The 135869-nt window shown below is 42.8% G+C and overlaps 2 protein-coding genes and 1 pseudogene across 5 annotated transcripts; 1 reads left to right on the top strand and 2 right to left on the bottom strand.

Annotated features, from left to right (window-relative positions):
* Positions 1 to 11687: 11687 nt before the first annotated feature.
* LOC311103438 (NACHT, LRR and PYD domains-containing protein 1b allele 5-like) lies at positions 11688 to 31337 on the bottom strand. The gene is made up of 9 exons (XM_084145005.1): positions 31138 to 31337; positions 26017 to 26267; positions 24117 to 24236; positions 23320 to 23470; positions 22762 to 22803; positions 22086 to 22127; positions 15690 to 15731; positions 15136 to 15414; positions 11688 to 13476 (listed from the first exon to the last, which is right to left on the bottom strand). Exons 1-9 carry the CDS (start codon positions 31283 to 31285, stop codon positions 13460 to 13462), a joined length of 1092 nt encoding a protein of 363 aa, XP_084001131.1. The 5' UTR covers positions 31286 to 31337; the 3' UTR covers positions 11688 to 13459.
* A 13283-nt stretch (positions 31338 to 44620) lies between these two features.
* Positions 44621 to 95401, bottom strand: LOC311103440 (nuclear GTPase SLIP-GC-like). Of its 3 annotated transcripts, none has more exons than XM_084145009.1 (20): positions 95292 to 95382; positions 81826 to 81907; positions 80965 to 81080; positions 75251 to 75340; positions 75012 to 75100; positions 74837 to 74921; positions 73614 to 73662; positions 73232 to 73315; positions 71118 to 71211; positions 70799 to 71021; positions 66712 to 66930; positions 64473 to 64673; positions 64007 to 64267; positions 63524 to 63617; positions 63014 to 63135; positions 62750 to 62923; positions 56112 to 56278; positions 54389 to 54506; positions 52523 to 52631; positions 44621 to 45608 (listed from the first exon to the last, which is right to left on the bottom strand). In XM_084145009.1, exons 2-20 carry the CDS (start codon positions 81896 to 81898, stop codon positions 45598 to 45600), a joined length of 2379 nt encoding a protein of 792 aa, XP_084001135.1. In that variant the 5' UTR covers positions 81899 to 81907; positions 95292 to 95382; the 3' UTR covers positions 44621 to 45597. The 3 variants fall into 3 exon arrangements, with proteins under 3 accessions (XP_084001135.1, XP_084001134.1, XP_084001136.1); XM_084145008.1 differs by lacking the exon at positions 44621 to 45608 and adding an exon at positions 52014 to 52356; XM_084145010.1 differs by lacking the exons at positions 44621 to 45608; positions 80965 to 81080; positions 81826 to 81907 and adding an exon at positions 52014 to 52356 and having other exon boundaries at positions 95292 to 95401.
* Positions 95402 to 107379: 11978 nt separating this feature from the next.
* LOC311103232 (protein mono-ADP-ribosyltransferase PARP14-like) lies at positions 107380 to 116250 on the top strand (annotated as a pseudogene). Its single transcript has 12 exons — positions 107380 to 107476; positions 107599 to 107823; positions 107910 to 109607; positions 111377 to 111608; positions 111842 to 112063; positions 112210 to 112285; positions 112748 to 112891; positions 113640 to 113912; positions 114136 to 114713; positions 114985 to 115123; positions 115475 to 115649; positions 115967 to 116250. The product of its transcript is annotated as a protein mono-ADP-ribosyltransferase PARP14-like (transcript).
* The last annotated feature ends 19619 nt before the right edge of the window (positions 116251 to 135869 follow it).

The raw sequence follows: 135869 nt of genomic DNA on the forward strand, positions 1-135869 counted from the left end.
GCCAACTTGAAGGAGCTGGAGCAGTTTTGCCTTGAATAATGGGCAAAAATCCCAGTGGCTAGATGTGCCAAGCTTATAGAGACATACCCCAAGAGACTTGCAGCTGTAATTGCTGCAAAAGGTGGCTCTACAAAGTATTGATTTTGGGGGGGTGAATACATATGCACTCAGTTTTTTTGTCTTATTTCTTGTTCGTTTCGCCAAAAAATATATATTGCATCTTCAAAGTGGTAGGCATGTTGTGTAAATCAAACGATACAAACCCCCCAAAACTCCATTTTAATTCCAGGTTGTAAGGCAACAAAATAGGAAAAATGCCAAGGGGGTGAATACTTTCGCAAGCCACTGTAGCAGGCAGGGGAAGCAAAATAGTGATTGCGTTGAGATGCTTGCAGTTAGCAAATGCTTCCTTCCAAACCACTCATTGTTGAATTTGCAATTTCCTACTTTTTGTGTAATGTTTATTTCCCAATGGCCGATGAGCACCAAGACGTTTGATCTCTAATTTATCTTTATATGACAATGATTGAAAAGGATTTGCTAGTAGATTGTCGTCTTGATTCATGATGATGACTGTTAGCTTGCTAGCAAAGATTTATAAAGTATGATGCTGACATGATCAGTCCAATCAAAGCTACTGTAGATATATCGTGATTTGACATCATTTTATCTGTGGCCAATGACCTTAAGCCTTCTTGGATGGGCTCTTCTAATGTAACTGTATGGCAGCACCCAAGGGGCTTACATTTTCGAGATCTCCCCATAGATTTTGCGGTGACGTAGTGTCGCCATGAGTGACAGAACACTACCAACCCTTACGCTCTGTATTTCCGCTGGCTGCCCCACCACCACAGAAAGCACTGATCTAGACTGAAACACCTGCATTTTGAAACTACCTTACTCAAGAAAGCAAAAAATTAGACCACGTTTGTATGCAGCTTTATTTACTCAATGTTTTTATTTTATTTTACATTGTTTGAAAACTGATGTGTGACACGTATTAATGCCAAAATAACATGCAAAACAGGCACACCAAAAAAACTGGTGGGGCTCAAAACAGCTGGTAGTCAGCATGTACGCATAGCACAAGAGCACAATACAATACAATACATTAAAAACAATTACAATGGTCAATTACATTTTCTTCTATCAGAGCTTATAATTCAGACAAGATTGATTCCTTATGATGTGGTTCATTGAGGATGCCACACCTTCCAGCTAGAGAGCCAGGTGGTGCAAATCAACAGTAGGTTTACTATTATCAAATCAGTCCCTCCAGGATTTCGCTGCGTTTTTTTGTGAGTTGCAGGCAAAAATGCTGGATGTTGCGTTGGCAATTCTAAAATTGTCATGAGCCTCTCACTCCACCGGGTTACCACCTTAATTTTCTTCCACTCTGCTCACCACTCTCTCTACTCAGCCTAACTAGCTCCACCTGTCCCTGCTCTGCTCTGCTCTAATTACTCTGCCAGCTGCGCTGCATTACCCACTACCTCTCCCAGTATTTAAGGCCCTGTCTTTCAGCTCTCCGGTGTCAGATCGTCTGCAAAGCTCACACCCGGAACCTGTTTGCTCGCGCTTCTGGCTCACCCTGGTTTTGTGACCCCGGACCTGCCTGAATTTTTGGATACTCTTCTGCCCCAGGAGATCCAGACCTGCTTCTGCCATAACGACTCCTGACTACTCTTCAATCCCGGTAACTCTGACCAGCCTTCTGCCTTGCTACTACGTATTTTGGATTTCCCTTGAACTGTACTGCTGCCTTGTTTCATTCCGCCCTGTTGTGTCTGTGTCTCCCCCCCCCCCAGGACTTCTGGACCACCCACCACCGGCTTCATAGGACGCATCGCTGCCACTGGGGGGGGCACAGACCCAGCACATTGGACGGGATCCCTGTTACCCCTGGAGCCTTCATTCACTCCCTACTTCCCTTTTCCCTTAAGTTTTAATAAACTTTCTGGTGTGACGCAATTGTGGTCCTCTGGTCGTCTGTCTGAACCGTGACAAAAATGTTGTAAAACAATTTGCGATGATTTTGTCCAATTTGTCAAAAAAGGACTAAACAAGGGGAAATTATTGATGAGTGGCTTGATAGAACCACAATTATGAGTCCTCTTTTTGTAGTGCGATGATTGGACAGTTTTGTGCGGTCATATTGTAATACTGCGGTGATTAGTGAAATTTGCAAGCCTTCGCACAATACGTTTTACAGTTTAGAAATGAAAGCAATTTATGTATCTAGTCCCTCCATTTGAAGAAGTCATAAGTATTTGGACAAATTCACTTATAGTGTTGTTACGAAACCGAACAACTAGCCGGCTAATATTGTTGTTAACCTGCAGATGGCACACTACATCACATATCTCTGCCCGGAAGGTCTCAGCTAGAGACACAAGAATCATCTCCCACACTAGGGAGAACCATTTCCTGGGAACCACTTTCTACGTGTTCTCAGAAAATGTTGTGATGTTTTCTTTCGCTGTTCAGAGAAATTAGGCATTGAAGCTGTTAAGTTTGTGTCCTATCCTACATCCTGAAATTACCAGGTTCTGACCACTAGATGGTGCTGTTTCTGCATAGTAAGTGCGTTTATTTGTTTAAGAATCCCACACTCAATGTTAAAGGGATAGTTCACCCAAATTACAAAATAACATATTGGTTTCCTTACCCTGTAAGCAGTTTACGGAAAAGGTAAGACAGCAACCTAAGCTAACATATGGAATTGTTTTAAGGGGAACTTCAGTATTTTACAACTTCATTTTAGATGGTTCCTCACCCTGAAGGTATGGACCTGGAAAAAATGGTAATTTTGCAACTAAAAAATTGCAATTAAATAAATGTCATCGACAAATCACCTGAAATCCACTGAAATCAAGTCAATATTTGGTTTGACGTCACTTAAAGGTGATTTAGTCATAAATTAAAGATATGCATTGTATGTTTCACCAACGCACCAGTAGAGAGGAGGTTGCTTCTATAGTAGAACAGTTTTGTAATATCTGTAAAACATTCATCACTTTTCCATATCTCATTTGCAATAACTTTAGCATTGAATGATCACATTAAAATATATGAATCAAAATCTGAATCCAATTTTACCCAAGCTAAACCCTAATTCAAGCTGACTTAATTCATGCAGCCACTTTCAAACAAAAAAATATGTTTATAGTCACATTACATAAAGGGTATGTTCGTAAATTCACACTGGCAATCTACTGGTTTGAGTGCCAGAGCGCAGAATAATTGAAGAATTTACGAACTCCCTATTGAGTGTTGTTAAATCTAAGAATAACAAGTGTTGCCAAAATTGCAGGTTATTTTGCAATGACAGTAGACAAAAAAATAATGTATGTAATTAGCGTAACTATTCTAAATACATGGTTACTAAGAAGCAACATACAGTAGGCCAAAACACTTATTTTACAATCGTGTTGGAATAATGTAGTACCTATGGGTAGCACCAGTTTAAATCATGCCTCCATCCATGGATAGGCTAGTTCTCTGTCACAACTGAATTCAACATTATTTGGTTGGGTTTATTTGTTTATAAAAAGTGTGAAATGGTCTAAAGAATCTAAGGTCCAGGCACTCAGGTGGGTTTTAATATGAAAAGCTGTTATTAACTGGGCACAGAGCATATAAAAAATAATGTACAGTACCTGTCAAAAGTTTGGACACACCTACTCATTCCAGGGTATTTCTTAATTTTTTACTATGTTCTACATTGTAGAATAATAGTGAAGACATCAAAACTATGAAATAACACATATGGAATCATGTAGTAACCAAAAAAAGTGTTAAACAAATCAAAATACATTTTATATTTGAGATTCTTCAAAGTAGCCACCCTTTGCCTTGATGAAAGCTTTGCACACTCTTGGCATTCTCTCAACCAGCTTCATGAGGTAGTCACCTGGAATGCATTTCAATTAACAGGTGTGCCTTCTTTAAAAGTTAATTTGTGGAATGTCTTTCCTTCTTAATGCGTTTGAGCCAATCAGTTGTGTTGTGACAAGATAGGGTTGGTATACAGAAGATAGCCCTATTTCGTCAAATACCAAGTCCATATTATGGCAAGAACAGCTCAAATAAGCAAAGAGAAATGACAGTCCATCATTATTTTAAGACATGAAGGTCAGTCAATCCAGAAAATGTCAAGAACTTTGAAAGTTTCTTCAAGTGCACTCACAAAAACCATCAAGCGCTATGATGAAACTGGCTCTCATGAGGACCGCCACAGTAAAGGAAGACCCAGAATTACCTCTGCTGCAGAGGACAAGTTCATTAGAGTTACCAGCCTCAGAAATTGCAGCCCAAATAAATGCTTCACAGAGTTCAAGTAACAGACACATCTCAAAATCAACTGTTCAGAGGAGACTGCGTGAATCAGGCCCTCATGGTCGAATTGCTGCAAAGAAACCACTACTAAAGGACATCAACAAGAAGAGAATTGCTTGGGCCAAAAAACACGAGCAATGGACATTAGACCGGTGGAAATCTGTCCTTTCTGATCTGATCCTGGCACCGACGAAGATGGCGGCCTCGCGACTAGCTCTTAGGAAACTTTGCAGAATTTTGTTTTATTTTTTAACTTATTAGCTCAGAAAGTGTTTTGCATCATTACATACAGCCAGGAAAAACTATTGGATATCAGAGCGGCGGCAACTCACCAGCATTACGACCAGGAATACGACTTTCCCGAAGCAGATCCTTTGTTTGCTCTCCCCAGGGCAACTGAACTGATTCCAGCGGCTGACCCAAAACATCGGCGGCGGTGGAGAGGCACTCGGAGCGGCCTGCTGGTTCGACTTAGGAGGTGTGCACACCACCCACCGCTTACGAGTATATTACTCGCTAATGTTCAATCTTTAGTTAACAAACTCGATGAACTCCAGGCAAGGAGGGTGGGTAGTTTACCAGGGGCAAACTACCCACCCTCCAAGACACATACAGCACCCGATGTCACAGGAAGGCCAAAAAGATCATCAAGGACATCAACCACCCGAGCCACTGCCTGTTCACCCCGCTATCATCCAGAAGGCGAGGTCAGTACAGGTGCATCAAAGCTGGGACCGAGAGAATGAAAAACAGCTTCTATCTCAAGGCCATCAGACTGTTAAATAGCCATCACTAGCACATTATAGGCTGCTGCTGCCTATTGAAATCACTGGCCACTTTAAGAAATGGAACACTAGTCACTTTAATAATGTTAACATATCTTGCACTACTCATCTCATATGTATATATTGCATTCTATTCTATAATATTCTACTGTATCTTAGTCCATGCCGCTCTGTCATTGCTCGTCCATATATGTATATATTCTTAAATCTTAAATCCCATTCCTTACTAGTATTGTATGTATTGGGTATATGTTGTGAATTTTTGGTATATGTTGTGAATTTTTTGATATTTCACATTTCACTCCACAAAGGTCACATGTAGACATAATCAGAAAATTGCATGATCTAATTTTGTTATTTCCCTTGAGTTTGTCCCCATGACCAGGCTTGTTCTCTGAATTCAACCTTACTTGGTTGGGTTGACTTTGTTTCAAATTGTTCTAGGCTACGGCAAATGTTAGTATCAACTTGTGATGGATAGATACTGTATCTTATGGATGAGTGGATGTAGGACTACTTGTTGTGAAATGGGTGGATGTACTTCCTATGAAAAGAACAGAACAGAAGAAACATGTACGTCACTAAACAAGTCTAGACAGATTATAATGAGAACATTGGTTGGCACAAAAGTAGTCCTACTTCATAACAATAGAACCTTGTGTTAAAGACAAATTCAAGACAAAATTATTTTTATGATACTACGGTGTGGAATGTGCTCTCACTATACCAATTTTACAGTTCCTTCCCTCTCTCTCCTTCTCTCTCTCTCCTTCTCTCTCTCTCCTTTCCTCTCTCTCCTTCCTTCTCTCACGCTCAAACCTCTCATGCCATTAAATGTATTGCTATTAATAGTCTTCCTGTAACCCCAACTGTTGTATTGGTTGACGTTTTCATAAAGAAAGAGTGCATCATATTAAACATGACAACAGGGATTTGATTAGAAAAGGCTGTGTGTTGGGGTACAATGTCACATCACAATGTCTTTAGCTTGCAAACATACAGTTCAAATGAGGTAAACTACTGAATGTATGTGTAATATTTGTTTGATAGAACGCATACATTCAGTATGGTAGACCTGCCCTGAACTGATCTGACTGAATAGACCTGGGATAATCTCCTCATTCAAAAGACAGTTCAACATGATAGACCTGCCCTGAACTTATCTGACTGAATAGATCTGTGATAATCTCCTCATTCAAAAGACAGTTCAACATGATAGACCTGCCTTGAACTGATCTGGCTGAATAGACCTCGGATAATCTCCTCATTCAAAAGACAGTGCAAAGGAAAGATGTTAAGTGGACTGTACAAAGATCATGTTCCATAAACCAGATTTACATTCAACTTTTATATTTTAGTAATTTAGCAGACAATCTTATCCAGAGTGACTTAGAATTATCAGATATGATAGATGTCAAGAACCTCCTCAAATTCAATTATGTTCAGAATAACAATGAGGTTAATAATAAACAATGATTTCCTTTCAATTACAGTTGCTGTGCACCTGAAGTATGTAAACATTAAGACTGAGTTCGACCAAAACCATAAAAACTCCACATGTGCGTGGATTTCTCCAGGCAAGGATTTCTTTCAGAGAGACATCAAGGCCTGTAACATACTCTGTTTCACGGAAACATGGCTCTCTTGTGATATTCTTTCGGAATCGATACAGCCAGAGGGGTTCTCAGTTCATCGCCCAGACAGGAATAAATATCTCTCCGGGAAGCAGAAGGGCGGAGGTGTGTGTTTCATGATTAACGACTCATGGTGTAATTGTAGTAACATACAGGAACTCGAGTCCTTCTGTTCACCCGACCTAGAATTTCTTACAATCAAATGCCGACCGTATTATCTCCCAAGAGAATTTTCTTCGGTTATAGTCAATGATAAACAAGTAATAAACAATGATTTCCTTTCAATTACAGTTGCTGTGCACCTGAAGTATGTAAACATTAAGACTGAGTTCGACCAAAACCATAAAAACACCACATGTGGGGGATAGATCCGGAATCTCCTCATTACCTCCTATCAGAATAAGCTTAGATTTAGGCTACTGTTTTTATGGGTATTTCACACTATGTTGGGGGGGGGGGGGGGGATCAGACTGTAATGCTTGTATGGATGTCATCCCCAATGTGTTTTCATGTCATCGTCACCACACTTACAAAAAAAACATGTCAAATTTGCAGTTTCACATGTGCACAGCTATTTTCACGTTGAGCTTAAATTTCACATGTGAAACCATATTTTCATATGTATTACATTTAGAGTTCACATGTTAACACCACCTTTTTACATGTGAGGCGAATAACATGTTTTCGCCTCACATGTGATTTGCATTTTCTCATGTGAAAAACATTTACGTGAAAATCACATTTGCCGTTTCACATGTTAAACAACTCCACATGTGAAAATGTCACTTTCACATGTGGAATTGTATGTTCATGACACACACGCTCACACACACTGTGATGCCTAGCTTTTGTCTTTGCTCAGTTGAAGGGCTTAGAGGACTCTCTCCCTCTGGTTCATCGTGCTGACCTTTTATCAATCTAAATGGTCTCTGCACCGTAACATTTCAATGTGTTTTGTGTGTGGTTCGTGCAATTGAATATAAACTCAGCAAAAAAAGAAACGTCTTCTCACTGTCAACTGCGTTTATTTTCAGCAAACTTAACATGTGTAAATATTTGTATGAACATAACAAGATTCAACAACTGAGACATAAACTGAACAAGTTCCAAAGACATGTGACTAACATAAATGGAATAATGTGTCCCTGAACAAAGGGGGGATCAAAATCAAAAGTAACAGTCAGTATCTGGTGTGGCCACCAGCTGCATTAAGTACTGCAGTGCATCTCCACCTCATAGACTGCACCAGATTTGCCAGTTCTTGCTGTGAGATGTTACCCCACTCTTCCACCAAGGCACCTGCAAGTTCCCAGACATTTCTGGGGGGAATGGCCCTAGCCCTCACCCTCCGATCCAACAGGTCCCAAACGTACTCAATGGGATTGAGATCCGGGCTCTTCGCTGGCCATGGCAAAACACTGACATTCCTGTCTTGCAGGAAATCACGTACAGAACGAGCAGTATGGCTGGTGGCATTGTCATGCTGGAGGGTCATGTCAGGATGAGCCTGCAGGAAGGGTACTACATGAGGGAGGAGGATGTCTTCCCTGTAACGCACAGCGTTGAGATTGCCTGAAATGACAACAAGCTCAGTCTGATGATACTGTGACACACCGCCCCAGACCATGACGGACCCTCCACCTCCAAATCGATCCCGCTCCAGAGTACAGGCCTCAGTGTAACGCTCACTCCTTCGACGATAAACGCGAATCCGACCATCACCCCTGTTGAGACAAAACTGCGACTCGTCAGTGAAGTGCACTTTTTGCCAGTCCTGTCTGGTCCAGCGACGGTGGGTTTGTGCCCATAGGCGACATTGTTGCCAGTGATGTCTGGTGAGGACTTGCCTTACAACAGGCATACAAGCCCTCAGTCCAGCCTCTCTCAACCTATTGCAGACAGTCTGAGCACTGATGGAGGGATGGTGCGTTCCTGGTGTAACTCGGGCAGTTGTTATTGAAATCCTGTACCTGTCCCGCAGGTGTGATGTTTGTATGTACCGATCCTGTGCAGGTGTTGTCCATTTTCAGAGTCAGTACAAAGGCCTCTTTAGTGCCCTAAGTTTTCATAACTGTGACCTTAATTGCCTACCGTCTATAAGCTGTTAGTGTCTTAACAACTGTTCCACAGGTGTATGTTCATTAATTGTTTATGGTTAATTGAACAAGCATGGGAAACAGTGTTTAAACCCTTTACAATGAAGATCTGAAAATGGGACGTATCTTTTTTTGCTGAGTTTATCTGTGTCTTTCTGCAAACTTCAATGTGTAAATGTCCAGCTGGTTGACAGTTTAATGTACTGCTGTCTTCTTATGTATTTTGCACTGGAGACATGCTCTATAATAGAGACATGCTCTATGACAGAGCCATGCTCTATGACAGAGACATGCTCTATGACAGAGACATGATCTATGACAGAGACATGCTCTATGACAGAGACATGCTCTATGACAGAGACATGATCTATGACAGAGACATGATCTATGACAGAGACATGATCTATGACAGAGACATGATCTATGACAGAGACATGATCTATGACAGAGACATGATCTATGACAGAGACATGCCCTAATACAGAGACATGATCTATGACAGAGACATGCTCTATGACACTGCATGTTTGAGCTATAGCTGATACACAAGCCTATTGTAGAGTCTTACAAGAGCCCATGCATTATGTACAGCAATGTAGCAGCCTTTCAAAAGCATGAGCTAGACCTAGATGATCTATTGGTCAATGTTGGAAAACATGAAAAGGAAACCAAAGTAACCTATCAGCTTGAGGTACACTGTGTGGACGGCCTTTCCTGAACCAGCTCAGCCAACACTAACCCCAAGTTCAACCATGAGGAAACCATGACTTGAATTCATGCTCATACAAATACAAGGTTACAGCAACAATATGCAGTTGAAGTCGGAAGTTAACATACACCTTAGCCAACATTTAGCTGACATTTATTCCTAGTAAAAATTCCCTGTCTTAGGTCAGTTAGGATCACCACTTTATTTTAAGAATGTGAAAAGTCAGAATAATAGTAGAGAGAATGATTTATTTCAGCTTTTATTTCTTTCATCACATTCCAAGTGGGTCAGAAGTTTACATACACTCAATTAGTATTTGGTAGCATTGCCTTTAAATTGTTTAACTTGGGTCAAACGTTTCGGGTAGCCTTCCACAAGCTTCCCACAATAAGTTGGGTGAATTTTGGCCCATTCCTCCTGCCACCCCCGTGCTTCACAATTGGGATGGTGTTCTTCAGCTTGCAAGTCCCCCCTTTTCCTCCAAAAATAACGATGGTCATTATGGCCAAACAGTTCTATTTTTGTTTCATCAGACCAGAGGACATTTCTCCAAAAAGTACAATCTTTGTCCCCATGTGCAGTTGCAAACCGTAGTCTGGCTTTTTTATGGCGGTTTTGGAGCAGTGGCTTCTTCTTCCTTGCTGAGCGGCCTTTCAGGTTAGGTCGATATAGGACTAGTTTTACTGTGGATATCGTTATTTTTGTACCTGTTTCCTCCAGCATCTTCACAAGGTCCTTGTTGTTCTAGGATTGATTTGCACTTTTCGCACCAAAGTACGTTCATCTCTAGGAGACAGAACGCGTCTCCTTCCTGAGCGGTATGACGGCTGCGTGGTCCCATGGTGTTTATACTTGTGCACTATTGTTTGTACAGATGAACGTGGTACCTTCAGGTGTTTGGAAATTGCTCCCAAGGATGAACCAGACTTGTGGAGGTCTACAATTTTTTTTTGCTCAGGTCTTGGCTGATTTATTTTCATTTTCCCATTATGTCAAGCAAAGAGGCACGGAGTTTGAATGTAGGCCTTGAAAAACATCCACAGGTACACCTCCAATTGACTCAAATTATGTAAATTAGCCGATCAGAAGCTTCTAAAGCCCTGAAATCATTTTCTGTAATTTTCCAAGCTGTTTAAAGGCACAGTCAACTTAGTGTATGTAAATTACTGACCCACTGGAATTGTGACACAGTGAATTATAAGTTAAATAATCTGTCTGTAAATTACTTGTGTCATGCACAAATTAGATGTCCTAAACGACTTGCCAAACCAATAGTTTGTTAACAAGAAATGTGTGGATTGGTTGAAAAACAAGTATTAACTTCCGACTTCAACTGTACATATGGCTTCCAGCATGTTGATTTTGTAGTTGTGTGGCATTGCTGCCGTGTCTTTGAAATGTGTGTGTTTATTAAATACAAAAAGTGCTTTGCTTTGTAAATTTGTAATATGGTTGACAAAGCCCTTGGCACTATTTTCCTTCCGTGCTGTTGTGTAACCTGGTGAAGGCTGTCTAATTTCTGAACTCTTCTCATTGGCTGAAGAGGTTCATCAATATCAGGTGTGAGACCTGGGTGTGGCCACAGAGAGGAAGGAGCACATGAGAGGGAATAGAGCTAGTTTGACCCAGTTTTTGAAGAATAATTAAAGTTTGATGCCCAGTTTCACTCTGACTTTCTCCTGCCCCTGTCTTGTTGTAAGTATATACTGTACTGTTGATGATTAACTTTGGGTGACGTTTGTCCATCTGGTTCAGTAACCTACACGTTGAATGGGCTTTGTCTTTTTTAACTCTAAAGAAAAGAGTTACCTGGTGGTGGTTTGCTCATTTCCACATTTGCCAGCTCAACCTGGATCTTTAGAACATGTGTATGTGTTAGAGAGAGATCATAATGCTCCTGTTGAAAGCTGGGGTGGCATAGCATGGCAGTGTTACACATTGATAAAATAAATATAGCAAGATGTATTTATTGTAATAAGACCAATGATAATAATGAATTATCATCATGTTGAACGTTGGTATTCACCATATAGTAGCTATTTTGTTAGTACAATCATTAACCCCCCTCACCCTAAACTACACCATGTTATTTCATGTGAAGGGAATCGCCACACCATAACTATTTACAGTCATTATTTATTGAGAAATAAACCCATAACAGGACATGATTTTCAAAAATCCCCTTTCCCCCACAATGGACACGGCAGGGAATCATTTAACAATACAAAAAAATACACAAAATAGAAAATTACTAAACATAAAATTTTTGTTAAATGGTCAATTTGAAAGAAACATATCCAGATATTATTTATGCATAAAAGCATGCATAAAATGATTAACCAATAATTCAATCATAAACAATAGCCACATCAATCCTTTGAATTAATTAAAATAATAATGCCTTCAACACATGATTAATAAACTAAAATAAAAAGATCTCAATAATTGTAGTAGCTCAAAGAATATGCATCCATTCAATAGCAGACATACTTAGTAAATATCTATGTAATAAAGGACTTTTTGATAAGATATGAAAATTCAGACCAATTAAATAAACCGAAAAATATTTGACAACACTCAAAATTGCATATAATATACTGACTACACCATTTCAATAGAGGCTTGCTATTCCAAAAGTAGAGTAAGGCAACATTTCAGAGAAATAGAATGGAAACTTTGGTAAACAGCAACAATTGGACCATCACAAGGTTAAAGTTTGCCCTCTAGGTTATTTATTTTCCCTCCATCTCCATGTGTAGGCTACCACTTTTTTTACATTTACATTTTAGTCATTTAGCAGACGCTCTTATCCAGAGTGACTTACAGTTAGTGAGTGCATACATTTTCATACTGGTCCCCCGTGGGAAACGAACCCACAACCCTGGCGTTACAAGCGCCATGCTCTACCAACTGAGCTACAGGGGACTAATACCACCAGAGAACATGAGTAGCAAGTCAGAAACATACAATCTGGACTATTAATAACAAGACTCAGCACCCTTACAGTTCAGCGCATTTGTAGAAACTGAATGGTGTTAAATGTCAACATTTCAACATTAAAATAGTAAATGATATTCACTACATTAATATAAGTAAATTTGAAAATTTTGAAAATGCAATACCCTATTAAAAAGAAAAAAATGAATTAAGAAGACAAAATACATTTAAAAATGAACATGGTTAAGAATGATTGTAAACACTAGGACACATTACTAGCCTGAAGAAATCTGGTGTGTTTGTGATAACATTCCACTCCTTGCCTCTCCTTGGTGCATTTATCAAGAAGGCACACCAGTGAACCACCACAAGAACCTGTTCTTCCTCAGGCGGCTGAAAGAAACTTGGCATAGCCCTTCAGATCCTCACAAGCTTCTACTGTATCACCACCTGGTACGGCAGCTGCACCGCCCTCCACCACAAGGCTTTACAGAGGGTGGGAAGACTACACAGTCCATCACTGGGGGCGAGCTCTGAAGCATTAAGACTGCTGAACTGCTTATCAATGACTGTCTGCCTGCAATCACTGGCTGTCTATGCACACCACTCCAAACATTCCCACACACACACACTCACGCACACTCATATTCATTAATTTACACACTCACACAGTGTATCCTGCGCACGTGACGAATGATTCTTGTCATGCGATACAGCCAGACTGTTTGGCATGACAAGGAGTGGAATGTTAGCACAAACACACTGGATTTCTCCAGGTTAACCAAGACTATAACAGTTTTAAGTTTTAATCATCATAGACTTTCTGCTGTCATGTCTCCCAACACTCCAATGCGGATTAGGAGCATAATGACTGTAGTATTCTCATATCCTGCTCCTGAAGAGGGCCCACTTGCTGCCCTTTGTCCAGCGGTCGAGGACCAACCCAAGCCATCCCATTCATCAGTGGGAATCTGCTGCTGCCATTGGTAGAAGAATGTGATTAGAAATGTTATTGTAAATGTACATACTTCCCATCAAAATGCAGAAGAATACACACTACCGAAGCGCCAAGTCTAGGTCCAAAAGGCTTCTTAACAGCTTCTACCCCCAAGCCATAAGACTCCTGAACAGGTAATCAAATTGGGTAGCCTTCCACAAGCTCCCCACAATAAGTTCGGTGAATTTTGGCCCATTCCTCCTGACAGAGCTTGTGTAACTGAGTCAGGTTTGTAGGCCTCCTTGCTCACACACGCTTTTTCAGTTCTGCCCACAAATTTTCTATAGGATTGAGGTCAGAGCTTTGTGATGGCCACTCCAATACCTTGACTTTGTTGTCCTTAAGCCATTTTGCCAAAACTTTGGAAGTATGCTTGGGGTCATTGTCCATTTGGAAGACCCATTTGCGACCAAGCTTTAACTTCCTGACTGATGTCTTGAGATGTTGCTTCAATATATTCACATAATTTTCCTTCCTCATCATGCCATCTATTCTGTGAAGTGCACCAGTCCCTCCTGCAGCAAAGCACCCCCACAGCATGATGCTGCCACCCCCGTGCTTCACGGTTGGGATGGTGTTCGTCGGCTTGCAAGCTCCCCCTTTTTCCTCCAAACATAACGATGGTCATTATGGCCAAACAGCTCTATTTTTGTTTCATCAGACCAGAGGACATTTCTCCAAAAAGTACGATCTTTGTCCCCATGTGCAGCTGCAAACCGTAGTCTGGCTTATTTATGGAGGTTTTGGAGCAGTGGCTTCTTCCTTGCTGAGCAGCCTTTCATGTTATGTCGGTATAGGACTCATTTTACTGTGGATATAGATACTTTTGTACCTGTTTCCTCCAGCATCTTCACAAGGTCCTTTACTGTTGTTCTGGGATTGATTTGCACTTTTCGCACCAAAGTACGTTCATCTCTAGGAGACAGAACACATGTCCTTCCTGAGCGGTATGATGGCTGCGTGGTCCCATGGTGTTTATACTTGCGTACTATTGTTTGTACAGATGAACGTGGTACCTTCAGGCGTTTGGAAATTGCTCCCAAGGATGAACCAGACTTGTGGAGGTCTACAATGTTTTTTTTGAGGTCTTGGCTGATTTCTTTTGATTTTCCCATGATGTCAAGCAAAGAGGCACTGAGTTTGAAGGTAGGCCATGAAATACATCCACAGGTACACCTCCAATTGACTCAAAATATGTCAATTAGCCTATCAGAAGCTTCTAAAGCCATGACATAATTTCCTGGAATATTCCAAGCTGTTTAATGGCAAAGTCAACTTAGTGTTTGTAAACTTCTGACCCACTGGAATTGTGATACAGTGAAATAATGTCTGAAAACAATTGTTGGAAAATTTACTTTTGTCATGCACAAAGTAGATGTCCTAACCGATTTGCCAAAACTATAGTTTGTTAACAAGAAATTTGTGGAGTGGTTTTAATGACTCCAACCTAAGGTTATGTAAACTTCCGACTTCAACTGTGTATTACATTTATCAAACGCTTTAATCCAAAGGGATTATATATATTTATGTATATGTTTTTATGTATGGGTGGTCCTGGGAAGTGAACCCACTATCCTGGTGTTGCAAGCGCCATGCTTTACCAACTGAGCTACAGGGGACTAGAAGAGTTTGATCTTACCCAGGTCCTGGACAAGACGAGGTTCATGGTTTTGGAGAGCTTTGTAGAAGGCAGATTTCACTCTTGTTCCTCCTGCTTGTACAGCATCAAACATTAGTCTTATTTGTTTCTCAGTGTTATCAGCACTGCATATTCTTGAATACAATTCATCTTGGATCACTTCCTCCATAACGAGGTCATCTGCTACATGTTGCACCATCTTGACCCTCTGAATGAGATCAGCCATGTGCTTATCCACAAAAGCTGCATCTGTGAGCTGGTTCAGTTCAGCCTCAGCACCTGAGATTCATATCAGAAAATGTTTACACAACTAGGTCATATTATTAGAGCCATATTCAACTAAATCCCTGAAGAAAAGATATGTTCTACATAACGAGCCAGTAAATACACCAAAACATATTTAATGACCAGAATGTGTCTCTCTTAACAAGACTGATCACTTGATGCTCTACATAAAAATAACAATGATTGATTATTTTGCGTAAGACAAGACTAAAACACATTCCATATCAGAGGTATAGCCATAGACAATGAGAGAGAGAACAAAACCCTACCTGGATTAGGGTTGATTGGATTGACTTGAGGTGGTACGAAATCTGAAGTTGTGGAGAAGAAAATCGTATAAGATGTATTTGATCCTGCATGTTGAATAGTGTTTAAATAAGTAGGGGGTGAGGAGTGTAAACGCTGTGCGTTTTTGCTGCCAACTTTACTTTATTTTCCTGTGCGTTTTTGCTGCCAACTTTACTTTATTTTGCTAGCTGACAACTTTATGTTTTTTTTTTTTTGTTTGTTTTTGTTTTTAATTACCGTTTATATTTTTAGTTTTTCCATCGCAACTTTTTCCCTCATTCAACTTTTTCACTCCGGACGCTTTATCTGGACATGGTTCGTCAACATCTTCAACAGCCGAAGCTAAGTAGTAACATTAACATGATGTCTTCTAATTGCAGTCGCTGTACTCATAATATACAGGAGAACGATCGCCTTACGGCGAGAATAGCTGTGCTACAAGCCCAGCTTCAGACGCAATCGTTAGGCAAGGGTAATTTCAGTGTAGGAAAGGAAGAAACAGCGTCTGTGCCACCAGTAAGTACAGATAGTAACGTTAGTATAAATCCCCCCGCACAGTCCCCGCAGCCGGACAACTTTCTCATGGCTTCTGGAGGGAAATACTGTTGGAATGCTCAACCGGTGTCGCTCATTCAGCCGACAGAAACTTTCAACCGGTTTTCCCCATTATGTAGCGAGTCGGAGTCTGAGTCTGAGTCTTCTCTTGTCTCTACTCCTCCCGTTACGGGGTCTGAGACGCCGAAGGCTCCCACCATTAGCTCTGACAAATTGAAAACCCTAGTCATTGGCGACTCCATTACCCGCAGTATTAGACTTAAAACGAATCACCCAGCGATCATACACTGTTTACCAGGGGGCAGGGCTACCGACGTTAATCAATCAATTTCAATCAATTTTATTTTATATAGCCCTTCATACATTAGCTAATATCTCGAAGTGCTGTACAGACACCCAGCCTAAAACCCCAAACAGCTAGTAATGCAGGTGTAGAAGCACGGTGGCTAGGAAAAACTCCCTAGAAAGGCCAAAACCTAGGAAGAAACCTAGAGAGGAACCAGGTTAAGGCTAATCTAAAGATGGTGCTGGCTAAAGCTAAAACTGGCGAGTGTAGAGAGTATAGAGATATTGTTATCCACGTCGGCACCAACGATGTTAGGATGAAACAGTCAGAGGTCACCAAGTGCAACATAGCTTCAGCGTGTAAATCAGCTAGAAAGATGTGTCGGCATCGAGTAATTGTCTCTGGCCCCCTCCCAGTTAGGGGGAGTGACGAGCTCTACAGCAGAGTCTCAGCACTCAATCGCTGGTTGAAAACTGTTTTCTGCCCCTCCCAAAAGATAGAATTTGTAGATAATTGGCCCTCTTTCTGGGACTCACCCACAAACAGGACCAAGCCTGACCTGCTGAGGAGTGACGGACTCCATCCTAGCTGGAGGGGTGCTCTCATCTTATCTACCAACATAGATAGGGCTCTAACTCCTCTAGCCCCACAGTGAAATAGGGTGCAGGCCAGGCAGCAGGCTGTTAGCCAACCTGCCAGCTTAGTGGAGTCTGCCAATAGCACAGTCAGTGTAGTCAGCTCAGCCATACCCATTGAGACTGTGTCTGTGCCTCGACCTAGGTTGGGCAAAACTAAACATGGCGGTGTTCGCCTTAGCAATCTTATTAGGATAAAGACCTCCTCCATTCCTGCCATTATTGAAAGAGATCGTGATACCTCACATCTCAAAATAGGGTTACTTAATGTTAGATCCCTCACTTCAAAGGCAGTCATAGTCAATGAACTAATCACTGATCATAATCTTGATGTGATTGGCCTGACTGAAACATGGCTTAAGCCTGATGAATTTGCTGTGTTAAATGAGGCCTCACCTCCTGGTTACACTAGTGACCATATTCCCCGTGCATCCCGCAAAGGCGGAGGTGTTGCTAACATTTACGATAGCAAATTTCAATTTACAAAAAAAAAAATGGCGTTTTCGTCTTTTGAGCTTCTAGTCATGAAATCTATGCAGCCTACTCAATCACTTTTTATAGCTACTGTTTACAGGCCTCCTGGGCCATATACAGCGTTCCTCTCTGAGTTTCCTGAATTCCTATCAGACCTTGTAGTCATAGCAGATCATATTCTAATTTCTGGTGATTTTAATATTCACATGGAGAAGTCCACAGACCCACTCCAAAAGTCTTTCGGAGCCATCATCGACTCAGTGGGTTTTGTCCAACATGTCTCTGGACCTACTCACTGCCACAGTCATACTCTGGACCTAGTTTTGTCCCATGGAATAAATGTTGTAGATCTTAATGTTTTTCCACAAAATCCTGGACTATCGGACCACCATTTTATTACGTTTGCAATCGCAACAAATAATCTGCTCAGACCCCAACCAAGGAGCATCAAAAGTCGTGCTATAAATTCTCAGACAACACAAAAATTCCTTGATGCCCTTCCAGACTCCTTCTGCCTACCCAAGGACGTCAGAGGACAAAAATCAGTTAACCACTTAACTGAGGAACTCAATTTAACCTTGCGCAATACCCTAGATGCAGTTGCACCCCTAAAAACAAAAAACTTTTGTCATAAGAAACTAGCTCCCTGGTATACAGAAAATACCCGAGCTTTGAAGCAAGCTTCCAGGAAATTGGAACGGAAATGGCGCCACACCAAACTGGAAGTCTTCCGACTAGCTTGGAAAGACAGTACCGTGCAGTACCGAAGAGCCCTCACTGCTGCTCGATCATCCTACTTTTCCAACTTAATCGAGGAAAATAAGAACAATCCAAAATTTCTTTTTGATACTGTTGCAAAGCTAACTAAAAAGCAGCATTCCCCAAGAGAGGATGGCTTTCACTTCAGCAGTAATAAATTCATGAACTTCTTTGAGGAAAAGATCATGACCATTAGAAAGCAAATTACGGACTCCTCTTTGAATCTACGTATTCCTCCAGGGCTTAGCTGTCCTGGATCTGCACAGCTCTGCGAGGGCCTGGGATCGGGAGAGACACTTAAGTGTTTTAGTACTATATCTCTTGACACAATGATGAAAATAATCATGGCCTCTAAACCTTCAAGCTGCATACTGGATCCTATTCCTACTAAACTGCTGAAGGAGCTGCTTCCTGTGCTTGGCCCTCCTATGTTGAACATAATAAACAGCTCTCTATCCACCGGATGTGTACCAAACTCACTAAAAGTGGCAGTGATAAAGCCTCTCTTGAAAAAGCCAAACCTTGACCCGGAAAATATAAAAAACTATCGGCCTATATCGAATCTTCCATTCCTCTCAAAAATTTTAGAAAAAGCTGTTGCGCAGCAACTCACTGCCTTTCTGAAGACAAACAATGTATACGAAATGCTTCAGTCTGGTTTTAGACCCCATCATAGCACTGAGACTGCACTTGTGAAGGTGGTAAATGACCTTTTAATGGCGTCAGACCGAGGCTCTGCATCTGTCCTCGTGCTACTAGACCTTAGTGCTGCCTTTGACACCATCGATCACCACATTCTTTTGGAGAGACTGGAAACCCAAATTGATCTACACGGACAAGTTCTGGCCTGGTTTAGATCTTACCTGTCGGAAAGATATCAGTTTGTCTCTGTGAATGGTCTGTCCTCCGACAAATCAACTGTACATTTCGGTGTTCCTCAAGGTTCCGTTTTAGGACCACTATTGTTTTCACTATATATTTTACCTCTTGGGGATGTTATTCGAAAACATAATGTTAACTTTCACTGCTATGCGGATGACACACAGCTGTACATTTCAATGAAACATGGTGAAGCCCCAAAATTGCCCTCGCTAGAAGCCTGTGTTTCAGACATAAGGAAGTGGATGGCTGAAAACGTTCTACTTTTAAACTCGGACAAAACAGAGATGCTTGTTCTAGGTCCCAAGAAACAAAGAGATCTTCTGTTAAATCTGACAATTCATCTTGATGGTTGTAAAGTCGTCTCAAATAAAACTGTGAAGGACCTCGGCGTTACTCTTGACCCTGATCTCTCTTTTGACGAACATATCAAGACTGTTTCAAGGACAGCTTTTTTCCATCTACGTAACATTGCAAAAATCAGAAATTTTCTGTCCAAAAATGATGCAGAAAAATTAATCCATGCATTTGTTACTTCTAGGTTAGACTACTGCAATGCTCTACTTTCCGGCTACCCGGATAAATCACTAAATAAACTTCAGTTAGTGCTAAATACGGCTGCTAGAATCCTGACTAGAACCAAGAAATTTGATCATATTACTCCAGTGCTAGCTTCCCTACACTGGCTTCCTGTTAAGGCAAGGGCTGATTTCAAGGTTTTACTGTTAACCTATAAAGCGTTACATGGGCTTGCTCCTACCTATCTTTCCGAGTTGGTCCTGCCGTACATACCAATACGTACGCTACGGTCACAAGACGCAGGCCTCCTAATTGTCCCTAGAATTTCTAAGCAAACAGCGGGAGGCAGGGCTTTCTCCTATAGATCTCCATTTTTATGGAACAGTCTGCCTACCCATGTGAGAGACGCAGACTCGGTCTCAACCTTTAAGTCTTTACTGAAGACTTATCTCTTCAGTAGGTCATATGATTGAGTGTAGTCTGGCCCAGGAGTGTGAAGGTGAACGGAAAGGCTCTGGAGCAACGAACAGCCCTTGCTGTCTCTGCCAGGCCGGTTCCCCTCTCTCCACTGGGGTTCTCTGCCTCTAACCCTGTTACAGGGGCTGAGTCACTGGCTTGCTGGTGCTCTTTCATGCCGTCCCTAGGAGGGGTGCGTCACTTGAGTGGGTTGAGTTACTGACGTGATCTTCCTGTCTGGGTTGGCGCCCCCCCTTGGTTTGTGCTGTGGTGGAGACCTCTGTGGGCTATACTCGGCCTTGTCTCAGGATTGTAAGTTGGTGGTTGAGGATATCCCTCTAGTGGTGCGGGGGCTGTGCTTTGGCAGAGTGGGTGGGGTTATATCCTTCCTGTTTGGCCCTGTCCGGGGGTTCTTCGGATGGGGCCACAGTGTCTCCGGACCGCTCCTGTCTCAGCCTCCAGTATTTATGCTGCAGTAGTTTATGTGTCGGGGGGCTGGGGTTAGTTGGTTATACCTGGAGTACTTCTCCTGTCTTATCCAGTGTCCTGTGTGAATTTAAGTATGCTCTCTCTAATTCTCTCGTTCTCTCTTTCTCTCTGAGAACCTGAGCCCTAGGACCATACGTCAGGACTACCGGGCATGCTGACACCTTGCTGTCCCCAGTCCGCCTGGCCTTGCTGCTATTCCAGTTCCAACTGTTCTGCCTGCGGTTACGAAACCCCTACCTGTCCCAGACCTGCTGTTTTCAACTCTTAATGATCGGCTATGCAAAGCCAACTGAGAGACCTGAGCCCTAGGACCATACGTCGGGACTACCGGCCGTGGTGACTCCTTGCTGTCCCCAGTCCGCCTGGCCTTGCTGCTATTCCAGTTTCAACTGTTCTGCCTGCGGTTATGGAACCCCTACCTGTCCCAGACCTGCTGTTTTCAACTCTTAATGATCGGCTATGAAAAGCCAACTGAGATTTATTCCTGATTATTATTTGACCATGCTTGTCACTTATGAACATTTTTGAACATCTTGGCATGGTTCTGTTATAATCTCCACCCGGCACAGCCAGAAGAGGACTGGCCACCCCTCATAGCCTGGTTCCTCTCTAGGTTTCTTCCTAGGTTTTGGCCTTTCTAGGGAGTTTTTCCTAGCCACCGTGCTTCTACACCTGCATTACTAGCTGTTTGGGGTTTTAGGCTGGGTTTCTGTACAGCACTTCGAGATATTAGCTGATGTACGAAGGGCTATATAAAATAAAATTGATTGAAAATTGATTGATTGTTGTATACTGTTTAAATAAGTAGGGGGCAAGGGGTGTACAGTGTGTTGTATACTGTTTAAATAAGTAGGGGGCGAGGGGTGTACAGTGTGTTGAATACAGTTTAAATAAGTAGGGGGTGAGGGGTGTCCAGTGTATTGTATACAGTTTAAATAAGGAGGGGGTGAGGGGTGTCCAGTGTATTGTATACAGTTTAAATACAGTGCATTCGGAAAATGTTCAGACCCCTTGACTTTTTCCACATTTTTTAAAGTTACAGCCTTATTCTAAAATGGATTAAAAAAAAAAAAATCCTCAGCAATGTATACACAATACCCCATAATAACAAAGCGAAAACAGGTTTTTAGAAATGTTCTACATAACAAGCCACTAAATACAGCTAAAATATGTAATAACCTGAATGTGTCTCTCTTAACAAGACTGATCACTTGATGCTGTACATAACAATAACAATGATTGATTATTTTGCATAAGACAAGACTAAAACACATTCCATATCAGAGGTATAGCCATAGACAATGAGAGAGAAAACAAAACCCTACCTGGATTCGGGTTGATTGGATTGACTTGAGGTGGTACGAAATCTGAAGTTGTGGAGAAGAAAATCAAATCAGATGTATTTTATCCCTTGTGTTGAATACAGTTTAAATAAGTAGGGGGCGAGGGGTGTACAGTGTGTTGTATACTGTTTAAATAAGTAGGGGGCGAGGGGTGTACAGTGTGTTGTATACTGTTTAAATAAGTAGGGGGCGAGGGGTGTACAGTGTGTTGAATACAGTTTAAATAAGTAGGGGGTGAGGGGTGTCCAGTGTATTGTATACAGTTTAAATAAGGAGGGGGTGAGGGGTGTCCAGTGTATTGTATACAGTTTAAATACAGTGCATTCGGAAAATGTTCAGACCCCTTGACTTTTTCCACATTTTTTAAAGTTACAGCCTTATTCTAAAATGGATTTTTAAAAAAATAATCCTCAGCAATGTATACACAATACCCCATAATAACAAAGCGAAAACAGGTTTTTAGAAATGTTCTACATAACAAGCCACTAAATACAGCTAAAATATGTAATAACCTGAATGTGTCTCTCTTAACAAGACTGATCACTTGATGCTGTACATAACAATAACAATGATTGATTATTTTGCATAAGACAAGACTAAAACACATTCCATATCAGAGGTATAGCCATAGACAATGAGAGAGAAAACAAAACCCTACCTGGATTCGGGTTGATTGGATTGACTTGAGGTGGTACGAAATCTGAAGTTGTGGAGAAGAAAATCAAATCAGATGTATTTTATCCCTTGTGTTGAATACAGTTTAAATAAGTAGGGGGCGAGGGGTGTACAGTGTGTTGTATACTGTTTAAATAAGTAGGGGGCGAGGGGTGTACAGTGTGTTGTATACTGTTTAAATAAGTAGGGGGCGAGGGGTGTACAGTGTGTTGTATACAGTTTCAATAAGTAGGGGGTGAGGGGTGTCCAGTGTATTGTATACAGTTTAAATAAGGAGGGGTGTACAGTGTATTGTATACAGTTTAAATAAGTAGGGGGCGAGGGGTGTACAGTGTGTTGTATACAGTTTAAATAAGTAGGGAGCGAGGGGTGTACAGTGTGTTGTATAGAGTTTAAATAAGTAGGGGGCGAGGGGTGTACAGTGTGTTGTATACTGTTTAAATAAGTAGGGGGTGAGGGGTGTACAGTGTGTTGTATACTGTTTAAATAAGTAGGGGGTGAGGGGTGTACAGGTTAATAACAAACTGGCATTTGATCTAACCTGCTGGAACCAGACACTCCCACACTCTTTGGTCGTTACTTCCTCTGTCTAAAAGACTCAGTCTGATGTTCTCTGCACCTGAAATGCAGTCCAAAAACACCTGAAATGTGGGGTGGAAGTTTGGGCTATAGTCATAGTCAAACTGCCCACTCTGAAAAACAAAATGAAAAAGAACATTAGCCAAATATAGACAGAAACAGAGAGCTAGAAATAAATGTAGCTGGCCATAAAGCACATTTTAAAAAAAAATTCCTGTGGGAACTTCATGGTGTCAGGTATATGCACATAAAAACCACTAATCAAACCCAACACCACAAACCAGTAATAGCACATTACAAAGGAATACTTACACTGAGTGTACAAAACATTAAGGACACCTTCCTAATATTGAGTCACACCCCCACTTCCCACAGTAGTGTCAATTTGGCTGGATGTCCTTTGAGTGGTGGACCATTCTTGATACACACGGTAAACTGTTGAGCGTGAAAAACCCAGCAGTGTTGCAGTTCTTGACACAAACCCACTACCATACCCCGTTCAAAAGGCACTTAAATCTTTTGTCTTGCCCATTCACCCTCTATCTCAATTGTCTCAAGGCTTAAAAATCATTATTTAACCTGTCTCCTCCCCTTCATCTACACTGATTGAAGTGGATTGAACAAGTGACATCAATAAAGATTCATAGCTTTCACCTAGATGCACCTGGTCAGTCTTTCATGGAAAGAGCAAGTGTCCTTAATGTTTTGTACACTTAGTGCATATAGGAATGTATGGTTGTGTGTGATGGCCATGCTTACTTTTGGCTGTATCCTAGAATTTGCCACCAGCTCACAGCAGAGACCATATGTTCCTCTAGGACTCAATGTGCAGTTGGAGCTGGATTTAATGAAAGTACTCCCCTTCTGTTGATGTTCCACCTTCGAAGAATATAGGTGCATTACTTCAGAGCAAACTGATCAAATACACTGCTCATAAAAATAAAGGGAACACTAAAATAACACATCCTAGATCTGAATGAATGAAATAATCTTATTAAATACTTTTTTCTTTACATAGTTGAATGTGCTGACAACAAAATCACACAAAAATTATCAATGGAAATCAAATTTATCAATCCATGGAGGTCTGGATTTGGAGTCACCCTCAAAATTAAAGTGGAAAACCACACTACAGGCTGATCCAACTTTGATGTAATGTCCTTAAAACAAGTCAAAATGAGGCTCAGTAGTGTGTGTGGCCTCCACGTGCCTGTATGACCGCCCTACAACGCCTGGGCATGCTCCTGATGAGGTGGCGGATGGTCTCCTGAGGGATCTCCTCCCAGACCTGGACTAAAGCATCCGCCAACTCCTGGACAGTCTGTGGTGCAACGTGGCGTTGGTGGATGGAGGGAGACATGATGTCCCAGATGTGCTCAATTGGATTCAGGTCTGGGGAACGGGTGGGCCAGTCCATAGCATCAATGCCTTCCTCTTGCAGGAACTGCTGACACACTCCAGCCACATGAGGTCTAGCATTGTCTTGCATTAGGAGGAACCCAGGGCCAACCGCACCAGCATATGGTCTCACAAGGGGTCTGAGGATCTCATCTCGGTACCTAATGGCAGTCAGGCTACCTCTGGCGAGCACATGGAGGGCTGTGCGGCCCCCCAAAGAAATGCCACCCCACACCATGACTGACCCACCGCCAAACCGGTCATGCTGGAGGATGTTGCAGGCAGCAGAATGTTCTCCACGGCGTCTCCAGACTCTGTCACGTCTGTCACGTGCTCAGTGTGAACCTGCTTTCATCTGTGAAGAGCACAGTGCGCCAGTGGTGAATTTGCCAATCTTGGTGTTCTCTGGCAAATGCCAAACGTCCTTCACAGTGTTGGGCTGTAAGCACAACCCCCACCTGGGGATGTCGGGCCCTCATACCACCCTCATGGAGTCTGTTTCTGACTGTTTGAGCAGACACATGCACATTTGTGGCCTGCTGGAGGTCATTTTGCAGGGCTCTGGCAGTGCTCCTCCTGCTCCTCCTTGCACAAAGGCGGAGGTAGCGGTCCTGCTGCTGGGTTGTTGCCCTCCTACGGCCTCCTCCACATCTCCTGATGTACTGGCCTGTCTCCTGGTAGCGCCTCCATGCTCTGGACACAACGCTGACAGACACAGCAAACCTTCTTGCCACAGCTCGCATTGATGTGCCATCCTGGATGAGCTGCACTACCTGAGCCACTTGTGTGGGTTGTAGACTCTGTCTCATGCTACCACTAGAGTGAAAGCACCGCCAGAATTCAAAAGTGACCAAAACATCAGTCAGGAAGCATAGGAACTGAGAAGTGGTCTGTGGTCACCACCTGCAAAACCAGTCCTTTATTGGGGGTGTCTTGCTAATTGCCTATAATTTCCACCTGTTGTCTATTCCATTTGCACAACAGCATGTGAAATTTATTGTCAATCAGTGTTGCTTCCTAAGTGGACAGTTTGATTTCACAGAAGTGTGATTGACTTGGAGTTACATTGTGTTGTTTAAGTGTTCCCTTAATTTTTTTGAGCAGTGTACATTCACACTAACAGTTCTGAGAGAAATCAAGTAATGGTAATGAGCCATTTTACCACCATTTATCCAGCTATAGCAATATCTAGGTTCATTTTCATTCTACAAAACAGCTCTTGCAGTGTGCAGAATGAATTCCTTCTTACTGTAAATATTACCTCACAAAGTGGCACATTCTTGGGCAACAAAATAACATTCAGTGTGCGCTTCTGGGATCTGTTCCCTTGTGGTCGGAGGAACAGCAGCACCTGGCTTTGCACCGGGAGGAAGGAGAACCAATTTCCGATGAGGCCAAAGAGGGAGAGGTGTGTGATGTTTACAATCACGTGTGTAGCAGTTGTCTTGAGTGGCTGAACAATCTCCATGTTGCCATCAGTTACATGGGCCACGGACAAAATGTCATTCTCCCCTGCAGAACAAGAACAATGCTTTAATTGACTAAGTCTCATCCAAATGATGTATTATTATTGAATGTATTATTCAATGGTAGGGTCATGTTATACAGTGGCTTGCGAAAGTATTCACCCCCCTTGGCATTTTTCCTATTTTGTTGCCTTACAACCTGGAATTAAAATGGAGTTTTTTGGGGTTTGTATCATTTGATTTACACAACATGCCTACACTTTGAAGATGCACAATATTTTTTATTGTGAAACAAACAAGAAATAAGACAACAAAACAGAAAACTTGAGCATGCATATCTATTCACCCCCCCAAAGTCAATACTTTGTAGAGCCACCTTTTGCAGCAATTTCAAGTTGGATGGGTTCCACTGGTGTACAGCAATCTTTAAGTCATACCACATATTCTCAATTGGATTGAGGTCTGGGCATTGACTAGGCCATTCCAAGACATTTAAATGTTTCCCCTTAAACCACTCGAATGTTGCTTTAGCAGGATGCTTAGGGTCATTGTCCTGCTGGAAGGTGAACCTCCGTCCCAGTCTCTAATCTCTGGAAGACTGAAACAGGTTTCCCTCAAGAATGTCCATGTATTTAGCGCCATCCATCATTCCTTCAATGGAAAACATCCCCACAGCATGATGCTGCCACCACCATGCTTCACTGGGGATGAGAGGTGTTGGGTTTGCACCAGACATAGCGTTTTCCTTGATGGCCAAAAAGCTCAATTTTAGTCTCATCTGACCAGAGTACCTTCTTCCGTATGTTTGGGGAGTCTCCCACATGCCTTTTGGCGAACACCAAACGTGTTTGCTTATTTTTTTCTTTAAGCAATGGCTTTTTTCTGGCCACTCCTCCGTAAAGCCCAGCTCTGTGGAGTGTACGGCTTAAAGTGGTCCTATGGACAAATACTCCAATCTCCGCTGTGGAGCTTTGCAGCTCCTTCAGGGTTATCTTTGGTGTCTTTGTTGCCTCTCTGATTAATGCCCTCCTTGCCTGGTCCGTGAGTTTGGGTGGGCGGCTCTCTCTTCCCAGGTTTGTTGTGGTGCCATATTCTTTCCATTTTTTAATAATGGATTTAAAGGTGCTCCGTGGGATGTTCAAAGTTTCTGATATTTTTTTATTACCCAACCCTGATCTGTACTTCTCCACAACTTTGTCCCTGACCTGTTTGGAGAGCTCCTTGGTCTTCATGGTGCCGCTTGCTTGGTGGTGCCCCTTGCTTAGTGGTGTTGCAGACTCTGGGGCCTTTCAGAACAGGTGTATATATACTGAGATCATGTGACAAATCATGTGACACTTAGATTGCACACAGGTGGACTTTATTTAACTAATTATGTGACTTCTGAAGGTAATTGGTTGCAACAGATCTTATTTAGAGGCTTCATAGCAAAGGGGGTGAATACATATGCACACACCACTTTTCCATTATTTATTTTTTAGCATTTTTTGAAACAAGTTCTTTTTTTCATTCCACTTCACTAATTTGGACTATTTTGTGTATGTCCATTACATGAAATCCAAATAAATATCCATTTAAATGACAGGTTGTAATACAACAAAATAGGAAAAACGCCAAGGGGGATGATTACCTTTGCAAGGCACTTTACCCATTTTATTATTTTATTATTAGAATAATCTTTATATTGTGTATGTATAAAACAATCAATATACTGAAATAATGCATCACTTACCTTCCCACATACATTGATGCATCACTTACCATCACAGATACAGTGATGCATCACTTACCATCACACATGGCGCCATAGGGGATGGCAGTCGTTTTACGGGCTACTAACCATCTGTGCTATTTTGTTTGTTTTTTCGCAGTGTTTGTTACTTATTTTGTACATAATGTTGCTGCTACCGTCTCTTATGACCGAAAAGAGCTTCTGGATATCAGAACAGCGATTACTCACCTCTAACTGGACAAAGATTTTTTCTTTAATGCGTCCGACGCGAAGGATATACTGCCCAAATCCCCGTCAATCGCGTCAATAAAATAAGGAAATACAGGGGGAGGAGATCGGGGTGCCTTCTGAGAATTTGTAGGCAGTGGGTAACCCGCCTCACCATCCGTTCTATTGGCAACGTGCAATCACTGGAAAATAAGCTGGATGATCTCCGTTCGAGACTATCCTACCAACGGGACATTAAAAACTGTAATATCTTATGTTTCACCAAGTCGTGGCTGAACGATGACACTGGCAGGGTTTTCCGTGCATTGGAAGGACAGAACAGCTACGTCTGGTCAATAACAGCTGGTGTGATGTCTAATATTAAAGAAGTCTCGAGGTATTGCTCGCCTGAGGTAGAGTACCTCATGATTAGCTGTAGACCACACTATCTAACAAGAGTTTATCTATATTCTTCGTAGCCGTCTTTTTACCACCACAAACCGATGCTGGCACTAAGACCGCACTCAACGAGCTGTATAAGGACATAAGCAAACAAGGAAATGCTCATCCTAGTGGCCGGGTACTTTAATGCAGGCAAACATAAATCCGTTGTATCTCATTTCTACCAGCATGTCACATGTGCAACCCACAAAAATTATTTTAAAAACTCTACACCACCTTTACTCCACACACAGAGATGCATACAAAGCTATATCCTCCTGATTCCTGCTTACAAGCAAAAACTAAAGCAGGAAGTACCAGTGACTTGCGCAATACGGAAGTGGTCAGATGTCGCGGATGCTATGCTACAGGACTGTTTTGCTAGCACAGACTGGAATATGTTCCGGGATTCATCCAATGGCATTGAGGAGTATACTACCTCAGTCACCAGCCTCATCAATTAGTGCATCGACGACGTCGTCCCCACAGTGACCGTGCGTACATATCCCAACCAGAAGCCATGGATTGCAGGGAACATCCGTACCGAGCTAAAGGCTAGAGCTGCTGCTTTCAAGGAGCGGGACACTAATCCGGACGCTTTTAAGAAATCCCGCTATGCCCTCAGACGAACAAAGCGTCAATACAGAACTAAGATTGAATCCTACTACACCGGCTCTGACGCTCGTCGGATGTGGCAGGGCTTGCAAACTATTATGGACTACAAAGGAAAACTCAGCCACAAGCTGCCCAGTGACGCAAGCCTACCAGACGAGCTACATTTATTTGATGCTTTCTTCGAGGTAAGCAACACATGCATGAGAGCACCAGCTGTTCCGGACGACTGTGTGATCACGCTCTCGATGTGAGCAAGACCTTTAAACAGGTCAACATTCACAAGGCCGCGGGGCCAGATGGATTACCAGGACATGTACTCAGAGCATGCGCGGACAAACTGGCAAGTGTCTTCACTGACATTTTCAACCTCTCCCTGACCGAGTCTGTAATTCCTGAGTTTCAAGCAGACCACCATAGTCCCTATGCCCAAGAAAGCAAAGGTAACCTACCTAAATGACTACCGCCCCATAGCACTCACGTCGGTAGCCATTAAGTGCTTTGAAAGGCTGGTCATGACTCACATCAACACCATCACCCGGAAACCCTAGACCCACTCCAATTCGCATACCGCCCCAACAGATCCACAAATTATGCAATCTCAATCGCACTCCACACTGCCCTTTCCCACCTGGACATAAGGAACACCTGTGTGAGAATGCTGTTCATTGACTACAGCTCAGCGTTCAACACCATAGTGCCCACAAAACTCCACTAAGCTTAGGACCCTGGGACTAAACTCCTCCCTCTGCAACTGGATCCTGGACTTCCTGACTGGCCTCCCCCAGGTGGTAAGGGTAGGCAACAACACATCTGCCACGCTGATCCTCAACACTGGGGCCCTTCAGGGGTTCGTGCTTAGTCTCCTCCTGTACACACTGTTCACCCACGACTGCATGGCCAAGCATGACTCCAACACCATCATTAAGTTTGCTGACGACACAACAGCCTGATCACTGACAACGATGAGACAGCCTATAGGGAGGAAGTCAGAGTCCTGGCAGTGTGGTGAAGGGCCAAACAAAAAGGAGGGCCAAACAAGCCCCCATTAACATTGACGGGGCTGTAGTGGAGCGGGTCAAGAGTTTCAAGTTCCTTGGTGTCCACATCACCAACAAACTATCATGGTCCAAACACACCAAGACAGTCGTGAGGTTAAGACAACACCTTTTCCCCCAAAGGAGACTGAAAAGATTTGGCATGGGTCCCCAGATCCTCAAGAAGTTCGACAGCTGCAACATCGAGAGCATCCTGATCGGTTGCATCACCACCTGGTATGGCAACTGCTCTGCATCCGACCGTAAGGCGCTACAGAGGGTAGTGCATACGGCCCAGTACATCACTGGGGCCAAGCTTCCTGCCATCCAGGACCTATATACCAGGTGGTGTCAGAGGAAGGCCCAAAGAATTGTCAAAGACTCCAGTCACCCAAGTCCTAGACTGTTCTCTCTGCTACCGCACGGCAAGCGGTACCGGAGCGCCAAGTCTAGGTCCAAAAGGATCCTTAACAGCTTCTACCCCCAAGCCATTAGACTGCTAAACAATGAATCAAAATGGCCACCCGGACTATTTACATTGACACCCCCCTTTGTTTTTACACTGCTGCTACTTGCTGTTTATTATCTATGCATAGTCACTTTACAAATGACCTCGACTAACCTGTACCCCCGCACATTGACTCGGTACCGGTACCCCCTGTATATAGCCTCGGTATTGTATTTTATTGTGCTACTTTGAAGTATTTACTTTAGTTTATTTAGTAAATATTTTCTTAACTCTATTTCTTGAACTGCATTGTTGGTTAAGGGCTTGTAAGTAAGCATTTCACGGTAAGGTCCACACCTGTTGTATTCGGCGCATGTGACAAATAAATCTAATTTGATTACATCACTTACCATCACACATACAGTGGTGCATCACTTACAATCACAGATACAGTGTGGGAAATGCAGTTGGCGGACAGACTGCTCAGGGCATTCAATGCTGAATAGGGGTCCTGCTGGTATCCTGGAGCCCAGGAGGCTGCTGTCCCATTGAGTCATCATGTAAAGCACATCTCCCTTCCCTTCCATCAGAAACACCAGTCCAGTGGAACTGCACTGGAAAAGACCTGCCTTGGGGCATTGGAGCCTGCAAGGCAGATGAAGGCCAAAGGTGACAGTTGTAAACTCTTTTTCTCTTTGTAGATTCTGTGTTGAACTGATTAGTACAGAGGAGGCTGGTGGGAGGCGCTATAGGACAGGCTCATTGTAACGGCAGGAATTGAATGAATGGAACGGAGTCAAACGTGTGATTTCCATATGTTTGATGTGTTTCATACCGTTCCATTTATTCATTCCAGCCATTACAATGAGCCTGTCCTCCTATAGCTCCTCCCACCAACCTCCTCTGGATTAGTGGTAAACATGACCATAGGATAAGGCCATGATAAAGTAGTGGACGTTTCAGTGATCAATTGTTACCTATAAGTAGGCTTGCGGTTATGTGTTGTAAATTCTCTGTCAATCTCAGGAGTTAACATTGTTACACTTGTTGGCACCTGTAACAGAAAAAGGAAGACCAATCAACCCTAGTACATGGGATCAAATACTCTCAGACTGAATTGCTATGGTTGAGATGTGGTTAATCAACTTCCCACAAACATACCTGCACACGCTTCCTACCATTCCCAGACTGCGATTCAAATGCGGTAGTTTTTGTGTGCAAATCCAGTCTTGTTGTGAATTGTACTGTACTAGAGCAACCCATCAGTTTCTCATAGCACATCTTCATCTTGTTATACTCCACAGTGACATCATCTGCATAAGAGAAAGGATTCAGGACAAGCATCAGCTTTTAAACGGTAAGTTCTGGGTTTTACAACTTGATGTTAGATGGTGGCCAAATCACATGAAATCAACTTCGTATTCGGTTTGATGTTACTTTAAGGTGATTTGACCATTTAATTTTAAGAACAAAAAACACATGCTCAAATGACCGAAATCATTTGGGTTCCTGAATCCTTTCACAGCATTATAAGGCTGCGTTGAGACAATGACTTAGCAAGGACCCAAGCACAGCTCAGCTAATCCCTACCATTGTGACGCAGAGTTGTCAAAATGCTTCAGCAAATGTACATTACAACAGGAGCGTCGGTAGACACAATTTAAGTAACCTAATTTATGTCCCTCTAACTGCCCTGAATGCCTCTGCTGATCCTACAGCTATTGTATGCAGTAATAATGTGCCTAAGAACCAGATTTATACTGTTAGCACTGAGCCGGAGTGCAGAGGTGGAAGGCCACTGTGTACAGCTCACCCTCCACTATGCTATGCGCATCAGCTGAATTTGATCATGCAGCAAGCTACTTCTCGCATCAAAAAAGTGAACATTTTCTTTTCCGATCTGAGCGGGATTGCAACTTTTTTTTCCCGGTCACCCAAACGCACCAGCATTCTTGACCAGACTGTTGCACGAAGACTGCCCAGACCTTCATCCACACGGTGGAACTTCAACAGCAGAGTCGTGAACACTGTCTACGAGAATCGAGACGACCTCATAGAATGTTTTGAAGCCATCCGGACGGGTTCATTGGGTTCATTTGACCAGCCCACCGTGAGAGAGGCATCTGGCTACGTGAGGATGCTACACGATGAAGATTACATTTTTTTCCTGGGGCTTTTTCACAAAATCATGCCCCACGTCGACATTCTGTACCAGAAGCTACAGAAGAAGGACATCGATGCTGTCTTTATCAAACGTGCCCTCGACAGCTTCACAAGCAGTGTGCAGGCCATAAGGTAAGATTAAAACAATATCATTCGATCTTTCTCAAAGCAGAGCTTTATTTGAAAATGTATGCATGAAAGGAGACTGCATTTGTGTTTGAAATTACATTATTCTCATTATATATGGCCAGTGGTGTAATCTAGCTTATTTTATATACTATGTGTACTGTACAGTGGTGCTCATAAGTGTATGAACACATTCTAAAGTTGACTAAAAAGAGGAATACAAAAATAAAAAAATCATCTTTTGGAAATTGATCTTAATGACTTAATTTAAAAAAGTTGGAAAATCCAACCTTTAAGGACACCAATTTTCTTTTCTTTTTTATTCCTCTTTTTAGTCAACTTTAGCATGGGATCATAAGCTTATGAGCACCACTGTATACTGTGCTGAACATCCAGGCTATGTGAGACACAAAGGCTAAGTTAAACACTAAAGACTTTATGCATCCCTGCCCATTTTAAGTGGAACTGAAGTATTTGTACTATACATGGATACATTGCATATACCTGTGCATCACATAGACAACAATACTGTACAAAGCCAACAAACACATTGGTCTGTTTGCCTTCAGGGACTCCTCTCAACAGCAGCTGCAAGAAGCAACAGGAGCCAAAAGACCCAGAACAGCTTTGAGAGAAGAGGAGAAGCAGAGGCTGTCTGAAGAGGTCTGCAACACCATCCTGGATCACACCAAAGAAAGGTTCTCTTTCTCTGGCCACCTTGTGAGTGCTACCTTACTGCAAGCAGACATGTTTGAATGGTACTGCCATTCATTTCCTGATGAGGCTCTGAATGCCACTGTGAATGCATACCCCATGCTGAGCAAGGCAAAGCTCAAGACAGAACTATCTCTGATCTATGAGAATCCTGAATTCAAGGGCTGCTGTGGTGCACTGGCACTGTACCAGGTTCTCATGAGCTACAACCTCCAGGAGACGTTCTCTGAGACTGTGACTCTGTTGAACATCCTCATAACTACTCCCATGACAACAGCTGAAGCTGAGAGATGTTTCTCAACTTTGACACGAGTTAAGACATTCCTGCGAAATTCAATGGGCCAGGAACGTCTGAATGCACTGGCCATGCTTTCCATGGAGAGGGAACTAGTCCTCAGCATGCCTGATTTCAATGAGAAAGTCATTAACCGCTTTGCTGTACTGAAACAGAGAAGAGAACAGTTTCAGTACAAGTAATGTAGCCTCTCTCTCTCTTTGTCCCTCCCTGTCTGTCTCTTTAACACACACACGCCCAAATCAGTTCACAGTTGATGTTGTTTAAAATAGTTATTTTTCATTAAAAAAAAAGTTTTAAAAAAATATATCTGTTCGTGTTCATTACAAATCTATACAATTGGCCAGAATATGGTTGTTCATATTTACAAATCTATACAATTGGCCAGAATATGGTTGTTCATTTTTACAAAGCCATACAGATAGCTGTGTTTACCTTTTCTAGAAATTACTTTCAAATTCTGTTTTCAGGCAAAATGTCTATCACTGTTCATTTTCACAAATCTATACAAGAGGGCAGAAAATGGAAGTCTATAAAAATGTCTTATTACCAATAACTTGCATCAATGTTTTCAGTAGCCTCTATCAAAAGCTCCTGCTTGCTTGTTGTGAATTATGCTCAGGTGCACATATTTCCAATTCAACCATGAGGCAAAAATGTGGTAAAAGCTCTTGTTGATCCTGCAATCTGAACAAATACCAAGATGCTGTATTTTCAGCTGATATTTCATTTGTTTATGGAAATGCATATTGTTTATGCAGTGTTGAGGAATGTGAAAGAACACCCTTGATTATTTTTACTGTGATAACTTATTTTGCTTTTGTAAGCCAACACTTTTGAGATCAGTCAATAAATGCTTCTGGTATTGACTTATATGCTGCCCCTGTCTTCATGTTGTTGCTGGACATATCTTTTTTTAAATGTGTGTAGGTCACCTAAATCATCAGAAAAATTGCCCCCCCTGAGAATTTTTTCAGGAGCCGCCACTGAAGGGCATTGAAGATGAAACGTGGCTGGGTCTTTCAGCATGACAATGATCCCAAACACACCGCCCGGGCAACGAAGGAGTGGCTTCGTAAGAAGCATTTCAAGGTCCTGGAGTGGCCTAGCCAGTCTCCAGATCTCAACCCCATAGAAAATCTTTGGAGGGAGTTGAAAGTCCGTGTTGCCCAGCGACAGCCCCAAAACATCACTGCTCTAGAGGAGATCTGCATGGAGGAATGGGCCAAAATACCAGCAACAGTGTATGAAAACCTTGTGAAGACTTACAGAAAACGTTTGACCTGTGTCATTGCCAACAAAGGGTATATAACAAAGTATTGAGAAACTTTTGTTATTGACCAAATACTTATTTTCCACCATAATTTGCAAATAAATTCATTAAAAATCCTACAATGTGATTTTCTGGATATTTTTTTCTCATTTTGTCTGTCATAGTTTACGTGTACCTATGTTGAAAATTACAGGCCTCTCTCATCTTTTTAAGTGGGAGAACTTGCACAATTGGTGGCTGACTAAATACTTTTTTTCCCCACTGTAAATAATGTTAGTAAAAAGCTTTGGAGCACCTTAAATGAAATTTTGGGAAAAAAGGCAAACTCAGCTCCATCATTCATTGAATCAGATGGCTCATTCATCACAAAACCAACTGATATTGCCAACTACTTTAATACTTTTTTCATTGGCAAAATTAGCAAACTTAGGCATGACATGCTAGCAACAATTGCTGACACTACACATCCAAGTATATCTGACCAAATTATGAAAGACAAGCATTGTCATTTTGAATTCCGTAAAGTGTGTGTGGAAGTGGTGAAAAAATGATTGTTGTCTATTAACAATGACAAGCCACCGGGGTCTGACAACTTGGATGGAAAATTACTGAGGATAACAGAGGACGATATTGCCACTCCTATTTGCCATATTTTCTATTTAAGCCTGCTAGAATATACAGTGGGGGAAAAAGTATTTAGCCAGCCACCAATTGTGCAAGTTCTCCCACATAAAAAGATGAGAGAGGCCTGTAATTTTCATCATAGGTACACGTCAACTATGACAGACAAATTGAGAAAAGAATATCCAGAAAATCACATTGTAGGATTTTTAATGAATTTATTTGCAAATTATGGTGGAAAATAAGTATTTGGTCACCTACAAACAAGCAAGATTTCTGGCTCTCACAGACCTGTAACTTCTTCTTTAAGAGGCTCCTCTGTCCTCCACTCGTTACCTGTATTAATGGCACCTGTTTGAACTTGTTATCAGTATAAAATACACCTTTCCACAACCTCAAACAGTCACACTCCAAACTCCACTATGGCCAAGACCAAAGAGCTGTCAAAGGACACCAGAAACAAAATTGTAGACCTGCACCAGGCTGGGAAGACTGAATCTGCAATAGGTAAGCAGCTTGGTTTGAAGAAATCAACTGTGGGAGCAATTATTAGGAAATGGAAGACATATAAGACCACTGATAATCTCCCTCGATCTGGGGCTCCACGCAAGATCTCACCCCGTGGGGTCAAAATGATCACAAGAACGGTGAGCAAAAATCCCAGAACCACACGGGGGGACCTAGTGAATGACCTGCAGAGAGCTGGGACCAAAGTAACAAAGCCTACCATCAGTAACACACTATGCCGCCAGGGACTCATATCCTGCAGTGCCAGACGTGTCCCCCTGCTTAAGCCAGTACATGTCCAGGACCGTCTGAAGTTTGCTAGAGTGCATTTGGATGATCCAGAAGAGGATTGGGAGAATGTCATATGGTCAGATGAAACCAAAATAGAACTTTTTGGTAAAAACTCAACTCGTCGTGTTTGGAGGACAAAGAATGCTGAGTTGCATCCAAAGAACACCATACCTACTGTGAAGCATGGGGGTGGAAACATCATGCTTTGGGGCTGTTTTTCTGCAAAGGGACCAGGACGACTGATCCATGTAAAGGAAAGAATGAATGGGGCCATGTATCGTGAGATTTTGAGTGAAAACCTCCTTCCATCAGCAAGGGCATTGAAGATGAAACGTGGCTGGGTCTTTCAGCATGACAATGATCCCAATCACACCACCCGGGCAACGAAGGAGTGGCTTCGTAAGAAGCATTTCAAGGTCCTGGAGTGGCCTAGCCAGTCTCCAGATCTCAACCCCATAGAAAATCTTTGGAGGGAGTTGAAAGTCCGTGTTGCCCAGCGACAGCCCCAAAACATCACTGCTCTAGAGGAAATCTGCATGGAGGAATGGGCCAAAATACCAGCAACAGTGTGTGAAAACATTGTGAAGACTTACAGAAAACGTTTGACCTGTGTCATTGCCAACAAAGGGTATATAACAAAGTATTGAGAAACTTTTGTTATTGACCAAATATTTATTTTAATACATTCATAAAAAAATCCTACAATGTGATTTTCTGGATTTTTTTTTCTCAATTTGTCTGTCATAGTTGATGTGTACCTATGATGAAAATTACAAGCCTCTCTCATCTTTTTAAGTGGGAGAACTTGCACCATTGGTGGCTGACTAAATACTTTTTCCCCCCACTGTATGTGCCCCAAGGCTTGGAGGGAAGCAAAAGTAATTCCGCTACCTAAGAATAGTAAAGCCCCCTTTACAGGCTCAAATAGCCGACCAATTAGCCTGCTACCAACCCTTAGTAAACTATTGGAAAAAATTGTGTTTGACCAGATACAATGCTATTTTACAGTAAACAAATTGACAACAAACTTTCTGCATACTTATAGAGAAGGACATTCAACAAGCACAGCACTTACACAAATGACTGATGATTGGCTGAGAGAAATTGATGATAAAAAGATTGTGGGGGCTGTTTTGTTAGACTTCAGTGCGGCTTTTGACATTATCGATCATAGTCTGCTGCTGGAAAAACTTATGTGTTATGGCTTTACACCCCCTGCTATAATGTGGATAAAGAGTTACTTGTCTAACAGAACACAGAGGGTGTTCTTTAATGAAAGCCTCTCAAACTTAATCCAGGTAGAATCAGGAATTCCCCAGGGCAGCTGTCTAGGCCCCTTACTTTTTTCAATCTTTACTAACGACAAGCCACTGACTTTGAGTAAAGCCAATGTATCTATGTATGCAGATGTCTCAACACTATACACGTCAGGTGCTACAGGAACTAAAATAACTGCAACACTTAATAAAGAGTTGCAGTTAGTTTCGGAATGGGTGGCAAGGAATAAGTTAGTCCTAAATATTTCCAAAACTAAAAGCATTGTATTTGGGTCAAATCATTCACTAAACCGTAAACCTCAACTACATCTCGTAATGAATAATGTGGAAATTGAGCAAGTTGAGGTGACTAAACTGCTTGGTGTAACCCCGGATTGTAAACTGTCATGGTCAAAGCATATTGATACAACAGTAGCTAAGATGGGGAGAAGTATGTCCATAATTAAGCGCTGCTCTGCCTTCTTAACAACACTATCAACAAGGCAGGTCCTACAGGCCCTAGTTTTGTCGCATCTAGACTACTGTTCAGTAGTGTGGTCAGGTGCCACAAGGAGGGACTTGGGAAATTTGCAGTTGGCTCAGAACAGGGCAGCACGGCTGGCCCTTAAATGTACACGGAGAGCTAACATTCATTACATGCATGAAGAGGTATTGACTTCATCACTGCTTGTTTTTATAAGAGGTGTAGACAAGCTGAATGTACCGAGCTGTCTGTTTGGAATGCTAGTACACAGCTCGGACACCCATGCATACCCCACGAGACATGCCACCAGAGGTCTCTTCACAGTCCCCATGTCCAGAACAGACTACGGGAAACGCATAGTACTACATAGAGCCATGACTACATGGAACTCTATTCCACATCATGTAACTCAGTCAAGCAGTAAAATCAGATTTAAAAAACAGACACACACACACACACAGCATTCGCAAACACATGCTAACACACGCACTCTACACACACACATTTTAATATTGTTATTTTGCTGTATTATTGATTTTGTATTGTAAATATGTTATGGTAGAGCAGTGTGTAATAAGGTGTTGTGTTATGTATTGTTTTATTTTATGTAAATTGTGGTTGGACCCCAGGAAGAGTAGCTGCTGCCTTGGCAGCTGCTAATGGGGATCCTTAATAAATACAAAATACTTATATTGTTTGTTAGCTTGTGGTGGCTAAATTTAGCTGACGTTTGTAGTGGCTGTTTAAAGAAAACCAAACATGGATTACAATTTCTCCTGGCCCATAGACTACTTTTAGGGGAAGGAACCATCTAACATCAAGTTGTAAAATCCTGAACTTGTCCTTTAAGTAAAAAGCTATCTAGCTGTTATCCAATATTGGGGTTTCTTTAGTCATTTTATGCAGAAATGTTGTGTTGTCTTACTTTATTATAACCCAAAAGATAAAGGTTTATTACTCATTTGTTTACAAACAACAAGATTGTAAGTAATGTGAGTAATGTATAGCTTCAAAACATGTACTTATGACACAAGCTAAATGCAGCTCAAGATAAAGAGGACATGGTTTCCAGACTTGTTCTGATGAGTACTTGACTTGATTTAAACTATATTGGAATAGGTAAAGCATTTGGTCTGTTTCATTTACCTGGGAGGAACGAGCTGTTGGGGGTCTTGAGTGAGAGATCCATTGATTCTTGTAGTTTACACTTCAGCTGCATCACGATGTGATCCTAATGTAGGACAGAAAATATTATTTAGTCCACTCTCACACTAAGTGATGATTGTACTTTACCACAACCAAGTCTAAATGCTGTGCACCAGGTGTTCATAAACTAAGTGCTTCTTAAGTGTATTTTAGTTTGCTTTCAAGCCGCAAATATTTGAATTCTGCAAGCGCTATCATAATTGCTATGGTGACCTGTGGAAACATGCAGATCCCATAAGAAGTACTAACCTACACCCATCTGAAAATGCACTCCTAACCTGCTGTGTGAAAGCAGCATGACAATAGCAACAGCACTTGAGTACATTTACCTTTAGCAAACATCAATCCATCTGCTGTGTAAACTGAAGGGTTGTTACATATACAGACATTGCACAACTGTACTTCTTTTGAATGCTAACATACACGCCAAATGCTGCTATTCAAGGCGATATGGGCTAGAAAACTACAGTTGAAGTCGGAAGTTTACATACACATAGGTTGGAGTCATTAAAACTCTTTTTTCAACTGCTCCACAAATGTCTTGTTAACAAACTATCGTTTTTGCAAGTCGGTTAGGACATCTACTTTGTGCATGACACAGGTAATTTTTCCAACAATTGTTTACAGACAGATTATTTCACTTATAATTCACTGTATCACAATTCCAGTGGGTCAGAAGTTTACATACACTAAGTTGACTGTGCCTTTAAACAGCTTGGAAAATTCCAGAAAATGATGTCATGGCTTTAGAAGCTTCTGCTAGGCTAATTTACATAATTTAAGTCCATTGGAGGTGTACCTGTGGATGTATTTCAAGGCCTACCTTCAAACGCAGTGCCTCTTTGCTTGACATCATGGGAAAATGAAAAGAAATCAGCCAAGACCTCAGAAAAAAAATTGTAGACCTCCGCAAGTCTGGTTCATCCTTGGGAGCAATTTCCAAATGCCTGAAGGTACCACGTTCATCTGTACAAACAATAGTACACAAGTATAAACACCATGGGACCACGCAGCCGTCATACCGCTCAGGAAGGAGACGCGTTCTGTCTCCTAGAGATTAACGTACTTTGGTGCGAAAAGTGCAAATCAATCCCAGAACAACAGCAAAGGACCTTGTGAAGATGCTGAAGGAAACACGTACAAAAGTATCTATATCCACAGTAAAACGAGTCCTATATCGACATAACCTGAAAGGCCACTCAGCAAGGAAGAAGCCACAGCTCCAAAACCGCCATAAAAAATCCAGACTACGGTTTGCAACTGCACTAAGAGACAAAGATCGTACTTTTTGGAGAAATGTCCTCTGGTCTGATGACACAAAAATAGAGCTGTTTGGCCATAATGACCATCGTTATGTTTGGAGGAAAAAGGGGGACTTGCAAGCCGGAGAACACCATCCCAACCGTGAAGCACGGGGGTGGCAGCATCATGCTGTGGGGGTGCTTTGCTGCAGAAGGGACTGGTGCACTTCATAAAATAGATGGCATCATGAGGAAGGAAAATTATGTGGATATATTGAAGCAACATCTCAAGACATCAGTCAAGAAGTTAAAGCTTGGTCGGAAATGGGTCTTCCAAATGGACAATGACCCCAAGCATACTTCCAAAGTTGTGGCAAAATGGCTTAAGGACAACAGAGTCAAGGTATTGGAGTGGCCATCACAAAGCCCTGACCTCAATCCTATAGAACATTTGTGGGCAGAACTGAAAAAGCATGTGCGAGCAAGGAGGCCTACAAACCTGACTCAGTTACACCAGCTCTGTCAGGAGGAATGGGCCAAAATTCACCCAACTTATTGTGGGAAACTTTGGAAGGCTACCCGAAACATTTGACCCAAGTTAAACAATTTAATGTCAATGCTACCAAATACTAATTGAGTGTATGTAAACTTCTGACCCACTGGGAATGTGATGAAAGAAATAAAAGCTGAAATAAATCATTCTCTCTACTATTATTCTGACATTTCACATTCTTAAAATAAAGTGGTGATTCTAAGTGACCTAAAATAGGGAATTTTTACTAGGATGAAATGTCAGGAATTGTGAAAAACTGAGTTTAAATGTATTTGGCTAAGGTGTATGTAAACTTCCAACTTCAACTGTATATGGCTATGTATTTCTTTTAAATTTGCAGAGATTTTGCAGTATGTCAAATGAAAGTCTATGTAAACGTCTATTTTTATGGGATTGTGATGTTGCTACTACAAATAATATTTTTTATATACCATGCCAAATCCTTTTTAAACTCCATCCATATGATTTAGTTAACTGATATAGACAGGGTATTCTAGAAATGACCGTAATGCTTTTGAATCAGCACTTTTAGAGAGCATTGAACTAAAGTGGTACCAACTGATAATCAAACCTGAAAGTAACAAACTGCACACCTACTGCCTTTTTAAGTGCACTTTTGGGACAGAACCCTATGTACGTACTGTTTTATCCAAGCAATATCAAAGCTCTTTTGCCAAATGTAGATGTGGAGTGGCCCCTCTCTCTAGTGAGACTGGTCGATACAAAACACTCCCCTAGATAAACGTGTATTTACTTTTTGTAACGATGGTTTCCTTTGAAACTGAAGCTCATGCATTATTTTAATGTGGGTTATACAACAAAAGTAGGGATTATCTACATAAACTATGTGAACTTTAATCAGGTAACAATAATGTAAATGCCTGCGCCAAAGCCTGTCATCCTATCCTCCACTGAAGACGTTTATTTTTAAGTGCCTAATTGTCCTTTTTTAACGCATTTATTACACATCTATAAGCATTTCATGAACATGTTATAACTGGTCCCAACCGCATTATTAAAGGTTAATGAAATGTATTCATAGCATATCTATAGCGCATTCATGTCATGCTATGCGAGAGCTCATATTTTGGTATCTTAATAGATGCATTATTACAATGACAAAGTAGCTACAGCATTATGGCTGTTCTCAAAGTGTTCTTCTGCCATACCAGTGCTAGTGAATAGGCCAAAAGGCCAAACCATTTTTGGTTTGGCCTTTTGATATTTATTTTTATAAGGCCTGTACCAGCCCCATTTCCCCCACCGGCCTGTGACTTACCTTTTCTTCTTCTCACTGAGGTCAATGGTGCATGAAGATCCCCACACGGTTGAATCCCTAGAGTAAATTTTACGGATGAAATTGTGTAGTTGAGGCTCATATCTTGATGCTTTCGTAACTCATTAACAGCCCTCCTCCACATCACAATTAAGTTGGTCATACTGGTCTATAACGCACACATGAAAGGTCTATGTATGAATTATTTCCCGTCTTAGTAAAGTAAAATCTATTTTCCAATTCATAAAGCATTTATCAACATGCCTAAATTATCAAAAAGAACACGGACACAAAACAGAACGTCAGACATTGAATCAATAAATAATGTTAATATCTTCAGCTGTGCGTTATGGGAAGAAGAAGAAAAATTATTGGCCTCAGCTACAATTATTTGAATAATTCAATGAATGTTTAGTGCACAAATGTGATGACTAAAGTGTCTTATTAGGAATGTTCAAATCTGACTTCTCTATGAGGCCGTGTATGGAAATAGTATTTCTGGGCCGGGCGTCAGTTAAACTGCAATACCGAAGCAAAACTGAAGGAGAAGTCGAAACCTTGCCTCTACACCAGAACCCTGGCCCCTTGGCACAACCACAGGAGGAATGCGTGAGAGGCGAGAGGTCAATGAAATGTCACTTCCTGGTGACCTCTCGCTTCCGCAAAAAGTTTCAAAAAAAGGAATTAAACATTAAGTTAACCTTTTTGTTCACTATTTCATGACTGAAAGTTAAAGTTTGTACATAAAAAAAGCTCATAAGAAGCCAGAAGAACACTGGGCTGTCACCTAGGTTGAAGACACTAAGGCAAAGACAGTACAGTATGAAGATAGGAAGAAACTGCTTCTCCAATAGAAATCCCCGATCACACTTGTATGCAAAATCATGGCGACGTTGTCTAGCTAAACTCATGCATAGAAACACGTCATTGGGTCTAACAGTCGACTCGTGCCAAACTGCGTATTTGCAGGCCGTCAAATCAAAGACACATCTTCGATATAAAGTAGTTTTTGACGAAAATGAAAACGTTTCAGTTTGTCACTTTCACGATAATCCTGTCTACTGCGTCTTTTTTTATATAACGTTGGACTGCTCTCAACAACATGGACTGCTCTCAACAACACTGCTGCCCTGAATTTCAGCAGGCGCTATCGACAAAGAAAGTTGTGATGGACTACTACTAAGGTCAGTGTGAACCGGAGTGACTTGACAACGTGGGCCACACAAAATGTAACCACAAACAAAACTTAGTTAAATGGCTGCCGTGAAGCTACGGGTAAGGGTCTAGCTACATTTCCATATATTATAGATATATTTTTGCTGTTGCTACTATGCAAGTATGCAAGTGTAACCGGTGTGAAATCGGTGACGTCACTTGCTCTGAGACCTTGAAGAAGTTCTTTCCCATGCTCTGCAAGGACCGCAGCTTTTGTGGAGCGATAGGTAACGATGCTTAGAGGGTGACTGTAGGCAATGTGTGCAGAGGGTCCCTGGTTCAAGCCCAGTTTGGGACGAGGAGAGGGATGGAAGCAACACTGTTACACAAGTAACCATTTTACTGTACCGTTTACACCTTCTGTATCCTGTGCATGTGAAAAATACACTTTGATTTTACACTTTTGATATAGTAGTGTTTACAAGAGACGGTAATGTGAAGAACATGACCTGCACCAAAGTCAGATTAGGATATAGGATATTTTTACAACTACTTTTTTCTACTACTTTCACAACATTTAGTCTTAAACATTCAAAGGCCATTAATTCTGCTTTGAAAGTTGATACTTTCCCATTGTTCCTCAACTACAGTGTGTGACATACAATTTTCTAGCTCTGAGTCTCTACTTCTATCCAATGTAAAAAACACAATTTCAAATTTTGCTCGGTAAGACCGAATTAAGGCGGTGAGTCACATCTTGTAGAATTTCATATTTTTATATACAGTACCAGTCAAAAGTTGAGTCACACCTACACATTCCAGGGTTTTTCTTAATTTTTACCATTTTCTACATTGTAGAATAATAGTGAAGACATTAAAACTATGAAATAACACATATGGAATCATGTAGTAACCAAAAAAGTGTTAAACATAATTTTGCATTCTTCAAAGTAGCCACCCTTTGCCTTGATGACAGCTTAGCACACACTTGGCATTCTCTCAAACAGCTTCATGAGGTAGTCTGTCAATGGCTGAGGAATATGTGGTGTGGGAGTCAGGCGCAGGACACCGAAGCTTAGTCCAACAAAGTTTACTAGTGCAAACCAAAGCACAATACAATGAACGGCCTCAACAAATAAACAGAGGCAAGCGATTACGCAAACTGTGCGTAAACCAATAAAACAATAAACAGAGAAAAACCCGCAGCACTAACGGACAGGTGGATAACAACACACAAACTAACCAACACCAAACAGGCAACTTATAGGACACACAATTAGACACAAGCGGACACAGGTGCAACAGACAGACAACAGCAATCAAACATCGAAACATTCAACGGTGGCAGCTAGTAATCCGGGGACGACGAACGCCGAAGCCTGCCCGAACAAGGAGGAGGAGCAGCCTCGGCAGAATCCGTGACAGTACCCCCCCCCCCCTTGACGCGCGGCTCCAGCCGTGCGCCGACCCCGGCCTCGGGGACGGCCAGGAGGACGCGGACCCGGGCGCGTGGGATGACCACGGTGGAACTCAGTCAGGAGGGATGGATCTAGGATGTCCCTCCTAGGCACCCAGCACCGTTCCTCCGGACCGTACCCCTCCCACTCCACGAGATACTGGAGACCACTCATCCGGCGTCTCGAGTCCAAGATGGTCCGGACCCTGTACGCCGGAGCTCCCTCGATGTCCAATGGGGGCGGAGGGGTCTCTCCTATCTCATCTTCCTGGAGTGGACCAGCTACCACCGGCCTGAGAAGAGACACATGGAACGAGGGGTTAATATTCTTATAATCAATAGGCAGTTGTAACCTGTAACACGCCTCGTTAAATCTTCTCAGGACTTTAAAGGGCCCCACAAACCGCCGACCCAGCTTCCGGCAGGGCAGGCGGAGGGGCAGGTTTCGAGTCGAGGGCCAGACTCGATCTCCCGGTGCGTATACCGGTCCCTCACTGCGGTGGCGATCGGCGCTCGCCTTCTGTCGACGGATGTCCCGCTGCTGATGGACATGTGCAGCGTCCCACGTCTCCTCCGAGCGCCGAATCCACTCATCCACCGCAGGAGCCTCGATCTGGCTCTCGTGCCATGGTGCCAGAACCGGCTGATACCCTAAAACACACTGGAAAGGGGTTAGATTGGTGGAGGAGTGGCGGAGAGAGTTCTGTGCCATCTCTGCCCATGGGATATACCTTGACCACTCCTCCGGCCGGCCCTGGCAATAGGACCTCAGAAACCTACCCACATCCTGGTTGACTCGTTCTACCTGCCCATTGCTCTCTGGGTGGTAACCCGAGGTAAGGCTCACCGAGACCCCCAAGCATTCCATGAACGCCCCCCAGACTCTGGAGGTGAACTGGGGACCTCGGTCAGACACTATATCCTCGGGCACCCCATAGTGCCGGAAAACATGGGTAAATAGGGCCTCAGCGGTCTGTAGGGCAGTAGGGAGACCCGGCATTGGGAGGAGACGACAGGCCTTGGAAAACCGATCCACAACGACCAAAATAGTGGTATTCCCCTGGGAGGGGGGAAGGTCTGTCACAAAATCCACCGAGAGGTGGGACCATAGTCGTTGTGGAACAGGCAGGGGATGTAACTTTCCCCTGGGCAAATGTCTAGGCGCCTTACACTGGGCGCACACCGAGCAGGAGGAGACAAACACCCTCACATCCCTACCTAACGTTGGCCACCAGTATTTCACACTAAGGCAGTGCACTGTCCGGCCAATACCTGGATGTCCAGAGGAGGGTGATGTATGAGCCCAATAAATAAGGCGGTCACGAACCTCGAGCAGAACATACGTCCGCCCCACCGGACACTCTGGGGGAGTAGGGTCGGTACGCAGTGCCCGCTCGATCTCCGCATTTACCTCCCACACCACCGGAGCCACCAGACAAGACTCCGGCAGTATGGGAGTAGGCTCAATGGACCTCTCCTCTGTGTCATACCGCCGGGACAGGGCATCTGCCTTACCGTTCTGGGACCCTGGGATGTATGTGATCTTAAAAACAAAAAAACATACCGGCCTCGGACGCGTCTACCTCAACTTGGAATGGTAAAGCGGGATCCGGATGCGCCAGCACCGGAGCCGAAGTGAACAGGTTCTTTAGTTTAACAAATGCCCTGTCCGCCTCAGCTGACCACTGCAAACGCACCGGACCCCCTTTAGCAGGGACGTAATGGGAGCTGCCACCTGTCCAAAGCCCCGGATAAACCTCCGGTAGTAATTAGCAAAACCCAAAAACTGCTGCACCTCTTTTACAGTGGTTGGAGTTTGCCAATTACGCACGGCCGACACACGGTCAACCTCTATCTTCACACCAGACGCGGACAATCGATAACCCAAAAAGGAGACGGACTCCTGGAAAAACAAGCATTTCTCTGCCTTGACATACAAGTCATGCTCCAACAGCCTCCTCAACACTCGGCGCACCTGGGCTACATGCTCGGCTCGTGTAGAAGAGTACACTAGGATGTCGTCGATGTATACTACCACACCCTGCCCATGCATGTCCCGGAAAATCTCGTCAACAAAGGATTGGAAGACTGAAGGAGCATTCATTAACCCATATGGCATGACGAGATACTCGTAATGACCCGAGGTGGTGCTAAATGCTGTTTTCCATTCATCCCCCTCCCTAATGCGCACCAGATTGTACGCGCTCCTGAGATCTAACTTTGTGAAGAACCGCGCTCCGCGTAATGACTCCGTCATAGTCGCAATCAGAGGAAGAGGGTAACTGTACTTAACCGTGATCTGATTGAGACTACGGTAATCAATACACGGGCGCAAACCCCCGTCCTTCTTCTTCACAAAGAAGAAACTCGAGGAAACCGGGGAAGTGGAGGACCGTATGTATCCCTGTGCCAAGGACTCGGCTATGTAAGTCTCCATAGCCGCGGTCTCCTCTTGAGACAGGGGATACACACGACTCCGCGGAAATGCCGCTCCTGTTTGGAGATCTATCGCACAATCCCCCTGTCTATGAGGTGGTAGCCGTGTTGCCCTCGTTTTGCTGAACACATGTGCTAAATCCTCATATTCAGGGGGAATGCGCATTGCGGGCACTTGGTTCGGACTCTCCACCGAGGTCGCCCGTAAGGAAACACCTAGACATCTCCCTACACACTGGGCAGACCACTCCATAAGAGCCCTCTGTTGCCACGCAATGGTAGGATCATGGGCGCTTAACCAGGGAAGCCCCAGCACCACGGGATACGCAGGAGAGTCGATCAGATAAAACTGAATGATCTCCTCATGACCCCCCTGCGTCGTCATCTTAAGTGGTGCTGTGACTTCTCTGATCAACCCCGACCCCAGCGGCCGGCTGTCTAGGGCATGAACAGGAAAGGGGGCTTCTACCGGCCGAAGGGGAATTCCTAACCTATAACAAAATTCACGATCAACAAAGTTCCCAGCTGCGGCTGAATCTACTAGCGCCTTATGCTGGGAATGAGGTGCCACCTGTGGAAATCTCACAGGTATACACAAGTGATCAACAGAGAGCTCTGGGTAAGTGGGACGCCTACTCACCTGAAATGACTCCCCAGTGCGTGACCTGTTGTCCCCTCTCCCAGGAGACCCTCCCCAGCACCTAGCCGCAGTGTGTCCTCCACGGCCACAGTTGGTGCAGGGGACGGCCCCCCTCGGGTTCTCTCTCCTCCTCTCCCTAGCGCCAGCACCCCCGAGCTCCATGGGAACCGTCTCGGAGGTGCTGCAGGGTGGAATGGACGACCCCCACTCGGGACGTCCGCGGGTAGCCAGCAGGGTGTCGAGACGGATGGAAATGTCCACCAACTGGTCGAAGGATAGGTTGGTGTCCCTGCAGGCCAGCTCACGACGAACGTCCTCTCGTAGGCTACACCGGTAATGGTCGATGAGGGCCCTCTCATTCCACCCCGCATCCGCCGCTAGAGTCCGGAACTCCAGGGCGAACTCCTGTGCACTCCTCTTCCCCTGTCGGAGGTGGAACAGACGCTCCCCCGCCGCCTTCCCCTCAGGTGGATGATCGAACACAGCCCTGAAGCGGCGGGAGAACTCCGCGTAGGTGATGGTGGCGGCGTCTATTCCCCTCCATTCGGCGTTGGCCCACTCCAACGCCTTGCCGGATAGACAGGAGATGAGGGCGGAGACGCTCTCATATCCCGAGGGCGCCGGGTTTATGGTGGCCAGGTAGAGTTCCACCTGCAGGAGGAACCCCTGACACCCGGCTGCAGAACCATCATATGCCCTCGGGAGTGAGAGCCGAATGCCACTGGGTTCCGGTGCTGGGAGAGGAGGACTAGCCGATGGTGATGGTAAGGTGTGCGAAGACGTGGGCACCTCTCCTGTAACCAATCGGCGCAGCGTGTTGGACACCTCGTTCATGGCGGCCCCAAGTTGCCGGATCATGGTGTCTTGGTCGCTGATCCGATCCTCCAGCGACTTGGGGCCCGCCGCTGCTCCTGCTGACTCCATATGGTGTTTTGTTCTGTCAATGGCTGAGGTAAATGTGGTGTGGGAGTCAGGCGCAGGACACCGAAGCTTAGTCCAACAAAGTTTACTAGTGCAAACCAAAGCACCATACAATGAACGGCCTCAACAAATAAACAGAGGCAAGCGATTACGCAAACTGTGCGTAAACCAATAAAACAATAAACAGAGAAAAACACGCAGCACTAACGGACAGGTGGATAACAACACACAAACTAACCAACACCAAACAGGCAACTTATAGGACACACAATTAGACACAAACGGACACAGGTGCAACAGACAGACAACAGCAATCAAACATCGAAACATTCAACGGTGGCAGCTAGTACTCCGGGGACGACGAACGCCGAAGCCTGCCCGAACAAGGAGGAGGAGCAGCCTCGGCAGAATCCGTGACATAGTCACCTGGAATGCATTTCAATTAACAGGTGTGCCTTTTTAAAAGTTAATTTGTGGAATTGCGTTTGAGCCAATCAGTTGTGTTATGACAAGGTAGGGGGGGTATACAGAAGATAGCCATATTTGGTAAAAGACCAAGTCAATATTATGGCAAGAACAGCTCAAATAAGCAAAGAGAAATGACAGTCCATCATTACTTGAAGACATGAAGGTCAGTCAATCCGGAAAATGTCAAGAACTTTGAAAGTTTATTCAAGTACAGTTGCAAAAACCATCAAGCGCTATGATGAACCTGGCTCTCATGAGGACCGCCACAGGAAAGGAAGACCCATAGTTACCTCGGCTGCAGAGGATAAGTTCATTAGAGTTACCAGCTTCAGAAATTGCAGCCCAAATAAATGCTTCACAGAGTTCAAGTAACAGACACATCTCAACATCAACTGTTCAGAGGAGACTGTGTTAATCAGGCCTTCATGGTCAAATTGCTGCAAAAAAAACACTAATTAAAGGACACCAATAAGAAGAAGAGACTTGCTTGGGCTAAGAAACACGAGCAATGGACATTAGACCGCTGGAAATCTGTCCTTTGGTCTGATGAGTCCAAATTTGAGATTTTTGGTTCCAACCGCCATCTTTGTGAGATGCAGAGTAGCTGAACAAATGATCTCTGCATGTGTGGTTCCCACCGTGAAGCATGGAGGAGGAGGTGTGATGGTGTGGGGGTAATTTGCTGGTGACACTGTCAGTGATTTATTTAGAATTCAAAGCAAACTTAACCAGCATGGTTACCACAGCATTCTGCAGCGATACGCCATCCCATCTGGTTTGCTCTTAGTGGGACTATCATTAGTATTTTAACAGGACAAAGACCCAACACACCTCCAGGCTGTGTAAGGGCTATTTGACCAAGAAGGAGAGTGATGGAGTGCTGCATCAGATGACCTGGCCTCCACAATCACCGGACCTCAACCCAATTGAGATGGTTTGGGATGAGTTGGACCGCAGAGTGAAGGAAAAGCAGCCAACAAGTGCTCAGCATATGTGGGAACTCCTTCAAGACTGTTGGAAAAGCATTCCAGGTGAAGCTGGTTGAGAGAATGCCAAGAGTTTGCAAAGCTGTCATCAAGGCAAAGGGTGGCTACTTTGAAGAATGTAAAATCAAAAATATATTTTGATTTGGTTATCACTTTTTTGGTTACTACATGATTTCATGTGTTATTTCATAGTTTTGATGTCTTCACTATTATTCTACAATGTAGAAAATTGTAAAAATAAAGAAAAACCCTTGAATGAGTAGGTGTGTCCAAACTGTTGACTGGTACTGTATTTGTGGTGTTCATTTAACGTTAGGGTTAGGCATAAGCTAAGCAGTGTGATTGAGGTTAGGGTTGAAGTTAGGGTTAGGTTTAAAAATAGATTTTAAGAAGATAAATGGTAGAAAATAGGCGGGTTTATGACTTTGTGGAAAATAGTGACGACCTTTGAAGATCATATGTTTTGAATCTAGGCCGTCACCCGGAATCTGTCCGTATTCTTTTTGATAAGGCATATTTATAAATGCTTTATGCATGAGAAAATAGATATGACTGTACATTAACTGCATGAAATTCATACACAGATCTTTATTGTTGGTATTATAGATCTGAGTGGCAAACTGCAGAGTTAATTACCATGAAATACTTAGCTATAAATGCTTTATGAATGGGAAAATAGATTTTACTTTACTTTGACTGCATACATAGACCCTTAATGTGTGCGTTATAGAACAGTATGACCAACTTCATTGTGATGTGGAGGCCTGTTAATGAGTTATGTTATGACCCTCAACTACACGATTTGATCCATAAAATGTACCCTAGGGAATCAACCCTGTTGGGATCTTCATGCACCATTGACCTCAGTGAGAGGAAGAAGAAGGTAAGTAATGGCTATAGCGGCCGTTGGGAGAAATGGGGCTGGTACATGCTACATATCAGCATCATTTTCAATACGTGGTCTCTAATACCGGTATGGCAGAAGCACACGTTTGAGAACAGCCATAATGATGACACTAGGCTGTCATTGTAATGTCGCTTTTATTAAGATACTGTACCTAAATATCAGCTTTTGCATAGTATGACACGAATGTGCTATATATATATGATATTAATATATTTCATTAATCTTTATTGATGCGGTTGGGACCTGTAATAACAAGTTTGTGAAATACTTATAGATCTGTAATAAATGCATTATGGATATGTAGTCCAAGTATATCTTTACCCTTTTATTATTTGTTTTTATGCATACATCTGTATAGATGATGTAATTATAGTATTACAGATTAAGCCTGTACCATGTTTGACCATGATTGTTTTTAGTGCCTCGAAACTCAATTCCAGTGGTGCACAATGTGTTATTATACTTTTATATCAGTATTTTGTATTATTGTATCATTGTTGAGTGTCACTTAAATGCATTTTTCGAACTCTAACTCTACTGTACAATGTTTCAAACCTTCAGGTTGGTTAAACGAACCAGCATATCTTCCTTAGCCTTCTGGAAAATGTTGTTATTCTTCATGTGATGGTGTAGCTCATCTTTCATCCTTTTTAGAGAATCTTTTCCTGTATGCTCTGATGCCCCTAAAACACAGTCATCATATTGTTTCCATAACCATTGTATGACTTCATCTGCTATTAATACATTCTAAATATGTTTGAAAACTTGTTACTTCCCAAATATCATTATAATTTTCATAACTAGGCCACCACTTTATCTCAGCTAAAACATTTTCTTTTTAAGACTTACTTATATAGCATCGATGCATGGTGTCCTTGATTGACTCGGTTAGAGTGGAGTAGATTCTTTTCTTTTTCTCGCGGAGGTCACAGATTAGTTTTGCCTTCAACTCAGTTTCCTTTCAGATAGAAACTAATTTAAGTGGTTTCCTTAATATTTCAATGTTGCATTTCCTGATTTAGTTTCAAAAAGGCACTCGCACATCTGAGCTATCTTCTACAGTGGCTTGCGAAAGTATTCAACCTCCCTTGGCATTTTTCCTATTTTGTTGCCTAACAACCTGGAATTAAAATGGATTTTGGGGGGGTTTGTATCATTTGATTTACACAACATGCCTACCACTTTGAAGATGCAAAATCTTCAAAGATTCCCAAAGTCAATAATTTGTAGAGCCACCTTTTGCAGCAATTACAGCTGCAAGTCTCTTGGGGTCTCTATAAGCTTGGCACATCTAGCCACTGGGATTTTTGCCCATTCTTCAAGGCAAAACTGCTCCAGCTCCTTCAAGTTGGATGAGTTCCGCTGGTGTACAGCAATCTTTAAGTCATACCACAGATTCTCAATTGGATTGAGGTCTGGGCTTTGATTAGGCCATTCCAAGACATTTAAATGTTTCCCCTTAAACCACTCAAGTGTTGATTTAGCAGTATGCTTAGGGTCATTGTCCTGCTGGAAGGTGAACATCCGTCCCAGTCTCAAATCTCTGGAAGACTGAAACAGGTTTCCCTCAAGAATTTCCCTGTATTTAGCTCCATCCATAACACTTTCAATTCTGACCAGTTTCCCAGTCACTGCCGATGAAAAACATCCCAACAGCATGATGCTGCCACCACCATGCTTCACTGTGGGGATCACTGTGGGGATTATGTTCTCGGGGTGATGAGAGGTGTTGGGTTTGCCCAATTTTAGTCTCATCTGATCAGAGTACCTTCTTCCATATGTTTGGGGAGTCTCCCACATACCTTTTGGCGAACACCAAACGTGTTTGCTTATTTTGTTCTTTAAGCAATGGCTTTTTCCTTGCCACTCCTCTGTAAAGCCCAGCTCTGTGGAGTGTGCGGCTTAAAGCGGTCCTATGGACAGATACTCCAATCTCCGCTGTGGAGCTTTGCAGCCCTTCAGGGTTATCTTTGGTCTCTTTGTTGCCTCTCTGATTAATGCCCTCCTTGCCTGGTCCGTGAGTTTTGGTGGGCGGCCCTCTCTTGGCAGGTTTGTTGTGGTGCCATATTCTTTCTATTTTTTAATAATGGATTTAATGGTGCTCTGTGGGATGGTCAAAGTGTCTGATATTTTTTATAACCCAACCCTGATCTGTACTTCTCCACAACTTTGTCCCTGACCTGTTTGGAGAGCTCCTTGGTCTTCATGGTGCCGCTTGCTTGGTGGTGCCCCTGGCTTAGTGTTGTTGCAGACTCTGGGGCATTTCAGAACAGGTGTATATATATACACTGAGAATGCACACAGGTGGACTTTATTTAACTAATTATGTGACTTCTGAAGGTAATTGGTTTCACCAGATCGTATTTAAGGGCTTCATAGCAAAGGGGGTGAATACATATGCACGCACCACTTTTCTGTTATTTATTTTTTATAATTTTTTGAAACAAGTTATTTTTTTCATTTCACTCACCAATTTAGACTATTATATGTATGTCCATTACATGAAATCCAAATAAAAATAAATTGAAATTACAGGTTGTAATGCAACAAAATCCAAGGGGGATGAATACCTATGCAAGGCACTGTAGCTTTGTTGCAGGTGCATGGTAACAATTGAATAACATGAAAGAGAAACCCGCACAATGCTCTTGCTAGTATCATTGTTCTTTAAGCTTTACGTATCGGCCTCAAGACTGATTTCTTTTTAAACCTTACCTCCGTCTTGAGGAATGTCAGATGCAGTGACACTTCCGGGTGCTCCCCAACCAAGCTGTTTGTGTCAAGGGTGAATGTATCAATCTGCTCCTTGATTGGCCCACGTTCGCCCTCGTTTCTGCAAATCAGAAGGATGGTTACTAGATTTGAGTCAAGGCCCTTATCATTCCATGTGTATTATATACAGTGCATTCGGAAAGTATTCAGACCCCTTGACTTTTTCCACATTTTGTTACGTTACAGCCTTATTCTAAAATTGATTAAATAAAAACAATTCATCTTCAATCTACACAGAATACCTCATAATGATAACGAGCAAACACGTTTTTAGACATTAAATGACCTTAAATGAACACCAGAAATATATAAAAACATTTCCACGATTTGTGACTCACCGCCTCGATTCGGTCTTATGTAGCAAAATTTGAAATTGTGTTTTTTTACATTGGATACAAGTAGAGATTCAGAGCTAGAAAATGGTATACGGTGCATTTGGAAAGTATTCAGCCCCCTTGACTTTTTCCACATTTTATTCTAAAATCATTTTTTATACACATTATCCCATAATGACAAAGCGAAAACAGGTTTTTAGAAATGTTTGCAATGTATTTATGTATTAAAAATAAAAAACAAATACCATATTTATATAAGTATTCAGAACCTTTGCTATGAGACTCAAAATTGAGCTCAGGTGCATAGTGTTTCTCTGCAGATCCTCTCAAGCAATGTCTGGTTGAATGGGGAGAGTCGCTGCACAGCTATTTTCAGGTCTCTCCAGAGATGTTCGATCGGGTTCAAGTCCGAGCTCTGGCTGGGCCACTCAAGGGCATTCAGAGACTTGTCCTGAAGCCACGACTGTGTTGTCTTGCCGATGTGCTTAGGGTCGTTGACATGTTGGAAGGTGAACCTTCACCCCAGTCTGAGGTCCTGAGTGCTCTGGAGCAGGTTTTCATCAAGGATCTCTCTGTACTTTGCTCCGTTCATCTTTCCCTCGATCCTGACTAGTCTCCCGGTCCCTACCGCTGAAAAACATCCCCAAAGCATGATTTTTCGACCACCATGCTTCACCGTAGGTTTCCTCCAGACGTGACGCTTGGCATTCAGGCCAAAGAGTTCAATCTTGGTTTCATCAGACCACACATTCCTATCTCAGAGATCTATGGACAATTCCTTCAACCTCATGGCTGTGTTTTTGCTCTGATGTGCACTGTCAACTGTGGGACCTTATATAGACAGGTGTGTGTCTTGTGGTCCTCTGTAGCTCAGCTGGTAGAGCACGGCGCTTGTAACGCCAAGGTAGTGGGTTCGATCCCCGGGACCACCCATACACAAAAAAATAATGTATGCACGCATGACTGTAAGTCGCTTTGGATAAAAGTGTCTGCTAAATGGCATATTATTATTATTATTATTTCCAAATCATGTCCAATCAATTTAGTTTTCCACAGGTGGACTCCAATCAAGTTGTAGAAACATCTCAAGAATGATCAATGGAAACAGGATGCATCTGTGCTCAATTTCGAGTCTAATAGCAAAGGGTCTGAATAGTTAGGTTAATAAGGTATTGATGTTTTACATGTATTTATTTATTTCTAAAAACCTGTTTTCACTTTGTCATTATGGTGTATTGTGTGTAGATTGATAAGGGGAAAAAAACTTGACTGGAAAAAGTCAATACTTTCCAAATGCACATATATATTTAGATAATGATTATATTACTTACGGGAAATATCTCTTAAACTCTTCATCAATGAGACTTCTCATACATGAGGCTAAACTCTCATTAAGGTTTATTTCCCTTCTCCTTTCCCTTTTCCCTTTTGGTTTATAAATGCCACCATTCTTGCATAAAGCCTTCACTACTTGATATCCACAGCCTTTTTTCCCTTTCTGGGAAAAAATAAAGAAAATATGTTAGACATTTTCAACAGCACATCATTGGAAATCTGTCATGCATGAGTATCTCTTCAATAGCTGCTTTTCCAGTATCGTGCGAGCCTACGGTATAAAGTTGAAGTCGGAAGTTTACATACACCTTAGCCAAATACATTTAAACTCAGTTTTTCACAATTCCTGACATTTAATCCCTGTCTTAGGTCAGTTAGGATCACCACTTTATTTTAAGAATGTGAAATGTCAGAATAATAGTAGAGAAAATTATTTATTTCATATTTTATTTATTTTATCACATTCCCAGTGGGTCAGAAGTTTATATACACTCAATTAGTATTTGGTAGCATTGCCTTTCAATTGTTTAACTTGGGTCAAACGTTTTGGGTAGCCTTTCACAAGCTTCCCACAATAAATTGGGTGAATTTTGGCCCATTCCTCAAGACAGAGCTGGTGTAACTGAGTCAGGTTTGTAGGCCTCCTTGCTCGCACACACTTTTTCAGTTCTGCCCACAAATGTTCTATAGGATTGAGGTCAGGGCTTTGTGATAGCCACACCAATACCTTGACTTTGTTGTCTTTAATCAATTTTGCCACAACTTTGGAAGTATGCTTGGGGTCATTGTCCATTTGGAAGACCCATTTGCGACCAACCTTTAACTTCCTGACTGATGTCTTGCTGTCTTGCTTCAATATATCCACATAATTTTCCTTCCTCATGATGCCATCTATTTTGTGAAGTGCACCAGTCCCTCCTGCAGCAAAGCACCCCCACAGCATGATGCTGCCACCCCTGTGCTTCACGGTTGGGATGGTGTTCTTCAGCTTGCAAGTCCCCCCTTTTCCTCCAAAAATAACGATGGTCATTATGGCCAAACAGTTCTATTTTTGTGTCATCAGACCAGAGGACATTTCTCCAAAAAGTATGATCTTTGTCTCTTAGTGCAGTTGCAAACCGTAGTCTGGATTTTTTATGGCGGTTTTGGAGCTGTGGCTTCTTCCTTGCTGAGTGGCCTTTCAGGTTATGTCGATATAGGACTCGTTTTACTGTGGATATGGATACTTTTGTACGTGTTTCCTTCAGCATCTTCACAAGGTCCTTTGCTGTTGTTCTGGGATTGATTTGCACTTTTCGCACCAAAGTACGTTAATCTCTAGGAGACAGAACGCGTCTCCTTCCTGAGCGGTATGACGGCTGCGTGGTCCCATGGTGTTTATACTTGTGTACTATTTTTTGTACAGATGAACGTGGTACCTTCAGGCATTTGGAAATTGCTCCCAAGGATGAACCAGACTTGTGGAGGCACCGAGTTCGAAGGTAGGCCTTGAAATACATCCACAGGTACACCTCCAATTGATTCAAATTATGTCAATTAGCCTGTCAGAAGCTTCTAAAGCCATGACATCATTTTCTGGAATTTTCCAAGCTGTTTAAAGGCACAGTCAACTTCGTGTATGTAAACTTCTGACCCACTGGAGTTGTGATACAGTGAATTATAGGTGAAATAATCTGTCTGTAAACAATTGTTGGAAAAATTACTTGTGTCATGGACAAAGTAGATGTCCTAACCAACTTGCCAAAACTATAGTTTGTTAACAAGAAATTTGTGGAGTGGTTGAAAAACTAGTTTTAATGACTCCAACCTAAGTTTATGTAAACTTCCGACTTCAACTGTATTTGTGCGAACCAATGCGTGCTATTGCTGGAGAATTTTGAAAATCGAGAGACTTGGTACATCATAACTTCATGTACAGTGGGGAGAACAAGTATTTGATACACTGCCGATTTTGCAGGTTTTCCTACTTACAAAGCATGTAGAGGTCTGTAATTTTTATCATAGGTACACTTCAACTGTGAGAGACGGAATCTAAAACAAAAATCCAGAAAATCACATTGTATGATTTTTAAGTAATTAATTTGCATTTTATTGCATGACATAAGTATTTGATCACCTACCAACCAGTAAGAATTCCGGCTCTCACAGACCTGTTCGTTTTTCTTTAAGAAGCCCTCCTGTTCTCCACTCATTACCTGTATTAACTGCACCTGTTTGAACTCGTTACCTGTATAAAAGACACCTGTCCACACACTCAATCAAACAGACTCCAACCTCTCCACAATGGCCAAGACCAGAGAGCTGTGTAAGGACATCAGGGATAAAATTGTAGACCTGCACAAGGCTGGGATGGGCTACAGGACAATAGGCAAGCAGCTTTGTGAGAAGGCAACAACTGTTGGCGCAATTATTAGAAAATGGAAGAAGTTCAAGATGACGGTCAATCACCCTCGGTCTGGGGCTCCATGCAAGATCTCACCTCGTGGGGCATCAATGATCATGAGGAAGGTGAGGGATCAGCCCAGAACTACACGGCAGGACCTGGTCAATTACCTGAAGACAGCTGGGACCACAGTCTCAAAGAAAACCATTAGTAACACACTACGCCGTCATGGATTAAAATCCTGCAGCGCACGCAAGGTCCCCCTGCTCAAGCCAGCGCATGTCCAGGCCCGTCTGAAGTTTGCCAATGACCATCTGGATGATCCAGAGGAGGAATGGGAGAAGGTCATGTGGTCTGATGAGACAAAAATAGAGCTTTTTGGTCTAAACTCCACTCGCCTTGTTTGGAGGAAGAAGAAGGATGAGTACAACCCCAAGAACACCATCCCAACCGTGAAGCATGGAGGTGGAAACATCATTCTTTGGGGATGCTTTTCTGCAAAGGGGACAGGACGACTGCACCGTATTGAGGGGAGGATGGATGGGGCCATGTATCGCGAGATCTTGGCCAACAACCTCCTTCCCTCAGTAAGAGCATTGAAGATGGGTCGTGGCTGGGTCTTCCAGCATGACAACGACCCGAAACACACAGCCAGGGCAACTAAGGAGTGGCACCGTAAGAAGCATCTATTTTGTCTCATCAGACCACATGACCTTCTCCCATTCCTCCTCTGGATCATCCAGATGGTCATTGGCAAACTTCAGACGGGCCTGGACATGCGCTGGCTTGAGCAGTGGGACCTTGCGTGCGCTGCAGGATTTTAATCCATGACGGCGTAGTGTGTTACTAATGGTTTTCTTTGAGACTGTGGTCCCAGCTGTCTTCAGGTAATTGACCAGGTCCTGCCGTGTAGTTCTGGGCTGATCCCTCACCTTCCTCATGATCATTGATGCCCCACGAGGTGAGATCTTGCATGGAGCCCCAGACCGAGGGTGATTGACCGTCATCTTGAACTTCTTCCATTTTCTAACAATTGCGCCAACAGTTGTTGCCTTCTCACCAAGCTGCTTGCCTATTGTCCTGTAGCCCATTCCAGCCTTGTGCAGGTCTACAATTTTATCCCTGATGTCCTTACACAGCTCTCTGGTCTTGGCCATTGTGGTGAGGTTGGAGTCTGTCTGTTTGAGTGTGTGGACAGGTGTCTTTTAAACAGGTAACGAGTTCAAACAGGTGCAGTTAATACAGGTAATGAGTGGAGAACAGGAGGGCTTCTTAAAGAAAAACGAACAGGTCTGTGAGAGCCGGAATTCTTACTGGTTGGTAGGTGATCAAATACTTATGTCATGCAATAAAATGCATATTAATTATTTAAAAATCATACATTGTGATTTTCTGGATTTTTGTTTTAGATTCCATCTCTCACAGTTGAAGTGTACCTATGATAAATATTACAGACCTCTACATGCTTTGTAAGTAGGAAAACCTGCAATATCGGCAGTGTATCAAATACTTGTTCTCCCCACTGTACATCACCACCACAGAAGGTCTTCCATAACCCCTCCCTGTTTACAGTGTCAAAAGTATTGGTGAGGTTGATAAACATGCAGTAGAGGTTCATGTTTTGCTGAATATATATTTGTTGCATTTGCTTGATGGTAAATATCCCTCTCCCATTAATTTAAGAAATTCCGGAAACCTTGCATAGTTCTGTCCAATGCTTGATTAAATTCTGGGGGCAGACGTGTTCCACAAGATACTAGAACGAGGAGCGGAAGCAGGATGGTAGCTCCACCCCCCTTTTTTGCAAGTGACTGGCAAGTATATGGCCAAATGTACCCTCCCCTTCCGAAATTCGAAAGATGACAACACCTGCGAAATAATGATTTGTCCAAATGATCAATGACAAAAACTCTGCTTACCGGAACAAAGTTCCCCGTTAGTCGTCTCATCCCACACGTGCATCTATCTGTGAAAGATTATTCTCCCATTTACTTTTCTGAATCTATCTCACGCGAACCTGAGTTACAATAAATAATCACATCGCTTTTGGGGTCCTGGTTGAGTCTCTTGATTTTCAGCTTCTCTGGCGCTAGCACAAACTGGCTAGCACGGATATACACTGATTATACAAAACATTAAGAACACCTGCTCTTTCCATGACATAGACAGACCAGGTGAATCCAGCTAAAAGCTATCATCCCTTATTGATCTCACTTGTTAAATCCACTTCAATCAATGTAGATGAAGGGGAGGAGACAGGTTAAAGAAGGATTGTTAAGCCTTGACACAATTGAGACATGGACTCTGTGTGCCAGTCAAAGGGTGAATGGGTAAGACAAACAATTAAGTGCCTTTGAACAGGGTATGGTTATACAGTGGGGGAAAAAGTATTTAGTCAGCCACCAATTGTGCATGTTCTCCCACTTAAAAAGATGAGAGAGGCCTGTAATTTTCATCATAGGTACACGTCAACTATGACAGACAAATTGAGAAAAAAAATCCAGAAAATCACATTGTAGGATTTTTTATGAATTTATTTGCAAATTATGGTGGAAAATAAGTATTTGGTCAACTACAAACAAGCAAGATTTCTGGCTCTCACAGACCTGTAATTTCTTCTTTAAGAGGCTCCTCTGTCCTCCACTCGTTACCTGTATTAATGGCACCTGTTTGAACTGACACCTATAAAAGACACCTGTCCACAACCTCAAACAGTCACACTCCAAACTCCACTATGGCCAAGACCAAAGAGCTGTCAAAGGACACCAGAAACAAAATTGTAGACCTGCACCAGGCTGGGAAGACTGAATCTGCAATAGGTAAGCAGCTTGGTTTGAAGAAATCAACTGTGGGAGCAATTATTAGGAAATGGAAGACATACAAGACCACTGATAATCTCCCTCGATCTGGGGCTCCATGCAAGATCTCACCCCGTGGGGTCAAAATGATCACAAGAACGGTGAGCAAAAATCCCAGAACCACACGGGGGGACCTAGTGAATGACCTGCAGAGAGCTGGGACCAAAGTAACAAAGCCTACCATCAGTAACACACTACGCCGCCAGGGACTCAAATCCTGCAGTGCCAGACGTGTCCCCCTGCTTAAGCCAGTACATGTCCAGGCCGGTCTGAAGTTTGCTAGAGTGCATTTGGATGATCCAGAAGAGGATTGGGAGAATGTCATATGGTCAGATGAAACCAAAATAGAACTTTTTGGTAAAAACTCAACTTGTTGTGTTTGGAGGACAAAGAATGCTGAGTTGCATCCAAAGAACACCATACCTACTGTGAAGCATGGGGGTGGAAACATCATGCTTTGGGGCTGTTTTTCTGCAAAGGGACCAGGACGACTGATCCGTGTAAAGGAAATAATTAATGGGGCCATGTATCGTGAGATTTTGAGTGAAAACCTCCTTCCATCAGCAAGGGCATTGAAGATGAAACGTGGCTGGGTCTTTCAGCATGACAATGATCCCAAACACACCACCCGGGCAACGAAGGAGTGGCTTCGTAAGAAGCATTTCAAGGTCCTGGAGTGGCCTAGCCAGTCTCCAGATCTCAACCCCATAGAAAATCTTTGGAGGGAGTTGAAAGTCCGTGTTGCCCAGCGACAGCCCCAAAACATCACTGCTCTAGAGGAGATCTGCATGGAGGAATGGGCCAAAATACCAGCAACAGTGTGTGAAAACCTTGTGAAGACTTACAGAAAACGTTTGACCTGTGTCATTGCCAACAAAGGGTATATAACAAAGTATTGAGAAACTTTTGTTATTGACCAAATACTTATTTTTCACCATAATTTGCAAATAAATTCATAAAAAATCCTACAATGTGATTTTCTGGATTTTTTTTCTCATTTTGTCTGTCATAGTTGACGTTTACCTATGATGAAAATTACAGGCCTCTCTCATCTTTTTAAGTGGGAGAACTTGCACAATTGGTGGCTAACTAAATACTTTTTTTCCCCACTGTAGGTGCCAGGCGCATCGGTTTGTGTCAAGAACTGCAACGCTGTTGGGTTTTTCATCAAGCCAACTATGGGAAACATTGGAGTCAACATGGGCCAGCATCCCTGTGAAACGCTTTCGACACCTTGTAGAGTCTATGCCCCGATAAATTGAGGCTGTTCTGAGGGCAAAAGAGGCAGGGTGCAACTCAATATTAGAAAGGTGTTCCTAATGTTTGGTATACTCAGTGTAGGGTGACAGTGCAAAAGCGGCTATTCTTAAAACGTTTTTTAAAAATAGCTTACTGGTGCTATCACTTTGTTCATTAATTTCTCGCATGATTCTTCAGACTGTTGAACTCCTTCTGAGAGGCATCTTTCAAAAGTCTCATAAGCCTCATCCATAGTTTGACCAATGGACTTGATCTCCTCCTTGAGCTTCTGTTCCAGAACCTGGCACACCTCTTCTTTGCTGTCTGTCTGAAATCCAAACTCAATATAATACACTGATTCACATGATAGGAGTATGTTAACTGAGATAAATACTTTTGTTCTGCTGAAAGTCAATACCATGTTGCTGCTTTTGGCTGCTTGTATCAGAGAGAGTATCCCATAGGCTCCAGAAACATAATCTGAAGTCTTTGTGCGACGATCGTTGAGATTTCTGAGAAATTCCTGAAGTTTGGGTATTTCTGAAACATAAGTTAAAAACAAGAGATTTATTTCTACATTTGGTTGGTGTCAGTGTTCTTCGATGCTATGAGAATAGCTTAGCATGCTGTATGTATACACATTACCCACAATATTTGATAGAAAACATAAACCTGCATTATTGACTATAATATGGTCCAGGTTACACTTGGAGTTGTTCTTGACTAGGACATATTGCATGTTTAAATTTGCCAGATAAGACAGGTCATATTGAAATAGGTATGGTGCTTAAGTGAAGTTTGTTGCTATGTAAAGCAGTTTACAACAATATAATACACACAAATAATCCCAAAAAAAGCATAGGCATATAAATACAGGACACAATTGTCTCTATGTCGTAGAATCAAAAAACACGTTCAGTTATCGTACCTGTCTCTTCTTGTTGCAAATGCTTTTCCTTTTGGTATTCCTTGGAACTCACAGTAAACACCTGAAGGAAATCCTTTCCCCCACTGAAGTGTTTCTGAAAGGTGTTTATGAGACAATGACAGCCAATTCAATTAAGTCCACACACTGACATTTTGCAAGCTCTAAAAATGTATTTTCATTGTGCTCATGCAAGCTGTTGTGCTTCAACTAATTTAAAATAATCAAATACATTTTGAAGATTTTGAAGAATATGACTGACAAATTAGAATAAATGTCTTACCTTATTATAAATAAAAATATGTACCTATTACTCAGTTGTTTGTTTTGTATATTAGACAACAAAAATGTCTGAAAAGCTCTGGTGTTCAATGTAGTCTTGCTCTCATGTAATTCCATGAAATTCCTAAATCTTCACCACTACAAAATACAGTATGAGCATGTTGACATGTCACAGAAGATTCATTTATGTCAGATGTAACTTACCTTAACTTCTTTTTGTTTGTTGAATTTGTCCCTCACTTGCTTCTTGGTTGTTTCATTTCTGCGCAAAATACAGGTACGTGCATCAGCCTTTTGATTCTCCTCAATGTCGTCTGTCTTGGTGCAGATGAAACTGATGCTTCGACATTCTCCACCAGGTCCAAACAGGCTCACGGTGCTGTCTAAAATCTCCCAAGATTCCTTTTCTGAAGTTGCTCTTGCAATGTCGCTCACAATCCACACAGCAGAGCAGTTTCCAACAAACTGAAGAAGTGTAACATTAACTTAAAACTTAAAATATGTTTAATCAATTGTAGATAACTATAAATAAACTAAAATACATAGATATAGCCTTCCATTTGGCCCTGTACCTGTGATGTTGATCTAACACCAACCAAATTAGAAGTTGCATGAATACAATTCTAAACAGAATATGGAATCATCATCAATAAGAATTGTAAATAATTACCGATTTCCACATCTCATCTCTGCTCTTGTTGCAGTCTCCATTGCCTGGAAGATCAACCAGCACAACATGCTCCAGCAGGTCTTTGGAGTTTGGCACCTTGATGGTTATACACTTCACAAGCGGCCAATACTGTCTTTTAAATGTATCACTCTGTGTGTCACTCCGTGTGTAACAAGTTATCTTTTCAGAGAGTTCTTCAGCCTGCAATTGTAATAAAGCATCATTACATGCATTGATGAAAAAACAACATTATTTTCTCCAAAATAACACTTTGACAAAGATCAAATAGCCTAAAAGATGTAGTTCAATTTTTTCCTGCAATCGCTTTCAAAAGTGAATTTGTTGCGGCAAACTTCGAGCAAGTTTGTGGCAAATTTGCTGCAAACTAAATAGTGTGCCTCAAAATGTTGCCAGAAGTTTGCAAATGTTTGCCACTAGTGGTGAGTCTGTGGCAAACCTTTGGCCAAAATAATATTTATTCCCACTAGCGGCAAACAGTTTACTGGAAGCCGCTTCTGGTGAACACGAGTTCCAAGACCAGTAACCATTGACGACCAATCAGGGGGATTAGTAAAATCTGTTGGAAAATGGAAATCATGCTATCTAGCTAGCTACCTACCAAAGTTGTCCGGTGAGTGTCTAACTTATTACTTAAACTTCCTAATAAACTTTACAATTGTGTTAGCTAATTGATGCCTAGTTAGCAATGTCATGTTTTATGTGATAGAGTGAAACACATTATGTTGATACCAGTTTTAAAAACTGTCAGCGCCACTGACTGGCTAGTGCTTAGCTAGCTGGCCAGCGCTTAGCTAGCAAACGTTGGCTATTATATTTTTTCACAATTAATGTGATAGCTAGCTAGCTAACTAATGATATGCCTAAACACATATTTGTAGGTGAATACGTTGCTGTCTTTTAATACCAATATGCATGTCAAAATGCTAGTGTCACTGTTCATTAGCATGTTACCTATCACAACAGCTAAGGTAGCAACAATATGAGCTGACTTGATATCAAAGCAAGACTTCACTTTTGCAGATGGATACCCTTCCCCTATATGTGGTGTTGGAGGAGGATTCATCAACACCCTGGAAAGATGTTTGTGGTGCACTCACTCATAACACTTTTGTTGAGGGATAAATGAGTGTATCATCTTCAAGCTTGTTACAGGCTTTGGTTTTTCCATTAATGTTTTGAGGTTGGACTTCAGCGCGTTAGCGCGTAAGGCGCACTGATTGGTGTCACCTCGTTAGTCAGTATGTGTTACACCTGTGCTGGTTGCCATATCTTTAGTGGGAAAATGTTTCAGCTGTGCTGGCCCAGGTGCTATTTAAGAGTTGCTGGCCCAGTGTTCCAGTTGAGTTGAGAGATGTGTAGGGTCAACACCTTTAGTTGGCTCTTCCTATTTGATTTATAGAAAAATATTCATTTTGTAAATGTCATATTTCCGTTTTTTATTTGTAATACATTTGCAAAAAAAATTTAAAAATGTATTCCTTTGTCATTATAGGGAATCGTGTATAGATTGATGGGAAAAAAACAATTTTATAAATGTTATAATAATGCTGTAACGCAATTTTTTTGGGAAAAAGTCAAGGGGACCTGAATACTTTCCGAAGGCACTGTAGATGTAGCTACTGTACATAAAAATACTAAATAAGCAATTTATTTGCGAAATATCTGGTCTTTGCTCTTATCTTCATTAGCATGCTGACCTCAAGTTATATTGGATTTATTTTTATCTGTTAAGAAATTGCATACATGTTTAGTACATTTAGTAATTTTAGTATGTTTAGTTTTTTGTTAGAAGCAACTTAATTTCAAGTAAAATATTATTTGGTTTACATAGATAAAACATTTCAATGTTAACACACAGTAACCAAAAATCTAATTTGCATATTTATACTGTGTTTGCAGCAAACAGTTGAATTTTTGCCACAAGTTTCCCAGAATTGTTTGCCAGAAGTTCACAAGTCGCTGCGAATTTGCCGCAGTAGTTTACCACAAAACTAATCTGCATGTGAAAATATGAGCTTGCTGCAAATTTGCGCCAAATTGGACAAAGGTTTGCCACAACTGTTTGCCAGAAGCCAGTTTTTTTGGTAAGGGAATAAATACATGATTTAATATAATTTCCAATCAGATGTGGTTGCCTTCCTAAAATGATTGTTTAACAAATGATTTTCACCAAAGCACACTATCTTCACAGAAGTAAACTAGCATGACAGTAACTTACTGTGTCACATAGAAATATTTTCTTGACTGATAAACGGAACTCTGGAATTTCTCTGAAGTGCTTCCTGTCCATTAGTTCTTCTAAGGTTGCCCCACGTCCATCTTTTCCATACAAAGCTGATATCTTTTCATCGTCGTCGTCATCCCTTTCCTGGTCTTCATCATTTCCATCCTTGCAAGATCTGTCTCTGAAGATGGACCACAGCTCCTCTTTCCATTCCTAATAGAACATGTTAAACCATTACAAATGTGTAATACATACTCTCTCCTTAAATCTTCATTTGAAAGCTAAGTCCTGTGTTATGAAACCACCTAGCCACCCAAATGGTGACCAGTATACAAATAGGAAACAAAAGGCGGTATGCCAAAACTAAAGATTTACACACAAGAAACGTGGGAAGGCCCACATGGCCCAAGAGGCTACAGTCCAGCGTTACGCCAATCTCCTGCCCTCACCGATTGCCCACACCAACACTTAAAGTGAAAGTTGCACATTAATTCACAAAACTAACAGAGTCATAGTATTCCACCAAAGAGTCTTATACTCACGATATGATAACATACATTTAAAAACTGACTGTAATTGTCCAATATGTTTAGATTTTTGGTGATATAAACAAAAAAAATGTAATCCCGAAGCTGACGTCTATCGGATTTCAAAAGTAGGATACACCTGAGCATCCTCCACCTGATCATAACTCCACTGGAGGAAGCAATTGAGGAGAGGAGCAAACTCCTTTGTTTACCTATTAACAAATGTACACCCCTACATATGGCGACCACATACAGTGGGGAGAACAAGTATTTGATACACTGCCTATTTTGCAGGTTTTCCTACAAAGCATGTAGAGGTCTGTAATGTTTATCATAGGTACATTTCAACTGTGAGAGACGGAATCTAAAACAAAAATCCAGAAAATCACATTGTATGATTTTTAAGTAATTAATTTGCATTTTATTGCATGACATAAGTATTTGATCACCTACCAACCAGTAAGAATTCCGGCTCTCACAGACCTGTTACTTTTTCTTTAAGAAGCCCCCCTGTTCTCAACTCATTACTTGTATTAACTGCACCTGTTTGAACTCGTTACCTGTATAAAAGACACCTGTCCACACACTCAATCAAACAGACTCCAACCTCTCCACAATGGCCAAGACCAGAGAGTTGTGTAAGGACATCAGGGATAAAATTGTAGACCTGCACAAGGTTGGGATGGGCTACAGGACAATAGGCAAGCAGCTTGGTGAGAAGGCAACAACTGTTGGCGCAATTATTAGAAAATGGAAGAAGTTCAAGATGACGGTCAATCACCCTCGGTCTGGGGCTCCATGCAAGATCTCGGCGGCAGGTAGCTTAGTGGGTAAGAGCGTTGTGCCAGTAACCGAAAGGTCGCTGGTTCTAATCCCCGAGCCGGCTAGGTGAAAAATCTGTCGATGTGCCCTTGAGCAAGGCACTTAACCCTAATTGCTCCTGTAAGTCGCTCTGGATAAGAGCGTCTGCTAAATGACTAAAAATGTAAATGTAAAAATCTCACCGCGTGGGGCATCAATGATCATGAGGAAGGTGAGGGATCAGCCCAGAACTACACAGCAGGACCTGGTCAATGACCTGAAGAGAGCTGGGACCACAGTCTCAAAGAAAACCATTAGTAACACACTACGCCGTCATGGATTAAAATCCTGCAGCGCACGCAAGGTCCCCCTGCTCAAGCCAGCGCATGTCCAGGCCCGTCTGAAGTTTGCCAATGACCATCTGGATGATCCAGAGGAGGAATGGGAGAAGGTCATGTGGTCTGATGAGACAAAAAAATAGCTTTTTGGTCTAAACTCCACTCGCCGTGTTTGGAGGAAGAAGAAGGATGAGTACAACCCCAAGAACACCATCCCAACCGTGTAGCATGGAGATGGAAACATCATTCTTTGGGGATGCTTTTCTGCAAAGGGGACAGGACGACTGCACCGTATTGAGGGGAGGATGGATGGGGCCATGTATCGCAAGATCTTGGCCAACAACCTCCTTCCCTCAGTAAGAGCATTGAAGATGGGTTGTGGCTGGGTCTTCCAGCATGACAACGACCCGAAACACACAGCCAGGGCAACTAAGGAGTGGCTCCGTAAGAAGCATCTCAAGGTCCTGGAGTGGCCTAGCCAGTCTCCAGACCTGAACCCAATAGAAAATCTTTGGAGGGAGCTGAAAGTCCGTATTGCCCAGCGACAGCCCCGAAACCTGAAGGATCTGGAGAAGGTATGGAGGAGTGGGCCAAAATCCCTGCTGCAGTGTGTTCAAACCTGGTCAAGACCTACAGGAAACGTATGATCTCTGTAATTGCAAACAAAGGTTTCTGTACCAAATATTAAGTTCTGCTTTTCTGATGTATCAAATACTTATGTCATGCAAATTAATTACTTAAAAATCATACGATGTGATTTTCTGGATTTTTGTTTTAGATTCCGTCTCTCACAGTTGAAGTGTACCTATGATAATAATTACAGACCTCTACATGCTTTGTAAGTAGGAAAACCTGCAAAATCGGCAGTGTATCAAATACTTGTTCTCCCCACTGTATGTATGCATTCTCATCACCAGCTCCACAAACCCTGCTGGCTTACTATCTGCAACATACTATCACCCTGTATCCTCTATTCTGGAAGAGGATGATTAATGTGACTTGCTTCATCAGTCGTATTCTTAATTTTTGTCATATTTTTGACTAATGGCTGATTGCTTCTATCTAGTGGGCTGGGTGGTAGCCTAGCAGTTAAGAGGTTGGGCCAGTAACCAAAAGGTTGCTGGTTCGAATCCCCGAACTGACTAAGTGAAATGTGCCCTTGAGCAAGGCACTTAACCCTAATTGCTCATGTAAGTCAGTCTGGATAAGAGCGTCTGCTAAATAACTAAAATATAAACATTTAAAATCTAGCACATGGCGCGTGGCAATTGCCTGCAATTCACACATCATGTGTAGATGCCGTTGATTAGCACAATCTGTGCTCGCTCCCTCTTTCCCACCCAAAATGAGTCTGTAGATGAACGTTGCCGCGTGAAACCAGGTGGTAGGCAACATCAGCGCTGTGTAGCGCACGGCCATTTCGCCGGTGACTTCACCTCCTCATGATGTCAGTATCTTCCAAAACTGAGATTTGAGAAAGGAATCAAGGGTGCGTAACAGTTTTCCTTGGGTTGGGTTTAGATTTCAAACCTGCCCACGGCTGGCAGCACCCAAATAATCATTGATTCAGAGCACAGCTGCAAGTGACCCGATCGTAGCATCAATCATCATACCACCCGCCCTTTTCTGTACAGACCGCAAAGCTAACCAATTGAGGCATTAGCACACAGAATCTCAGGACTTATTTGATGGACATTACATGAGACAAGAAACTAGACATACATCGTAGGCAATGTTTTGTTGAAAGAACAAGACTTCCTCGTTATTTCAAACATCCTCACATTTGTGAGCTAACGTTAGCATCACAAACACAACAGTCATCAAAGATACCATAGAAAGGAGGAAATTCGCTCAGTGCTTGGGATTCTTGACCAATCATGTTTAAGTTGTCATGCTGCATCACGCGGTTGGTATGGTGTATGTTTGGGATAGTTCAACTACAGTGGCTAAAGAGGAACACACAACGATAGGCTATAGCGAACATACCACACCCACATCCAACCGCACCCCCAAGACAGCTCTCGCTCATGGTTTCTCAATGAGCAGTTGAAAAAACGAGGCTAAATCAGTGAGTTCAGCCCCTCATTAAGACATCCTTATGCTTGGCATGACTATATGGGCAGAGCAAACCGGATATGCCCTTAAATATTTTTATGTGCAACCTGGAATTGAAATTTAAAAGGACCAGTGCATCTAACAAGAAAACCCCCCTCAAATCTGTGCCGTTTGCGAGCAATGTTAGGCTACATTGTATCATTGTTTCTTCTTTTAAATTAATGGAAGGTGTCAATTGGGTCAATGAAGTTACCTTGATATGTTTCAAAGAAGCCTTTCATTAATTGTACTGTTCATCATGACACCACTTCCAAAACATTGTGAGATTAGGATATAAACAGATGAAACAGATGCTGTTACCTCCTCTGTCATGAACTCAATCTCTGCGATGTATTTTGAGTCCGAGTCTGTCATATTGGCCTCCACCTGAATCATGACCGAGGTGCACGCCCCTTGGTTTCCGGAGGGCAGCAATTTCGTTTCACCCAAGATGGTGTTAATCAAGAAGCTCTTACCAGCTCCAGTCTTCCCAAAAACACCCACTATCTCTTTTTTGTCTTTCTCCAACGTTTGGATTTTACCTCTGTTAGAAATGAAAGACGAAAACAATTAAAGCAATTTAGTGGCCTGTACGCGTCTCTCTCCATGTGTTTTCTCTCCACCATTTAAAAATGCATACCTGAGGAAGTCAATGACTTTTGTAGAAGGCAGATCATCAAGTTTGCTTTTGACACGTTGCATGATCTTCTTCACCTCTGTCTTGGTTTCAATTTCTGGCAGAGTTAAACACAGGTCACCAACCAATTATAATGTTGTTGCGTCAACGTGTTTATAAAGGTGGAAAAGATATTACATGGAAAAAATTTGGAATGTAGAGTGGCATTCAGATCTGCTATATCATAAACTGAGAACCTTTTTCTGTGTGTAAAGTCAAAGGAGTACTTAGTCAGCCACCAATTGTGCAAGTTCTCCCACTTAAAAAGATGAGAGAGGCCTGTAATTTTCATCATAGGTACACGTCAACTATGACAGACAAAATGAGGGGAAAAAAATCCAGATAATCACATTGTAGGATTTTTAATGAATTTATTTGCAAATTATGGTGGAAAATAAGTATTTGGTCAATAACAAAAGTTTCTCAATACTTTGTTATATACCCTTTGTTGGCAATGACACAGGTCAAACGTTTTCTGTAAGTCTTCACAAGGTTTTCACACACTGTTGCTGGTATTTTGGCCCATTCCTCCATGCAGATCTCCTCTAGAGCAGTGATGTTTTGGGGCGATCGCTGGGCAACACAGACTTTCAACTCCCTGGCTAGGCCACTCCAGGACTGGCTAGGCCACTCCAGGACCTTGAAATGCTTCTTACGAAGCCACTCCTTCGTTGCCCGGGCAGTGTGTTTGGGATCATTGTCATGCTGAAAGACCCAGCCACGTTTAATCTTCAATGCCCTTGCTGATGGAAGGAGGTTTTCACTCAGAATCTCATGATACATGGCCCCATTCATTCTTTCCTTTACACGGATCAGTCGTCCTGGTCCCTTTGCAGAAAACAGCCCCAAAGCATGATGTTTCCACCCCAATGCTTCACAGTAGGTATGGTGTTCTTTGGATGCAACTCAGCATTCTTTGTCCTCCAAACACGACAAGTTGAGTTTTTACCAAAAAGTTCTATTTTGGTTTCATCTGACCATATGACATTCTCCCAATCCTCTTCTGGATCATCCAAATGCACTCTAGCAAACTTCAGACGGGCCTGGACATGTACTGGCTTAAGCAGGGGGACACGTCTGGCACTGCAGGATTTGAGTCCCTGGCGGCGTAGTGTGTTACTGATGGTAGGCTTTGTTACTTTGTCCCAGCTCTCTGCAGGTCATTCACTAGGTCCCCCCATGTGGTTCTGGGATTTTTGCTCACCGTTCTTGTGATCATTTTGACCCCACGGGGTGAGATCTTGCGTGGAGCCCCAGATCGAGGGAGATTATCAGTGGTCTTGTATGTCTTCCATTTCCTAATAATTGCTCCCACAGTTGATTTCTTCAGACCAAGCTGCTTACCTATTGCAGATTCAGTCTTCCCAGCCTGGTGCAGGTCTACAATTTTGTTTCTGGTGTCCTTTGACAGCTCTTTGGTCTTGGCCATAGTGGAGTTTGGAGTGTGACTGTTTGAGGTTGTGGACAGGTGTCTTTTATACTGATAACAAGTTCAAACAGGTGCCATTAATACAGGTAACGAGTGGAGGACAGAGGAGCCTCTTAAATAAGAAGTTACAGGTCTGTGAGAGCCAGAAATCTTGCTTGTTTGTAGGTGACCAAATACTTATTTTCCACCATAATTTGCAAATAAATTCATAAAAAATCCTACAATGTGATTTTCTGGAAAAAAAAATCTCAATTTGTCTGTCATAGTTGACGTGTACCTATGATGAAAATTACAGGCCTCTCTCATCTTTTTAAGTGGGAGAACTTGCACAATTGGTGGCTGACTAAATACTTTTTTTCCCCACTGTACAGTATTTACTACTCTTAGAGAGATGGCTACAAGAGCAGAGCACTGGAATCTATACCACCACTTTTGAGGTCTGAAAACTGACAAACTTCGATTTTAGAGTGAACTGTAATTGTAGCTTGTCCTACCGTGCAACATGCAAACAGTAAACAGTGAACTGTCAGTCATGTACATTTCTAGGATTCTCAATTAGGAATGTCTACAATACATGATCTTAAATGGTTTCCAATTAAAAGAGAGTTTCTTAAAATGATTGTGGTCCATATAAACACCATCCACCTACCAAATGTTTCAGTTATGGATGCAGCACCACGTTGTCGTTTCTTTGTTTGTTTGTTTGCATGGGTCTCATCAGATTTCCTTTTGCCTGGAAACAATTGGAAACGTATTTTATTCATTAATACACAACTCTCAATCTCGTAATAGCCAATGCTGTTATGCAAATGAGTTACATCAGTCAGTGAAAAAGCATTTCAGATGATCTATTTACTGTATGCATATGATACAGGGTACAAAGGGTACTTGCAAATCAAGTGTAAAGTATCTCATATTTCAATTATTCACTTTTTTGTTTTTGAAATACTATATCACGCTACATTCTTCTCATTGTCATTTTCTAACACAAGTAATTTTTCTGTAAGATCTGAAACATCTGTGCTTTTTACCTGGGATATTCACTTGAAGAGGGGGTATCTTACTGGTGGAGGGTTCACTCTGAAGAAACATATACATTACCGGTCAAAGGTTTTAGAACACCTCTCATTCAAGGGTTTTTCTTTATTTTTTCAACTAATTTCTACATTGTAGAATAATAGTGAAGACATCAAAACTATGAAATAACACATATGGAATCATGTAGTAACCAAAAAAGTGTTAAACAAATCAAAATATATTTTATATTTGAGATTCTTCAAATAGCCACCCTTTGCCTTGATAACAGCTTTGCACACTCTTCGGACTGCAGAGTGAAGGAAAAGCAGCCAACAAGTGCTCAGCATATGTGGGAACTCCTTCAAGACTGTTGGAAAAGAATTCCAGGTGAAGCTGGTTGAGAGAATGCCAAGAGTGTGCAAAGCTGTTATCAAGGCAAAGGGTGACTATTTGAAGAATCTCAAATATAAAATATATTTTGAGTTGTTTATCACTTTTTTGGTTCCTACATGATTCCATATGTGTTATTTCATAGTTTTGATGTCTTCACTATTATTCTACAATGTAGAAATTAGTTTTAAAAATAAAGAAAAACCCTTGAATGAGTAGGTGTCCTAAAACATTTGACCGGTAGTGTAGATAATCAACAGGTTATTAAAGGAATCATTCCACAAGACTTACAACACAAACATATCACAATTGTTACCCTCTATATAGCCTATTTCTGTGCTTTTCTTGCTTTAGTTTGAGATGCATTTTCTTTAATAATTTTGGTCTCTTCCTGTATGTTGTTTTCACTAATTACCTTTGACTGATGTTGCTTATAGATTAGATTAAATGTTGGCTATGTTGTATAGCGTTGCGACTATGAGAAAGCGGCAGGTAGCCTAGCTGTCAAGAGCATTGGGCGAGTAACTGAAAGGTTGCTGGTTTGAATTCCCAAGCCGACTAGGTGAAAAAGCACTTGCCCTTGAGCGAGGACCTTAACCCTAATTGCACCTGTAATTCGCTCTACATAAGAGTGTCTGCCAAATAACTGATATATAAAGCGTTTGATAAATGCATTTGATTGTTATTATCTTAGTCCCTCTGGAGTACACTGCTATCCTAATCTTAATGTATGACAATCCATCTCTGTTAAATGGCATGAGACATTCCAAGAAGTGATTCCTTGGGATCACCACTGACCCCTGCCTTAGTTGTGACCACAGATAAATGAGCTCTAGATTTTACCCACCTGGTCACACACTGTTTCTCCCACTCCAGAGGTGTCGGTTGTGGGCACACTTCCTCCAAGTGTACCAAAGGGTTTATCCAATGACCTGGCGACAGAGAGTCAATTGTCATTTTGTTGTCACCAACGGGACATTATATCTAGTCAGTGATAAATAAAGAAATGCTGTGTTTCTTACCTTGTAGTCTCTGATCGTTTAGGAGTTTGCTTTCTGGGTTTTATGATGGCCTTTTGACAAGGCTCTTGATTGACCATCTCACCAGTAACCTGGGGACAGAAGCCATGTTGGGTTATAGGGTGAGAAATATAAAGGTCTGTATGCTGATCTAAACAAAAAAAACTATGCATTTGGTTTAGTTAATTGTGCTAGGGCTTAGGTTTCACGTATATGGTTATAGAGGAGGGTAAATATGGTACATTTCCTGAGGAACTCTTGGAGGCCTTAATGGATACTGATGACCACGTGGCCGCTTGAATGTTCTTATTTCCATTGGGTTGCTTCCGTTTCTGCAGTTAAAAAACAGAATTCTCTCAGTTGTTAGGCAAAGAACAAGAAAGGTACAATAACAGGTCAGACTATAGTTAGAACACACCCTAACCTTGTTTTGCTGCAATGCAGGACATTTGAAACTTATAGTGTATTTGAGGTTTAAAATGGCTTCTGAATTTGTAATTTCCACTTTGAAATTTCACACCTGATTTTCCCTATCGAAAAATGTATCATCCACTACACAAAATGTCTATTAATTATAATCCACATAATAATTCACATTTCCTGTTGATGCAATACTATTTTCATGCTGTAGCAAACTGGCTCAAATTAAAGGGGAATTTCACCCTGGCTCTGCCACGGTATATAGTCATTACTATATTAACAACATTATGTTTTTGTCATAAACATCAACATTATCCAAACCACAAGCTAGAACAAGGGCATTTTAATTTCACTGGTAGAATCAGGAAGTTTTGACTTCCTGTGCATTCTTCTGCTCATAGTGCACCACAAAGTCCAGCATTCATAGTGAATGCAGATATCGCCCCGCTAGGTAGATGGGACATGCCCACAACCTTGGTTGATGCCGTTGTTTATTTAGAACGACCAACACACAGTAATCTCAGAATGTACTCTAGGCTATTGTTTTTGAAAATGTTTGTTTTTCACTAACGTTTTTCATCATGTCTGTGTGTTGTTCTGTCTGGCTGTGCTAATTACAAACAAGCACGAAAGTGTGTTATCTTTCACCGTTCTACATATCAGAGATTTACCCCGACGCTGCCAGTGGTTTGCGGCTATCAAGAATGATGCTTACGGTGACCAAAGATTATCCGAGGGATTTTCATGGTAAACGGATGGGGAATCCATTTAGACTATAGCTGAGAAGGGATGCGATAAAATTGTTTTCTCCCTTCACAACAAAATGGAAGATTCTCAATTAGAAGTAACGTAAGGTTCACTGGAATAGGTCAATTAGCTAGCTAACTTTACAGTCCTGTGTTGAACTCTGCAAGCCATCAGCTAGATCATATAGCTAGCTATCTTTTGGATATACACTGTCAATCAATTTCACCTATGTCATGGTAGTATTGATGGGATGAAAGTACAGGACATATATCCAAACAGTAGTCACTAGATGTTGACACAGGAGTGAATATTCATAATTGTTTTCTTTTTTGGGGGAGGGGGTATTTTACCCCCTTTTTCTCCCCAATTTCGTGGTATCCAATTGGTAGTAGTTGCAGTCCCATCGCTGAAACCACCGTACAGACACGGGAGAGGCGAAGGTCAAGAGTTGTGCGTCCTCCGAAACACAACGCAACCAACCCGCACTGCTTCTTGACACAGTGCCCGCTTAAGCCGGAAGCCAGCCGCACCAATGCGTCGGAGGAAACGCCGTACACCTGGCGACCGAGCCAGCGCGCACTGCGCCCGGCCCGCCACAGGGGTCGCTATAGCGTGTTGGGACAAGGACATCCCTGCTGGCCAAACCCTCCCCTACCCTGGACCAATTGTGCGCCGCCCCATGGGTCTCCCGGTCGCGGCCGGCTACGACAGAGCCTGGACTCGAACCAGGATCTCTCGTGGCACAGCGCCACTCTGGAGTGAATATTCATTCTTGTACCTTCTTGTCGTGACGACCATTTACTATATTAGGCCTACAAACTTTTTTGTTATGAAATGCTCCACACATTACATATTTATAGATATTGGTTGTGCTTAGAGACAGTAAATTAATTTTTGTGTATGAGAACAATTGAAAGGTGCCATTTCTCCTCAATCTCCCATACACATCAATACATACTGTGTAAGAACTGCCCTCCTAAGACTTTTCAGACCTTCTGCAGCCCCCCAGCCAATTCACTTTGTTGACTGATCTTTCCTCTCAAGAGCAGCTCCCAATGTCCCTCATTGTCCCTAAACAATATACTAGTCTGTCTCTAAACACTTAGGTCCCAATCGGTTTACACATTTAACAACAAAGGCATGTTGCCCTACGTCCCTTCCACAAAAAGTGTTAATGGTAACACCACAACCATGTAGTTCCTGGAGACGTGCAGTACCAGCAAATCTTCTGCAAGAGGTCCAAACAGTTGGTGGTTAAGGTCTACAAGTCCTACACTATTTCTGGCAGTCTTATCCAGCTGGCCGTACACCGCAGACAGGACAAGACCATTCGCCACAAGCACTCTGCTTCCACAGCCCATCATGCCAAACACCATTGCACAGAAGCCGGATAAAGGACCATCAAATAAATATGGATATTTTTGATCAATCATCGACATTTGTCTTCCTTTATGGATTCACTGAAGATATTTATGTAAGCTGTACAGGGCTCTGTAGCATCAAACTGATGCTAGAAATTCAGATATATTTATTTGTCAATCTAAAACACAGGGGAGTGTACAATATTTAATGCTAACTCAAAAAGAAAACTGGATATTCAACAAGAACGTTATATGGTAAAAGTAACATACAAAAAAATACAGTATGAACAGTGTAGTACAGTTCAGTGTGTCTGAGTGTGTCTCAGGTGTAGTAAAGTGCAGAGAAATGTAGCTACAGATTGTTACAACAGATAATATGATTTAACCAAAGATTTTTGGTATCCATTACTGGGATTTACAGGATAAGTACTGTTTGGAGTAGCACAGATTATTTTCGACCAACCTTAGCTTGGCGATGCTCTCTTCATCCTCGATTTGTGGAAACAGGAGTCTCAAAATGTCAGTCTCCAGTTGCAGGGGGTCCGTTTGAATTTAGAAAATGCTCCGTTTTAAAATAAAAACTTTTTTGCTCCATGAAGTAATCCAACAGTGTACGCCGCCATCTTATCTATTTCAACTCTTCTCTCATTGATTGAAACAGGTGAGTGTCCACCCCAAAGTTCTGCATGTCATGATGACAGACACCTGTCTCGATCAATGAGAGAAGACTTGAAATAGACAAGATGGCGGCGTACACATTGTTGGTTTACTGCAAGGAGCAAAATTAATTACCTACTGTATCCTGTAACTCCCAGTAATGGATACCAAAAATATTTGGTTAAATTACATTATCTGGTGTAACAATCAAAGCATACAATAAGTTCAGGGAACACTTGTACAGCTGTGGGAGGAGTGTCGTCATGATCAAACTGCCATTCAGCTCCTCGAGTCATCTTCTACTTGAAATCCAGAATAATGTCCAATCGATGAAGAGGGATACAGTTCACAGGTTACAGTTCTGCTACAATGACACATGCAGCCAAAGGAATTCTGTTTCTCTCCAATAATCCACTCCAGGAAGAAGCCCAGGCACCACATGGTCTTGTCTGTAAGACAAAATAAGATAATAAATTATACTCCGTTGCACAGTTTGAACGACAGTTGAACTGTGCCAGCATAACAACATTAGGGTAGACTAGTTGAACATGCATAGATGTGCAGGCCCAGAGATTACATTTACAACAATGTAGCCTAATAGAAAGAAATATGGCATAGCCCTCAACATTTGCACAGTGACCAGACCGTACAAACAAGCTAATCAGTTTCAGAGATTTAAATTGCTGAATTATTGTTTCTCCTCACTTTTAGCTAGTAACCTTAGCTAGCTAGCTTGCTGGATAGCCAATAATTGTTATTTACCTCTGTTTGGAATCCTATCTTGCATCATGCCTATAGTTTTGAGATTTTAAGATGCATTTTAAGATCCAAGGTCATAATCATAACCAATATCAAGCCTCGTCAATTATGTTACATAGCTAGCAAGTAAAACTATTTACAGTCGCTGATGTTACACATGTTCGCTAAAAAGTTACAAAAGCGAGGCCTGTTGCAAAATAAGTTAGCAGGTGCCAGGCTATCTAGCTAGCTAACTCCAGTCATGTGCTAACATTTGCTGATAAACCAAGCTTTAGGTGGCTGGTTGTAACGTTATAGCTTGCTGTTTAATACCCATATCTACAACTAAAAAGAGAAGAGGTTTTACAATTGAAATATAATAGATCTCAGATTTTAAAACCTCTTTTATTATTAGTAATCGATATGGCTAGTTACCTGTAGTTGTTTAGCTAACTTAGCTAGCTAGACAAGCTAACTTAGCTACATACCTAGCTACCTAAGTTAGCAAACAGAAAAATAATTAGATTTCCCCCCCACTGTAACACAGTAGTATGTTAGCCAGCAATACATAATATGGTTTTCAGTAGATAAACTAAAGTTAGCAAGGTGGCTTGTAGGAAAAATAACTTACTTAGCTAGCCATCGTATTTGAAATCTGCCCTCTTGGTGCTGGCATCGGCTTTAGCTGAGTTTCTAGCTAAATCCAACCGTTTGTTTCGAATCCTCTTCGCTATATTCCAGTTGAAACATGTATGGTTGAATGTCACCATGTAGTAAAAGAAATGCTCCTTTGTCGAATTCATGTTGATGAGAGGAATCAATTGAAGCCATTGTGGTCTGGTCAGTTCTTTCAGTTTTGCCAAAAGGATTGTGTTGTTAAGGCGTCGGCATGCTTCCCAGCCAAAACAGTGTGGAAGAGTTTGTGCATATATTATGATGACATTTTGTGAAGTTTTTGTTAGTTTGGACTTCGGTAAGAGTTGTTTCAGCTGTTCGGGCACATACATTTTTTTCTTGAGTCCAGCCGAAGTTCGGGAGCCGAAGTCTATGCACCTTTGTCCGAGATTGGTCAACTGTAGGGATTCTTCAATAAAATCTTTGTTGTCATTGAGAAATAGAGCACCAAACATCTTAGTTAGATGTAAAATTGAGCAAATAAGGTCACCTCGTCAAAAACGTCAAAATTAAAGACAGATTTCTTGAGTTATCTTGGATTAATTTGGACTATTTTGAGGAATGGCTACCTTGTCTCAAAATGGACAAACAGTACTATTGCTGCTTTTTTTTCTTCTTTTTTTAAGCAAAGGTCTTGTAAGGGAGTATGCGAGCACACACGTTCGGTTCACACACGTTCGGTTCACCTAGCCGACTTCGGCTAGCTGCCAGCCGAACTGAAGCATGTTGACGCCTTTAGTGTCCTGCCTTGGCGGAGGGACGGGGCCAGAGCACGAAGCACTGCCCCACACGATTTGTAGTCTTTCAGAGACTGGAAAAATGTGCAGGCTCGTATATTCAGCAAGGAATCCCCTAATAGGAACATCACTGAAAGACATTCAATGGCTCTATCAAACAAGGACAACCATATAGACACGCACAGAAATGTATAATGCGATCAGTATCACATAGAGCCTTCGCAAAATGCCACAAAGCAGGACTACAGTTATTTTCAGACTCCCCCCCCCCCCCCCACCCCCCCACGGTGTACCTGCCTTCCTCCTGGACAATTATGTGTGACACACATCTCACTGACCTAGGAATGCCTCAGACATGATGAAAACAAGCCCAGATTCCCCCAGGGTGAAATTTCCCTTTAAGATCATACATGAGTAACACAAAATGTCCTGTAATATGCTAAGACATTTGTAAGCTGAAAAAAATATGCCAGTGCAGTGGACATGTTAAAGTACAATGTCACAGCTTAGAACTTAATGCAAACAGTTTATTCTGCACTACTGATGTAGTACGGATAAATACAGACCATACCCAGTCACTCTGTGTAACAGTAGTTATTGTACACCAAGTTTGTAAAGTACCTTCAGAAATTTTTTGTGTTTTTTTCTAAATTTAGACCTTGGTCCTAGTTTTGGAATCAAGTTGATGAAGTCATTCTCCTTAAGGGAAAGGAAACTTTCTTCATCAATTTCTTCATCTGAAATTCAGGAAATATACATTTTAGGCATCTCAATATCATAAAATAAGTGACTGGATCAAATTAACACAAACATGTTTTCAATTGAGGTGATAATATCTTTACTTGAACGTATAATAAAACAATGTACAATAATACATACACTACCGTTCAAAAGTTTGGGGTCACTTAGAAATGTCCTTGTTTTCGAAAGAAAAGCAATTTGTTTGTCAATTAAAATAACATCAAATTGATCAGAAATACAGTGTAGACATTGTTAATGTTGTAAATGGCTATTGTAGCTGGAAACGGCTGATTTTTAATGGAATATCTACAGAGGCGTATAGAGACCCATTATCAGCAACCATCAGTCCTGTGTTCCAATGGCACGTTGTGTTTTCTAATCCAAGTTTATCATTTTAAAAGGCTAATTGATCATTAGAAAACCATTTTGCAATTATGTTAGCACAGCTGAAAACTGTTGTGCTGATTAAAGAAGCAATAAAACTGGCCTTCTTGAGACTAGTTGAGTATCTGGAGCATCAGCAATTGTGGGTTCGATTACAGGCCAGAAACAAATAACTTTCTTCTGAAACTCGTCAGTCTATTCTTGTTCTGAGAAACGAAGGATATTCCATGCGAGAAATTGCCAAGAAGTGACCCCAAACTTTTGAACGGTAGTGTACATTATTTTAATCAAATCAATCAATCAGTAATTGTATTATTACACAAGGTATTATACAATGTATAATATAAATGTATTCACCTTCAAACCTCTGAATCAAGTCACTGTGGTTCCACTCAGTTAATATGTCTCTGACAAAATCAAATGATGCCATGAGAATTTACTATAAAGGGAGAGAAAAATAGCACAGTTTAGATATTTGTGGTAGGCTATATCACATTACCTTTATTCCAAAAGGTGCAAGTGCAACTATAAAGAAAAACATGATGATTTATTAAAACAACAAATGCACATGCCATTCAGTATTTAAGCTTCATTTTCAAGATAAAATCAAGTGCTCTTGTTCTTGTGAACCATTTTGTAATCAAGACATATTTATTCTCAGATGAGTAAACTGTTTCTCTGAATGCAATTATATCGGGTTTTTTCCCCTTATCTACATTTTAATAAATAAATTAAAACATGATTGCTATAAATATTTGAAAGGTGAGGCGCCTTTCAAGACCCTTCATTTTTTTTTTACCTCTCCAGCACATGCACTTTTCATTTGTCTTTTACTTCCGATTTTCATATTGTTTTGTCTTTTAATTCTCATTAGGGATGCTAATTTCGGTCAATTTTGCTGCCGACTAACCGACACTAAATTAATTCCAAAAAGTACAATTATGTGAGCATTGAAAATACTATGCATGGGTACAAGGAACCGGCATGTTTAATTAAGAGGTTAAAAAACATATGCCAATAGCATCTCATATTAATGAACATGCAGCTACTGTAATGAAGCAGACAATGTAACACATCATTTTTAACCATTTGCCAAAATGCATTTAGCAGAAAACACTGCTCTAAACGACGCACCTAATGCAAGTGGTTTCATGTGACAGAGATTAACATCTCCATTAGAAATTTAGAAAGAGGGGAAATATAAATATGCAACAACTACGATGGGTTGTTAATATGACCTCTTGAGCTGACAAAAATCCTAGTCCCGGAAATCGGGTAGTAAGTCACCAAAAGAATACGTTTTATTTGTATCGATTAAAACAAAAATGTGTCTGGCATGTAAGTCTGACATATACAGTGGCTTGTGAAAGTATTCACCCCCCTTGGCATTTGTCCTATTTTGTTGCCTTACAACCTGGAATTAAAATTGATTTTTTGGGGGTTTGTATAATTTGATTTACACAACATGCCTACCACTTTGAAGATGCACACTATTTTTTATTGTGAAACAAACAAGAAATAAGACAACACAAAACAAAACTTGAGCGTGCGTAACTATTCACCCCCCCACCACCACCACCAAAGTCAATACTTTGTAGAGCCACCTGTTGCAGCAATTACAGCTGCAAGTCTCTATAAAATTGGCACATCTAGCCACTGGGATTTTTGCCCATTATTCAAGGCAAAACTGCTCCAGCTCCTTTATGTTGGATGGGTTCCGCTGGTGTACAGCAATCTTTAAGTCATACAACAGATTCTCAATTGGATTGAGGTCTGGGCTTTGACTATACCATTCCAAGACATTTAAATGTTTCCCCTTAAACCACTCTAGTGTTGCTTTAGCAGTATGCTTAGGCTCATTGTCCTACTGAAAGGTAGAATATCCTTGTATTTAGCGCCATCCATCATTCCTTCGATTCTGACCAGTTTCCCAGTCCCTGCCGATGAAACACATCCCCACAGCATGATGCTGCCACCACCATGCTTCACTGTGGGGGTGGTGTTCTCGGGGTGATGAGATGTGTTGGGTTTGCGCCAGACATAGCGTTTCCTTTGATGGCCAAAAAGCTCAATTTTAGTCTCATCTGACCAGAGTACCTTCTTTCATATGTTTGGGGAGTCTCCCACATGCCTTTTGGCGAACATCAAACGTGTTTGCTCATTTCTTTCTTCAAGCAATGGCTTTTTTCTGGCCACTCTTCCGTACGGCTTAAAGTGGTCCTATGGACAGATACTCCAATCTCCACTGTGGAGCTTTGCAGTTATTTTTTTCATTTCACTTCACCAATTTGGACTATTTTGTGTATGTCCATTACATGAAATCCAAATACAAATGCATTTAAATTACAAAATAGGAAAAACGCCAAGGAGGATGAATACTTTTGCAAGGCACTGTTTGGCTGCTTTCAGCTCTTCCAATGGTGTGTATTATACTGCCATCCAGTGGATGTAAGCGCTACTACATGACCTAGTTTCATAACAGCCCCAGCTATAATGTTAATTGGTTCAGAGAGGCTCATGTGAGTTGTATGGTGTAGCTGCAGCACTGAGTATGTATTGTATTCCCAGTGAATTTGGTGATGCGTTTTTTCCCATGTCCAGAAAAATGTGTCATTCAATTTGTTAGGTGTACAGTTGAAGTCGGAAGTTTACATACACTTAGGTTGGAGTCATTAAAATTAGTTTTTCAACCACTCCACAAATGTCTTGTTAACAAACTATAGTTTTGGCAAGTCGGTTAGGACATCTACATTGTGCATGACACAAGTAATTTTTCCAACAATTGTTTACAGACAGAAATGTTTCACTTATAATTCACTGTATCACAATTCCAGTGGGTCAGAAGTTTACATACACTAAGTTGACTGTGCCTTTAAACAGCTTGGAAAATTCCAGAAAATTATGTCATGGCTTTAGAAGCTTCTGATAGGCTAATTGACATCATTTGAGTCAATTGGAGGTGTACCTGTGGATGTATTTCAAGGCCTACCTTCAAACTCAGTGCCTCTTTGGTTGACATCATGGGAAAATCAAAAGAAATCAGCTAAGACCTCAGAAAGAAATGTGTAGACCTCCACGTCTAGTTCATCCTTGGGAGCGATTTCCAAATGCCTGAAGGTACCACGTTCATCTGTACAAACAATAGTACGCAAGTATAAACACCATGGGACCACGCAGCCGTCATACCGCTCAGGAAGGAGACACGTTCTGTCTCCTAGAGATGAACGTACTTTGGTGCGAAAAGTGCAAATCAATCAGAACAACAGCAAAGGACCTTGTGAAGATGCTGGAGGAAACAGGTACAAAATTATCTATATCCACAGTAAAACGAGTCCCATATCGACATAACCTGAAAGGCCGCTCAGCAAAGAAGAAGCCACTGCTCCAAAACCGCCATAAAAAAGCCAGACTATGGTTTGCAACTGCACATGGGGACAAAGATCGTACTTTTTGGAGAAATGTCCTCTGGTCTGATGAAACAAAAATAGAACTGTTTGGCCATAATGACCATCGTTATGTTTGGAGGAAAAAGGGGGTTCCTTGCAAGCCGAAGAACACCATCCCAACCGTGAAGCACAGGGGTGGCAGCATCATGATGTGGGGGTTCTTTGCTACAGGAGGGATTGATGCACTTCACAAAATAGATGGCATCATGGGGAAGGAAAACTATGTGGATATATTGAAGCAACATCTCAAGACATCAGTCAGGAAGTTAAAGCTTGGTCGCAAATGGGTCTTCCAAATGGACAACGACCCCAAGCTTACTTCCAAAGTTGTGGCAAAATGGCTTAAGGACAACAAAGTCAAGGTATTGGAGTGGCCATCACAAAGCCCTGACCTCAATCCTATAGAACCTTTGTGGGCAGAACTGAAAAAGCGTGTGCGAGCAAGGAGGCCTACAAACCTGACATAGTTAAACCAGCTCTGTCAGGAGGAATGGGCCAAAATTCACCCAACATATTGTGGGGAGCTTGTGGAAGGCTACCCGAAACGTTTGACCCAAGGTAAACAATTTAAAGGCAATGCTACCAAATACTAATTGAGTGTATGTAAACGTCTGACCCACTGGGAATGTGATGAAAGAAATAAAAGCTGAAATAAATCATTCTCTCTACTGTTATTCTGACATTTCACATTCTTAAAATAAGGTGGTGATCCTAACTGACCTAAGACAGGGAAATTCTACTATGATTAAATGTCAGGAATTGTGAAAAACTTTTTTTTAAGTTTAAATGTATTTGGCTAAGGTGTCTGTAACTTCCGACTTCAACTGTATGTCCCATCCTGATATTATGCACCCTTTTTGTAATGTGAGTATAAACATGTTTATTTTTAAGTGGCAGCATGAATTAAGTTAGCTTGAATCAGGGTTTGCTTAGGTAAAATTGGAATCAGATTTTGATTAATGTCTTGTAAGATGATAATTCAATGCTAAAGTTATCGCAAATGAGAGAAGGAAGTGATACATGTTTTACAGACATTACAAAACGGTTGTACTATAGAAGCAACCTCCACTCTACTGGTGCATTGATGAAACATGCAATTCTTTATGGCCAAATCACCTTTAAGTAATGTCAAACCAAATATCGAGTTGATTTCAGTTGCTCTTATCACTTCCAATTATTTTTTTAGCTAAATTACTGTTTTTTCCAGCACCATAGACTACTTTCAGGGTGTGGAACCATCCAAAATTAAATTGTAAAATACTGAACTTACCCTTTAAGTAAAAACGAATAGAAGATGGGTTTATCCTGTATCTAGTCCCCCCATTTGAAGAACACATAAATATTTGTACAAATTCAAATTAACAGGACAAATAAAAATTCACAGTGTTGTTACGAAATCAATTAACTAGCCTAGGGATCTTGGGCCAACCTGCAGAGGGCACACTACATCACAAATCTCTGCCCAGAAGGTCTCAGCTAGAGATACACAATAATCATCTCCACTAGGGAGAACCATTTCCTGGGAACCACTGTTGTGTATTCTCAGAAAAAGTCCCCTTTTCAGAGAAATTAGTTATTGAAGTTGTTAGGTTTATGTCATCCTACATCCTGATATTCCAAGGTTCTGACCACTAGATGGTGCTGTTTCCTGCTGGTGCTGTACCCTCAATGTTTTATTTTTTTTATTTTATTTATTTCACCTTTATTTAACCAGGTAAGTCAGTTGAGAACAGGTTCTCATTTACAACTGCGACCTGGCCGAGACAAAGCAAAGTAGTGCAACAAAAACAACACAGAGTTACATATGGGGTAAAAAAAAACATAAAGTCAGAGATACAACAGAAAATATATATACAGTGTGTGCAAATGTAGCAAGTTATGGAGGTAAGGCAATAAATAGGCTATAGTGCAGAATAATTACAATAGTATTAACACTGGAATGCTAGATGTGCAAGAGATTATGTGCAAATAGAGATACTGGGGTGCAAAAGAGCAAATTAAATAACAATATAGGGATGAGGTAGTTGGGTGGGCTAATTTCAGATGGGCTGTGTACAGGTGCAGTGATCGGTAAGGTGCTCTGACAACTGATGCTTAAAGTTATTGAGGGAGATAAGAGTCTCCAGCTTCAGAGATTTTTGCAGTTCGTTCCAGTCATTGGCAGCAGAGAACTGGAAGGAATGGCGGCCAAAGGAGGTGTTGGCTTTGGGAATGACCAGTGAGATATACCTGCTGGAGCGCAGACTACGGGTGGGTGCTGCTATGGTGACCAATGAGCTAAGATAAGGCGGGGATTTGCCTAGCAGTGATTTATAGATGGCCTGGAGCCAGTGGGTTTGACGACGAACATGTAGTGAGGACCAGCCAACAAGAGCGTACAGGTCACAGTGGTGGGTAGTGTATGGGGCTTTGGAGACAAAACGGATGGCACTTTGATAGACTACATCCAATTTGCTGAGTAGAGTGTTGGAGGCTATTTTATAAATGACATCGCCGAAGTCAAGGATCGGTAGGATAGTCAGTTTTACGAGGGCATGTTTGGCAGCATGAGTGAAGGAGGCTTTGTTGCGAAATAGGAAGCCGATTCTAGATTTAACTTTGGATTGGAGATTCTTTATGTGAGTCTGGAAGTTGAGTTTACAGTCTAACCAGACACCTAGATATTTGTAGTTGTCCACATACTCTAGGTCAGACCCGTCGAGAGTGGTGATTCTAGTCGGGTGGGCGGGTGCTAGCAGCGTTCGATTGAAAAGCATGCATTTAGTTTTACTAGTGTTTAAGAGCAGTTGAAGGCTACTGAAGGATTGTTGTATGGCATTGAAGCTCGTTTGGAGGTTTGTTAACACAGTGTCCAATGAAGGGCCAGATGTATACAAAATGGTGTCGTCTGCGTAGAGGTGGATCTGAGAGTCACCAGCAGCAAGAGCGACATCATTGATATACACGGAGAAAAGTGTCGGCCCAAGAATTGAACCCTGAACCCGAATACTTTCGAAAGGCAGGGCAGGATGGATATAGGTCTGTAGCAGTTTGGATCTAGAGTGTCACCCCCTTTGAAGAGGGGGATGACCGCGGCAGCTTTCCAATCTCTGGGGATCTCAGACGTTATGAAAGAGAGGTTGAACAGACTAGTAATAGGGGTTGCGACAATTTCGGCGGCTAGTTTTAGGAAGAAAGGGTCCAGATTGTCTAGCCCAGCTGATTTGTAGGGGTCCAGATTTTGCAGCGCTTTCAAAACATCAGCTGTCTGAATTTGTGTGAAGGAGTGTTAAAGGTATAGTTCACCTAAAATACAAAATCACATATTGGTTTCCTTACCCTGTAAGCAGTTTATGGACAAGGTATGAAAGCAATCCATGCTTTGGTTGGAGGGGTCTGCTAAGCTAAAATATAGAATTGTTTTTAAAGTGGAACTGACCGCGTTTTAGCAACATGAAACCTTGTTAAAATATGTTCATTTACACCCCCAGGAAGAATAACAGATATTATTTTTACATTTTCTGACAAGCAAGCACTTAGAAATTGTCATTTTCACATTTTCATACTTTCATAGAATGTTTGGGAATGAGGTGGAGTAAATTCTATGGCAATATAGTGGGATAGCAGCATTGTGTTTGGACAATTAGACACTGAACTTTGAACTGGACTGTGTGTTTACATGCAGTAGCAACGGCACAACTTTAGATCGTTAGAAAGCATTAGCCACAAGCCACAATATACACCTGAATGGATTTCTGCAAATATGCAAATAAACGGGAGTCCTATTACATTTGGGAACTTTACAGTCCAACAACCATGAACTGGTAGGCTCTCGCCCTCAATTGCCTATGCACATCAACAACAACAAGATCAACAACTAATGTTAGCCAGAGTGAGATGAGCAAATATCTAACGATGGAACAGTAGATAAACCCTCAAACCTTTTCCACTTGTAGTTGGCCATCAAAATTGCCTGCTTGCCCTTCTGCAGCTTGCCTGCCAATGCATGATTGTCCCAACCCACGTTTTGACAACTGAATGGGAACTTGCCTGCTCTCCAATTTGATCGATGCCAAATACGTTTGATTGACAACTAAGAGATATGCTAACTGTGGATAACAGTCGTTCAAGTTCAGCATAGCTAACTAGCAAAGTGATTCACATTTCTTCCTAGCTAACCAAATGACACATGCATCTATAGCTGTAGCCACTGAAAATGGGGGTAAAAAGTTGGCCACTCACCTAATGACATGACATCCTCCAAGCAGCTAGCTAGTTAGCTAGCTAAAATTAGACTGCATTTTTATCTTGCTAAATAAATAGCTAAATAAATAGATAAGCTAGCCTGTTAGCCACGTTATGACTGACTTGTGATCATTGCCCTTGCTGGGTTTTTTTATTTTTATTTTATTTCACCTTTACCAGGTAAGCCAGTTGAGAACAAGTTCTCATTTACAACTGAGACCTGGCCAAGATAAAGCAAAGCAGTGCGATTAAAAACAACAACACAGCGTTACATATGGGGTAAACAAAACATAAAGTCAAAAATAAAACAGAAAATATATATACAGAGTGTGCGAATGTAGTAAGTTATGGAGGTAAGGCAATAAATAAGCCATAGTGCAAAATAGTTACAATTTCGTATTAACACTGGAATGATAGATGTGCAAAAGATGATGTGCAAATAGAGATACTGGGGTGCAAATTAGCAAAATAAATAACAATATGGGGATGAGGTAGTTGAGTGGGCTAATTTCAGAATGGCTGTGTACAGGTGCAGTGATCGGTAAGCTGCTCTGACAACTGACGCTTAAAGATAGTGAGGGAGATAAGAGTCTCCAGCTTCAGAGATTTTTGCAGTTCGTTCCAGTCATTGGCAGCAGAGAACTGGAAGGAATGGCGGCCAAAGGAGATGTTGGCTTTGGGGATGACCAGTGAGATATACCTGCTGGAGCGCAGACTACGGGTGGGTGTTGCTATGGTGATCAGTGAGCTAAGATAAGACAGGGATTTGCCTAGCAGTGATTTATAGATGACCTGGAGCCAGTGGGTTTGGTGACGAATATGTAGTGAGGACCAGCCAACAAGAGCGTACAGGTCACAATGGTGGGTAGTATATGGGGCTTTGGTGACAAAACAGATGGCACTGTGATAGATTACATCCAATTTTCTGAGTAGAGTGTTGGAGGCTATTTTGTAAATGACATCGCCGAAGTCAAGGATCGGTAGGATAGTCAGTTTTACGAGGGCATGTTTCGTAGCATGAGTGAAGGAGGCTTTGTTGCAAAATAGGAGTCCGATTCTAGATCTAACTTTTGATTGGAGATGCTTAATGTGAGTCTGGAAGGAGAGTTTACAGTCTAACCAGACACCTAGGTATTTGTAGTTGTCCACATACCCTAGGTCAGACCCGCCGAGAGTAGTGATTCTAGTCGGGTGGGCGGGTGCAAGCAGCGTTCGGTTGAAGAGCATGCATTTAGTTTTACTAGTGTTTAAGAGCAGTTGGAGGCTACGGAAGGAGTGTTGTATGGCGTTGAAGCTCGTTTGGAGGTTTGTTAACACATTGTCCAATGAAGGGCCAGATGTATACAAAATGGTGCCGTCCGCATAGAGGTGGATCCGAGCGTCACCAGCAAAAAGAGCGACATCATTGATATACACAGAGAATAAAGTCGGCCCGAGAATTGAACCCTGTGGCACCCCCATAGAGACGGCCAGAGGTCCAGACAACAGGCCCTCCGATTTGACACATTGAACTCTATCTGAGAAGTAGTTGGTGAACCAGGCGAGGCAGTCATTAGAGAAACCAAGGCTATTTAGTCTGCCAATAAGAATGTGGTGGTTGACAGAGTCGAAAGTCTTGGCCAGGTCGATGAAGACGGCTGCGCAGTACTGTCTTTTATCGATCGCGGTTATAATATTGTTTAGGACCTTGAGCGTGGCTGAGGTGCACCCATGACCAGCTCGGAAACCGGATTGCATAGCGGAGAAGGTACGGTGGGATTTGAAATGGTCGGTGATTTGTTTGTTAACTTGGCTTTCAAATACTTTCGAAAGGCAGGGCAGGATGGATATAGGTCTGTAACAGTTTGGATCTAGAGTGTCACCCCCTTTGAAGAGGGGGATGACCGCGGCAGCTTTCCAATCTCTGGGGATCTCAGACGTTACAAAAGAGAGGTTGAACAGGCTAGTAATAGGGGTTGCGACAATTTCGGCGGCTAATTTTAGAAAGAAAGGGTCCAGATTGTCTAGCCCAGTTGATTAGTAGGGGTCCAGATTTTTCAGCTCTTTCAGAACATCAGCTGTCTGAATTTGTGTGAAGGAGAAGCGGGGGGGGGGGGGCATGGGCAAGTTGCAGCGGATGGTGCAGAGCTGGCATTTGGGGTAGTGGTAGCCAGTTGGAAAGCATGGCCAGCCGTAGCAAAATGCTTGTTGAAATTCTCGATTATTGTAGATTTATCGGTGGTGACTGTGTTTCCTAGCCTCAGTGCAGTGGGCAGCTGGGAGGAGGTGCTCTTATTTTCCATGGACTTTACAGTGTCCCAAAACTTTTTGGAGTTAGTGCTACAGGATGCACATTTCTGTTTGAAAAAGCTAGCCTTTGCTTTCCTAACTGATTGTGTATATTGGTTCCTGAATTCCCTGAAAAGTTGCATATCGCGGGGGCTGTTCGATGCTAATGCAGTACACCACAGGACGTTTTTGTGCTGGTCAAGAGCAGTCAAGTCTGAGAAGAACCAGGGGCTATATCTGTTCTTAGTTCTGAATTTTTTGAATGGGGCATGCTTATTTAAGATTGAGAGGTAAGCACTTTTAAAGAACAACCAGGCATCCTCTACTGACGGAATGAGGTCAATATCCATCCAGGATACCCGGGCCAGGTCAATTAGAAAGGCCTGCTTGCTAAAGTGTTTTAGGAAGCGTTTGACAGTGATGAGGGGTGGTCGTTTGACCGCGGACCCATTACGTACGCAGGCAATAAGGCAGTGATCGCTGAGATCCTGGTTGAAGACAGCGGAGGTGTATTTAGAGGGTCAATTTGTCAGGATGATATCTATGAGGGTGCCCATGTTTACAGATTTAGGGTTGTACCTGGTAGGTTCGTTGATAATTTGTGAGAGATTGAGGGCATCTAGTTTAGATTGTAGGTTGGCCGGGGTGTTAAGCATATCCCAGTTTAGGTCACCAAGCAGTACGAACTCTGAGGATAGATAGGGGGCAATCAGTTCACATATGGTGTCCAGGGCACAGCTCGGAGCTGAGGGGAGTCTGTAGCAAGCGGCAACAGTGAGAGACATTTCTGGAAAGGTGGAACTGTTTGGGCACAGACCTGGATAGTACGATAGCCTGCAGAGCTCTATCTCTACAGTAGATTGCAACCCCACCCCCTTTGGCAATTCTATCGAGACGGGAAATGTTGTAGTTGGGGATGGACATTTCTGAATTTTTGGTGGCCTTCCTGAGCCAGGATTCAGACACTGGTAGAACATCAGGGTTGGCGGAGTGTGCTAACGAAGTGAATAACTCAAACTTAGGGAGGAGGCTTCGGATGTTAACGTGCAAGAAACCAAGGCTTTTACGGTTACAGAAGTCAACAAATGATAACGCCTGGGAAGTAGGAGTGATACTGTGGGCTACAGGGCCTGGGTTAACCTCTATATCACCAGAGGAACAGAGGAGGAGTAGAATAAGGATACGGCTAAAGGCTTTAAGTACTGGTCTTCTAGTGCATTGGGTACAGAGAAAAAAAGGGGCAGGTTTCCGGGCGTTGTAGAATAGATTCAGGGCATTATGTACAGAAAAGGATATGGAAGGATATGAGTACAGTGGAGGTAAACCTAAGCATTGGGTAACGATGAAAGAGAGAGCATCACTGGAGGCACTGATTGAGTCGGTCTCCGCGTGTATGGGGGGTGGGACAAAGGAGCTATCTATGGCAGGTTGAGCTGGGCTGGGGGATCTACAGTAAAATAGTACAATAAGAAATAACCGAAACAGCAATAAGCAAGGCATATTGACATGGGAGAGAGGCATAAAGCAATCACAGGTGTTATTCGAGAGAGCTAAGACAACAGCTGGTAATGGCGACAAAGTTTGGGCTGAGGCTAAACATAAACAGGATGCGGTACTGTATAAAGGAACAGTCCAGCAGGCATCAGCTGTATAGCTGAGTTATCATAAGGTCCGGTGAACAGCAATAGGAGAGTTCTGAGGTAGTTTGGGGGCTGCTATAGCACTGGCGAGCAAGAGGCCACGGCTAGCGTGTGCTAGCGGGCCGGGGCTAGCAGATGGATCTTCGTGGTCGACGTCGTAATGGGAAGCCTGTTGTAACCACATCAGACGATTTTGTCGGCAGACCAGTCGTGTTGGATCGCCGGGGCTCCGTGTCAACACTAGGAGGTCCCGTCCGGTTGACAGAGAGGTAGATAGCCGGGAGATGGGCCTGGCTCGCGGCTAGCTCAAGGCAGATTAGCCAACAACAACGTCCATTTGGTTGCAGCTAGCTAGTTGCGATGATCCGGTGTTAAAGGTCCAGTGATTCAGTGATTCCAGCAGAAAAACCGATATGTTCTCGGTCGATAACGCGCTGTGCAGACAGTGCAGACTGGCTGATAATAGTCCAGGCTAGAGCTGGCTGGTAGGTAGTGCAGGCCACGGACAATGGTGAAAAACTGCTAACGGTGGCTAATAGCAAGTAGCTAGTTAGCTGGCTACTCCCGTCCGGTAGACAGAGAGATAGATAGCCGGTATATGGGCTTGCCTCGAGGCTAGCTCAAGGCTAACTGGTGCTTGCTTCGGGGGCAGTGGTGATTAGCCAAACAGCAACATCCATTCGGTTGCGGCTAGCTAGTTGCGATCCGGTGTTTATGTCCAGTGATTCAGTTATTCCGGATTGATTATATTGACATTACCAGCCTTAGATACATTCGTCCATTTTTGTCCAAAATATTGAGTCATTGAAACTGAAACAGTGCATCCCGAATGGAGGCAGCAAACAATGTACCAGGCCAGCTGTGATTTACAACCTGAAAGCAATATGTGTTGGACTACCAAGAAATATATTGGTGAATCATATGAATCATGCATTGTAAGTTTGTTTAATATCTGCCAAGTAGTTAAAACACTGTCAGTTCCACTTTAAAGGGAAAGTTCAGTATTTTAAGTAGTCTATGGGCCTGGAAAAAAACAATAATTTAGGAAAAGATCTTTGGCAGTGATAAGGGCAACTGCAATTTAAAAAAACTTCATTGCCAAAACAACTGAAATCCACTGGTGATTTGGCCATGAAAAAAATTACATTGTATGTTTTACCAACGCACCAGTAGAGTGGAGGTTTTGTAATGTTTTGTAATGTCTGTAAAACATTAATTACTTTTCCATATCTCATTTGCAATAACTGTATCATTGAATTATAATAAAACAAGATATGAATCAAATTCTGAATCCAATTTTACCCAAGCTAAAACCTAATTCAGGTTAGAATTCATTAATTCTGCAACAAAACATTTACAGTCAAGTTCCATAAAGGGTGCTTTCAGAAATTCACCCTGGCAATCTCCTCGAATTTCAGAGCGCAGAATAATTAAATTTACAAACGCCCTAAACTCGTTTGTTATGACAGGTGTAAGTAAACTTCTGCTAAAAAACAGATTAAATTGTTGCCAGTAACACAGTTACAGTCACGAACCCTCTTGATAACATGAAAACACCCTAGCAGCTCTACCAGCTCTGAGCGAGTAAAAGGTTTAGAGTGCAGCATTCTCTGATTTACTGTATGTCTGTAAGTAGCTAGCCAACTTTAGCCAGTTAGCTTGTGTGCTTGACTGCCATTGTGAGGTCAGAACGCTCGGATCAACCCTACTCCAACGGTCAGAGAGCGAAATGCTCTGAATTTACGAATAGACAATCTGACAACGCTCTAAATTTACAAACGCCCAGAGCGCACTCTGAGCACGCTCTGATACTCTAGATTGAATTTACGAATGCACCCAAAATTGCAAATCTCTTTCATTACTCATTTTCCTTATCTCATTTGTAGGAATTTTTGTATGTAGTTATCACCTTATAAGATATGAATCAAAATCTGAATCGATTTAGCCCAAGCTTAACCCTAATTAAAGATAATTTAATTCATGTTAATACTTATATAAATTGTATTTTTATACTCACATAAAGTTGCAAATCTCTTCAAAATTACTGATTGGTTTCCTTACTCTGAAAGCAGTCCTAAGCAATTTCAGGCATTTCTAAGTAGTTTCTTTCAAAAAACCTATTGCATGAGGAAATTGAAATGACTGCAAACGTATTACATGTCTTTCCTTAAAATGAGCCCACACTGATCTGAGAGTTGACCGTGAAATGTGTGAAAAGTTTCAACAAAAACATGCTGATACTTACCACATAAAGGCAATGTTCAGCAAATGTATATTCTCTAGAGCAAGCGAACACACTGAACAACAGGAGTATGTGGCATTGAAAGTACAGCAGTATGGGTATACTTTAGGTGTGGCTGTTCTTTGTCATGTTGTGACGCAGGTGAACGTTTATTTTCATGAGTCTTGCCCTGAGCGGTTTCCGTTAGATGGGCCAGCTGCAGTCAAAATTGGCTATATTGTAAAAATTCATAAAAACTGAAATGAGGTTTTAATTTAATGTTAAGGTTAGGGTTAGGTTTAAAACAAAATGTTTTTACTTTGTGGCTGTTACAGCTAGTGACCACTCTGCAGACCACTAAAATATTCCTTTTAGCTTGACCGCCAAAATAAATCATCCCTAATTTTGTTGTATAACCCACAGTAAAGCAAGGCATGAGCTTCAGTTTCAAAGGAAACCATTGTTACAAAAAGTACATACACGTTTATCTAGGGGAGTGTTTTGTATCGACCAGTCTCACTAGAGAGATGGGCCACTCCACATCTAACTTTGGCAAAGGAGCTTTGATATTGCTTGGATAAAACAGTACGTACATAGGGTTCTGTCCCAAAATTGCATTTAAAAATGTAGTAGGTCTGCAGTTTGTTACTTTCAGGTTTGTTTATTAGTTGGTACCACTTTCGTTCATTGCTCTCTAAAAGTGCTGATTGAAGAGCATTAAGGTTATTTATAGAATACGTACATTCTGTCTGTATCAGTGAGCTAAGTCATATGGATAAAGTTTAAAAAGGTATGTTAGCATTAAAATGAAGTTTAGTTGTGAAATGTCTGTATACAGTGCATTCGGAAAGTATTCAGACCCCTTGACTTTTTCCACATTTTGTTACGTTACAGCCTTATTCTAAAATTGATTGAATTGTTTTCCCCCCTCATCAATCTACACACAGCAAAAACAGGTTTTTAGAAATGTTTGCAAATGTATTACATTTTTTTTAAAGAAATATATAATTTACATTATATCAGACCCTTGACTCAGTACTTTGCTGAAGCACCTTTGGCAGCCTCGAGTCTTCTTGCGTATGACGCTACAAGCTTGACACCTGTATTTGGGGAGTTTCTCCCATTCTTCTCTGCAGATGCTCTCAAGCTCTGTCAGGTTAGATAGGGAAGCCACTTGTCCCGAAGCCACTCCTGCATGGTCTTGGCTGTGTGCTTAGGGTCTTTGTCCTGTTGGAAGGTGAACCTTCGCCCCAGTCTGAGATCCTGAGCGCTCTGGAGCAGGTTTTCATCAAGGATCTTTCTGTACTTTGCTCCGTTCATTTTTCCCTCAATCCTGACTAGTCTCCCAGTCCCTGCCGCTGAAAAACATCCCCACAGCCAGGTTTCCTCCAGACGTGACGCTTGGCATTCAGGCCAAAGAGTTCAGTCTTGGTTTCATCAGACCAGAGAATCTTGTTTCTCATGGTCTGAGATTCCATTAGGTGCCTTTTGGCAAACTCCAAGCGGGCTGTCATGTGCCTTTTAATGAGGAGTGGCTTCTATCTGGCCACTCTACCATAAAGGCCTGATTGGTGAAGCGCAGCAGAGATGGTTGTCCTTCTGGAAGGTTCTCCCATCTCCACAGAGGAACTCTGGAGGTCTGTCAGTGACCATCGGGTTCTTGGTCACCTCCCTGACCAAGGGCCTTCTACCCCGATTGCTCAGTTTGGCAGAGCGGCCAGCACTAGGAAGAGTCTTGGTGGTTCCAAACTTCTTCCATTGAAGAATGATGGAGGCCACTGTGTTCTTGGGGAGCTTTAATGCTGCAGACATTTTTTGGTACCCTTCTCCAGTTCTGTGCCTCAACACAATCCTGTCTCGGAGCTCTACGGACAATTCCTTCGACCTCATGGATTGGTTTTTGCTCTGACATGCACTGTCGACTGTGGGACATTATATAGACAGATGTTTGCCTTTCCAAGTCATGTCCAATCAATTGAATTTACCACAGGTGGACTCCAATCAAGTTGTAGAAACAAGGATGATTAATGGAAACAGAATGCACCTGAGCAAAATGTTGAGTCTCATAGCAAAGGATGTGAATACGTATTTAAATAAGGTATTTCAGTTTTATATTTTTAATATATTTGCAAAAATTTCAAAAAACCTGTTTTCGCTTTGTCATTATGAGGTATTGTGTGTAGATTGATGAGGGAAAACAATTATTTAATCAATTTTAGAATAAAGCTGTAATGTAACAAAATGTTGAAAAAGTCAAGAGGTCTGAATACTTTCCGAATACACAGTATACTCTACATGACCAAAAGTATGTGGACACCTGCTCGTCAAACATCTCATTCCAAAATCATGGGCATTAATATGGAGTTGGTCCCCCCTTTGCTGCTATAACAGCCTCCACTCTTCTGGGAAGGCTTTCCACTAGATGTTGGAACATTCCTGTGGTGACTTGCTTCCATTCAGCCACAAGAGCATTTGTGAGGTTGGGCACTGATTTTGGGTGATTAGGCCTGGCTCGCAGTCAGCGTTCCAATTCATCCCAAAGGTGTTAGATGGGGTTGAAGTCAGGGCTCTGTGCAGGCCAGTCAAGTTCTTCCACACCGATCTCGAAACCATTTCTGTATGGACCTTGCTTTGTGCTTGGGGTCAATCTCATGCTGAAACAGGAAAGGGCCTTCACCAAACTGTTGCCACAAAGCACAGAATCGTCTAGAATGTAATTGTATACTGTAGCATTAAGATTTCCCTTCACTGGCACTAAGAGGCCTAGCCCAAATCCTGAAAAACAGCTCGGCCATGGAAACCCATTTCATGAAGCTCCTGACAAATGGTTATTGTGCTGATGTTGCTTCCAGAGGCAGTTTGGAACTCGGTAGTGAGTGTTGCAACTGAGAACTGATGATTTTTACAGGCTACGCACTTCAGCACTCGGCGGTCCCGTTCTGTGAGCTTGTGTGGCCTACCACTTGCGGCTGAGCCATTGTTGCTCCTAGACGTTTCCACTTCACAATAACAGCAATAACAGTTGACGATGCAGCTCTAGCAAGGCAGAAATTTGACGAACTGACTTGTTAGAAAGGTGGCATCCTATGACGGTGCCACGTTGAATGTCACTGAACTCTTCAGTAAGGCCATTCTACTGCCAATGTTTGTCTATGGAGATTGCATGGCTGTGTGCTCGATTTTATACACCTGTCAGCAACGGGTGTGGCTGAAATAGCCAAATCCACTAATTTGAAGGGAAGTCCACATACTGTATAAAACGATTAACCAATAATTCAAGCATAAACAATAGCCACATTAATCCTTTCAATTAATGAAAAATAAACCAAGACATGCTTAGTAAAATAAAATAAAAAGATCTCAATAAATGTAGTAGCTCAAAGAATATGCATCCATTCAATAGCAGACATACTTAGTAAATATCTGTGTAATAAAGGACTTTTTGATAAGATATGAACATTCAGACCAATTAAATAGACAGAAAAATACATGACAACACTCAAAATTACATACAATATACTGACTACACCGTTTCAATAGAGGCTTGCTATCCCAAAAGTAGAGTAAGGCAACATTTCAGAGAAATAGAATGGAAACTTTGGTAAACAGCAACAATTGGACCAAGACAAGGTTAAAGTTTGCCCTCTAGCATATTTATTTCCCTCTATCTATATGTGGTGGCTGGACCTGTGTAGGCTACCACCAGAGAACATGAGTAGCAAGTCAGAAACATACAATCTGGACTATTAATAACATGACTCAGCACCCTTATAGTTCAGCGCATTTGTAGAAACTGAATGCTGTTAAATGTCAACATTAAAATAGTAATTTATATTCAGAACATTAACATAAGTAAATAAATAAAAATAGAAAATGTACCACCCTATTACAAAGAAAAAATTGAATTACAAAGACAAAAGACATTTAAAAATGTTACATGGTTACAAATTATTGTAAACAATAGGATACAGTACTAGCCTGAAGAAATCTGGTGTGTTTGTGATAACATTCCACTCCTTGCCACTCCTTGGTGCATTTATCAAGAAGGCACGCCAGTGCCTGTTCTTCCTAAGGCGGCTGAAAAAACTCCCACCCACACACACTCACGCACACCCATATTCATTAATTTACAAACTCACACAGTGTATCCTGTGCAAGTGACGAATGAACTTCGATTTTGATTTTGATTGATTATTGTGGTCCTCTGTAGCTCAATTGGTAGAGCATGGCGCTTGTAACGCCAGGGTAGTGGGTTCGATCCCCGGGACCACCCATACAGTGGGGAAAAAAAGTATTTAGTCAGCCACCAATTGTGCAAGTTCTCCCACTTAAAAAGATGAGAGAGGCCTGTAATTTTCATCATAGGTACACGTCAACTATGACAGACAAAATGAGGAAATAAAATCCAGAAAATCACATTGTAGGATTTTTTATGAATTTATTTGCAAATGATGGTGGAAAATAAGTATTTGGTCAATAACAAAAGTTTCTCAATACTTTGTTATATACCCTTTGTTGGCAATGACACAGGTCAAACGTTTTCTGTAAGTCTTCACAAGGTTTTCACACACTGTTGCTGGTATTTTGGCCCATTCCTCCATGCATATCTCCTCTAGAGCAGTGATGTTTTGGAGCTGTCACTGGGCAACACAGACTTTCAACTCCCTCCAAAGATTTTCTATGGGGTTGAGATCTGGAGACTGGCTAGGCCACTCCAGGACCTTGAAATGCTTCTTACGAAGCCACTCCTTCGTTGCCCGGGCGTGTTTGGGATCATTGTCATGCTGAAAGACCCAGCCACGTTTCATCTTCAATGCCCTTGCTGATGGAAGGAGGTTTTCACTCAAAATCTCACGATACATGGCCCCATTCATTCTTTCCTTCACACGGATCAGTCGTCCTGGTCCCTTTGCAGAAAAACAGCCCCAAAGCATGATGTTTCCACCCCCATGCTTCACAGTAGGTATGGTGTTCTTTGGATGCAACTCAGCATTCTTTGTCCTCCAAACACGACGAGTTGAGTTTTTACCAAAAAGTTATATTTTGGTTTCATCTGACCATATGACATTCTCCCAATCCTCTTCTGGATCATCCAAATGCACTCTAACAAACTTCAGACGGGCCTGGACATGTACTGGCTTAAGCAGGGGGACACGTCTGCCACTGCAGGATTTGAGTCCCTGGCGGCGTAGTGTGTTACTGATGGTAGGCTTTGTTACTTTGGTCCCAGCTCTCTGCAGGTCATTCACTAGGTCCCCCCGTGTGGTTCTGGGATTTTTTCTGACCGTTCTTGTGATTATTTTGACCCCACGGGGTGAGATCTTGCGTGGAGCCCCAGATCGAGGGAGATTTTCAGTGGTCTTGTATGTCTTCCATTTCCTAATAATTGCTCCCACAGTTGATTTCTTCAAACCAAGCTGCTTACCTATTGCATATTCAGTCTTCCCAGCCTGGTGCAGGTGTACAATTTTGTTTCTGGTGTCCTTTGACAGCTCTTTGGTCTTGGCCATAGTGGAGTTTGGAGTGTGACTGTTTGAGGTTGTGGACAGGTGTATTTTATACTGATAACAAGTTCAAACAGGTGCCATTAATACAGGTAACGAGTGGAGGACAGAGGAGCCTCTTAAAGAAGAAGTTACAGGTCTGTGAGAGCCAGAAATCTTGCTTGTTTGTAGGTGACCAAATACTTATTTTCCACCATAATTTGCAAATAAATTTTTAAAAAATCCTACAATGTGATTTTCTGGAAAAAAAATTCTCAATTTGTCTGTCATAGTTGACGTGTACCTATGATGAAAATTACAGGCCTCTCATCTTTTTAAGTGGGAGAACTTGCACAATTGGTGGCTGACTAAATACTTTTTTTCCCCACTGTACGTAAAAATGTATGCACACATGACTGTAAGTTGCTTTGGATAAAAGCGTCTGCTAAATGGCATATTATTATTGTCATGCCATACAGCCAGACTGTTTGGCATGACAAGGAGTGGAATGTTAGCACAAACACAATGGATTTCTCCAGGCTAACACAAGACTATAACAGCTTTAACTTGTAATCATCATAGACTTTCTGCTGTCACTTAACACTCCAATGCGGATTAGGAGCATAATGACTGTAGTATTCACACATCCTGCTCTGGAAGAGAGACCACTTGCTGCACTTTTATTAGACACTCCACTGGCTTCCAGTTGAAGCTCGCATCTGCTACAAGACCATGGTGCTTGCCTACGGAGCTGTGAGGGGAACGGCACCTCCGTACCTTCAGGCTCTCATCAGTCCCTACACCCAAACGAGGGCATTGCGTTCATCCACCTCTGGCCTGCTGGCCCCCCTACCTCTGCGGAAGCACAGTTCCCGCTCAGCCCAGTCAAAACTGTTCGCTGCTCTGGCACCCCAATGGTGGAACAAGCTCCCTCACGACGCCAGGACAGCGGAGTCACTCACCACCTTCCGGAGACACTTGAAACCCCACCTCTTTAAGGAATACCTGGGATAGGATAAAGTAATCCTTCTACCCCCCCTTACCCCACCCCAAAGAAAAAATAGATATATATATTGTAAAGTGGTTATCCCACTGGCTATAAGGTGAATGCACCTATTTGTAAGTCGCTCTGGATAAGAGCGTCTACTAAATGACGTAAATGTAAATGTAAATTTCCAAGGGGGCCCGGACATCGACCTTAAGGGGTTTTAAAGGAGTACTGCACTCAAATAAGCATATATCTACTACTCTTAGATATATGGCTAAAAGAGCAGAGCACTGGACTAATTAACACCACTTTTGAGGTCTGAAACATCTGACAAACATTGATTTTGGAGTGAACTGTAATTGTAGCTTGTCTAACTGTGCAACCTGCAAACAGTAAACAGTCAGTCATGTACATTTGTAGGATTCTCAATTAGGAATGTCTACAATACATTATCTTAAACAGCTTCCAATTAAAAGAGCGTTTCTTCAAATTTTTGTGGTCCATATAAACATAATCCACCTACCAAATGTTTCAGGTATTCTGGAAGCAGCACCACGTTGTCGTTTCTTTGTTTGTTTGTTTTTATGGGTCTCATCAGATTTCCTTTTTCCTGGAAACAATTGGAAAGTATTTTATTAATTAATACACATATCATCCAACAGCAGTCACAGATCTTCCAATCTCGTTATAGCCAATGCTGTGATGCAAATGAGTAGCATCAGTCGGTGAAAAAGCATTTCAGATTGTCTACTTACTGTATGCATATGGTACACGGTACAAAGGGTACTTGCAAGTGTAAAGTATCTCATAATTCAATAGCATGACTTTACATGATTTATATTTTATTGTTTAGAAATGTAATAAATATAGAATCACTCTACATGTTTCTCAATTTCAACTTTTGAAACTAGTATTTTAGCGTTATTTTTCCATACGTTGGATAGCTGAAACATCTGTGCTTTTTACCTGGGATATTCACTTGAAGAGGGGGTATCTTTCTGGTTGAGGGTTCACTCTGAAGAAACACGTAGATAATCAACAGGTTAACAAAGAAATAATTCCACAAAACTTACAACACAAACATATCACAATTGTTACCCTCTAAGTAGCCTACAGTGAGAATGCTATTCATTGACTACAGCTCAGCATTCAACACCATAGTGCCCTCTAAGCTCATCACTAAGCTAAGGATCCTGGGACTAAACACCTCCCTCTGCAACTGGATCCTGGACTTCCTGACGGGCCGCCCCCAGGTGGTAAGGGTAGGTAACAACACATCTGCCACACTGATCCTCAACACGGGGGGCCCTCAGGGGTGCGTGCTCAGTCCCCTCCTGTACTCTCTGTTCACCCATGACTGCATGGCCAGGCACGACTCCAACACCATCATTAAGTTTGCCGACGACACAACAGTGGTAGGCCTGATCACCGACAACGATGAGACAGCCTATAGGGAGGAGGTCAGAGATCTGGCCGTGTGGTGCCAGGACAACAACCTCTCCCTCAACGTGACCAAGACAAAGGAGATGATTGTGGACTACAGGGAAAAAAAGAGGACTGAGCACGCCCCCATTCTCATCGACGGGGCTGTAGTGGAACAGGTTGAGAGCTTCAAGTTCCTTGGTGTCCACATCACCAACGAACTATCATGGTCCAAACACACCAAGACAGTCGTGAAGAGGGCACGACAAAGCCTATTCCCCCTCAGGAGACTAAAAAGATTTGGCATGGGTCCTCAGATCCTCAAAAAATTATACAGCTGCACCATCGAGAGCATCCTGACTGGTTGCATCACCGCCTGGTATGGCAACTGCTTGGCCTCTGACCGCAAGACACTACAGAGGGTAGTGCGTACGGCCCAGTACATCACTGGGGCAAAGCTCCCTGCCATCCAGGACCTCCATACCAGGCGGTGTCAGAGGAAGGCCCTCAAAATTGTCAAAGACTCCAGCCACCCTAGTCATAGACTGTTCTCTCTGCTACCGCACGGCAAGCGGTACCGGCGTGCCAAGTCTAGGTCCAAAAGACTTCTCAACAGCTTCTACCCCCAAGCCATAAGACTCCTGAACAGCTAATCATGGCTACCCGGACTATTTGCACTGCCCCCCCACCCCATCCTTTTTACGCTGCTGCTACTCTGTTAAGTATTTATGCATAGTCACTTTAACTCTACCCACATGTACATATTACCTCAACTACCTCAACTAGCTGGTGCCCCCGCACATTGACTCTGCAACGGTACCCCCCTGTATATATAGCCTCCCTACTGTCACTTTATTTTACTGTATATATAGCCTCCCTACTGTCACTTTATTTTACTTCTGCTCTTTTTTTCTCAACACTTTTTTTGTTGTTGTTTTATTCTTACTTTTTTTGTTTAAAATAAATGCACTGTTGGTTAAGGGCTGTAAGTAAGCATTTCACTGCAATGTCTGCACCTGTTGTATTCGGCGCATGTGACCAATAAAATTTGATTTGATTTGACAGTGCATTTGGAAAGTATTCAGACCCCTTGACTTTTTCCACATTTTGTTACGTTACAGACTTATTCTAAAATGTATTACATGTTTTAAAATCCTCAGCAATCTACACACAATACCCCATAATGACATTACATTTACATTTAAGTAATTTAGCAGACGCTCTTATCCAGAGCGACTTACAGTTAGTGCATACATCACTTTTTTTCATTTTTTCATTTTTATTTTTTTCATACCCCCCGTGGGAAACGAACCCACAACCCTGCCGTTGCAAACGCCATGCTCTACAAACTGAGCTACATCCCCTGCCGGCCATTCCCTCCCCTACCCTAGACGACGCTGGGCCAATTGAGCGCCGCCCCATGGGTCTCCCGGTCGCGGCCGGCTATGACAGAGCCTGGATTCGAACCAGGATCTCTAGTGGCACAGCTAGCACTGTGATGCAGTGCCTTAGACCACTGCGCCACTCGGGAGATAATGACAAAGGTTAAGACGTTTTTACAAATGTATATATGAAAAAAATGTAATACCTTATTTACATAAGTATTCAGACCCTTTGCTACTTATTTACATAAGTATTCAGACCCTTTGCTGGGGAGAAGGGCCTTGGTCAGGGTGGTGACCAAGAACCCGATGGTCACTCTGACAGAGCTCTAGAGTTCCTCTATGGAGATGTTCAAGTCGGGGCTCTGGCTGGGCCACTGAATGACATTCAGAGACTTGTCCCGAAGCCAACTGGCCGAGTTACACCAGGAATGCACAATCCCTCCATCAGTGCTCAGACTGTCCGCAATAGGCTGAGAGAGGCTGGACTGAGGGCTTGTAGGCCTGTTGTAAGGCAGGTCTTCACCAGACATCACCGGCAACAACGTCACCTATGCGCACAAACCCACCATCGCTGGACCAGACAGGACTGGCAAAAAGTGCTCTTCACTGATGAGTATTGTCTCACCAGGGGTGATGGTCGGATTCGCGTTTATCGTCGCAGGAATGAGCGTTACACCGAGGCCTGTACTCTGGAGCGGGATCGATTTTGAGGTGGAGGGTCCGTCATGGTCTGGGGCGGTGTGTCACAGCATCATCGGACAGACCTTGTTGTCATTGCAGGCAATCTCAACGCTGTGCGTTACAGGGAAGACATCCTCCTCCCTCATGTGGTACCCTTCCTGCAGGCTCATCCTGACATGACACTCCAGCATGACAATACCACCAGCCATACTGCTCGTTCTGTGCGTGATTTCCTGCAAGACAGGAATGTCAGTGTTCTGCCGTGGCCAGCGAAGAGCACTTCTGGGACCTGTTGGATCGGAGGGTGAGGGCTAGGGCCATTCCCCCAGAATTGTCCGGGAACTTGCAGGTGCCTTGGTGGAAGAGTGCGGTAACATCTCACAGCAAGAACTGGCAAATCTGGTGCAGTCCATGAGGAGGAGATGCACTGCAGTACTTAATGCAGCTGGTGGCCACACCAGATACTGACTGTTACTTTTGATTTTGACCCCCCCTTTGTTCAGGGACACATTATTCAATTTCTGTTAGTCACATGTCTGTGGAACTTGTTCAGTTTATGTCTCAGTTGTTGAATCTTGTTATGTTCATACAAATATTTACACATGTTAAGTTTGCTGAAAATAAACGCAGTTGACAGTGAGAGGACGTTTCTTTTTTTGCTGAGTTTATATTCACGTCACCAACTAATTGATTAAAACACACTGTTTTGCAATGAAGGTCTACAGTAGCCTCAACAGCAATCTGTAGGGTAGCACTATGGTGTAACCGGAGGACAGCTAGCTTCCGTCCTCCTCTTGGTACATTGACTTCAATACAAAACCTAGGAGGCTCTTGGTTCTCACCCCCTTCCATAGACATACATAGTAATTATGACAACTTCCAGAGGACATCCTCCAACCTATCAGAGCTCTTGCAGCATGAACTGACATGTTGTCCACCCAATCAAAGGATCAAAGAATGAATCAAGTACTGAAAGCATAAGCTACAGCTAGCTAGCACTGCAGTGCATAAAATGTGGTGAGTAGTTGACTCAAAGAGAGAGAAAGACAATAGTTGAACAGTTTTGAACAAATTAATTTCTTCAGAAAAGAAGGAGAAGCAAGTGTCATTTTTTTTCAGTTTCACTTACTTAGCTAGCAAATGCAGCTAGCTAGTTTAGCCTACTCGAAACACCCGGCTCAAACAGGGATGCTATGTTAGCTAGCTGGCTATGACTATCCAACACAACACAGGAACTCTTCCAAGTCAAGGTAAGCTTTTAGTTTTATTCATTTATTTCCACCAGTGCCTGCCGGTGTAAACGCTAAACTGCTTAGTGACTGTAAGGTTATGGCATGATTGTAGCAGGTTTACTAACGCATTAGTTCTAATAGCTATGTTGACTAGGACGTTACTTTAGCTAATATGGTGACAACGATGTAGGCTGTGTGTAGTGGTTAGGATATGGTTTGGCTTGAAAAGGTTTTTTCACCTGGTCACATACAGCTGATGTGTTGTGCATTGAAGTCCACAAACGAAGGGAAAGGGTGAGAGGAGGAGAGCGGCGCGCATAGATGCGATAAGAATACAACGTGGTTGCTATGAAAGTGAACTGTGTTTATGCGTGATCAACAGGTGTATTCATTCCGCCGATTCTGTATAATTTTTTTTTCTTAAATTGAAGTGAACGAAGTGGGGATAAACATACCTGAATTTGTCCAATAGAAACTCTCGTTTGCAACTGTTGGACTAATGATTACACTGTAGATCAGCTAGATGCAGGCAAGAGTGTGCAAGGCGGTATTGAATGTGTCACTGTCTGTCACCTCAACATTTTCTCTCAACATGTGTGCAGCTACATTGTAAACTTTCCTTCATAGGCTAGGTTGTAACAACCTCATGATGGGTATAGGGAAAATGTTAGTATCACGTACTAGCCTAAACCTATCGATGTTACATTGAACTGGGTGAATGGAATATGAATGACAGTCATCCAATATGCTGTAATAGAAATAAGGCCATGCTCATAAAACATTTTTTTGTCAGTTCATGTAACAGGGTTGACCTTAAAATGAGGGACATTTTTATTTATTTTTATGAATCACTTATCACATGAAATAAAAAAGTCTTCAGAAATGACTTTGTCAAAGCAACAAAATAACTATGACTTTACAATGATCGTGAAAACTACCCCTACTGCATCACAGAGATTCAGTCTGGAGATCCTGCCAGACATCAGCATGGCTGTAGTGACTTTCCTAAATGTAAAAGGTAAACAATAAAACTGTGGGCTGGGGGTGGTGTAGTGTCCCTGTTATTGTCACATCTTTGTTCAGTCATTGAAACCTAAGCAATATCTTAAGCGCATAATCTACCCTTTTCTTATTTGGCAGATACTGAGTACTTTATCTCAAACAGCCCCAGCCACAAGATATTCAAGCAGAACGAATTATCAGTAAAACTACTGGAAATCACAGCAAAAGTGAAAGTTGAAAACATAACTCCAAATTATAGTTCAGACCATCTCCCCCTGTACTATGAAAAAGAAGTTGAGGTTGTCGACATTGTAATGTGTGAAGAGGACCAATCCGCTATCATCACTTTCCAAGATCCCAACGGTAAATTGTCATTCTTATACTCTATGTTGTGAGAGAGTTTTTCATAATGCAGGATACTAAATTTACAAATATTTCTGTGTAATTAGCTGTTCACAGAGTCACAAAAAAACACCACGATGAAAAGCAGCCTATCAAAGCTTTCCCATTTTATGAATCTCTGGGAACGGCCCTGTATGACAAAGATAAACCCACATTGAAACTCCCAGCTGCCTTCACTGAGAACATCGACCAGGCCATTTGGAGATACCTTTGTGACAAGCAGGAAGCTACTGCGGCCATCAACAAGATTATGGCGGAAAACTTCTGCAAAGTAGACTTGTAACACCATGCTGTCCAGTTAAGCCCCCTATCATCTCTACTCAAACAGAAAGATGTCAAAGCCAAGCATGTCCAGCAGTGGAAGGACACTGTCAAGGCTACCTTCACTCAAGCCTTGTCTAAATTCAAATCCTTGGAGCTGCATGTACAGGACTGTGCATGGGAGGAGTCTGAAGAGGAGATCTGCAAGGCAATGTCTGGTGAGGCTGTGGTTGTAGTCTCTGATAAGGCCAAAGGTGCACTCATAGTGGTGGGCTTGGTAGATGAAGTGGATAGGCTCAGTCAGTCACTAAATGAAATCATGGACAAGATTGCCAGAATAATTGAGAGGGAGAAGACTAGCAAAACAGAGGAGCTCCACCTGCCTCCATCTATCTACCATGTACTTTCGCAAGATGGTCTGCAAGGCAAGATTGCAAGTGAATACCCAGAACTGAAGATATCATACAGTCATGAGAGCCAGAAGGTGATCTTAAAAGGCTTAATACAAGAGGTGTGCGGTGCTAATAGGGCGATTATGGATGGTGGGTTGGCACTGAAATGGAAGAAGGTGGAAGTGAGCAACTATCTCCTTGAGTTTCTGCAGGAAGAAGACCAAGAAAAGCTTACCAACTCTCTTTTCACGTCACAGAGTGTTAATGCAGCACTAGAAATAGATAGAAATGGAGTGGCACTCCTGGCTGTCTCAGACGAGGCCCTGAGTGAAGCAAAACGGCAAATTGAAAAATGTTTGGTTTCTAAGTACATAGATGTAGAAGACTCCAATGTCCTGGAGATGTCAGGGTGGAAGGACCTTACCTCCCATTTGGAAAAAACATACAACATTTTGTCTAGGACTTTCATGGTCAAGACATCTGGTGGCCGTCCAAATATAAAAGTGGTAGTGGCTGGCAATACGGACATTGTCAATTCAGTGCAAAACGAACTTGATGGCTTCTTATGCCAAAATTCTTCAGATGAAGTCTAACGCTATTGTCAAATTCATCCAGGAAAAAAAGAGTGCTTGGTCCGATATAGTCAAAGGCGGAGTAAAGGTTTCTTTCAAGGATGGGGCCATTTGCCTTAGTGGCATCAGGGTTCATGTCACTGACTGCTTGACCTTATTTAAAGACCTGGTATCATCAACATACTTTGATACTTTGCAAGTTCACGTGCCTGGAGCAAAAAAGTTCTTCCAGGACGAGGAGGCCATGTATGTTGACGCCGTCAAAATTAAGACCGCTTGTGTAGTCCAGTTGGTTGATGAGATGCATCTGGTGAACAATGACAAGACGGTCCAGGCTATGGAGGAAATGGTGCCGAAGGAGTTTGGGAGCCATGGGACAAATAATCCACAACAGCATCTGGCCATATCCACAGAGACCCAGCATTATAGACGGGAGCTGACCACAAATGGGTCAGAGAGAGTGCAGACCAAAGAGGGGCTGACCATCACACTGATGAAAGGAAACATCCAAGATGCTTTGGTAAACTGTTATCATTATGCCTTTGCTCTCTTATGAATTTCAGTCTTATTTAAATCAAATCAGATAATTATTTTACATAGTCTGGTGTAGTTTACCCTGAGTATCATACCTGTTACTTATGCATATTATATTTCTGGTTATCCATTCATTTAATCAATAGTTTATTTTTATTTATTTATTAACTAATCAACCATTGAACTAGAATGCTTAATATTCTGATTTACAGTGCATTCGGAAAGTATTCAGACCCCTTGACTTTTTCCACATTTCATTACGTTAGCCTTATTCTAAAATGGATTCAATTGTTTTCCCCCCTCATATCTACACACAATACCCCATAAAGACAAAGAAAAACGGGTTTTTAGAAATGTTAGCAAATTTCTTTAAATAATAATATCACATTTACATAAGTATTTAGACCCTTTACTCAGTACTTTATTGAAGTACCTTTGGCAGCGATGACAGCCTCGAGTCTTCTTGGGTATGATCCTACAAGCTTGGGACACCTGTATTTGGGGAGTTTCTCCCATTCTTCTCTGCAGATCCTCTCAAGCTCTGTCAGGTTGGATGGGGAGCGTCGCTGCACAGCTATTTTCAGGTCTCTTCAGAGATGTTAGATCGGGTTCAAGTCCGGGCTCTGGCTGGGCCACTCAAGGACATTCAGAGACTTGTCCTGAAGCCACTCCTGCGTTGTCTTGGCTGTGTGATTAGGGTCGTTCCTGTTGGAAGGTGAACCTTCGCCCCAGTCTGAAGTCCTTAGCAGGTTTTCATCAAGGACATCTCTGTACTTTGCACCGTTCATCTTTCCCTTGATCCTGACTGGTCTCCCAGTCCCAGCCGCTGCCACCACCATGCTTCACCGTAGGGATGGTGCCAGGTTTCCTCCAAACATGACGCTTGGCATTCAGGCCAAAGAGTTCAATCTTGGTTTCATCAGACCAGAGAATCTTGTTTCTTATGGTCTGAGAGTCCTTTAGGTACCTTTTGGCAAACTCCAAGCGGCCTGTCATGTGCCTTTTACTGAGGAGAGGCTCCATCTGGCCACTCTACCATAAAGGCCTGATTGGTGGAGTACTGCAGAGATTGTTGTCCTTCTGGATGGTTCTCCCATCTCCACAAATGAACTCTGGAGCTCTGTCAGAGTGACCATTGGGTTCTTGGTCACCTCCCTGACCAAGGCCCTTCTCCCCCGATTGCTCAGTTTGGTTGGGCGGCCAGCTCTAGGAAGAGTCTTTGTGGTTCCAAACTTCATTAATTTAAGAATGATGGAGGCCACGGTGTTCTTAGGGACCTTCAATGCTGCAGAATTTTTTTGGTAGCCTCTAGATAATTCCCTCAACAAAATCCTGTCTCTGAGATCTATGGACAATTCCTTCAACCTCATGGCTTGGTTTTTGCTCTGACATGCACTTTCAACTGTGGGACCTTATATAGACAGGTGTGCCTTTCCAAATCATGTCCAATCAATTTAATTTACCACAGGTGGACTCCAATCAAGTTGTAGAAACATTTCAAGGATGATCAATGGAAACAGGATGCACCTGAGCTCAATTTCGAGTCTCATAGCAAAGGGTCTGAATACTTTCAGTTTTTTATTTCTTTGCAAACTTAAAAACCTGTTTTCGCTTTGTCATTATGAGGTATTGTGTTGTAGATTGATGAGGAAAAAAAATGTATTTTATCAATTTTAGAATAAGGCTGTAACGTAACAAAATGTGGAAAAAGTCAAGGGGTCTGAATACTTTCCGAATGCACTGTTTCTGTTACAGACAGAGGTTGTTGTGAATACAGTCGGATGATGACCTGATACTGGATAGTGGAGCAGTCTCAACAGCACTCCTTAATGCTGCTGGCCCCCAACTTCAGGAACTGATAAACCAACATGCCACTGCTGGCAAGGTTGGGGAAGTCATCATCACCAAAGGCTGCAACCTCAATAGCAAGCTGGTCTTTCATACCATTGATCCTAGTTGGAGTAATGGACAAGGAGCAGCACAGAAGGTAGAATGCTGTCTACCTTTGACTGTCTACCTTCACAGAAAAATTAACTGGAACACCATACTCTTAGATGTTGAGAACAACTGAGAATTAAAATGTTTCTTTGTATTTCACATACCATGGCAATACAATGTAAACACACAATACTGTACAAACATGCTCAATTAAATTACAAAGATTTAAACAAGTTTGCAGAAATTATTTTATGAAAAACATGTCTACCTGACATCTTGCAGATGTTGAGTGAGATCGTAAAGAAGTGCCTGGTTCTGGCGGAGCAGCAGCAACTAGTGTCAGTGACCTTCCCCGCCATCGGCACAGGAAACCTGGGCTTCCCCAAAGACCTGGTGGCCTCTCTGATGCTGGATAAAGTCCTCAACTTTAGCAGTAAGAAGAACCCCAAGCATTTGATGGAGGTGGTGTTCATTCTCCACCCAAGTGATGTGCTGACTTTGAAGGTATAAGGCCAAACTGTGTGCCTATAAATATACACAATAATGTTTAGAGGGCATTTGATAACCAGGAGGTGGTACTAAAATAAGTTGTGAATGCAGCTGAATTGGTCAAATGGTATTGCATTGAATTAGTATTATTTCCCTGTCAGGCTTTCACTGACGAATTTAACAAAAGGTTCATGACCCAGTCTGCAATTTCAAAGGGCTCAGCATCCACTCAACAAGGTAAAGGTGCAGCTCATATAATCCTCATAACAAACACACATTTGAACCTGATCCTAAGTCGTTTTGCAGCATGAAAATCTTGTGATTTACCAATTTGAGCGTGATGGTACGGAGCAATCAAATTTCATGTCAACTCTTGATCTGGTGTAGCTTACCCTCAGTTTTAGAGATGACCAAGCAGCTGGTAATTCCTTTAAATGGGTTATCCCGATCAATTAGTTTGGTTTGTGTGCACACATCTTTTCTCAGAGTTGTAGTGTCTATGGAGCTGAAAGCTTTTTAATGTTTACATTCCAATTCAGTTGACTATCAATATAAACACCAAGGTATTACACTGTCTGACACAATGCCAACTTTCTCCTCCTGATTTTTAGCAGGAGGAGCTCACTCTTTTCTTAAATCAAATATGATTTATCTGCTATTATTTTGTCAACTTTTACACCATTTATTTCCTACTATTAGGTATTTTCTCTAAGGTCACTTCAACCTCAGGAATGCATGAGACAAAGATGGGAGGGGTGGTTATACAGGTATACATAAGACCTTCAACCTTAAGACAGGTAAATCCAACCTTACCTCTGGCTCACCTGAGGTTCCCTGTTTTAGGTTAAACATTCAACAACAGCAGTTTTATTGGTTTTATCAGTAGGTTTTATTGGGAGATTCAATATGCATGGGATTCAGTAAGTCATTATTTGTGTCACCTCCCACTGAGCTCCCACTGGTTTAATCAACGTAGTGTCTACGTCATTTGAATTAAATTACGTTGAACCAACGTGAAATAGACGTTGAATTGACTTCTGTGCCCAGTAGGCTGTAATGTGCAACAATGCAGTTTATCTTAATTAGCCGTGTTGGTAATTGAGAATAAAGTCTCACACTTTATTTGGACATTACCCTAGAGATGGTTTATGTTCAAATTACTATCAGCAAACTGTTCAACTGACTCTCAACAAACTGTTTAACTGACTATCATCTAACCTTAACCCTAAGTTGCAGTTGATTGTTTGTTGATAATTTGACAATCTATAGGGGATCATCACAAAAGAAGTGTACAAAAATGTATTTCCAATAACAACCTGAGGTGAAGACACCAATATTTGTGACTCCAAAAGACAAGCTTGACTGACCAAACAGAGAACATGACTGACTGTATAAAGAGCATAGGATAAATATCAAATAACATTGATACAGCATTTGTTAGACAGAATAACACTTTACTTAAAGCCTAATGCTTTTATACTTGTTATAAGCATGTATGAACCTTTATAAAGTCGTGTTATATTGAATCCCAATTCAAATTCAAACAGTCACAATTGCCATTTTAATTCCGATTCATATCTACTTTTTTAAGGCCAAGGCAATGTCCAGGTGAGCCAGGTGGCAGACGCCATGTTAGATGCGCTAGTGGAAGTGGTGGGCAAGAAGTCAGTGAACACCTTGAGGCTGGTCCGGATTGTCATCTTTCAGACTGCCATGCTGACTGAATTTTACAACAGTATGCTGAAGAAGGAAGGCACAGATGCTCAGGAAAAGGAGGACACTGATGCACAGGAGGCGGTCACTGACCTTCAAGATCAAGGCAGCCTGTTTAAAACCTTTGAAAACATTGGCAACAAAATAAAATGTATGGGATGCCTTTATTGCCTTAAGTATATACCGTATGCATAATATATCTAATAACACTTTTCAGTTCGCTAGAAAAATTACTTTCTATAAATTGCATGATTACTTAAACACTTTCAATGTCAATTTATTAGTTTTTTTGTTCACATAATTTTTTGGATAAACAGCTGCATTATCTGGGACTTGCATTTACAATCTATTACAATCTGTTCATATTCTTACAGCAATTGTCATTAGGAGTAAAGGTGATAAGACACAAACGCATGAGAGCTTTGTCTTCATGGATAAAGAAGTGGATCCGGCTTGCTTCCACATCTGTGGGGATTCTCAGGCTAAAGTAGATGAAGCCAAGCAGTGGGTCAAGGACCTGATCTTGAAGGAGCAAGACAGCACCAGCATCACTGACAATGCCATCATCAATTTATCAATTTCTGACCGCCAGCGCATTAGTAACATGATCAACACCATGGGAGTGAGAGTGAAACAGGAGTCATCCCAAGACAAGCTTACTATAGAGGGCATCACCAAAAATGTGCTCAAAGTTACTAATGAAATCCAGAAGATGCTCCGAAGGGTCCGTAGTGAAGAGGAACTCAATAGGAGTGCTGAGCTAGCCAGCAGGGGGGGCAGTACCAAAGCTTCGACCTCATCCACAACTTCCATCTGGAGCAGGCAAATGAGACCAAGAAGCAGCATTTGGAGGTCACTATCCAGGGTCGGATGTACAAGGTCACCCTGCCAAATGGGCCTGCGACAGATAGCCTCGGCAACAGCCTCGATATCAGACGCATTGACAAAGCAGGTACTTAACCTTTTGGCCTTCCATGTAAACCACATTCAAAATCCTCTCTAAAGTGTTCTCTTGAGAGTTTATGATTGGCTAAGATTGATATTGATCCGTGCACATTCCAATAACTTTTATGTTGATATTGCTTGCTCATTAGCTATGTTCCTCTTGGTTGGGAGTATAGCATTCCCACTGTTGTATTCCCATTATAGTACTAACAAGAATTTACAACAATGTAAAGCCAGTGTGTTTGTTTGACCCTTCATTATTCAACTGTATTCTGCAGCTCATGACAGTCTTCCTCAGTATTGGGATGCCATGGCAGACAACGCTTTATGGCAGTCTTTCCCATCCAGCCAGGGACCTCTGAGCATGATGATGTCCTAGGCCTGTTTCAGGCCACTTGGCAAAACAATGTTCTAAAGGTATCTAGCTCTTCTGCTAAATGTATTTCCATACAAGTTACATGAAGAGGTGCAATTAAAAAAGACAACACAGAGATCTCTCCACTGTTAAATCACCAAGAATTACATATTGCCCTTCAATTCCACCCCTGGTTACATTCTAGCTGGGTCTGCCAAATGGAATGCTTACAGTTGTTATAGTGTAATCATTTGACCATGTTCTTAATGGAATGAGTTGTGCTTTTTAATCCAGATCCAGGCTTAATCTTGGTTTTGAAAACCGGCCCTATTAGGGTATGAAATGTAGCTGTATTGACAGTCTTTGACAAGGTCTTTTTGCTGATGAATGTGTGATTTTTCCCCTTCCTTCAGATTGAGAGGATCCAGAACCCAAGCCTGTGGAAGAATCTTCAGATCAAGAAACAAGAAATGGTTTCCAGGAATGGTCACCAGAACAATGAGAAGAGGCTCTTCCATGGAACCTGCCCGCAAATCGTAGATCAAATTAACGCAAATGGGTTCAATCGGAGCTACGCTGGGGAAAATGGTAAGATGTACAAAATGACAAACACCAGAGTTATAAAGTAGGGCCAGAAACGTCAGTTTTTATTATAAGCGGTACAAAATCAGATCAAATTATAAACAGGCATGAGTATTAGGAAAGTATACTCATTTTGGTTTTGCCACTAATGCAGCGACTGCATCTGCAACAGACTGATCACTCACCAACGAAAGTCATTAAGCAAATTAGGCAAAAATAATGAACGCTAGTTAGCCAGCTAGCTAAGTTCTCTGACCACCTCCTACCACTCAGCGGAAGTCTACAGATAATTTGTGAGATAATAATGTCATCACTTTTTGCAGCGGCAGTGTATGGAAACGGCACCTACTTTGCAGTTGAGGCCAGCTACTCTGCCGATGACACCTACTTAGTCCGAGATTCCCAAGGGCAGAAGCACATGTACCTGTGCCTTGTTCTGACCGGAGATTTCATAGCAGGACAACAAGATATGATCACGCCTCCAGCTAAACTCAAATCACCTACTCAACTCTATGACAGCATGACAGACGACCCAACAGCACCATCCATGTTTATTGTATTCAATGACATTCAGGCTTATCCTGCGTACTTGATCACTTTCAACTAGACATTAAAAGGAGCATTTACGGCCTCCCGATTGGCGCAGTGGTCAAAGGCACTGCATCACAGTGCTAGCTGTGCCACTAGTGATCCTGGTCCGAGTCCAGGCTCTGTTGCAGCCGGCAGCGACCGGGAGACCCATGCAGCCGGCAGCGACCGGGCGGCGCACAATTGGCCCAGCGTCGTCCAGGTTAGGGGAGGGTTTGGCCGGCAGGGATGTTCTTGTCCCATCGCGCACTAGCGACTCCTGTGGGGGCCGGGCGCAGTGCACGCTGACTCAGCCGCACCAATGTTTCCTCCGACACATTGGTGCGGCTGGCTTCCGGGTTAAGCGGGCACTGTGTCAAGAAGCAGTGCGGCTCGGTTGGGTTGTGTTTCGGAGGACGCACGACTCTTGACCGTCGCCTCTCCTGTGTCCATACGAGAGTTGCAGCGATGGGACAAGACTGTAACTACCAATTGGATACCACGAAAAAATACAACAACAAAAAAAGGAGCATTTACTACCTTACATCTGCATCTTTTAATATTTTTGGCTTTCCCTATGATTATACACTGCTCAAAAAAATTAAGGGAACACTTAAACAACACATCCTAGATCTGAATGAATGAAATAATCTTATTAAATACTTTTTTCTTTACATAGTTGAATGTGCTGACAACAAAATCACACAAAAATTATCAATGGAAATCAAATTTATCAACCCATGGAGGTCTGGATTTGGAGTCGCCCTCTAAATTAAAGTGGAAAACCACACTACAGGCTGATCCAACTTTGATGTAATGTCCTTAAAACAAGTCAAAATGAGGCTCAGTAGTGTGTGTGGCCTCCACGTGCCCGTATGACCTCCCTACAACACCTGGGCATGCTCCTGTTGAGGTGGCGGACTATAGCATCCGCCAACTCCTGGACAGTCTGTGGTGCAACGTGGCGTTGGTGGATGGAGCGAGACATGATGTCCCAGATGTGCTCAATTGGATTCAGGTCTGGGGAACGGGCGGGCCAGTCCGTAGCATCAATGCCTTCCTCTTGCAGGAACTGCTGACACACTCCAGCCACATGAGTTCTAGCATTGTCTTGCATTAGGAGGAACCCAGGGCCAACCGCACCAGCATATGGTCTCACAAGGGGTCTGAGGATCTCATCTCGGTACCGAATGGCAGTCAGGCTACCTCTGGCGAGCACATGGAGGGCTGTGCGGCCCCCCCAAAGAAATGCCACCCCACACCATGACTGACCCACCGCCAAACCGGTCATGCTGGAGGATGTTGCAGGCAGCAGAACGTTCTCCACGGCGTCTCCAGACTCTGTCACATCTGTCACATGTGCTCAGTGTGAACCTGCTGTCATCTGTGAAGAGCACAGGGCGCCAGTGGCGAATTTGCCAATCTTGGTGTTCTCTGGCAAATGCCAAACGTCCTGCACGGTGTTGGGCTGTAAGCACAACCCCCACCTGTGGACGTCGGGCCCTCATACCACCCTCATGGAGTCTGTTTCTGACTGTTTGAGCAGACACGTGCACATTTGTGGCCTGCTGGAGGTCATTTTGCAGGGCTCTGGCAGTGTTCCTCCTGCTCCTCCTTGCACAAAGGCGGAGGTAGCAGTCCTGCTGCTGGGTTGTTGCCCTCCTACGGCCTCCTCCTCGTCTCCTGATGTACTGGCCTGTCTCCTGGTAGCGCCTCCATGCTCTGGACACTACGCTGACAGACACAGCAAACCTTCTTGCCACAGCTCGCATTGATGTGCCATCCTGGATGAGCTGCACTACCTGAGCCACTTGTGTGGGTTGTAGACTCCGTCTCATGCTACCACTAGAGTGAAAGCACCGCCAGCATTCAAAAGTGACCAAAACATCAGCCAGGAAGCATAGGAACTGAGAAGTGGTCTGTGGTCACCACCTGCAGAACCACATCTTTATTGGGGGTGTCTTGCTAATTGCCTATAATTTCCACCTGTTGTCTATTCCATTTGCACAACAGCATGTGACATTTATTGTCAATCAGTGTTGCTTCTTAAGTGGACAGTTTGATTTCACAGAAGTGTGATTGACTTGGAGTTACATTGTGTTGTTTAAGTGTTCCCTTTATTTTTTTTGAGCAGTGTAGTTTTAGATATTAGATTATAGATATTACTGCACTGTTGGAGCTAGAAGCACAAACATTTCGCTACACCCGCAATGACATCTGCTAAACAAGTGTATGTGACAAATAACATTTGATTTGATTAGTTATTTTCTCTTTTACAGATAATTGTATAGCAAATCAAGATTATTATTTTTTCAATAGATCACTTAAAGGTTTGGTGCATGTACAGTATGTTTATTTTCACAACGCTTAGTACAAAACACTAAACAGATAATTAAAAAGCAGTTTTAAAACTCTAAGCACATTTTCAATTGACTAAGTACAACACACAAAATCATAGTCACTTAATCAGTGTTCATAAAGTAATTACTCTTTACAATGCAATGCTCACATTACTTTTGATATGATTGTCTTCTAATTTGTTAAAACACATTTTACTATTACTTAATTCGACTGCTCTTAATTGATAATCACTTAACCGTTTGGTATACCTATAGACAGTGGCGGCTCCTGAAAAAATTCTCAGGAGGGGCAATTTTTCTGATGATTTAGGTGACCTACACACATTTTAAAAAAGATATGTCCAGCAACAACATGAAGACAGGGGCAGCATATAAGTCAATACCAGAAGCATTTATTGACTGATCTGGGGAGATGGATTCCAGTTTCTGTGACAGATTATAAATAATCTCTGATGCCTTTGTTATATTAGCTTTTGGTTGAATGTACTGTCATAGTAAATATATAATGTTATAGATTGGTCTGACTAAAATCTTGTGCATGACCCATTTTGTGTTGGGCGTTTGTTTTCAATCAATGCTGTTCCTATCCTATAACAATGGACAAAAGAGTCCTATCTTGTCAGCCTTGTCAGCAGGTGGCCAAGGACAACACCCACGCCATAGGTCTCTCAGTTCTTCCAACTCACGAGTTCTTGCTCTGAGGACACACACACACACACACACACATCATCACTGATAACACACACACACATCATCACTGTTAAACACACACACACACACACACACACACAAATCCCCTCTCTTTAGGCTGAACATTTGAAGACAGAGAACCCGACTCAGAGCCAATGCAACAGTGGAGGGGACCTCGCCCAACTCATCAGGACCAATCAGAAGATCAGAACTACTAGATTCAACCTACATCATTTATTGTATAAAATGTCTGCACACAATGTTTTCGGGGCTCTCTTCTCCCTAAGAGTTTGACGAACGAGTCCGTGCACGCGATTCCAGATATCTTTACCTCTGAATAAACTGCCTTTATTATACCATATCCACCCTGTCCAAAGTCTCTACTTGGTCTCAGTTCTCCAGTAAACTTGTGATTATCAACAGTACACAACGGTAACAAACAATTGGGGGAACTCACGGGGCAGATAGTAAGGTTCAATGACACAGAAAGCAGTTCAATGTCGGGGTACAGAGTCGCTCTCTTACCAGGATCGCGGTCCGCTCTGACCAGGGTGAAGCCGGCCGGCTCCACTTCTCTGTCCGGGACTCTGTCATCCAGCCAAGTCTCCCAGCTGTATTGGGATTCCGCTGCCAGCAGCGTTTTCATTATTTAGTCCGTTCGTAGCGGGTATGTACACGATCAACAAGATCAGTCCAAAACCAACCACTGGAAATCCATGGTTGGCAGAATGTTTGTAAACTAAGTCTACAAATTAAAAACATAAAATAACGCCACACTGCAGGTCGCAACAGAGACGCTGCTAGCCGCCATTGTCTTAGTTACGTTCATGGTGACGTCACGTATGACGAAAGCGCGTAAGTGCAAGCCCACAGACACCCATAGAGAATGTATTGAAAGCTTTGAAATGTGAAAAAAATAGATTTTACATGACAGGCTATGAGAGACTTCTGGGCGATTTTCAACCTGACTGAAATCGCCCAAAAAACGGGCGGGGACATTTGAAGCACGACTTTAGCCTGATTTGACATTTAGTGGCTGGCAGATCAGACGTGAACACTGATAACTGCTGTTGCCGTGATATAATTGATTAGAAAAAAAATCCCTTCCTTTTCCCGTTTGGCAGTGCGTCGCCCATATCGCCCTATTGAACAAGCCATCCCTGCCTATAGATTTTAAACTGGTTTGTCTACTACAGATTTTGAGAACTGCATAATGAAAATGTAGGTTTGTATAGTAGAAACATATAAAGCATGATATATATTGTAATGGCCCGTAAGTAAGCATTTCACTGTTAGTCTACACCTGTTTACGAAGCATGTGACAAATACAATTTGATTTGATGTGCTATTATGATGAGTATTATGATTTAACTTCACAGTAAGTTTGAAAAAATCTAATATTGACAAGATCAGAGATGTACTGTATGTAACAAATGTATACTCTATAAAGTAAACAGGTATCCAAAATGGAGTTGGTGGGGGGTTTCATACTGCTTTACTAAAATTGCATTGGGCACTACAGTACTGTAATACCGTAATATATGCCATTTACCTAGCAGGTGCTTTAACCAAAGTGACAACAGTGGGAATTGAACCCACAACTCTGGTGTTGCTGGTGCCATGCTCTTTCTAATTGAGCCACACAGGACCACTACAATACTGTAAAATACAATACATGATTACAATACAGGAAGAAGGTGTATGATTGCCATCCGCATAAGTGTGCCACCCTCCTTCAGGCCATGGATGAGGATGAAATGACATCAGTCCAGACCTATGTCAGGCTTGGATTCGCCCTGCCAAAAGGTTTTTCCCCAGGTGCATGAACAGTGAGGACATTTACTGCAATGGCAAAATGCTCAAGACAGGCTTGATGCAAACTAATGCCTGCTAAACATTATGTTTCTTTCATTCATTAAAATGTTTTCATTTGATTACAGTACAACTACTATATATTTGAATTACATCTGGACAATATATTTACTTTGTCTGTAGAAATTATAGAAATTAGATTTCCAGTCAGTTTTAAAGGGTAGTGCAAGTGTATTGCCTAATGTGAAAACAGTGTAATGTGCTTAGATTAACTGGTTGTTAAAACAACAAAATTGAGAAGATACAGTATCATTACGTTCTGTTTTGGGGATCAAATCCATGTTCTCATGGTATTTCACGTAAACATGTATTTTATATCAATGGTTGTGTGGTGAAAGATGTCTGGAGACAAAATGAATGCACAGAAAAAGGTTTTTAATATAAGACTTTCTGCGTTATAAGTGCTACCAGTTTGGAGTTTTGTACTGAGTTTTAAAACTCACCACATACTTGTTAAAATAGCACCAAAGCGATTGAAAACACTAACTCACACTAGGGGGCTGGATTCATTCCCTATCACCGAAGGCAATGTTCCTGCGTTCGCGGAGACTGCATTCACGGTAAACGCTGCATATGTCAGCTCAATGGGAAATTACCTTAACATATTTATACGGATCTTCCGCGATACTTCCTCAATACGGATTGAATCCAGCCCATAAATTATACTTTGTGCATAGCATAACTTATACTTTGAGTCAGGTAGAATGTAAGTCAAAATCTGTTGATAGTTAGTTGACTATATCTACTCTTGTTGTGTGGCTATCAAAATGGATTCAGTTGATGTTTGCAAAATGACACTAATATTATTTAGTAAAACACCAAGCAAACTAAATGAACTGCCAAACTCCAAATGGTGTATTTTAACTTGCCGTAGGTTTAAGTGAGAATGGAAACCAAGTATATGTGTACTGAACATTACTTTATGGTATAGACAGGTAGGGGGTTTACTAACAAACCGATGTGTGTACAATTTTGAGGAAAAGAGACAGGGTTGTCTTACAATCACAGGATTATTGACAAAATGTAAACTGCATTTTGGCTGCAAATATTAAGTGAAAACATTGATACATTTGCCCAATAAGCACTCGTTGTCAATCAAATTCATTGTTACAGTTGTTGGTTAGCTAGCTAGCGAACTTTAGCCATATTAGAATACACTTGACATGAGTCAACACCTCAAAACAAGAGATGGTATCAAGAACAAGATACAACTAGCTGAAACAAGAAATCTACGATTCACCACACATTAGCTTCTTGTCATTGATGCTAGCTATCTGACCATTCATAATCATAACAACACACAGCCTTTAACTTCTGAGTTACACGCATCATTGTTGTGATGTTGTCAACACACCCGTCTATACTGTAGCTTGAGCTGTGTGTCCAAGGTGTGACGGTAGAGGTCAGCATAGTCCTACGTTTGAGCCTATAACCTTTCTGCTACGAGTGTGTTGCTTTTCTGATTTAAGCCCACTTTAAAACACTGCTCAAGGACCCGTGTGTCTCCAGGGACTGATAGGGATATTTCAAACCACCCCTCTCTTCTATCCACCCCCACCCACAAACACACACACTTCCCCTCAAATCTCAGTCACGCACACACGCATGCACACACACACCATCAAACACATCCCCTTCCCATCATTCAACATGCTGCCGCACTACAATCTGAGCTCAGGCCCGGTTTCACAAAGTGTCCCATTAACCCTGTACAGGGAGGTGCTGAGAGAGAGAGGGATGGAGGAGGGAGAGGATGAACAGAGGGAGGGGAGAGGACCACCCAGCACAGTGCTATGGAATGCAAAGGGCATGGGGAGACGAGCAATATCTGTGGGAGAAGTTTGTGTGTGTGAGTGCATGTGCGTGTTTGCGTGTGCATGTTTGCACACACGCACACACCCAGGCATGTGAATCTATGTTTATGTGTATTTCTGCCCAGCAACTGTCCAATGCTGCTTACAGTTTCCCCCATTCTCGCTAACCCCCGTATTGACGTAAAGCAGGCAGGCCCAAAAATAACACCAATACGGCCAGTTTGGATTCACCGGCGCAAATGAGAGATTAGTCAGAGTGTCTGTGATTCGTCTAAACAGCAGGTAGCCAGGTAGGAGGGTGCAGACAGACAGGAAATGGCCAGAGTCCTGAATCCGTATGACCAGACAGTTTCCTATTTACATTATGCAGTTATAGGCAACCATTACGTTTCTCCACCTAGTTATTTTGTCCAGTAGAAATAGAGTACCCGGGCGTTACATGTTTGGCTCATCTAAGAGGAAATAACTCAATATTCTATTTAAACTTTATGTAAACTCATTACAGGCAGACATAAGCAGACAGAGATAATGTATTAGCATTGGAGACAGTTCTGGAGATTGAGATAATGTATTAGCATTGGAGACAGTTCTGGAGATGGAGATAATGTATTAGCATTGGAGACAGTTCTGGAGATGGAGATAATGTATTGGCATTTGGAGACAGTTCTGGAGATGGAGATAATGTATTAGCATTGAAGACAGTTCTGGAGATGGAGATAATGAGAAACAATGGGAGGAAAAGAGGCGGTGAGTACGAGGGATGAGAGTTACGGCTCTACATCTGTCTGTCCCATAGACTTAGATAGACGACTCTTCTTTGTATCTGTCCCATTATGGCGTCTTTGAGAGCAAGGGCAGTGCCATCGAAGCCATTTCTATTTTGAAGAGGCCAATTTTCTCCTTTTGTGTTAGAAAAAAGCGTAAAGCTAATATTGGTGATTTACCGCCACCTGCAGTGCTGTAATCCTGAACCATATCTTGTGTGTTGTTTATTTGTTGTGGCCACTAGATGGCGGTGATATCTTTTACAAACCATGCAACCTGATTTGAAGAAGAAGACAATGCTCTGTTATTGGCTGATCAATCCCAAGCCACAGGAATCCACACCCAGTTGACTATTTTAAAATGGTGAAAGCCTTCAATGGCAATGTCCATGCTAAAATGGGTTGTTAACAAAATGAGTCTTCTAACTATCTCTGTGGTCTGTCCTTTTTCAGAACTGCAGTTGATTGTGAGTGAGCAGGAAAAATAAGGGAGAGGAGGAGCAGAGGAGGTGATGATGGACAAAAAGAAAGACGGATAGAGAGAGAGGAGGAGAAGGAGTCAATAAAAGGGACAAAGGGAGGTATACATACATGTCAAGGTGAATGATGAATGGTTGGAGCCTCTCAGAATAACAGACATGGTTCCACTAGCCATTTAAACAGAGCCCTCATCTTCTCCATCCAGTCCAGGGTTGTGTTCATTAGTCACCCAACGGAAGAAACCGGTCTGAAACGGGACTGCCTGAATGCTCATTTTCGCTTTCCTTTGCAAAACGTTTTGCTATGGTGTGCCCTAATTAATATGACCCAGGCGATTACTCAGCATCTCTCTGCTGCTCACCTTGCTTCCCTCAGGCCCAGCTGAACTTTCCATGACCCTGGTCTAGTCAGTGGCGACATCCAGCCACCGCTCCCGCTGAACAACAGCCTCTTTAAGGTCCACAGCCCCAGACAGACAGTGCCTTGACTGCAGGGACAGGGGGCTGAGGACCGGGGCTAGCCTGACTGGGTGTAACTCAAGCCCCGAGGTCAGTCCCGACACAGCGGCCCCTCTATACGGCCCATGTTTGTGTACCTGCTTGTTTCCCCTTATTACCACATGACCACATTACTCATTACCCATGAGCCTCAGTGTGTTTCTGGCTATATTCAAGAGTTGGATAATGCTTCAGGGGAATTTTTCCTGCCAGGCTATTGGGCTGATTCAGACTGGTTCAGGAGAAACTAAGTCCAGGAAAACAGACAGACTGACTGAGCCACAGTGGTCAACCAGAACGTGTTAATGTGAGAATAAATAGCAGCTTCATGAACACTTCTTGAGGCCCCTGAAGGGTCACATGGGGGAGGAAAGTGGCTTCCACAATAGCGAGGGAAGGTGGATGGAGTAAATAAATAAATACATGCGTTGGTACAGCTGCGTGTTTTTGTGTGTGTGTTGTGGGTCTCAAACAAAAACCTGTCCGGCGGGCAACCCGCAGGGCCCGGCACACCTGTGTTTGCTCTCACCTGTGTGTTTGTGTGTGTGTGCGTGCGTGCGAGCGAGCGCACACTTTGTGACCGAGGATCTTCCTCTGCCAAATCCACTGGGGTCAGTAACAGGTCTCTGTTATTGAGAGATCTGAGATGAAACTCACCTGTGCTGTCCAGCTATGACTCATGTCCTTACTGTTGCTCTCCTCTGCTTAGACTCAGCACTATTAGAGTGTTAAAGCTGTTTGATATCACTTGGAGGTACTAATATGCAGAGAATAAGCTAAAACACAGATGTACAGTACACACACACACACACACACACACACACACACACACACAAGCAGGCATGCAGACACTCACACACACCCTCACAGGCTATTTCATTCCTCTGCCAGCGTATGAATGCTGTTATTGTTCATAGTGCCCTTGATTTGTCCTTTATCCTCTTTTCAAGTCAAACTTCAGATACGTTTCTTATTCTCGAGCGGGACAGAGGACAGAGACCAGAACGAGCTCCAGGTTTCATTTCGCATAGTGACACGGTGGATATGGATGTGACAGACAGGCAGACAGACAGACAGACAGACAGGCAAACAGGCAGACAGACAGACAGACAGACAGACAGACAGACAGACAGACAGGCAGGCAGGCAGGCAGGCAGGCAGACAGACAGGCAGGCGGACAGGCAGACGGACAGGCAGACAGACAGGCAGGCAGACAGGCAGACAGACAAGCAGACAGACGGACAGGCAGACGGACAGGCAGACAGGCAGACAGACAGACAGACAGGCAGACAGACAGACAGACAGACAGACAGACAGGCAGGCAGGCAGGCAGACAGACAGACAGACAGACAGACAGGCAGGCAGGCAGGCAGGCAGGCAGGCAGGCAGGCAGGCAGGCAGACAGACAGACAGACAGACAGACAGACAGACAGACAGACAGGCAGGCAGGCAGGCAGGCAGGCAGGCAGGCAGGCAGGCAGGCAGGCAGGCAGGCAGGCAGGCAGGCAGACAGACAGACAGACAGACAGACACAATTTTGATGAGAGGAAAACCCTGGAAGGAACAGAATAGAAAATGTAAACAGCTTTAACTGCCAAATCTTCATTATGTATTACAGACAGACCTGCAGGCCAGCCTGCTACAAAGCAACCAGATTAATGACAGGACACGTCTTAGGATTTAGGAATCTTGTTTACATCCATACGATTCAACAGAGGTGGTATGATGGAAGCTACAACTGACAGCATAAGTGCATATAACTCTTGGATTGCATGGTAGGCTAGTCCCAGATCTGTTTTTTTGCTGTCTGGCCAACTGTGGGGTTGGTGGCAAGAAAACGGTCTGAACAGATCTGGGACCAGACAATGCGGCATAAACAGATCTGGGACCAGGCACAACAGCTCAAACTGATCTATGACCAGGCACAACAGCTCAAACAGATATTGGACCAGGCATGACAACTCAAACAGATCTGGGACCAGGCAATACAGCAAACGTCCAAATTGGCACGATATGGGCCCAATGTGGGTTAAAACATCGGACCCATGTAGGCTGCCCACATTGGGCCAATGCACATTTGCGCATCGGCTCTACATTGGCCCCAAGGCAGGTGGCCCCAAGGGCAGCCCTCACTTCACCATAAATAAGCCCACCCTTTTGGGTCAGATGCCCGTTACATTGTATCAGAAAGACAAAGTTGTTACTATCATATACATGTTTTCACATGCACTTATCTAAGTTTTTTTACAGACTTCATCATTGGCAGTGTACAATATTGTTTTCTGTTGACGTCACACAACAGAGCACTTAAACTGTAACGACACTCTCAGTAATGGTTTCACAAAAATACCTTGTGAACCTTTTCTCTCTGAAAAAAAAGATGATTCCAAGATAATTGGCTTTAAAGTTCCGAACCCTCATTGGGTTAAATGGTGTCAGCAATTATTATCTTGTCTAATTTTTTTACTTAACAACATGAATTGGGCTTGGTGTGGGCTGGCCCGTGTTGGGCTGGTGTGGGCTAGCCTGTGTTGGGCTTGGTGTGGGCTGGCCTGTGTTGGGCTTGGTGTGGGCTGGCCCGTGTTGGGCTGGTGTGGGGTAGCCTGTGTTGGGCTTGGTGTGGGCTGGCCTGTGTTGGGCTTGGTGTGGGCTGGCCTGTGTTGGGCTTGGTGTGGGCTGGCCTGTGTGGGCTTGGTGTGGGCTGACCTGTGTTGGGCTTGGTGTGGGCTGGCCTGTGTTGGGCTTGGTGTGGGCTGGCCTGTGTTGGGCTTGGTGTGGGCTGGCCTGTGTTGGGCTTGGTGTGGGCTGGCCTGTGTGGGCTTGGTGTGGGCTGACCTGTGTTGGGCTTGGTGTGGGCTGGCCTGTGTTGGGCTTGGTGTGGGCTGGCCTGTGTTGGGCTTGGTGTGGGCTAGCCCATGTTGGGCTTGGTGTGGGCTGGCCTGTGTGGGCTGGTGTGGGCTGGGCTGGTGTGGGCTAGCCTGTGTTGGGCTGATGTAGGACAGCCTGTGTTGGGATGGTGTGGGCTTGGTGTGGGCTAGCCCGTGTTGGGCTGATGTGGGCTAGCCCGTGTTGGGCTGGTGTGGGCTAGCCTGTGTTGGGCTGGTGTAAGCTAGCTCGTGTTGGTTTGGTGTGGGCTTGGTGCAGGTTGACATTTATTGTCATGAGTCTTGTCCTGGTGGCAGAACGGAATGCTTTCCCCTTAGATAGGCCAGCTGCTAAGTAAAAATTGGATATATTGTAAAAATACATGATATATTTGGTCTTTATTTAAGGTGAGATTTAGGCATTAGGGTTAGCAGTGTGGATGTGGTTAAGGTTAGGGTCAAGGTTAGGTTTCAAATCATATTTTATGACTTTGTGGCTGTGCCAGCTAGTGACCACACTGTAGAGCTGCCTCTAGAACAAGATTCCTGGTGAAAAACGCTAACCTGCAGCCTTGGTGTGGGCTAGCCCATGTTGGGCTTGGTGTGGGCTTGGTGTGGGCTAGCCCATGTTGGGCTTGGTGTGGGCTTGGTGTGGGCTGGCCCATGTTGGGCTTGGTGTGGGCTTGGTGTGGGCTGGCCCATGTTGGGCTTGGTGTGGGCTGGCCCGTGTTGGGTTGATGTGGGATTGGTGACTCCCGAGTGGCGCAGTGGTCTAAGGCACTGCATCGCAGTGCTAGCTGTGCCACTAGAGATCCTGGTTCGAGTCCAGGCTCTGTCGCAGCCGGCCGCAACCGGGACACCCATGGGCGGCGCACAATTGGTCCAGCGTCGTCCAAGGTAGGGGAGTGTTTGGCCGGCAGGGATGTGGGTTCGTTTCCCACGGGGGGCCAGTATGAAAAAAATAAAAAAAATTACGTATGCATTCACTAACTGTAAGTTGCTCTGGATAAGAGCGTCTGCTAAATGACTAAAATTGTAAAATGTGTGTGTTGGGCTGATGTGGGCTGGCCCGTGTTGGGCTTGGTGTGGGCTGGCCCATGTTGGGCTTGGTGTGGGCTGGCCCGTGTTGGGTTGATGTGGGATTGGTGACTCCCGAGTGGCGCAGTGGTCTAAGGCACTGCATCGCAGTGCTAGCTGTGCCACTAGAGATCCTGGTTCGAGTCCAGGCTCTGTCGCAGCCGGCCGCAACCGGGAGACCCATGGGCGGCGCACAATTGGTCCAGCGTCGTCCAAGGTAGGGGAGTGTTTGGCCGGCAGGGATGTGGGTTCGTTTCCCACGGGGGGCCAGTATGAAAAATATATAAAAAAATACGTATGCATTCACTAACTGTAAGTTGCTCTGGATAAGAGCGTCTGCTAAATGACTAAAATTTTAAAATGTGTGTGTTGGGCTGATGTGGGCTGGCCCGTGTTGGGCTTGGTGTGGGCTGGCCCATGTGGGATTGGTGTGTTTTGGGCAGATATGGAATTGGTGTGGGCTAGCCTGTGTTAGGCTCGTTGTGGTCTAGCCCGTGTCGGGCTGGTGTGGGATTGCTGTGGGCTAGTGTGGGGTTGGTGTGGGCTTGGTATGGGCTAGCCCGTGCCCACCTTGCCCACTGAATACTCACGTGGGGCCAATGTGGTCATGTTTGCTAGGTAATTGTATGGTACCTTGAATTACGATTTGGTACAACTGATCATGTAATTCTTGTGAGTTTACGTCCTAATCTAATACTAACTAGAAGCGTCAGTGCTGCTTTCTCTCCCCTTAACTTTTCAAGTTAATGTGAATTACACAGAGACAGAGACAAGATATGAGGGATGATGCTCTACAGACAAACATAATACATGTTTAATCAGTCAACATTATTAACAAGCTCTCTCGTTCTCTCTCTCTTGTTGTCTCTCGCTCTCTCTCGCTCTCTCTCTCTCTGCTATTGCAGATGTTACCTCCGGCTCTCTCTTTAATGTCGATTTACTGACGTCTCTCTGGCTGGCTGGTTACTCATGTGTTGAGCCACACAATCCTTGTTCCTACTTGCCACCCGTTAGTGGGCGCCTCTCTCTCTCTCACTCTCTCTCACTCTCTCTCACTCTCTCGCTCTCTATCTCCCTTTCTCTCGCTCTCTCTCTCTCTCTCTCTCTCTCTCTCTCTCTCTCTCTCTCTCTCTCTCTCTCTCTTCTCTCTTCCTCCCTCTCTCTTTTTCTCTGCCTCACTCTATTTCTCTCTCTCTCTCTCTCTCTCTCTCTCTCTCTCTCTCTCTCTCTCTCTCTCTCTCTCTCTCTCTCTCTCTCTCTCTCTCTCTCACTCTCTCTTTCTCTCTTCCTCCCTCTCTCTTTTTCTCTGCCTCACTCTCTCTCTCTCTCTCTCTCTCTCTCTCTCTCTCTCTCTCTCTCTCTCTCTCTCTCTCTCTCTCTCTCTCTGTCTCGCTTTCTGTCTCCCTCCCTCTGTGTGATTGGCTCTGAGTAATCTCCTGTGTGTAGGCGGACTGAGTGTGTCAGTATTTCGGGAAGCTGGTAAACATTCGGCCCTGGCCAAGAAAAGCTAGGGATGTTGTGTGTGTTATTGACTTAATTGGAGAGGAGACAGGCCTCTGTCCCACAGAGAGCTTCCAGCTTAGAGCTTACTGTATATCCGACATGGGTTGTGTTCATTAGGCACCAAATGGAAGAAATAAGACTAAAATGGGGAGGGACTACCTTGACTTGTCCAATAAGAAACTCACATTTTTGTTTTCTGTTGCAAAACGCTTGAATCCATTTTCCATTGCGTGCTCAAATGAATACGAGAAATAGTATTTGTTTATTTTTCTATCAAATAATATAGCTGCGCTTGATTGAGCTTGCCTGGCACAATGGACCTAATACAATATTCCCAAAAGTGTAAATCCCACCCATCTGGCACTCTAGGCAAGCATCATCAAACTCTCGGGGTATTTAAAAGAAAACAAATACCATTTGAATCCAGGTCTGGTGTATAACTGAGTGTCCAAAACATGAGGAACATACTGCTCTTTCCATGACATAGACTGACCAGGTGAATCCAGGTGAAAGCTATGGTCCCTTATTGATGTAACCTGTTAAATCCACTTCAGTCAGTGTAGATGAAGGGTAGGAGACAGGTTAAAGAAGGATGTTTAAGCCTTGAGAAAATTGAGACATGGGTTATGTATGTGTGCCATTCAGAGGGTGAATGGGCAAGACAAAATATTAAAGTGCCTTTAAATGGGGTATGGTAGTAGGTGCCAGGCGCACCAGTTTGAGTGTGTCAAGAACTGCAACGCTGCTGGATTTTTCACGCTCAACAGTTTTCCATGTGTATCAAGAATGGTCCACCACCCAAAGGACATCCAGCCAACTTGATACAACTGTGGGAAGCATTGGAGTCAATATGGTGCCAGCATCCCTGTGGAATGCTTTTGTCCATGCCCCAACGAATTGAGGCTTTTCTGAAGGGCAATAGGGGGTGCAACTCAATATTAGGAAGGTGTTCCTAATGTTTTGTACACTCAGTGTACATACCAAACAAACATACTTTCTATACTCTGAGGGACTAGGAGCTCTGAGGGACTAGGGATTCTCTCTGCAGAAGAAGAGGTGAATGTCGGTGCAAGGCATGAATGGAATTATGTTACTGCAAGCTAAACGATCAGCATGATTTAGGAGGACGGGTAGAGATCTTGATTAGGGTTGTTGAGAATGTTTCCTACTGTTAGAATATCTCTGTTAGGTTGTTACCTGGTTACCAAACACCAGCACATCAGACTCGGAAGGGATCATTTCTTCAAAAACAGGAAATACCAAAAAAGAAGGTGAGAGGCATATCTTTCTCTCTCTCATCTCTCTCTCTGTGAGACCGTAAAAGGCCAAGAAGCAGTGGGTGATGGATGGGAGAGAGCGGACAACCGTCTCAAACTCCACTGTGGAGCCACCCTGTAGGGTCCATTTCTCTCTCTCTCTCTCGCTCTCTCTCTGCCGAACCACCACTTATTCACAGACAGGTATTTTCCTCTTCTCCTCCCCTCCCCCCTCTTCCCATCCTCCATTTCCCCCTGTCACTTCCCCCGACCCAGAAACTCTGCTGTGTTTATCTCGGTACAGTACAAACTGCTCTCTAGCAACCGTCTCCTGGCTCGGCAAGGCAGGCGCCCCTGTCGTCTGGGTGCGTGCTGCTGTCACCACATCCGGGCGGCAGGTAGCCTAGTGGTTAGAGCATTGGGCCAGTAACCGAGAGGTTGCTACAGTAGATTAGAATCCCTGAGCCGACAAGTTGAACAATCCGTCGATGTGCCCTTGAGCCTGGCCGTGACCCCACCCTGGCCATGACCCCACCCTCCGAGGGTGTCTCAGGGTGAGTTAGGATATGCAGAAAATAAATAATCAGATTCACACATATTAATACCCACTATTAGTGTGAAATAGGACAAATATAAGCACCCACCAAATTATTATTATTACAGGTATTCCTCATACCTGCATCACTGCAGCGCACAGACTGGTAAACAAACAGCACCCACAAGATGAAGCTGAGTTTCCCCTTTAGATGCTGATCTAAGATCAGTGTAAAGCTAATACCCCCTTCCCCTGAATAGTAAAGGATTTGGTCCTAGATCTGAACTCTGGGCTATGTGTTGGTATGCCGAATACCCATAGTATCCTGCTTTGCTGAGGAGAATCAAGGTGGATATGGTCTCACTGCAGAACACAGAACATGGACCCCAGTGTGAGAACCATACTAAGACAACAGCCAAACAGCCCATAGGCATATCTCACACAGGCAGACCGCTAAGGCTCCTGTAACTCTCCCCTATCTTACTAACTGGCTCTCTGAGTCTGGGATTAGGGTTTGGCGTGAGGGATAATGGGAGGTGTGTGTGTGTGTGTGTGTGTGTGGTGGGGTGATGGGAAAAGGTTTTTTGTTTCTCCCCATTGACTAGTCCGGCCAGAGGAGCTCACTAGACACATAACAAACACCACCAGACCCTTTAAAACCTAATTCTTGGTACAAACGTCTATCTTGTAAATCCCTTCCTCTCTAGCTTCAACCTGAGAGTTTACAGGACGCTGTCACTCAAGTATAAGCCCCGCCTCTTCTCTGACACATCCAACCAAACTTAGCGCTGGAGAAGAAGAGGGGTTTTTCCTATGTAAAATAGAGTTTACAGGTCTGTCACTCAATACTAAATCCTGCCTCCCCCTACATGGCTTAATGTGGAGAAAGGAGTTAGAGAGGAGGAGGTTTTCCTCTGGAGTTAGAGAGGAGGGATTTTTCCTGTAAAGAAGGAAGTAAATCGAGGTAAATCCCAGTCACAGTTTGTGATGAAGTGTCATAAGTTAGGTGCACAGTGACTTCTTTACTCCACGTTGCTCTGGGATCAACAGCTTCAATTCATCAGTTTGTATTCGACCTCGGTTGAAGCCCTTCTACATTACTACTATTTTTATCATATATTTTTTATATTAAACAAGCATATAAATCTGAGTGGGGATGGTTGTGTGAGTGAGTGCTGTGTGGTTGACTTCCTGTATTTCCCAGAAAGCAGCTCTCGCCACACGCAGGAATGAACACAACCACACACACGCTTTGTACGCACACACACACACACACAGACACACATGTTGATGGAGCTGGGGTTCTCCTACACTCCACAGGGTTCTAGGGAAACCCACATCCGCTCCTCACACCTCCTCACACCTCCTCACCCCCTCCCAGCTTCCACCTAACTCACCTCCCCATCCGTTTCCCCACCCTACCTTCCACTGCCTCACCCCCTCCCCACATCACTCCCCACATCACTCCCCATTATGACACAACTCCCTCAACACACATCGGTACACACACATACACACACACACGCACACACATACTCTGTATACCAGTGAAGGCCATTAGCATGGCTGCCTGAGCCAAGGCCAGGAAGGGAGGATGTGAGAGGTTAGACACACACACACACACACACACACACACCCTATACCCTCCTCCCTCACCCACGACATCCATCCTCTATCCCACTCCCACCTTCTGGTCTCTTCGCTGCCTGCCTGCCTGCCTGCCTGCCTGCCTGCCTGCCTGCCTGCCTGCCTCCCTTGCCCGCTTTCTTTCCCTCCATATGTTTAATGTCCCAGTTTATCCTCTCTAACATGCTAGCCGCCTCCCCCTCTCAGAACACACTCAGGAATCCACTCATTCCCTGCGCTCCTGGTGTTAGGAGATTACGTTACATGATGTCAACTATATTATGGATGAAAGGCAGAGATATGGATACCAGTGCAGCTCCATGTTCCTTATATAGTCCGCATAGTCTAGTGTAGACTCCTGCTGTTGCTGGGGCCCTGTGTGTGTGTGGGGGTGATGGTGGGGTTGTGAGGGTTGTGCATGTGCATGTGTGTGTGTGTGTCCAAGGCACTGGAGTGTGTGGTGTGTGTGTGTGTGGAGAATGGTGTCTGTGTCTTCTCAGCGTGAGACTGATGCAGGGGATGGACTCGGTGAGTCTTGACAGAACCGGGCGCACTCAGCCGGTTACCATGTCCTCCTCCCTCCTTCCTCTCCCCCCATCACCGTCACGGCTTCTTCGCATGTGGCTCAGGAACCCCCATAGAACCCCCATAGAACCCCCATGCCAAAACGTTTAAAGATACCTTCTAGAATGACATTTTAATGAGGCTCGATGCTCACTCTGATATTAAGTTGTCACCGGGCTATCCGTTAGTGACGTGTGTGTGTGTGTGTGTGTGTATGTGTGCATGCATGTGTGCCACCATTAAAAGCAGATACAGTGTAAATGTGATGAATTACTAATGGATTATTTTGATAACAAGGTTCAGGCATCCGACATCCTGTGCGTGCCACACACACACACACACACACACACACACACATACACAGAAACAGGGTCTGGGTTATAATCCTACATCAGATGACATGGTTGTGATTTACATGAGGGCTATATATCCCTTATTATTTGATGCTCACTCCTCCAACATGATTGAATGTCCACAGAGGCTCAGAGAAGTTAGGCAGTTGCTTTGCTTTCACAGAGGGCAGGAAGTAGTGGATCACAACCCCTTCCTCTTCTTCTCCTCCCTCGTTCCTTCACAGCCCCACCCTGACAGGAGTCATCTACTGCTCTTTGGTTGCTCCTAGCTGTCCTGGACCCTTCTTTCTTACTAGTGTTCTTCCCTCCCTCCATCTTTCTCTCGCTTTAACTAGTCACAGCTGTCCTCAAACCCCTATCCGGTCCTACTCCATCTCTACTGTACCTGCCTCTTTCCCTCCCTGTCTCTCTCTTCTTCTTTCACTTAAGTTAGGCCTAGCCATCCTGGACTCCTCTGCCTCCCTTCCTCTCTCCCACCCACCCTCTCTCCCACCCTCCCTCCCTCCCACCCTCCCTCTCTCTTTCTCACGTTCTAGCTAGGTCTTTCCGTCCCAGACCCCGTCTCCCTACCTCGCCCCCTCCCTCCAACCCTCTTTTTCTCTCCCTAGCTCTGGGTTTTTGATATCCCTAAATCTGTCGGTGAGGAATTTTAATTTGTAACTTGGCTGATGTGAGTGTGACGGCGGGTATGTAAGGAAAAACAGGTGCAGCCGGGTAGAGTTCCCCTTCAGCCAGGCACAGAGACAGACTCAACTGACTGCCCCCTTCTCCGCATTTTATCTGCCAAATATTTCAGAACAAATTGTCTCACGTGTGACCCCCAAAAAGAAGGGCTCTGGGCCTGGGACTTTCTTGTACAGGGTAGAGGAGTGAGTGTGTTTGTGAGTGTGTTTGTGAGTTGTTTGTGAGTGAGTGAGTGAGTGAGTGAGTGAGTGAGTGAGTGAGTGAGTGAGTGAGTGAGTGAGTGAGTGAGTGAGTGAGTTTGTGAGTGAGTGAGTGAGTGAGTGAGTGAGTGAGTGAGTGAGAGAGAGAGAGAGAGAGAGAGAGAGAGAGAGAGAGAGAGAGAGAGAGAGAGAGAGAGAGAGAGAGAGAGAGAGAGAGAGAGAGAGAGAGAGAGAGAGAGAGAGAGAGAGAGAGAGAGAGAGAGAGAGAGAGAGAGAGAGAGAGAGAGAGAGAGAGAGAGAGAGAGAGAGAGAGAGAGAGAGAGAGTGAGAGAGAGAAGAGGCAAAGCTTGAGTGCCACGACTGAGTACCTGAAATCCCCTTCTTCTCTCAGTGCATCACCACCATGCTGCAGGGCACAGCTAAGAGTGAGATGTCACTCCCACCTCAAGTCTTTCCTGCTTTAATCTAGCAGCTCAACTAGATATTTCCCTCCCCATAGACCCATGCACCAACAGAAACA

Source organism: Coregonus lavaretus (genome assembly GCF_964263955.1).
Source record: "Coregonus lavaretus genome assembly, chromosome: 28".
Lineage (NCBI taxonomy): Eukaryota > Metazoa > Chordata > Actinopteri > Salmoniformes > Salmonidae > Coregonus > Coregonus lavaretus.

Bases quoted from the DNA above. Each gene is read 5' to 3' on its own strand.
- LOC311103438 (XM_084145005.1), bottom strand. From the start codon at position 31,285: ATGGAAGGGAAGGGAGATGTGCTTTACATGATGACTCAATGGGACAGC. The intron at 15,732-22,085 runs GTAGGGTTTTGT...CCACAACTTCAG, and splicing joins TCCAATCAACCCGAATCCAG to ATTTCGTACCACCTCAAGTC. The intron at 15,415-15,689 runs GTAGGGTTTTGT...TATGAATCTCAG, and splicing joins TCCAATCAACCCTAATCCAG to GTGCTGAGGCTGAACTGAAC.
- LOC311103440 (XM_084145008.1), bottom strand. From the start codon at position 81,898: ATGGCATCATTTGATTTTGTCAGAGACATATTAACTGAGTGGAACCAC. The intron at 64,674-66,711 runs GTAAGTTACTGT...TTACAATTGCAG, and splicing joins AAATATTTCTATGTGACACA to GCTGAAGAACTCTCTGAAAA. The intron at 63,136-63,523 runs GTACGATAACTG...CTTATGTTTCAG, and splicing joins TTTGCAACAAGAAGAGACAG to AAATACCCAAACTTCAGGAA.